At 34.8% G+C, this 144179-nt stretch overlaps 4 protein-coding genes across 6 annotated transcripts; all 4 read left to right on the top strand.

The window, feature by feature from the left end:
* The first annotated feature begins 16047 nt into the window (after positions 1–16047).
* Positions 16048–18901, top strand: LOC115714890 (actin-7). Its single transcript, XM_030643649.2, has 5 exons — positions 16048–16408; positions 17082–17154; positions 17290–17683; positions 17769–18382; positions 18522–18901. Exons 2-5 carry the CDS (start codon positions 17095–17097, stop codon positions 18585–18587), a joined length of 1134 nt encoding a protein of 377 aa, XP_030499509.1. The 5' UTR covers positions 16048–16408; positions 17082–17094; the 3' UTR covers positions 18588–18901.
* A 4464-nt stretch (positions 18902–23365) lies between these two features.
* LOC115713537 (uncharacterized) lies at positions 23366–23902 on the top strand. Its single transcript, XM_030642018.2, has one exon. The coding sequence runs from the start codon at positions 23366–23368 to the stop codon at positions 23900–23902; it is 537 nt and encodes a 178-aa protein (XP_030497878.2).
* A 28475-nt stretch (positions 23903–52377) lies between these two features.
* On the top strand, positions 52378–55301 carry LOC115714889 (actin-7). Its single transcript, XM_030643648.2, has 5 exons — positions 52378–52588; positions 53291–53363; positions 53499–53892; positions 53977–54590; positions 54736–55301. The coding sequence occupies exons 2-5, from the start codon at positions 53304–53306 to the stop codon at positions 54799–54801; spliced, it is 1134 nt and encodes a 377-aa protein (XP_030499508.1). The 5' UTR covers positions 52378–52588; positions 53291–53303; the 3' UTR covers positions 54802–55301.
* LOC133037232 (actin-7) lies at positions 52492–127295 on the top strand. 3 transcript variants are annotated; one of them, XM_061114139.1, is made up of 5 exons: positions 52492–52588; positions 125330–125402; positions 125538–125931; positions 126017–126630; positions 126772–127295. In XM_061114139.1, exons 2-5 carry the CDS (start codon positions 125343–125345, stop codon positions 126835–126837), a joined length of 1134 nt encoding a protein of 377 aa, XP_060970122.1. In that variant the 5' UTR covers positions 52492–52588; positions 125330–125342; the 3' UTR covers positions 126838–127295. The 3 variants fall into 3 exon arrangements, with proteins under 3 accessions (XP_060970122.1, XP_060970120.1, XP_060970121.1); XM_061114137.1 differs by lacking the exon at positions 52492–52588 and adding an exon at positions 124309–124607; XM_061114138.1 differs by lacking the exon at positions 52492–52588 and adding an exon at positions 124467–124688.
* The last annotated feature ends 16884 nt before the right edge of the window (positions 127296–144179 follow it).

Raw genomic sequence — 144179 nt, 5'->3', positions numbered from 1 at the left:
TACTGTAATGACTACATGATTAGAATATGGATTAGTAGAGCAATTAGCATTAATTATCTGTATTTTATGATTTCGTATGAATATATATGTTATGGGCCCTATTTTTAGAAAAATGGGCATTAGAGTTATAATTTTTTAATTCTAAAAATTTTATTAAACTCTAAGTGTATATTTGTGCTATATGTGAAGTTTGTAATTTTGTTGATTTTTGCTTGGTAACAATAAAAAATACGGTAAATGGCCATTAGAGTCACATGGGTGAGTTAGAAACATTTTTCTTTGTGGGACAAATATAAGTGAAATTTGGAATATTGTATTTAGGCAAGGTTATGGTTTTAGACCATTTTACCCCTAAACCTATAGACTACTTAAATTAGAAGTAAAGGGGCAGTTATGGAATTTTGCCCTTGATTATAGATTTTCTTTTATTGGTTATTATTAGACTTATTATTATTATTAAGATAAGATTAAGTTTTAATAATTAAGTCATTGGAAGAAAAGAGTTAAGCAAATAAATACTATATTTTCTCTCTCTCTTTTCAAACTAAAAGGAATAAGGAAGAACAAGACAGAAAACCTAGAGCTTAAGCCAGATTTGTCATATGAGGAGCAACCAGTACAGATCCTTGATAGAAAAGATAAAGTCCTTCACAACAAGACCACAGCTTTGGTCAAGGTACTGTAGAGAAATAGTAGGGTGGAGGAAGCCACCTGGGAATCAGAGTCTGGTATAAGAGCTCAATATTTAGAGTTGTTCAGGTTAGATTTCAAGGACTAAATCCTTTTAACGATGGGATAATTGTAATGACCGCTTAGCTTTACTTTAAGAATTAATAGATAATTAAGGTTTAATTCAAAATTAGACTTTTAATTATTATTTGCGTAATTATAGAGATATATTAGAATTCTAGGCCTGTTAATTATGTTCTATGTGAAATTTCATAATTTTTATATTTTATGCCTGGTAACAGTGGAATGCAACGTATGGCCTACAGAGTCACTTTATTATGGTTTAGTACTTTAGAAATAGCGAGGCATTATAGATAGACATATGGTATGTCAGAATTGTTCATGATTATTAGATTTGACCAAAATATCCCTAAATGGCAAAGTTACTTCAAGGTGAAGAAAGAGGGTAAATTGGTAATTTACCCTTGTTTTGTCTCTAGTAAGACTTTTGATTAGTAATAATCCTTAGTTTTTATTTTATTTAAGCTGATTAAAAATAAATTATTTCCATTATTTTATTAGGAAGGAAATTAGAAAAAAATTAGAATTTTAAACTTTTTTTCTCTCTCTCTCTTGGGTTGGCCACACCTAGAATCATAGAAGCTTGAGTTTTTCATACAATTCCTTAGCAATTGAGAGGGTTTTTTGCTGGAACTCATAAGGATTGAAGGCAACAACTCTTGGTAAGCTAGTTTTCCTTCTTTTTCTTTGAATTTTCTAGTTTTTGAGGTTAGAATTTCATGCAATTTCTGACTTAGGTAACTGTAGGAATTATTTGAGTTTAGTTATGTTTTCTGAGGTTGGTTTGGAGTTGTTTGAGCTGGTTTAAGCATGTGTAAAGACCGCTTAGCTTTAATTTTGAAATCAGTAGATAATTAGGGTTTAATTATGAAACTTATTTATTGGTCTTTAATTATTTAATTATGATGATTTATTTGAATTCAAAATGTATTTTATATGTCATTTACGTAGTTTCATAATTTTGCATGTTTTATGTCCGACAACATTGGAACGCGGTGTTTGGTTATTAGAATCACATCCTAGTACTCTTAGTATAGTGGGGCAGTATAGTTAGACATTGGAAATGTCGAGAATAGTCGAGAATTTAGAGTTGACAAAAATACCCTTAAGTGACATTTTATGACTTAGAGTGGGAGGGGCAAAATGGTCTTTTAGCCAATTTATGTTTTGTCCTTTAGTGGACTTTGTATCGGGTTAATAGTCAGATTTTTAAGTGATTTTTCAGCTGATAATAATAAATAAAACAAACCTTTTATTCATTTTTTTTACAAAATTAGAAAAAATATGAAAAAAAGACACTCTCTTTCCACTCTCTCTCGAAATCCCTAAAACCTGCTAGGGTTTGGTGTGATTTTCTGCATTTAAAGCAAGTTACAGCAAGGATTAAGTGGTCTGAAGCTCTAGGTAAGCTTTTGGTAACCTCCTTTTTAGTTTCTTGAATTGTAAGAAAATGGATTTTGCATGAATTTGAGTAGTTGAGTTCTGTAGCTGCTGTTAGTGTTTGATTTTGTTTTTAGAGGTTAAATTATGTTTAGATATGTTGAATTAAGCATGTTTTAGTGGCAATTAGTAGGTTCAACCAAGTTTTGAGTTTTAGAACTCAAACTTGTAGGTTTAATGGTGATTCTGAGCTTCGGTAATTGTTTTATTGCTTGGAATATGTTTGTTTGGGTATAACATGCAGGTCTGGAAGGTTTGGTAAGGTTTGGAATCGATTTGGTTAGGCTTTGAATTTTTTTGGGTTTTATGGGCGTCAGGTTATAACCCGGGATATTAGTATGTTTTATGTTATGCTTTTCTTACTGAGTCTGTCAACTCACAATGCTATTTTCATGTGTAGGGAAGGGCAAGGCTAAAGCTGAGGAGCCGTGAGAACGAGCAGGTGAAAATTGAATATGTCAAGGCAGTTAGACCTGGAGCGTACGATCTTTGGGACATCAAGGCTTTTGTTGAGTAGTCGTTAGGCGACAAAACTTTTGTATATGAATAATAAACTTTTGTAATTGTATTTTGTAATGGGATCCCAGGATTTTATAAATGTATTATTTTATGTTTTTAATTAATCACATTTTCATTAATCTTCTTGATTAGCAACGAGCTGCATAGTACGTTCAAAATCACGCTAACATGCCTAAGTTAGTTAGAGTGTTACAATTTGGTATCAGAGCTCCTAGGTTGTCTTCAGAAGATCGTCATGACATGTACAGTCATCATCAGCAGTCAGCTCGTTTCACGGTTCAATAAGCTTTTATTGCTTTAGTAGTTTATCTTAATAGTATTATTTAAGAAAAGCCTGTTAGGAGGCATGTTAGTAACCTAATAGTAGAATAGGCGCGTGTTTTTTTTAATTTCCAAATAAGCGGCATTAGTAAGTTTTTTTCCTTGATCACAATCTGACCAGACTAGCTCTTTGTTACGCAGGCTGTTCTAATTAGTATGGACGCCAGGCGAAACACCAAGTACTAGGGCAATCTAGTTGGATCTAGTGGTGGTCAGGGAGCTCAGATTCCCCTAAATATTCGCGGTCGTGGTAGAGGTCCTAGAGGCAGGGCACGTGGCCAGGGTGATACTAACCCGCCACTGGCTACCCATGATTGGGAAAACCAGATTGCAGAAATACAAGCCAGAATTAATGAACAAGATGAAGAGATTCGGCGATTGAGACAGCAGGGTGCTCCTCCAATCCCTACTCCAGAAATACCATTAGCTCCTGCCCCTCCTGTGCAGATCGAACCTGTAGTTGCAATGAACCAGATGGAACCTTGTATGGAAGGTTCCGTAAGCAGGCACCTCCAATTTTCAAGGGAGGTCCCAATGTCATGAAAGTCGAGCAATGGCTAACAGTGATTACTAGAATCTTGAATTTTATGGGCGTCACTGGTAATGATAGGGTGGCTTGTTCCACTTTCCAATTTCAAGAAGACGCTCTGGTTTGGTGGGACATGGTGTCCATAATTCACGATGTTACGACAATGACCTGGGAAAAGTTCCAAGAACTGTTCAACGCCAAATATTACAACGAGGCAGTCAGAAGTGCTAAAAGAAAAGAATTCACCCAGTTGACTCAGAAGGAGAACATGAGTGTTACTAAATACACGACTTAGTTTGATCGTTTGGCAAGGTTGGCCTCGAGAATCGTGCCAACCGATTTTAGTAAGAAAGAGAAATACCTAGATGGGTTGAATGCAAAGATTGGACACGACTTAATGATTACTACTGATGACACAACCACCTATAATGATATGGTGGATAGGCACTAGGAGCTGAGGGTGTAGTGGAGTGCACCCTAGAATCTCGAGGGACTATGATTATTGGCGGGGCTCCTACTCCTCCTACTGCATCTAGCGGCTCAAGTCAGAACAAGAGGTTCCGAGGGAACCAGGGTCGAGGCAATCATCAGGGTAGCTCTGAAACCCGATACACTTACCCAGAGTGCCCCATCTGTAAAAAGCACCATCTTAGGGAATGTAAAGGGCAGTGGTGCTTTCAGTGCGGTATGCCAGGGAATTACAAAAGGGATTGTCCCCAACTCAAGACTGAAGCACCGAGGACTACAGTGAAACCCACTCCATCAAGGGTGTTCGCCATAACTCAGGTTGATGCAGAAGCCAGCCCTTCAGTGGTAACAGGTCAGCTCTCAGTCAACAACTCTTATTTCTCTGTGTTGTTCGACTCTGGGGCCACTCATTCCTATATGGCAGCAAGAATTTTTAGTAAATTGGATAGACCGCATGATAGTTATGAAACAGGGTTTAGAACCATACTGCCTCCCGGAGAGTTAGTCATCTCCAAAAGGTGGATTAGGTCTATGTCGATCAGAATTGAGGATAGGGAGTTGAGTGTTGATTTAATAGAAATGAATTTAGCGGATTCTGATATTATAATGGGGATGGATTTCTTATCCAAGTATTTATCCAGTATTGATTGTAAGAGGAAGATGGTGATCTTCCAACCAGAAGGCGAACCGTTTGTTTTTTTCGAATCAGTTCGGGGATCTCGGATCCCGGTAATTTTAGTACTAACAGCCAGGGCATTGTTACGAGAGGGATGTCTAGGATTTTTAGCCGTGGTATTGGATACCACTCGGCCTGACTCTGTTCGACCAGAAGACATTAAGGTGGTTCGGGATTTTCTAGATGTTTTTCCTGATGAACTTCTGGGTTTGCCACCTTAGCGGGAAATTGATTTCATTATTGACTTGGCATCTGGAGCATAACCGGTTTCTAAGGCCCCTTACAGAATGGCTCCAACAAAACTTAAAGAATTGAAAAATCAACTCCAGGGGTTGCTTGACATAGGATTTTCGTGGCCTAGTGTGTCATCCTGGGGAGCTCTGGTATTATTTATTAAGAAGAAAGATGGGTCTTTACGTATGTCCATTGACTATCGGGAATTGAATAAACAAACAATCAAGAATAAATATCCTTTACCTAGGATTGATGATCTTTTTGATCAACTTCAGGGGAAGACGGTCTTTTCAAAGATTGATCTCCGACCGGGCTATCATCAGTTGAGAATTCGAGAGGAGGACATTCCAAAGACAGCTTTCTGCACTAGGTATGGACATTATGAATTTCTGGTTATGTCTTTTGGACTAACCAATGCTCTCGCAGCTTTCATGGATCTGATGATTAGGGTATTCAAGGAATTTCTCAATATTTGTGTTATTGTATTTATTGACGACATCCTTGTGTACTCTCAATCAAAAGAGGAGCATGAGCAACATCTCCAGATGGTTCTGCAACGACTTCGAGAACATAAGTTATATGCCGAATTCAAGAAGTGCGAATTTCGGCTATCTCAGGTGTCTTTCCTTGGGCACATTGTTAGCAAAGACGAGATCAAGGTGGATCCAAGAAAGATAGAATCCGTTAGGGATTGGCCGAGACCGAAAATAGTGACAGAAAATAGAAGCTTCTTGGGTCTGGCTGGTTATTATCATCGGTTCGTAGAAGCGTTTTCTAAAATTTCTACACCTTTAACCGAGCTTACCAAAAAGAATCAACATTTTGTATGGATGGATAAGTGTGAAGTAAGTTTTCAAGAGCTGAAACAAAGGTTAATCACATCTCCAATGTTAACCCTACCTTCTGATAAGGAGAAGTTCGTGGTGTATTGTGATGCATCCAAACAAGGTCTGGGTGTGTACTCATGCAGGCCGATCAGGTTATTGTCTATGCCTCCCGTTAGTTGAAAGATTATGAACAGCGGTACCCAACTCATGACCTAGAACTTGCCGCAGTAGTGTTTACTTTGAAGATATGGCGACATTATCTCTACGGAGAGAGATATGAAATTTATACTGACCATAAAAGTCTCAAATATTTCTTTACTCAAAAAGATTTGAATATGAGACAGAGGCGTTGGTTAGAGTTGGTTAAGGATTATGATTTTGAGATCCTTTACCATCCTGGGAAAGCCAATGTAGTAGTTGATGCCCAGAGCAGGAAGGGTCCCGAGCAAGTAACTAATATGGTTCAGATTTCACCTCAATTAGCAGAGGACAAGGTCAGATCCAGCATCGAGTTTGTTGTAGGAAAACTTCATAACTTGACGCTGCAATCTGATCTGTTAGAACGAATTAAAGCTGCTCAGCTAACTGATCCAGAGTTAGTAAAGATCAGAGAAGAGGTTACAACTGGTCAAGCCAGAGATTTTACACTGTCGGATAGTGGGATGCTGTTATTCAAGACCAGGGTTTGTGTTCCAAGTAGTACGGAACTTAAAAATGAAATTCTTGAAGAGGCTCATACCACTCCATATTTCCTGCATCCCAGCACCACCAAGATGTATCAAGATCTTAAACCCTACTTCTGGTGGAATGGAATGAAGAAGAATGTGGTGGAATTTGTATCGCAATGCCTAACCTACCAACAGATTAAGGCTGAACATCAGAGACTGGCAGGGTTGTTGCAGCCTTTAACACTACCTGAGTGGAAGTGGGAAGATATCACGATGGACTTTGTGGTTGGATTACCTAGAACCACGGGTTTGTTTGATTCTATTTGGGTGGTAGTAGACTGTTTCACGAAGTCTGCACATTTTCTACCTGTTAAAACAACATTTTTAGTGGATCAGTATGCGGACTTGTATGTTAAAGAGATAGTAAGATTGCATGGTGTACCAAAGTTCATAGTCTCGGATAGAGATCCGAAGTTTACCTCTAAATTCTGGCAAAGTTTGCAACGGGCTATGGGTACCAAACTAAAATTCAGTACAACTTTCCATCCTCAGACTGATGGACAGTCCGAAGGACAATACAGATACTAAAAGATATATTACGAGCCTGTGTTATGGATTTCGAGGGCTCCTGGAGTAGGTACCTACCATTGATAGATTTCTCGTAGAATAACAGTTATCAAAGTACAATAGGGATGGCTCCCTATGAACTGTTATATGGCAGAAAGTGTAGATTTCCCATTCATTGGGATGAAACTGGGGAGAAGAAATACTTAGGTCCGGAATCAGTGCAACGGACTAATGAAGCAATTGAGAAGATTAAAGCCAGAATGCTTGCCTCTCAGAGTAGGAAAAAGAGTTATGCAGATCTGAAATGCAGAAATGTATAGTTTCAAGTAGGGGATCATGTGTTCTTACGAGTGTCTCCAATGAAAGGGATCAAGCGTTTCAGGAAAAGAGGCAAGTTATGCTTTACAGGACCTTTCGAGATTCTCGAAAAGGTTGGACAAGTGGCATATCAATTAGCTTTGCCTCCAACTCTTTCAGTAGTTCACAATGTATTCCATGTCTCTATGCTAAGGAAGTACGTTTCAGACCCTGCTCATGTACTTAGTTATGAAAATCTTGAGCTGCAACCGGATATGACATATGAGGAACAACCAATTCAGATCCTTGACAGAAAGGATAAGGTCCTTCGGAACAAGACCATAGTTTTGTTCAAAGTACTCTGGAGAAACAGCAAGGTGGAGGAAGCCACCTGGGAGTTAGAATCTTACATGAGAGCTCATTATCCAGAGTTGTTCAAGTTAGATTTAAAGGACGAAATCCTTTTAAGGAGGGATAATTGTAAAGACCGCTTAGCTCTAATTTGGAAATTAGTTGATAATTAGGGTTTAATTATGAAAATTTTTTATTGGTCTTGAATTATTTAATTATGATAATTTATTTGAATTTAGAATGTATTTTATATGTCATTCACGGAGTTTCATAATTTTGCATGTTTTGTGCCCGACAAAATTGGAACGCGGTGTTTGGCTATTAGAATCACATCCTAGTATTCTTAGTATAGTGGGGCAGTATAGTTAGACATTGGAAATGTCGGGAATAGTCAAGAATTTAGAGTTGACAAAAATACCCCTAAGTGACCTTTTATGACTTTTAGAGTGGAGGGGCAAAATGGTCTTTTAGCCCATTTGTATTTTGTCCTTAAGTGGACTTTGTTTTGGGTTAATAATCAGATTTTTAAATGATTTTTCAGCTGATAATAATAAATAAAACAAACCTTTTATTCATTTTTTTTTTGCAAAAATAGAAAAATATGAAAAAAGACTCTCTTTTTCCACTCTCTCTATTTCTCTCTCTCGAAATCCCTAGAACCAGCTAGGGTTTGGTGTGATTTTTTGCATTTCAAGCAAGGTACAACAAGGATTAAGTGGTCTTAGTCTCTAGGTAAGCTTTTGGTAACCTCCTCTTTAGTTTCTTGAAATGTAAGAAAATAGATTTTGCATGAATTTGAGTAGTTGAGTTCTGTAGCTGCTGTTAGTGTTTGATTTTGTTTTCAGAGGTTAAATTATGTTTAGATATGTTGAATTAAGCATGTTTTAGGGGTTGTTAGTAGGTTTAACCAAGTTTTGAGTTTTAGAACTCAAACTTGGAGCTTTAATGGTGAAATTTGATTCTGAGCTTGGATAATTGTTTTATTGCTTGGAATATGTTTGTTGGGGTATAATATGCAGGTCTGGAAGGTTTGGTAAGGTTTGGAATCGAATTGGTTAGGCTTTGAATTTTTTTGTATAACTGGTTTTTGCAGCTGGGATTCCCGAAAAAATTCAGGTTGTCGATTCGTGTTAGTTTCAGGTTTCTGGTTTGTTAATTCCCTGCTAGTTTAGGGTATTTCCATATTAAGTTGCTGTAGATAGGGTTTTGGTTTAAAACCTAAGTCCCGGTTATGATTTAGTGTGTCACTTATCCATGTTGTTATCGATGTGATTTAGGAGCATGTAATTCGCCGAGCCGTTGTTCCACTCAGGTTGGCCGGCACACTTGAATTCAGAATTGAGGTAAGATTAGAATAATGTCATGCATATGTTATTACATGTTTAGCATACATTTTTTTTTATGCCTGTTAGATTACACTGATAGCAGTAATAGTATACTTAGAGTTGTACTGATTACTGATAAATGTATGTTGGCTGAATACTAATCGATGTTGTCACATCAATATGGCTAGAGTATGACTAGCATATTGAGTATAGGCTGACATTATGGTCGATAGTTTTGTCGTATGAATTTTCTAGACTCAGTACCGTGTGGGACACGGGGATAGGGTTATGATCGGGTGTATGGGCGCCAGGTTATAACCCGGAGTATTAGTATGTTTTATGTTATGCTTTTCTTACTGAGTCTATCGACTCACAATGCTATTTTCATGTGTAGTAAGGGCAAGGCTAGAGTTGAGGAGCCATGAGAACGAGCAGGTGAAGATTGTACATGTCAAGGCAGTTAGACCTGGAGCGTACGATCTTTAGGACATCAAGGCTTTTGCTGAGTAGTCGTTAGGTGACAAAACTTTTGTATATGAATAGTAAAATTTTGTAAATGTATTTTGTAATGGGATTTCGAGATTTTATAAATATATTATTTTATGTTTTTAATTAAATAAGTAAATTTTAATTAATCACATTTTCATTAATCTCGTTGATTAGTAATGAGCTGCACAGTACGTTTAAAATCACGCTAACATGCATAAGTTAGTTAGGGTGATACAGTATGTGTTTGTTGTTTGTGATTGAGTTAGAGCTCAAACTTTTCTCTTCAATGGTGAATTATGTTTTAGAGGTTATTATCTATTTCTATTGCTTGAATTATGTTCGTTGTGACTTGTTTAGGTGGTTTGGAGAGTTTAGTTTGATTTGGGGAAAATTTAATTTTGTAGTGAAGTTTTTTAGGGTTTTTGCAGGAACTGGTTAATTGGTTCAAGCAAGCCTTGTAGAACCAGTTAACTGTTTCCCGAGGCAGAACCCTGACAATCAGTTTTCCATTTTAGAAATCTAGTTTAGCGGTTCTGGTAGTTCTAGAACCCTAGTTTTTCATGTTTTAGCAATACTTAAGGTAATGCCATGCTATCCATCGATAGGGAAACTTTTAGTTTTGATTTTAAGTCCCCAAAAAGTGATTTAGCATGTCACTTATCAGCTTTATGAATGTTGTGACTTAGGGGCCTGTATATCATCGAGGAGCAGTTCCACTCAGGTTCACCGACACACCTAAATTTGGGATCGAGGTAAGATTAGTATAATGATATGCATATGTCATTACATATTAGCGTGCAAGTTTATGAATGCCTGTTAGATAACATATTGAAATAGTAGTGTCAGTATACATAGATTTATATTGGATACCGATGAATGTATGTTTCGCGTAAGTACTGATTGACACTATCACATCGATTTGACTAAAATACCGAGTATAAGCTAATATTATGGTCAATAGTACTGTCGTATGAACGTTCTAGACTCAGTACACGTGGGACACGGGATAGGATTAGGATTGGGTGTATGAGCGCCTAGTCATAATCCGATTTAAGTTTATGATATGATTATGCTTTTCTTACTGAGTTTGTCGACTCGCAGTTATTGTTTACATGTGTAGGTAAGGGTAAAGCTAAGGCTGCATAGCAGTGAGTGCGAGTAGATGAAGATTGTACATATCAGGGCGGTTAGACCTAGAGTGTTCAATCTTCGGGACAGTAGGCTGTATTTTTATTAGTCGCTAGGCGACAACTTTTGTAACTAATATTTTGTAATATAATTGTAACATTTTTTAAATACAGGATCACAGTTTATGTAAAGTATATTTATTTTAACTAAAGGTTATTTAAGTAAATTTTTAATTAAACACGTTTTTCAACAAACTTGTTGATTAGCAACGAATGACATAGTTAGCTTTAAATCACAATAACACGCCTAAACTGGTAGGGTGTTACAGTTTTGTTCTCAAAGAAATTCGAATTCAGAAGATTGAAAATTTAAAATTGGGGAAAAGTGGTAAATGGTGTTTCTTGAGGGTATTTATACCTAAGGTGGCTATCCACGAGGAAAAGAATGAAAAATCCTAGATCGTATCTCCAAAAGTACAAGCACATCCAACGGCTCAAAAGTCCAGACATCAAGCGTGTCAAGCACTTAATGCACTCTGGAATCGAGGCACAAATTAAAGATGAAAATGCTTTTCTTAATTTCCGTGCCAATAACAAACACCCGCCAAAATAAAAGCTTTCTTAGAAAGTAACTCCTCAATAAACGTTCTCATCCACCAACAGATGATTCCACGTCTATTTTCCAATTCTGAAGACGGAAGTTCATCTTCCATGATCAGTTAGCACCTGTAAAGAAATAAAAAAATATTACTTTCAAACCTCCACATGTCCACTCATATGGATTGGGGCAAGCTTCCACAATACACAACATTCTGAAAGTTTGAGGGATAAATGTTATCCGTGTTTTTGGCAAGGGACACATGGACTCCACGTCAGCATCAAAAGCCCACAAGTGGGCCCAAAGAAGATAATTTGGGTCAAGCCTGAGTTAAACAGGTGCTTTTAGGAGGTACCTTAGCTCCATAATCAGATGAGCTTCCGCCAAGGACAGTCTGCATCCAGAAGTAGTTCTAGTACCGTGATCCCGGAGGGCTAAACAGCGTGTTCCTATAAGACTAGACTGGTTTCCCTTTTTATTCAAGCGCACCCTATAAGGAATTAACTCACCTCAAATCTCGTATAAAAATAAGACTAAAAAGAGAAACTACCTAAAATGGAGGTCAAACAATTAATGTCCACAATTAAAGGACACGATAATGACAGCTTAATTGTATCCTATCTGCCTAGTCAATAGATCAATCTATTCATGGGCTTCCTTACGAGAACAAACTAACTTTGTGTATTTTCATGTAAACTCCCCATTAGAGGGAAAATAGAAACTAATTATAATTCCTATAAATATTATAAAAACCCAACAATTCATTCAGATGAAAGGTTGAATTCTCTGACAACACTTGCTCAGGAAAAAATAAAGAACTTATATTCATTGTATTCTCAAAGACTTTTATAGCAAAAAATATATAATAATATTGACTCGTGGACTAAGGCTCGTTAACGTCCCAATCACATAAAAATCCAGCTTCTATATTATATTTCTTTCATTGAATTGTTTATTTTTTCAATTCTAATTGCTTATAATTTGTTTTCCAAAAATCTCAGTAAACAACAATAAAGTACCTAATATGGCTAAGAGGTAAAAAAATGAAGAAAAATATTCTTCCATCAAATGACCTATGGGTGCTAATTATAACCTCTTAGTCAACCTTCGTACCCAAATCACATGCTATAATATTTTTTTCATATCGATATTTGTTAGTTACAATATCATCTCTGTAAATTTTTGAATAGTTTACAATACCGAAAATAGAGTTCCTCATATTCTAGTTTAGGGTCGGCCCTGAAAATATATGGGCCCAAGACAAATTAAATTTTGGAGCCCTCAAAAATATATAAAAAAAAATATAAAAGAAGAGTGTTATGGGATTTGAATCCATGACCCTGGACATTATGCCATCCACATAAACCAACTAAACTATAAATATTTGTTGCTTATAATACACTTAAATTTTGCTTAATAAAAGCCTAATAATTTTTTTTTTATTATGGGCCCCCGGAAAGTGTGGGCCCTAGGCACGGGCCTAGCCCGCCTATGCCTAGGGCCGACCCTGAGTTTACCACATGTGTTCAAAAGATTTCAAAACTATTTTTGATATTATAAACTATTTGAATTTTTTCAAAAATTAACAGGCATAATGTTCTAAATATAACGAACACCGACATGAATTTTTTTTTTTTGAAAAATAATATTACAACTTGTGTTTTTAGGTACGAAGGTTAACTAAAATATTGTAATAGAAGGTCAACAGTAGCATTCCTCTATATCTAAAAGATTTAACTCATAAATAGTACTTAGCTAGATACACTTAGAGAAATACTATTTGAATTATAAATATTATATATATTTTTTATTTGTTTAATATATGTGTGATATTAGTATTATTATTTTTATTAAATTTTAAAATAAATAAATTATATCTTAATAAATTATTACATGAAAAATACAAATTGATACTTTATTTACAAAAATACATCTATAAGGTGTGGACAATATTTATACCTTTTGATGTACTTTTAATTACCAAAGTACCTCTTACACTATCACTTACACAATCAGACGGTGGTTGATAGGTGGTTGGCCGAAGGTTTCAATCAGATAAAGATTGTTGGGTTGTTGGCCGAAGGTTGCATCTGTTGGGCTTTGTGCCCTAAATAAAACTCTATTTCAATGTAATCTCTATTGTTTAATTATCAATAAAGAGACAGAAGTATTTTCATCACTTATTTTAATGTGTCATTTGGTTCATGTTGTCATTTATATGTTTATTTGATTTATAAATTTATCCAAACCCTTATCACATTAATATTCTTGTTTATTGTGTCGTTAGCACAGTGGAAAGTAATCAAGATTATGTGATTAAATATATATTCCTAGATTTATCAGTACACAAGGTTTTAACTGATATGATAATCTGCAACATAGTTTACTTACACCTTGGATAAGTGCTATGTCCTTTCCAGGGAATTGGTTAAAGTAAAGCTTGGGTTGGATGCATGGAGTATGCATTGGAAGGGACTGATATTGAACTTGGATCAGATATGATAAATTTACCGTAATATCTATTCAATTCAATATCACCTAGTTGATCCTAGATCAAATGATCTTAATCCTGATATGGTTAGGTTCGATCTCAAGAGTATTATACATGTTCTTTGATTTGTTAGTTAAGCCTACTTTTTGGTCAGGGTGATACGTACATTTTGGGAACATGGTAGTGCATTTGAGTGGGAGCGCTAATCATAGATATGGAATCTGTAATTTCTATCTGGATATAGAAGTGAAATGATGATTTCCTTCGAGCTAGGCTAAATAGAGATAAATGGTTGAGTACTCATTTCAGTGATTATGTTAGTTCACTAAAATATCATTTACAGGAGGCTAAGTGTTTTAAGGATAAAATACGTTGAAGGGTGTAATGGTAAAGTAATCCCTATACAATGTAAATCATCTATAGAGGATCATTGATTATTGGGATTATAACAATGGATAATTAATAGCGTATCTATATCGTGGAACATATAGAGCGTTCTATATAACTGAGATTGCAATTCCAAGTTCTATGGTGGATGCATAAGGAATTAATAAGTTAGTGAATTTACTTGGTAAATTCTAGATCTGCTTATTGGAAGCTAAGATATATAGGCCCATGGTCCCCATACTAGTTGAGATAATACTACTTGTAAACTCAGTTAATTGATTTTAATTAATCAATTATAATTCTAAAATTAGACTATGTCTAGTTTATGAATTTTCACTAAGCTAGGGCTTAATTGTGAAGAAAAGAGATTCTAGGGTTTATTTGTTAATTAAGAGACTTTGTTAAGTCTAATTAATAAATATATTAAATGATAATATTATTTAATAATTAATTTTTAGTTATTAAATAATTAGAATTGACATTCAAGTGGTTAAATTGAAAAAATGGTATTTTTGAGAAAATAAGATGAAAATTGAGAAAAATGGCAAAATTACAAAATGGGGCCCACAATCCTTGGTCGGCCACTTGGGAAGGGTTTTGCCACTTTATTTTTCCATTATTTTAATGCTAATTAAATTTAACCTAACCCTAAGTGGTTTCCTATAAATAGGTAGTGATGGATAAAGGGAAAAGATGATGCATCTCATTCCTTCAGTAAAAATGTGAGCCTGTTCTCCTATTCCGAAACCGAAACCCTATCTCTCTCTTCCTCTCTTCAAAACCAAAGCCACATAGTGAAAAGAGTGAGTGCCCACACACATCAAGTGGTACTCAATCATAGTGTGTAAGGCTGTGAAGAATCCAGTTTCAAGAGAAGGAGATTCGGACTCAGATCTTGGTGATACCCTGCTACAGAAAGGATACAAGGGTTAGAGATCTGAGTGGAAGGAGACATTATATTCTGCTGCAACCACTGTAAGGTTCCTGATACTTTATATGTGTTTATTTCATATCGTTTTAGAAGTTCATGTTTAGGATGTTAATAACATACTTGTTAGTAAATCTAGATCCTGGTAAAATAATTCCAACAGCATCAGACGAAGGTTTCAATCAGACGAAGGTTGTTGGGTGGTTGGTCGAAGGTTGCATAAGACGAATGTTTCAATCAGATGAAGGTTGTTAGGTGATTGGCCGAAAGTTGCATCAGACGAAGGTTTCAATCAGACGAAATAACTGTTAGTAAAATGTTTATACAAATATAATGTAACTATTATGAAACATTAAATGTCTCTTCATGATTTAATATGAACAAATTCAGCATTAGAAATTCGAAAAACAACGAAAATACACCAGGATAAATATTTTACTATAGTATTGATGTAATTTTTTTTGGATTGTACTTGAGTTGGATTGTTCGGGAACTTCAGTTCAACTTTTTGATGGATCTAAAAATTGAAGTCAGGACATTAGTTTTATGCAAATTATACTGGATTTCTAGTTAAATTTTAGTTTCGTAGTAATTTTTCTATATTTTTTTTTTCATGAATTCAAAACAGCTCATGTTTTGATTGATTCTGGTTGTCTTCTCAAGTGAAATCCCTAGAATTAATGGTGGTTCTCTCTCTGGTTGAAATTTTGTTTCGGTTGCGTTGTGTTACTGCGTGGTTTGGATCCTAAGTAGAAGGAGTATGTAAGTAGTATTTGTGTAATTTTTTTATTTGAACTGTATATTTATTTATTTGGTAAGTTAAAAATATTTTTTTTGTAATATTGTTATTTTTTTTTAATTAAAACTGAAAAAAATCCTAAGTAATTTATTTGAGCGAGGCTATTCTTTTCAAAAAAAAAAAAAAAAAAAAAAAAAAAAAAAAAACCAACTAAAGAGTTAACACCTGAAAAAAAAGAAAATGTAAGAAGCTCAGTGAATAAACGGTAACGATAAAATGAAAATGAAAAGGTCTAACTCACGACAAGAACATGGGTTGGGTTGAGTTGGAGGAAGAGAGAGAAGGGGCTGTCAGCCAACCAGGTCACCCTATCTTTACTCGTGGTGGAAATGATCCTCCTTTACTAATTCCTCTTCCTAATTCTTAAAATAAAATAATAATTTTATTATTTTCTATTTTCTTTTTAATTTAAATATTAATATAAATTTGGTGTAAATTTCATTTCATGTGCATTTCAATACCCAGCTATATAAAGAGCCAAATCTCTAACTCCTGCTCCTCCTTATTGTCGTCCATTTTCATCTCTGCCGACCGAGACTACCAGACCCGACCTCATCGCATTCTCTACAGCTGGTTCGCTTTCTCTTCGATTGTCTTTGCCATTCTCTTTTTCAAAGGTATCAAATAATCTAATTCCATCTTTTTCTTTTCATTTTTTTTTTCTTTTATTTTTGCTTTGAATTGTTTCGAATTCGATTTGTTCGATAGGTGAGTTCAATAGTTCGCTTAGTGTTCATTTCTGTGCTGATCTGTGTTTTGCACGATCAGTTTTTGAGCTAATTTCAATATGAAACCATGATCTGTGGCGTCTTTCAATGATGGATTTGTTGATTTTTGTTTTAGTTTATTTTGATAAATTTAGATCGGAGTCGTTTAGCTTGCTGATATGGCTCTCAATTTTCTGGATCTGCTGTATTTTTCACATTCTGCTTGTCTAAATCGATGCGATTTAAAGTTCGTGAGTTTTTTTGTTCTAGATCTAACTTTGGATTACAAGTAAACTGGGATTTCATTCGAATTTTCCCCCCTTTTTTTCTAGTTTTGGATTACAGAAGCTACGCAGTTTAATATGCACGGACATTACTATAATTAATCATAAGATAGTGACTGGAGTTGAGACTCTTTGGAATAGAAGTAAAAACATGGATCTTTATTATAAATTTATCGTTCTTTTCTTGTCTGTTGATGAGTTAGAGAATCACTTTTTTGCTGCACAACTCTAGGAAAGACTCAGATGAGTTGGACTGCTGCTGTTTTACAACAGTTTAACTGATAATATTTTTTATTTAGATTTATATAAAATATGGCCGACGCAGAGGACATTCAGCCCCTCGTTTGTGACAATGGTACTGGAATGGTGAAGGTTAGTATCTATTTCCCCTGCTTCTGCGAAATTAAACCACAAATGTTTGTTTTATTAATTTATATATTTGTTTTTCTGTTTATCAAATATTTTGCTTGGAAACATTGTTCTGATGTGTTATCTATAAATTTGCAGGCTGGGTTTGCTGGCGATGATGCGCCCAGGGCAGTCTTTCCTAGTATTGTTGGTCGTCCTAGACACACTGGTGTTATGGTTGGAATGGGACAGAAGGACGCATATGTAGGTGATGAAGCCCAGTCTAAAAGAGGTATCCTTACTTTGAAATATCCCATCGAGCATGGTATTGTTAGCAACTGGGATGATATGGAGAAAATTTGGCATCATACTTTCTACAATGAACTTCGTGTTGCCCCAGAAGAGCACCCAGTGCTTCTCACTGAGGCTCCTTTGAATCCTAAGGCTAACAGAGAAAAGATGACCCAGATCATGTTTGAGACATTCAACGTTCCAGCTATGTATGTGGCCATCCAGGCAGTTTTGTCCCTTTACGCTAGTGGACGTACAACTGGTTCGTATTTTATTCAATTACAGTAAGATTTGAAATTTCATTTAGTAATTGTATTAGAATAAACTGAGTTGGCTTTCTTTATCAGGTATCGTTCTGGATTCTGGTGATGGTGTGAGTCACACTGTGCCAATCTACGAAGGTTATGCCCTTCCCCATGCCATCCTTCGTCTTGACCTTGCTGGGCGTGATCTCACTGATTCTTTGATGAAGATTCTCACTGAGAGAGGATACATGTTCACCACCACTGCCGAACGGGAAATTGTCCGTGACATGAAGGAGAAGCTTGCTTATGTTGCCTTGGACTATGAGCAGGAACTCGAGACTGCCAAGAGCAGCTCCTCAGTTGAGAAGAACTACGAGTTGCCCGATGGCCAGATTATCACCATTGGAGCTGAGAGATTCCGATGCCCAGAAGTCCTCTTCCAACCATCCCTCATTGGAATGGAAGCTGCAGGAATTCACGAGACCACCTACAATTCCATCATGAAGTGTGATGTGGATATCAGAAAGGATCTCTACGGTAACATTGTTCTCAGTGGTGGTTCTACTATGTTCCCTGGTATTGCAGACAGGATGAGCAAGGAGATCACAGCTCTTGCACCAAGCAGCATGAAGATTAAGGTTGTGGCTCCACCGGAGAGAAAATACAGTGTCTGGATCGGAGGGTCCATTCTTGCATCCCTCAGCACCTTCCAGCAGGTGAGAACACATTGCATCGCATATTTATTTTTCTTCAACTAACTAACCGTCCTGTTTCTCAATTTTGTTTTCCAAATGTGCTATTGCACTGAGGTTTTGGGACTAAATATTGGGTTGTTTGGTTGTGATTATTATTCAGATGTGGATTTCCAAGGGAGAATACGATGAGTCAGGTCCATCCATTGTCCACAGGAAGTGCTTCTAAGTTGTAAGGGAAGTGCTTTGTTGGTGAGTTATTTTTACATTTAGTTGGCTTTTCGTGTCATGCGTCATGTGAACTCAGTTTGGTTGAAGTGGAGAAGTATTGAGGAATGGGGTCAATATTGAATTTACGCATATTGTATCTGCTGCTTTTGAGAGAGAAAGAGAGGCTTTTACATGGAATGGCCCTATGTGTATGTGGACTAGGCAGAGAGGAAAATTGGTTCAAATTTCTTCCTGGTCGCGCATCATCTATGGTTCAACCGTCTCTTTCAGTAGGATGTTGTAGTTGGGGAGTGATTGTGTTTTTTTTCCTCTTTTCTTTTCTTTTTTTTCTTTTCTACTTTAACGTTTTTTTTCCAAGGGAACATAAATGTTTTTTTCTGAACAATGAAAGCGAACACAATTGTTTTTTTTTTTTTTTTGAAAGCAATGAAATAAATTCATTGAAAAAATAATGTCACACAGGCTATAAAGGCTACAAGGACTAATCATCTCAAAGGAAATAAGGAGAATCTCTATCCAAACAAGTTAATCATTGGTCGACATGAATTAGGGATGCTTTTTGAAATTTTAAAAACAAACCTGCTAAATCTTTGAATAATAATCCTAGATCATTAAAATAAGTATTCTTTTTTGGAAAATTATTTACAATTTTATATATTTTTAAAGAAAAATCTTCATTAAAGTAAAATTGTACCAGAATGGGTAAGCTTTGCTGCAAGAGCTAGGAGATTCCCATTCCAAGGTACTAACTCCACAATTAAGTGTACTTGGCCAGGCTACAAAATTAAGTGTACTTGGCCAGGCTACAAGCAAGGGGATTATAGAGCCGCCTCTCTCCAAGTAAAGACAACACCTGAACACCCAAGTATAGGAGTCAAATTTTTGATACTCCAAATTATCCACTCCAGCTATCCAAGGGTTAAAAATCTCTGCAAAAGCATGCATCCTACAAATAGAAAGAAACAATCAAACAAACTGACCAAAAACACTAAAAAAAAATAAAATTGAAAACGAATTAAGTGCAACAAAACATGAAAAATGGTAATTACTCTAGCAAGGAGGGGACTGGGAGGTACCTAAGAGTGGTTTCCTTCGGTAACAAATAGTAAATAAATTCAAGACGAAGACACATGAAATAATTTCCAGTTCTAATGCCCAATATTCTTATTTCATCAAAACCTCCCTTAGCAATGCCGAATTAGTAGCAACAAAGTGAGTATTTTCCATATGAGAATGTATTAAGTTGGGTTCAAATTAAAGCATCTACATCTATATTATGAAAATACCAACACCAAGATAGTACAAAATGCATAAGTGTTCTTGATAGAATAATAAACGAAACTAACCCCTTTCCAGTATGTTCACCAGAACAAAACTGGAGAAACGGAAATAAAGTTCATTAGGAAAAATTAGTCCTATTCCTCATCATTTTGTCAATAGAGCATACCTATTGTAAATGTTAAACACTTGTGTATGAATCTCCTTTTTATAATAAATGAAAGCATATTTTAATTTTAAAATCTATAGATCAAGCATAATCCCATATAGAAAAGGAGTTTTTACACTACACTGAATTTTTTTACTTTCTTTTTTCTTTTTTATTTTTATACTGTACTGTCTAAATTTTCACTGTTATTCCAACAGTTATTTTTTAGTTGTTCCACTGTTATTTTTAATTGTTTAGTTTTATTGTTTTACGGCGGTTTTATAAAAAGATAGTGTTTTTGTAAAAAAATTCGTGTGATTGTAAAATTGTAAACTTTTACTTAAAATATAGTATTTTTGTAAAAACCCCAATAGAAAATAACTTATAGCATTTTTTTAGAGTGCTATAAATATGGTGTATATGTACTTTTTAGTCCATGTTCATAAAATTAAACTCCAATGGTGGTGGTGTATAATGTTGTCTAAATTTGATATTGACTTAGAAAGATATAACGGTAAGTTTATGATATCTTGTCTAAGATCAATATCGGTCCCTTCCAATGTATACTCCATATATCTAATACTGATAAACTTTGCCAATGCTCTGGAAAGGACATAACACTTATCCAATGTGTAAGTATACCTTATAATCATATGATTATATTCCACTGTGCTGACGACACTATAATCATGAACAAATATATATATTTCTATACATATGTTTTGGACTTAATAGAATTTATACATTAAACATAATCATGAAATAAATTATGTGAACCATGCAACATAAAATGCAATTTCTGATCTTTATTAATTAGTAAATATGATTATATTAAAATAGATTTTATTTAGGGCACAAAACCCAATATTTAAACCCTGTCCTATAGTATTATAGGCGACGGTTTTAAGATGTGACCTATAGTATAATAACTCATATTTTTGTATTATTTTAAATTTTAATAATCTTAAATTTTTATTAATTTTTTGTTAATTTTAATTTTTTCGTCACACAATTAATATCGTATCATAATTGTTATAATCGTGAAACAACTTGAGCATGCATAAAAATTTGTTAATAACATAAATATAATTACAATATATATCGTACTAGTTTAAGCTTACACAATTTTATACTCAATTCCCAATTCTATCATCATCAACTATAAAACACAAAAGTGTTAACAAAATAAAATATACTGTTTAAATTCTAAGATCTCAACTTCAAATATCATCTAGTATTGCTCTAAAGAAAGACTTAACAATATACCTGCACATTCTAGATAAATTATTAATAAATAAGTATGTAAGTCTTGTAAGGAGTAACCTACCATATTGCAAACCCATGAACACAAAAAATTCAAAAAATTTTAATTATTTCAATATCAAATAAACTTTGTAAAAATAAAATTTAAAATTAAACATTACCTAAACTATACTAAAATTACAATAAACTATATTAAACTTTTTTTCCTAAACTATTAAACTTACACTAAAAATTTTCTTTACCTAAGCTAGTAAATTACACATTACATATATTTTTCCTAGTAACAAATTAAATATTAACATTGTTATCCTAATTTTTACACTCTAACGTGGCATCACACGATAGTGACACGTGGAATCAACTTTATATACCTGCTCGCAAGAGATATGCCGAACAAAGCACCATATATATTCACTCGGACGAAGCCTTCTTAACCGGGCAGTGAGCAATTCGAACAGCACGCCAACACTTAGCAGTTTCAGCTTTCGCATCGTGAGTCACAGAAGAAATCCCTATAATTTTGGGATCAGATCATAGAGATATGGCAGGCTGTCTGAATCCCTTGATTAGTATATTCTGTATTTAATATGCAATCTTTCCAATTATATCAATTGTAATCAGAAGGGAAACTCTTCCCTCAAAGCTTATAGCCCTATAAATAGTGATTCATTCTCATTGGGCAAAGGGTCGAAAAAACTTATCTAAGAATTCATATACAGAGATATTGTTGTAAGAGCTTTAAGGAAAGGGATCATTATATTTCTTGTTCTTAAGTCAATACAAACCAAGAGGATTAGGCTATTACCGAACTGCTCGTGGCTGAACCTCTATAAAATTCTTGTGTCCTTATTTACTTTATTATATTACATATACCTTATACTACTTGTCGCTTACAATCAAGACTCACTATCGTAGGCCAAAAGCGAGGTCAATATTTTGGTGCTTTCATTGAGAGCAGAATCAAAGGATCGCTCTTTATTTCAAATCTAATCATAAGTACAATGGTGGTACAGACTCGTAGAGGCATGGTTGATCCGGCAAATCCACAGGTGGTGGATCCTACACTGCGGAATCCAAAGAACGCAAGGGTTCCACCAACCACGAATCTTGAACAACCATCAACTGTAGGTCACAGTGTGATGACTCCTGTAACTGGAATCGTGCCTGGTGTGCAAGAGATTGGAAATACCAGTTCAGCAGCCAATCAGGGCATTCCTAACATTGTCGTTCCGCCCGTAACAAATGTTTGAACAACCATTGGAGATGACACAGAGATCTAGAACCTCTGTGATGCTCTGGGAATCATGCTGGGTCATACCAACACCTTACATCATGATTAGGAAGAACTCCGTGCTGCAGTGAATCTCGCATTTGAAGAGCAAAGGCGCACGTTCGCTGAATGGAGAGATAAAGAGATGGAAATGTTAAGGGCTCAACAAGCAGCCATTGACGACCGAAGCAGACAGGCCACCGTGTTAATACAAAAAGCCTATCAGGCAACCAATCAACAACCTGCAACCGTCATTCCTCTGGGTGAGACAGACGAAGATCCTGTTGTGAACACCTCTCAAACTCTAAATGGTCAGCCGTCCAATCCCTGGTCATAGGTTCCACCTGTGGGCCAAGCGGTAGGCGGGCAGACTCTATCTAAAAATTGATCAGGAGAAGTCACACCTAATAACTCTGCACAAGTAAATGGTTCCGACCAGTTGATTGGCCAAACCAACTAATCACAGAGACACCCGGGTGTTTCTATATTTAATCGATTGGGAATGGTTCATGATCTCAGAGATGATCTGAACAGAAGGAGAGGGTTAGACGAGCAACATGACGCGCCAGTCGTTCAGCTCGGGGCTTGTGCTCAAAATCTCGCTCAATGAGATGTTGACGTAACTCTAGTCGGCCAAGAGGCTGAACATGTTAATCCAGCCGTGCAGGCACAGTTAGATGAGCTAAAAAGTATGTTCCACGACCTGGCCGGTCAGAAAAAAAATGACCTTGAGTTGGACCGAGCACGTGGATCCCCCTTCTCCCTAGAGATTAATGTCTTATAATTGCCTCACAAGTTCAAGATGCCAACCTGGAAGATGTATACTAGGAAGGAAGATACCTTATCCCATCTCAAGTATTTTGAAATGCAAATGGACCTGCAAGGAGCACGAGGAGATGTATGTTGCAGAGTTTTTCCTTCCACTCTCTCAGAAGCCGCCCAACAATGGTATTTCAAGTTGGCGCCCGGAAGGTTCAACTCATGGAAGGCTTTCTCATCAGAATTCCATGCACAATTATCCTCTTCTCGCCAACTTCCACTGCACTTAGAAGACCTGATCGAAGTGAAGCAAAGACCAGGAGAACCTCTCCGAGCCTACATCAGCAGATTCATGACGGAAGCAACTAAGGTTGCACGGGCGATCGAAGACAGAAAATTGTCCGCGATACTGGGGGGAATTGAAGTTCTTGGAGAACTTTGGAAGGACATCAGGAAGAATGGGCTAATAGATTCTATGAGTGACTTCCTTGATCGTGCGGATGGTTTTATTAAGCTTGAAGAAGCCATTCAGCGAGCAGAGGTTGAGCAAAAACCTAGCCAGCCAAAAGTTCCCTCTGTTGGAACATCTGTCTAGCTCCCCCAGTACCCTAACAGTTTAAGCTCGGGTGGTAAACGGTTAAATAACAACAATAGGAAAGGAAATGGGAAAAATAGAAAGTTTAATGGCAAAACCGAACAGACTTCCAAGGAGAATCCTACCAAGTTTACTGCTTTTTCTGTCCTGACAGAAGATATAGAAACTATTTACACGGCTACTCAATCATTAGCTTCGTACAAGAAGCCCACACCCATGAAAAAAGATGTGAGCAAGAGATACATGACCAAGTTTTGCCGTTTTCATGGAGATTATGGCCATGACACCAACGAATGCAATAACTTGAAGCGGGAAATTGAATTTCTGATAAAAAGAAAATAATCCGTATGTGCAAAAATATGTCAAGGTCGATCAAAATCAAAGGGGCAATAACAACCAAGATTTACTACCACCACCAGTAAATGGACACCTGCAAGTCATTATTGGAGGTTCGCACATAGCTGGAGATTCAGGCAAAGCCTGGGAAAGGTATGCCCGAATAGTACAGCATGAGCAAGAAGAAGTAGTTCTGGCCGTCGAAGAAAGGAAACTGAAAATACCACGGGCAAAGGAGCCTTCCATAACATTTAGTGATGAAGATGCTATCAAGATTAGTTTCCTGCACAACGACCCGTTGGTCGTGGAAGTCCAGATAGCCAACAAGATGGTGGCCCGAACCATGATAGATAATGGAGCCTCTACGAACATCTTATTCAAAACACCGTATGAAAAGATAGGGCTCTAACTCAAAGACTTAACCCCTATCTCCAGCCCGTGTATGGTTTCTCCGGCCAAAGTATTGCACCTCTAGGGAAAATTTGCCTACCCCTCAGTGTTGGGCAAGCTTCGAGGAGCATAACTATAATGGCACAATTTTTAGTGTTCGACGTTCCATCAGCATTTAATGTCATGTTAGGCCGACCATCTTTATATGACTTAAAGGCTGTTACGTCGATATTCCATTCGTGCCTTAAGTTTCCAACAAAGAATGGGGTGGGGTGCCTGAGAGGAAATCAACAAGCTGCTTGGGAATGTTACAACCTTGCCCTAACCAAGGCTAAAAAGGAAGTATCCTCTAGCCAGAGTTCGGACAAGGGGAAAAATATTTCCAAATAGGGAACCGCCCAAAGCGGGGATGAAGATGTGGATCCTCTACTTGGGGATCCAAACAATAACGTTGGACCAGTGGAAGAACTAGAAGATAGTGAAATCGACCCAAATATTCTGACCAGAAAGCTTACGATTGGAAAAGGTTTGTTGCTCGAAGTAAAATCAGCATTGATAAAATTTCTAAGAGCAAACCTAGACATTTTTGCCTGGTCGCATGAGGATATGGTCAGAATCGATCCTTCTATAATTTCACATGTCCTAAATATTGATCCAAATTTCTGGCCTATTCAACAAAAACGAAGACCGTTGGACAAGGAGCGAGCCCTAGCTCTGAAAGAAGAGGTAGAGAAGCTACGTAACAACAATTTCATAATTGAAGCTTTCTACCCGGCTTGGGTTGCTAATCCCGTATTAGTACCAAAGCCGAACAAGAAATGGCAAGTTTGTATTGATTTTACCGATCTCAACAAGGTGTGCCCTAAAGACTGTTTTTCACTTCCAAGAATAGATCGGCTTGTAGATGCAACAGTAGGGCACGAAATATTAAGCTTCATGGACGCCTATTCGGGGTACAATCAAATCAAAATGCATCCACTAGACCAAGAACATACAAGTTTCTGAACAGATATGGGTCTGTATTGCTATAAGGTCATGCCATTTGGTCTTAAAAATGCTGGAGCTACATACCAAAGATTGGTAAACAAGATGTTTAAAGACCAGATCGGTCGAAACATGGAAGTGTACGTGGATGACATGCTCGTCAAATCCAGGAATGCTAGGGGCCATATAGATGATCTGGACGAATGCTTCAAAGTCCTCAGGAAGTACAACATGAAACTCAATCCCCTAAAGTGCTCCTTTGGAGTTAGCTCAGGTAAATTTCTAGGCTTCATCGTCAACGCCTGAGGAATTGAAGCCAATCTAAAGAAGATTCAAGCCCTCCTGGATATGAAATCGCCAACAAGAACCAAGGAAGTTCAAAGTTTGACTGGTCGGATTGCTGCACTCAGCAGATTTGTTTCAAAATCAACAGACAATTGTGTTATGTTCTTCAACATCATGCGAGGAAATAAACAATTTGAGTGGATGGAGGAATGTGAAAAAGCTTTTCAAGAGCTAAAAATGCAACTCGCAAAACCTCTTGTACTCTCCAAACCTCTGGACGGAGAAGAACTTGGGATATACCTGGCTGTCACGGAGAATGTTGTAAGTGTCGTACTGATTAGAGAGGAAAACAACATCCAACACCCGGTCTATTACATCAGTAAAAGACTCATTGAGGCTGAAGGCCGATATCCGCTGATAGAAAAGCTCACTTACTGCCTGATTCTAGCAACAAGAAAGTTAAGGCCCTATTTTCAAGCTCATCCTGTTCGGGTATACACTAACCAACCACTGCGCCAGATATTGCAAAAACTGGACTCCTCTAGACGGTTACTCAAGTGGGCGGTAGAGTTGGGTCAGTATGAGATTATCTTTCAACCCCAAATAGCAATTAAAGGTCAGGCTTTAGCGGATTTTGTAGTTGAATGTACAGGTAAAGAAGAGAGCGTTCCAGAAAACTATCCCGAGCCAGAACAAATACCCCAACCAAGTAACAATTAAGACAAGCCGACTTGGAAACTACATGTGGACAGGTCGGCTACAGATCAACTATCCGGTGCAGGAATCGCACTTGTAACACCTGGGGGCAACACCTGCCCCTGTAGTCAAATTTGGATTTAAGGCATCCAATAAAAAGGCCGAATATGAAGCTCTAATCGCCGGTCTAAAACTAGCCCGGGAAATGAAGGCCGAGCACATTGAGATCTACAGTGATTCACAGCTGGTGATAAATCATGTATCCGGAGAATACTAAGCTCGAGGGGAGAAGATGATAGCGTATTTGAGCAAAATACACGATCTACTCGCACAGTTCAAAAGCTATGCTCTCAGACAAATTCCAAGGGAAGAAAACACGACCGCTAATGCATTAGCTCGACTTACGAGCATCAATGTAAATAATAGAGCTAATCTAATTCATATTCAATTTCTTGAAGAACCTAGCATCACTGGCATGGAGGAGATTGAAATGATTGATACATCCCCAAACTGGATGACGCCAATAGCCACCTACCTCAACATTGGGGAACTCCCAGATAATAGAAATGAAGCTCAAAAAATGAGAAGGAAGGTTGCACGGTACATCATAGTAGAGGGAGTTATGTATAAACGAGGATTCTCCATGCCATTGCTTAGGTGTGTCACACAAGAAGAAGCTGCACGACTTTTATCTAAAGTGCACGATGGATTTTGTGGTAACCATGCTCCCGGGCAGAGTTTATCTAAGAAAATTCTAAGGCAAGGTTATTTCTGACCAACGATGATTGAAGATTCCAAGGCCTATGTTAAAAAATGTGATAAATGCTAGAGATTTTTGAAGATACCTCGAGCACCGCCCAACGAGTTAACTCAGATGCAAAGTCCTTGGCCTTTCGCCATTTGGGGAATCGACCTGATCGGACAATTACCCAAGGGCAAAGGTGGCGTGCAGTATGCAATGGTCGCGGTTGATTACTTCACTAAGTGGACAGAAGCCGAGCCATTAGCAACCATCACGTCCAAAAAAGTGAAGACTTCATTGTGAAGAACATAATTTGTTGGATCGGATTGCCATACAAAATAGTCTTGGACAACGGTAAACAGTTTGACAACCAGTCCTTTACTGATTTTTGTACAAACCATGATATCATCCAAAGTTACTCAGCAGTGGCACATCCCCAAGCAAATGGTCAAGTTGAAGCAGTCAACAAGCCATTGAAGGATACCTTAAAGAAGAGACTTGAGGATGCAAAAGGAAACTGGCCGGAGGAACTTCTTGAAGTTCTATGGTCGTAACGAACAACTAAGAAAATGGCAACCGGACAGACTCCATTTGCCATGGCATATGGAACCACCATCCCACAAAAGATTAAAATATAGCCAAGAGGCCAATCATGTACTCCTTGCAGAATCACTTGATAAAATTGAAGAGAAGTGAACCACAACAAACTTAAAACTGATAGCCCATCAGCAGAAAGTAGCTCGGTATTTCAACAAATAAGTGAAAGCTTGGAAATTTTTTGTGGGAGATATGGTCCTAAGAAGAGTATTTTTAAACATTAAAGACAGTACGTCAGGTGTGCTTGGACCTAATTGGGAAGGACCATATCAGGTGGTCAAAGTTATAGAGTCAGGAGCGTACAAGTTGGGCAAGTATGATAAAAAAATGCAACTCGTTCTGGTACCAAGGTACTGGAATGGGGAACATTTAAGAAAATACTACCAATATAATTACCAGGTTAGATGACCATATCAAGTATGAAATAAAAGAACATTTGCTTTTAAGAAAATGGCCTTCTGGGCGGACCACGACCAAAGGTTTGAATAAAATCTTCAAGTACTCAGGTCGGATGACCACCATTGAAAGTACAATTTTTAAATTTCTGCAATTTATTTTATTTCATGATTAAGCTAAAGATCATATCAAATCAGCATAATAGCTTTGTTGTAAGTTACTATGGTAACAGACATATTTTCGATCAATAAATGAATAAAGATGTTGATTTTAAAATTCAAATTGAGTTGAATCCATTAGCATGAAATTAATTTACCATCCAGTGCATACAAAAGGTTTGGTCGAACCCAAAACCCTGAACAGACAAGAAAGTACACTTGTAAAAATAAATAAAAAGTGACCAAGAGTTATAAGTCTGCTCGGTCACTTGTGGGGCACCTATACCTATACAAAGCATTTAGTAAAAAAATAAAACAAACACAATTGCACGATGATTATAAACAGATAATGAAATTCATTAAGGATAATAAAAGCACGCAAACCCGGGATTAAAGGCTGCCCAATCAGCTAGTGGTCCGAAAAATGAAAAATATATTCCAAGTTTAAAGACCGCTTATTCGGTCACTTTGTCTTAAAAAAGGCCTTATGGCCGAACAAATAAAAAAAAAGGATAGAAAAAGGAAGCATTCAAATAGCTGGAGTCCCAGGCTCTTTGTACGGGTCAACTAGGTCAGTTGGAGCTAGAGGATCATTTTTCTGAGCAGGAGGCACTTCAACACTTTGATCAGTGGGAGAGGTGGAAGTGGTCGCCTCGGATTCCCCGTAGGCCGCCTGAGCAGCGCAGTAGTCGAGAAACATGTCTTTGGAATTACTCAAGTAATCAAAATTTTCCTTGGGATTGGCCTTCCAGAAGTCATAAAAAATCTCAAGACCAGCTGTCTCTAAGGCATTCACTTTCCCTCCGAGCCTCTCCACTTTGGATTTCTCCTTCCCAGCCTCTGACTTATACTTCTCAACCTCGGCTCTAAGCTCCTCCTCCTTGGCTTTCTTCTTTCTTTCAACTTGCGGAAAAGAGTTCGGAGAACCTCTCTTTCTTCTTGAAGGCTGGTCACTTCCTTGGATAAATAAGCAATATCAGCTTCAAGTTGTTCGGTGGATGGCATGGCTTGTAGATCCTTGGTCAGTTCGGCCACCTTGTTCTTAGCAGCAAGAAGTTTCATATTGACTTCTCCCAGCTATCCGGACAGCCCCAAGTTGAATCATGGCCTCCTCGGCGTCCTTCTTGGCCAAGTCCACTTCCGTCCGCATTGTGTTGGAAATGGCAACGTTCTTAGCAGCAGCCGACTTAGCTCGGGAATAAGCATAAGCCATCTTCAAACCGGTCTGTACAGGGAAAAACATTAAAATCTAAACTAATTGAAGAAGGACAAAAAAAGAAACTGTCAGAAAAGACTTACCCTCAAAAGCTTTTTCAGGACTCCTCCCACCACCAGCTCCAGAGAAAGGTCGTTGCCCCCCTAGCCAGCTGCTTGTTCACCTCAGGGACCGACCGAGTCACATAGTGAGTGAGCATTTCTTTGCCTCTTTTGGTCACTGGGTGCAATATTGGAGGTGGAGCAGGGGCCTTAATCTGTTAAGACCCGCTTTTGGCCAGCTCTGATCTGCCTTTCACCTGCTCTGGTCTGTCCGAGCTACCTCCTCGAGAATCCTTAGACTTAGTCATTTTTGAGATGGGAGGGTCTACAACAATTTGTTCCTCGAAAAGATCAATGACCATCTCGGCTGGTGTCTTCTCTCTGGACGGGGTCGTCTCACCACCCTTGGACTTCTTGGTCGGGGGAGATAAGCCCGAGCTTCCTCCCACTCTCTTCTTCAGGGCCTCGAGCATTTTTTGAGACATTTCTACACGGAAAAAAAGTCACATAGTCAGAAAAAAGCATAAGAAGTATGAAGACATGATAATTAAGAAGGTTAAAAACAAGATGGAGTACCCTACACTTTGGCAAGGGCATTTGCCCGAACAAGTACTGAAGGGGCATCGTCATTCGACGAGTGTTCTTGCTCCTCCAAGACGTCTTTCCCCTTTCCTTCTACAAGGGTGGATGGTCGAGAAGGAAGGATGGGCTCCCTGATCTGGATTGCAAGTTTGATGGGACTGTGCCCGGTCGGAAGAGTCTTCTTCCTTTTAAGCGACCTTTCCTTCTCTTCCTCAGCCTCATCTTTTTGCTCAGAATATTCTTAAGCATGTTGTTTAGCTCAGGTTCCTCCCTTCAACTTAGCCTCGCGCTTAAGTTGAATGAGCTCCTTCTCTTGCTCAGAATACTCCTGAGCATGCTGCTTGGCCCCTGCACCTCCCTTCAACTTAGCCTCACGCTTAAGTTGAATGAGCTCCTTCTCCTGCTCAACTCCCTCAGCCCGGCCAGCACTGGACTTCTTCTTCCTCCCCTTCACAGGCTGAGGTATAAAGTCTGCTGGATAAAGCCTGTATTCCACAAAGTTGGCCTCCAAGGTCAAGAAGGTGATATTCCGAGCAACAGCCGACAGCTGAGAAATCCTCTGAGCTCTGTCCCTAAGAGCCAGTGTAAGGGGTGGACGGTAATATATTAGGATCTACTGAAACTGAGTATAAGTGGTGTTTATGCCTTCAACAAAGTAATAATCGCCAACAAAACTCCTGATCTATCTCACGATCTTGTCCACAGTGCCTGTCGGCCACTTGAAAATCTGGCTGAGAGAAGTAGAAGTACCCCGACATGCTTTGTTTGGGGGTAGACTTCAGGTTAAAAACCAACTGACCTCGTGCGGAGAAGGCACACCCCACTTCTGGATGGCATAAAGGATGAACAGGGCCGACAGATACTTAATGCCTTAGGAGTGAACTGGGTCGGACAAAGGCAAAAGTAGTCTGCCACCTTCCTGAAGTATGGGTGTAAAGGCAGCATTGCCCCTTGTATTGTGTGGGCACCCAACCAGGCACACATCCCCTTCCGCGGGTTTGTATCTCAGTGATTTGAAGCAGGGACGTAACATTCAAGTCCACCCAGATAGCCAGACTGGTCCAAGTCCTACATGCGTGCCTTAGTGATCTTGGACGAAGGACTCACCCATCTGGCACCTAAGGCACTTTGCCTCCTGTGAGGAACTGCTTCAGTAAGCTCCTCGGTGACGTAGTCTACTCCCTTGACTAAGACTTCACCCTCTGCAAACACCGGCTCCCCAACCTCATTATATCCTCCAAAGTTTGGAGGTTCAGCCTCCTCTTCCTCCTCGGCCTCGGAAGGGCTGCCAGGACGGACGTCATCCTGTTCCTCAATCTCTTGGACCTCGATGTCCCCGTTGTTATCTCCCTCCTCCTGGACGAGAAGATCCTATTCGGTGCTCCAAAAGTGTGGCGAGTTGGGCCACATGAGGATCAGATGCGTTGACCTTCCGCATCGTTTGTTTTGTTCGAGCCATCATTCTACTATTAGATGGATACTGGTGTGAATGCCCGGCAACCGAGACAGCAAGAAAAGTAATTGGAATGCCAAAGTTCCCCGAACTAGGATGGCCAATAGGTAGAGTGTCAGCAACACCTGGCCGGACAATGTATGTCCATTTGGATGGCAGATAACGCTTCCAACCTTTCTTCAATTCCCAAATGAAGCAGTCGTACCCCTCTCCAGCGATCTGCTCGGAGTAATAGTGGTGTTGCACTTCAGGTTCTAGAGTAGAAGAGCGTTCACTACTCACTTCCCAATCTTCAAAGCTCGAATCGGAAAGTCCGTCACTTGAGAGGACGGACTAGCACGGAGATGAGGGTGATCCTCGTACAGAATTTGAAGCAGGTGCTGGTCAATTCGCTGTTCGCTTCCCAAAACTCACTAGGGTTCACCTACAAAAGACAACACACGAGATGAGTTTTTGGCCAGGATATCGAACAATAAATGGGTAAATATGCCGACCAGGAGTACTCAACAGATTAAAAGAATGAAAACATTCAAAAATAAGTCAAAACCTAGAAGTTTGAAATTTTTAGGTTTAGGGCTAAATTTCACGAAGCTTTGAATAACCAAGGTGAAAGACAGACAATGTGCAATCAAAGGCCAACGTCATGAACCGTGAAGTTTTACAGATTATTACAAAGAAAATCGCGAAGTTTTAAACTTAGATTTTCTATCTATCTTCTACAGAAAAGTTAAGAACACATGTATGAAACCCAGAAATTAAACATGCAAAGTAAAATGAGAAAGAAATCGAAAACTTACTCACTGTTCGACGTCTGAGTTCAGTCCAAATGAAGCTGCTCGGATGCTTTTGGTAAAGATCTCACGACAGACTTGAAGTAAAAACCTTTTTTTCTCTGAGTTTGTTTAATGGAGAAATTGGTAAAAGTCAATTTGTGAATGATGTTTAGCCCTATTTATAGGTGGAAAGATGAAAAAAGACAATCATTTCAAATGCCTTACACGCATCGATTCCCTCAAAAAGCAAATATTGGGAAATCAAATATAATCATGTGTAACTGTCAAACGTGGTGAGAGAAAACTGGGTTTCAAGGCATTAATTGAGTCAGAACATTAATTAGCCGAAAACTAAAGAGACGCCTGATCAGTCACACATTGAATCGCGAACAGACGCGCCTTACACGTGTCACCCATTCAAATGCAAGGGCAACTTGGATGAAGTCTACACCAACTTCGGAAGTCCCGTACAGGCTTGGGGGGCAAATGTTATCCCAATTTTTGCACTCTGAGGTGGCATCACATGATGGTGACACGTGGAATCAACTTTATATACCTGCTCGCAAGAGATATGCCGAACAGAGCACCACATATATTCGCTCAGATAAAGCCTTCTTAACCGGCCAGTGAGCAATCTGAACAGCACGCCAACACTTAGCAGTTTCAACTTTCACATCATAAGTCATAGAAGAAATCCCTATAATTTTGGGATCAGATCACAGAGATATGGCAAGCTTTCCAATTATATCAATTGTAATCAGGAGGGAAACTATTCCCTCAAAGCTTATAGCCCTATAAATAGTGATTCATTCTCACTGGGCAAAGGGTCGAAAAAACTTATCTAAGAATTCATATTCAGAGTTATCGTTGTAAGATCTCTAAGGAAAGGGATCATTATATTCCTCGTTCTTAAGTCAATACAAACCAAGAGAATTAGGCTATTATCGAACTGCTTGGGGCTGAACCTCTATAAAATTCTTGTGTCCTTATTTACTTTATTATATTACATATACCTTATACTACTTGTTGCTTACAATCAAGACTCATTGTCGTTGGCCAAAAGCGAGGTCAACAAACATTAAAATTAAAAAACTATAAAAATATTTATGAATATTTTTTAATTAAAATTTTAATTCAAAATGTAATAAGGATATTTTATAATACTTTTTAGCTATACACACTACAATATCATTAAAAATAAATTAAATTTTGCAAAAAAAAAAATATATAAGATATACTTAGCTTATATTTTCAAAAACTTAAATAATACCTAATTTTATCAAAATAAAATTCTATTACTTAGCATATTCAATTAAACTAACAAATATAACTCTATTCAAATAAAATTTTAATATTTACAACTATTATCAACTTATATATATATATAAATACGTACAAACTAAAAATACACATATATATATATACTAGGTGATTGTTACGTGCCAAGCCACGTAGTGTTAGTTTTATTTAATATTTTAGTTTTTTATTTTAATTAATAATTAAAATAGTATAATTATTTGAACGATTTGTTTTATAAAAATAAAATATGTATCAGTATATTTAGTAAGTAAAACATAGTTATGTTATAATAATGTATGTTATTAATAGTAAAATGTACATTAATCTTCTAATTGAAAAAAGTTCTATTATCTCATTTCATATTTAATAATAGCTACACAACTATATATTTATAGACTTTCACATTCTTTGCAAATTACTAATAAGCACCAATAATATTTTCATATTCTAATATTTTTCAACCTTCTCCTCTTGGTGGTAAAATTAAAAATAAAACTAAAAATAAGCACAAACATATAAGGTAAATACTAATTACAGCCCATTTCATCTTTTTTTTATTATTATTTTTTTAAGCCCAAGCCCAAAAATCTCTAAGCCAACACAATCAATCTCTAAGCCCAAAAAAATTATTAATATTCTCCCAAGATAGGTTTGTTAGAGAGATATGTGGCTAAGATGATTTTTTTAATTTAAAAAGAGATTATTAATATTTAAAAGATTATTTATTTAAAAGATTATTTAATTTTTTGGGTTTAATTATTGGGTTTATTTTTTAACGGGAGATCAAACCTAATCGTTAAATTTAACAGAATATTCTTTTATTTTTAAGTATATTCTGTTAAACCAAGAATGTTAAACCAAGAAATGCCGTTAGATAGGCACTTTTAATATATAAAGATATATATCACGGAGAATACATAAACTTGACTAAGTATATTAACAACATAATTTTAGTAACTTTTTTACATATAAAATTAATACATCAACTAAAACTAAATCACATAATATAATTTTACATAAACTAAATTAAAAATAACTAATTCATTTTTATAATAACAAATTCAATAAATAATATTTTTACCTAAACCTAAGAAAATAAACATAAAAATCTAATTATAAAATACATATAAATATATAAATTAAGAATTGAAATTAAAATTTACTTAGATCAACATTTAAAGAAACTTAAACATAGATATCACATAAACATTACCTAAATTATACTAAGCTTATAATAAACTATACTAAACTTTTTTTCTTTCTAAACTACTAAACTTATACATTACTATTTTGTCCTAAACTACTAACTACATGTTGACCTCGCTTTTGGCCAACGACAGTGAGTCTTGTAAAATTCAATTGATTGAAACTTTTTTACGTGACGGTCAATTACCATGGTCTCGTAACGTTTGTATTTGGATCCTGAAATGTCAGAGGGCGCGGTCGACAGCTTTGTCGTTGATCCTCCGATGCTTATGTCAGTAAGGTGAAAGAATATGATAGAAATTAAAACTTAAATTGAAAATAAATTCGAAAGTTTAGAAATGATACTGTCTTAGGTGAACAACGTTCCAACTGTTGCTTATATCACGTCCATCTGATGCTTGGAGTTTGTAGGCTATTTGTCCGACCATCCTAAAGATCTTGTAAGGTCCCTCCCATGTCGGACCTAATTTTCCAGCTCCTACTTCTCTCATATTTAGGAAAACTTTCCTTAGAACCCAATCTCCAATGTTGTACTAACGAACTCTGATGTTCTTGTAAAAATGTTGCGCTACTTTATGTTGATACGCTGCGACCCTTATCAATGCTTGTTCTCTTTTTTCATCTAATGTATTGAGCATGTGAGCCATATTCTGCCACTTTTCAACATCTTTTGTGTGTTCAAATCTTGTGGTTGGGAGCCCTGCCTTCGCGGGAATGACTGCTTCTATTCCATAGGTTAAGGAGAAAGGTGTTTCCCTGGTGGAAGTCTTTGTCGTCGTCCTGTATGCCCATAACACCCCTGGGAGTTCGTCTGCCCATCTTCCTTTGGCCTTGTCTAGTCTTTTCTTTAAAGATGCCACCACTGTCTTGTTTGTTGATTCTGCTTGTCCATTCAATTGAGGATATCTTGGTGTTGAGAATGGGAGCTGTATTCCCCATTTAATACAAAAGTTTTGAAAGTCTAGGCTTATGAATTGTGAGCCGCTGTCAATCACTATTTCTTTTGGCATATCAAATCTGCATATGACATTCTTCCAAATAAAGCTTTTGACTTATCGATCCCTGACTTGTGCGTAGGCTTCTGCTTCTACCTATTTGGTGAAGTAGTCAGTTACCACCAACATGAAAACTCTTTGTCCCGAGCTGTAGGCATCTTCCCGACGATGTCCATTCCCCATTTCATGAAAGGCCAAGGAGTTAATGTTGAATGGAGCTTTTCAGGTGGCATGTGTGATACTTAAGCGAACCTCTGGCATTTGTCGCATCTTTTGACGAAATCATACGAATCTGTCCTCATTGTCGGTCAGTAGTATTCGATTGTAAGATCCTTGTTGCATAGGCTTCTTGGTCCCGAGTGATTTCCACATTCACCTTCGTGTAGTCTTGTCAGTATGTACTTCATTTCGGATGGACTTAGACATCTAAGGAGGGGCCCCGAGAATGATCTCTTGTATAATCGATCATTGTACAAGGTGAACCTGGAGGCTTTAGTCCTCAACTTCCTTGATTCATACTTGTTGGTAGGTAAGGTGTCATGGAGCAGGTATTCTTCGATTGGTGTCATCCAAGACTGATTTTCGACCACGTTCAATTATTGTTCTGGTTGCTTCCATACGGCTGGCCATTGCATATATACTACATGGATTGTTACCCCATTCTTGGTCTGAATTGTCGAGCCCAAGTTTGTGAGTGCATCTACATGGTTATTTTCTAATCTAGGAACTTGGATAATTGAAAATTTGGTAAAGCATTTTACCTTTTCTTTGAGTATCTCTAAGTACGCCATCATCTTAGAATCTTTTGCTTGGTATGATCCATTGAACTTGTTGACTACCAGTGTGGAGTCTGAGTTGACTTCAATATTCTTTATGTTGAGCTCCTTGGCTAGGTCCAGTCCGGCTATCAAAGCCTCGTACTCTGCTTCGTTATTTTTAGCTTTGAAGTCACATTTGATGGATCGTTGAAGAATGTCTCTAGTTGGGGTTGTGAGTACTATTTTGAGTCCACATCCTTTGCTATTACTCGATCTTTCAACTAACAACTTCCATTTTGAATTCGGTTGTTATTCTAGACAAAGCAATTCCTTCTATGCTTGTACCTGTATATCACTAGAGAAGTCTGCAATAAAGTTAGCCAATGCCTGTTATTTTGATTGGGGTCCTTGGTTGGAATGTGATGTCGTATTCACTGAGTTCTACAGCCCACTTCGTTAATCTTTCGGACAACTTCGGCTTATGTAGTATGGAGCGGAGTAGATACTGGGTGAGTACCACCATAGGGTGGCATTGGAAGTACGATTTGAGCTTTCTTCCTGTTGTAACAAGTGCCAAGGCAAGCTTGTCTAGTTTGCTGTACCTAGTTTCTGCATCCAAAAGAGTTTTAGACACATAATAGACTAGTTGTTGGTTACCATTTTTTTCTCTTATGAAAACAGCACTAACGGTTGCAGCTGATACTACGAGGTAGATGTAAAGCGTCTCTCCATCTTTAGGCTTTGCCATTAACGGTGGGGATGAAAGATACGCCTTGAGCTCATCGAGTGCTTTCTGACATTCCTCGCTCCATAAGAAGTCCTTCGACTTCCTGAGTTTTGAAAAGAAGATACTACAACGTTCTGATGACTTTGATATGAACCGGCTTAGTGTTGCTATCCTTCCATTTAGGCATTGTATGTCTTTGATGTTCTTCGGTGGTTGAATATTTTGAATCGATCTTATTTGTTTAGGATTTGCTTCTATTCCATCCTTAGTTACCATGTAGCCTAAGAATTTTCCTAAAGATACAACAAATGAACATTTTGCAGGATTTAATTTCATATTATATTTTTCAAGTACCTCAAAAGCTTGCTGCAAATGATCAATATGGTCTTGGGCAACCAAGGATTGACTAGCATATCATCTATGTAGACCTCCATTGTATTACCCAACATATCTCCGAACATCTGGTTGACTAGCCTTTGGTACATTGCTCCTGCATTCTTTAGCCCAAAGGGCATGACTTTGTAGCTGAAGGTTCCTCATTCGGTGATGAATGCTGTCTTCTCTTGGTCATCTGGGTGAATGAGTATCTGGTTGTATCCTGAGAAGGCGTTTATGAAACTAAGTAACTCGTGTCCAGCTGTTTCATCCACCATCATGTTTATGTGTGGTAATGGGAATGAATCCTTCAGGCAAGCCTTGTTTAGATCAGTGAAGTTGATACAGAGACGCCACTTACCATTTTTCTTTTTCACCACAACAACGTTGGCCAACCAGTCGGGGTAATCTACTTCTCTCACAAATCCTATGTCTATCAACTTTTGGATCTCTTCGTTAATTACTCGGTTGCGTTCTGGAGCAAACTTTCTCCTTTTTTGTTTGAACGAAGGATGGTTAGGGTATACCTGTAACTTATGAACAATAATGTTAGGATCAATACCCATCATGTCCTCATGAGACCACGTAAAGATGTGATGGTACTTCTTTAGGAACTCGATGAGCCGAACACAGAACTCAGGTGTTAGCTTTGATCTTATCTAGATGTTTCGAAAAGTCTTTGCTGATACACACATCATCGAGATCTTCCATTTTAGGCTCTGTAGGTGCCCTTGACGATGTGGGGTGCTGTAGTTGCTATGCTGAGGCTTGTTTATCTTTCAATGTTGTTTGATAACAATCTCGCGCCATCTTTGGGGCTCCTTAGATCTCTTTTACTCCCTACTTAGTTGGAAAACGAATAACCCGAGGGTATGTTGATGGCACAGCTTTCATAGCATGGATCCAAGGATGGCCTAGGATGGCGTTGTAGGCTGAGGGTGAGTCGATTACCAAGAATCTGGTCTGGAGGTTGACTCCTTCTGCATATACGTGCAATGTGACCTCACCAATAGAATGCTTCTGTTCACAACTGAACCCCACAATACAGTTGACTTACGGATGATGGTGGATTTATCAATCCCCATTCCCCTGAGAGCATGAAAAAACAATATGTTAGCAGACCTTCCATTGTCTATCAATATACATTTAGTTAAACAATTTGAAATAAGCAAAGAAATGACTAAAGCATCATGATGGGGATTGAGCAAATCTGAGGCTTCATCGTCTACGAAACTTATGGTTTGTCCGGTGTAACTCATTGCTGGCCTCCGTTGCCTTCCGTCCATTCCTACGACTTCTCTTGCATGCCTCTTAGCTACTGAATATGTCACCCTGCTAACTTCGGACCCTCCAGATATTACACTACAAGTTCTAGTCTGTTGTGAAGGTTCTGGTGGTGTAACGGGCTTGGTATTCCTTCCAGCTATGATACTCTTCCCCATGTTAGATAAGAACCCTTTAAGATGTCCCTGTCGAAAGAGCCCAGCAACTTCAAAATCCAGAGCTATGCATTCTGCCGTTGTGTGACCATGATCGTCGTGGAATTCACACCATTTGGTTTTATCTCTCTGATCCGCTGGCTTCTTGGTCTTTTCGGGCCACTTGACCTTGTTCCCCATTCCTTTCATGATAGCCACGATCTTTTCTGGTTCTACATTTAGGTTATATTCTGGGATGGGTGCCTTCTCTTGTTCTCTTGGTCTTGGTGAAGGAAACCTACGCATGGGCCTCTTTCCTTGCCTATTGTTCCTAGAAGTTGGGTATGGCTCATGATGCGTATTGTACTTGCGTTCTACTCTCCTTATGCTCCTCTTTTCTCTTGAGTATGGGTATGATGTAGGAGTATGCATGTTGGACTTGTCTTCCTCCCATTTGATTTGGGCCCAAGCTTTGGCTAGTACGTCTTCCATAGTCCTGCAAGGATATTTTGTTAATTCCTTATAAAGGTCAAAATGTACCATTAGGCCTTTTTGGAAGGCCGCGATCGCTGTGTCCACGTTGCATGAGGTTATGGATACTTTCTCTGTGTTGAACCTAGCAACATAATCTCGCAACGATTCACCCATCCTTTTGTTTGATCCTGTAAAGATCGTCAGATAATTTATCCAATTTCCTACTACTAGCAAATTGCTCCACAAATATGTCAGTTAATTGAGCAAATGAAGAAATAGAATTATTGGGTAGATTTGTGTACCACTGGAGGGCTGGCCCTACCAGACTTGTAACGTCCTCACTTCAAGCCTCCATTAGGCCCTTACACCCACGGAATTATGGCTCTTATACACGAGTTCGTCACTTTGGTTGCTTCATGGACTGACAACTGGCCCTACAGACCAACACGAGTGTTTCCAGCATGCTTTGTCCTCACTCGCACGCTTCTTAGGAAAACTTCCCAGGAGGTCACCCATCCTGAAATTGCCCCAGGTCAAACACGCTTAACTGTGGAGTTCTTTCGAGATGGGCTACCGAAAAACAAGATGCACCTTGTTGATATAGGTAGTACCAATCAATCCATTTAAGCTCTCTTCAACTGTGTAGTCCCATACCTACACAGTCTCAGAACCATCCCACTTGACCTTCCCCAGGCGATGTGGGATTGTACAGCTTACCTAGTATTTCTCCTTACGGATCACAGGGCTACTGACTGTCACAATCACCCCCCTTATGGGGTCCGACGTCCTCGTCAACCACACTTCTGGCTAGGTCAAGGCTCTAATACCATTTGTAACGTCCCCAGTTCAAGCCTCCATTAGACCCTTCACCCACGGAATTATGGCTCTTATACACGACTTCGTCACTCTGGCTGCTTTATGGACTGACGACTGGCCCTACAGACCAACATGAGTGTTTCCAGCATGCTTTGTCCTCACTCGCATGCTTCATGGGAAAAATTCCCAGGAGGTCACCCATCCTGAAATTGCCTCAGGTCAAGCACGCTTAATTGTGGAGTTCTTTCGAGATGGGCTACCGGAAAACAAGATGCACTTTGTTGATATAGGTAGTACCAATCAATCCATTTTAGCTCTCTTCAACTGTGTAGTCCCATACCTACACAGTCTCAGAATCGTCCCACTTGACCTTCCCCAAGCGATGTGGGATGGTACAGCTTACCCGGTATTTCTCCTTACGGATCACAGGACTACTGACTGTCACAAGACTAGAACCAAACCCCTTACACATACAAGCCTCTCGCAATTTACGAGGGATGGCGACTGTGAATATTCTTTGCTTGTAACTCGCTATGTGATCATTAGGGTCCGTTGTTCCGTCGTACATCTTCATTGATGGGAAGACAAACTTTTTTGGCATCTCCACGAGAGCTATAGCATCCACGAATGGGGAGTCTATGAAGCTACTTGGTAAGCTCTTTTTGATAGGTGCAGGGACTCTTGGGATTTTGTGAATCATAGCCTCCATGCCTTCAAGCTTCCTTGCTACCATTTGTTCGATCATCTTCTTAGGTGTCATTGCGACGGCTTGACCTGCAAATGAAACAACATGAACATTAGATATCAAAATACTTGGAGTGATTGGGTCAGAGGTCTTGAGTTGTCCTTCTTGAGTAGTTGGTGCGGGAACGCTTCTGTCTGGAACTGATGTGACCTGCTCGTCGGTCATAGTCTCGTCACCTACCAAAGAGGGTCCATGTGTTAGAGTAGATCTCTTGGTACCGATCCATCTGCTCCAATAATCGTTGTGGTTGAATGTTGGTGTGTTGTTTGGTTTTGTGGTGTTCCTATGACCGTTGGACATTGGCCTACGTTTGTAGTCGGAGTGGAATCAAGGGATTGCATGGATGGAATTGGAACGTGAAACCTCCTTGACTGAGACTCCATCCTACTACGTTGAACGGCCTCTAGTATCTCCACCTTTGATTTCAGCAGAGCATTCTCTTATCAGAATACTTTATTCTCTTCTTGTACCGCTCTGAGGCTTTCATTGGTTTCCCTCATCTTAGATACAAGAGTAGCTATCTAGGCTTGGACGTCGATCTCTCCTTCTTCCAAATTGGCCATGGTATTGGATACGTGTCCCTTACTCGTCAGGGCCCCACGGTGGGCGCAAAATTGTAGAGGGCCAAATCTACAATGATCGGAATGGAAGGATCGCGGACACTGGCAACCTGTAGAACAAAAGAGAAAGGGGATCATTGAGACCTTGGGACACCGGGATGGTGCCAGCTGAGGGGACTCTGACGATCAAGTCAATAAATAATTTGAATAAAGAATAATAAAATATAAATAAAGATATTTCCACCGTAAACTGATGGGGAAGGACTGGTAATAATAATAGTAATGTATTGCGTGAGTACTTGAGTGAGTGTTCAATGAGTGTTGAATTTCCCTATTCTGAAGAACGAACGTGGGAAGTGGTCTTCCCCTTTTCCAGGAGGAAGGATCGATTCTTATGCTTCAGTTTAGACTCGTTCCTATCCTTTGTATTAGATTGGTCTTGTAGCTGCTGGGCTCGTTTGGGCCTTGTATTTTAGCCAAAGCCCAATGTATTTGGTATGAGTAGATTATATTTCTTGACTTAGTTTTGAAGGATTGTAATTCTGATTTGGGTCGTAAGAGGCATTTGGGCCTGGTGTAATTTTGGCCACTACACTCCTCATCAAAGCATTGATGCCTACAATGCTTGCGATGCCCACAATGACTCTACTGGCATAAAGGAAGTGATTATAGAAGTTGTTTCAGATGAGGTAAAAATACCATAAAAAGGATAAGCACTAGTTGGACGAATGGGCTTGGTTACATTCGAAGCCAATGAATGAAGAAAAAGAGCTTGAAGTCCATTTCAATGCAGTCATTCCAGACAGAGGCACTTTAGGTCCTTGCACCTGCAGAAGAGGTAATTCTCACTTCTGTTTATTCTGCACTCCAGTCTGGAATAATTACATCACATTGATTAGGGAGGATATGATCCCTTTTTCTTGGAACTAAACCATCTTAGATCCTTATGATTCATTATTATGATAAGATAGACAAAATAGTAAGAAGTCTAAACCATTTTCTTTCACCTTCCCAATGCATTAGAGTAGACCCTTTTGTCTTGATGAAGAATTTGAGTTTCTTCCAATATTATAGCTTCTTAGGCTAGGAAGATATTGCATTTTTTGCTCAAGAAGATCTAAAATAAAATAATGTTAATGGTTGTATTCGAATCAGTCTTGTTTTTTTTTTTTTTTTGTTGTTGAAACTAAGTTTTATGTATTTACTACTTCTTTCATGTGTCTGACTTTTATGTTTTTCATGTAGAGAATCCCTAGACTATGCAAATGGGAATACTGAATGACTTCATGAGCGATATTGAGGGCTACATTGAAGAGGTCGGGAAAACAGCAAAGCCAACTAGTGGGAAAGGCAAATCTAGATCATCTTCCCATCCATAAAATAAGGAATTAGCACCCTTGCCAAGGTGCTATAGGCTGTTCCAGAGGTTTGTGTCCAGGGGATTTTCTCATCTCTTGCCCTTAAGATGGAGCCATTGCAGCAGGTTCCTTATAATATCCTGATAAGCCTAATGGTAAATAATTCGAGTTTTTATATATATATATATATATATATATTATGGGCTAATTAGGTAATAAGTTGGATTATGATCCTACTATTCTATTTCAACATAAATTTTAATTTTGTTATAAGTGGATAAATAAGCGTAATTTATTAATTACAGAGATTTATATAGCATGAGTGAACATAATATGAGTTATCTGTGGAATAAAAATATTTTCAAATTTGGTTGAGTACTTGCTATTCTAAGTGAGTGTTTGCATATCTGCAATTAAATGTTCTAGTTTCCTTTGAATACTCGTGTAAATTTAGTATTGTCTAAATCTTCTAACAACAGTCGCTGACTGAGAGAAAGAAACGAGGGATAGAGGGAGCTTATTAGAGATGACATGGAAAGAGAAGGATCACGGGGAAGGAAGAGTTAAAGGATTGGTGAGTTAGGGGTCGTCCTTTATTTTGGTCACCAGCACTGTGATGAGAGAGAGAGAGAGAGAGAGAGAGAGAGAGAGAGAGAGAGAGAGAGAGAGAGAGAGAGAGAGAGAGAGAGTTAAAACGATTAGGGTTTTTTTTTCCTATTTAATTTATTTGTGTATTTTAAAATAAAATTCTCATAAGAAGTTTGATTTTTTTAATAAAAAAATAAGAAATCTGATAAGAAAAAAAGTTTTTATATTTATTTTTTATTAATTTTAAATGAGTTTACTTAAAAAAATTTAGATGATTTTTATAATATATAAATAATTAAATTTGGTTAGACCAATAAAAATATGCCAGTGTAGTTAAGTGTACACAAAAAATTCTATTTGACTTTTAATATTTAAATTTAACGGATGATCTATACTTGCAAACAACACTAAATATAAGGGAGTATTGCGACGAAGAAAAATATACGAGAGTTATGTGTATACAAATTAAAACATATGGAGATTTTACTGCCAATTAACTTTTAAATATTTAGATAATTACATAAAATATTGTTTTCATAAAAAACTAACATTTTTACGTTGAAATATTTTTTCTTTATATTTTTACAGTATTCTATAAAAACAATACAAAATAACAAGAAAATTATGTAAAAGTAACAGAAAAATAACATTCAAATAATAGCAAAAAATAACATACAAATAATTAAAAAATAACAACAAATTAATAAGAGTATAACATAAAAATACATAAAAAAAATCGTATTTTCTTTAAATAAAATTATAAAAATCGTAAAAAATATTTAAAATTTCGTATAATTGTATTTTTGTAATTTTTTTGTTGTTTTGTATCATTTTTAAAATTACCCCTTAAATATTTTATAGAGATGCAATTTATTTTAATGTTTGTGCTATAAATAATATTACAGTCTAAATTGAGAATGAAAGAAGAGAAATTATAGTAAATGGCCCAAAATTATAGGATTATGTTAGTAAATGTCATCATTTCAAAATTTATAGAGAAATGACTTTTGTGTTTTGTCACATAAGAAAAAATTTATAATTTTTTTTTTCATATTTTTTCAGAATTAAAAGCAAATTACTTAAAGATTATGATTATTTATATTAGTTTTGTTAAAAAAAAACTATTTGAAAGCTATATCGATTTATTTAATTTTTTATGAGGGGTTATTGGTATATAAGTTTTTGTTGTACAATATATTTTTATTTTGTTGTATGATATATTATTATACTTAAATGATATTTATTTTTATTTTGCTATGTATAATAATAGTATAGAATTTAATTAGCATAATATAAATATTTTAACGTATGTATATAATTTTAGGAAAAAGAACAGGAAAATTCCAAAAAGGAAAAAAAATTACAAAATTACTATGGGCCGGCCCATTCAACATTTATACTGCCCAGAATGAAAAAATTACAAAAATACCACCTGGTCTATACCTTAAGCCGCACGGAATGAACGGAGAAGATGAACATACCTCCATCGATCAAATCTGCAACACAACCAGAATGAAACCAAAACGAGAGTAATACAACCATAAATTCCGGTGAAAATTGATTGGAAAAGAAGAACTGCAATGATCTTAATAGAAAATTACGAAAAAAAAACCAAAAAAACTGGGAAGAAACTAAAATTAAACATTTGATTTCGGTTTTAATCGTTCAAAATAACTCACTCCAGAATCGAAAATCTAGATTCAAGCAATGTAAATCTGTATTAAACAGATCTGGAGATCCCCCTCGAATCCAAAACAAGGTATGATATAATTTTTTTCAATAATAAATCTACGTGATATACAGTTGCATCCTGGTTGATTTCTAGTTTAGAATATGCAATTCAGATTTTTAAAACACAATAACAAGATCTGATTCTAATTAAGGAACGACTTGTTATGTATAAGCCTATTTTTATTTTTTTGGCGTTGTATTATCGTTTTAAAATAGTTTACAAATTATGGAGGAATTTCAGTTGACGGGTACCAACAAATAGCAGATATACAAGGTACGATTTATGTAAATAGTTGCAAATTAGTTTTATAATAGTTAGAAATTGATCTGATTCAAATAAAACTCATGAAAAAGCACAAGGACTACAACTATGTTAATTTGAGTTAAGTGTCATGGTTTTTCAAGTTGATTTACAGTTGCATCATCATTTCATAATAGTTTAATTCAATTTTTTGCAGGAATTTATTTTGGACATAGGAAAAAGAGAAAACACTTGGAGAAATGGTTAGTTTCTGAAATAAATTTAAACGTTTCTTAATAGTTTCATTTTAGTTTTATTATAGTTTAATAACAGCAATAAAATAAAAAAAATGACAAAAGAAGGGTTCAGAACAGGAAATACAAGACTTGAACAAAGGAAAGAAAATAGAAGTAAGTTTCTATTCTATTTCATAACAGAATCAAAACAGTTTCAATATCGTTGCCTTGCACTAATAACAAATTCAAAATCACAGGAAAAAAAAGACATTCCATTCCTAGTCTTATGCAATGGACAATTTGATGATCGAATGATTTATGAAAATTATGAATCTTGTGTTACTAACTCATCAGATGATTTTCCTTGATTCATACAACAGAAATGTAACTTAAATAAAACAGGAAAAAAACTAAAAACAAAGCATGTAAAAACAGAAACAGTAAAGTATAATTAAATACCTCATCAGAAGGACGACGATGAATGACATTAACTTTTTGTTGAATATCCTTAATTACAGTCATTTACAGACTTGAAATTAAGATCAGCAAAACACCTCAAGGAAATGAAGTCTTCGGCCAAGGATTCTTGATTCGAAATGACCAACTCCAACTTAGATTTCATCAAATCAATGTCCTTTGAATCAGATTTCTTAGAAGATGAACCACTCTCAAATGTTTGCTTAGATATACCGCGGTCATCAATAGATTCATCAAGAAATAAACCTTCCAGTTGAAGCTTCTGCCTCTCCTCATCAGTAGGACAAATGTTTTTAATCTTTAACTGAACATCATAATCAAAACAATCAAAAAATGAAACAAAAACAATTAAATAACCAAATATTAATAAAAAAGCACAAAACAGTAAAGAAACTGAAAATTACCTTGTTCAACGACAAATAAAAAATCTTGCCCTTCAAGTCTCTAAAAGTTGGATTTTTGGTCACAATGGTATTGCTCCAATTCAGAATTCTTGGAATCTAGATGAAACTCTTTTGCAGAAAGTGTTTACCATGGCAGGACAACATTCATAAAACTATACAGTAAACACCCACGAATATCCCAACGCCCTATACCAACCATCATACTGACCTCCCTTCTCTGCTTTCTTACTTTTCATTATAATCCCATGCTGTATTCTACCTTTGAATGAATCAATAGTCAATTCAAAGGATTCCTTACCCCAACAATACTCATCCCAACGACCGCTATCAACAACATCTAGATCAAACCTAGATACTTCTTTATGAGGAGTATTGTTAAGAAGAAAACATTAGATTACATACAACACAGACAGTTTCAAACCAAGAGACTCGTCCAAACCCCACCTACTGCCCAAAAAAGCATCATCAATAGCTTTATGATCAATGATTTTTACACCACGGGAACAAATCTCAACCAACTGGTTTGATTCCTGGGAAAACAACAACTTGTTGCAATCACCAAAACAATCAATGCCAGTGATCAAATAAAACTCCTCGGCACTAAACCGTATACAATGGCCAGCAACCTTAGCCCAAAATTCTTTAGGATTGGGCTAGTACACTTCCCTCAACAGTAGGCTATGTACAACTTGGGGGTGGAAAATAAAATCAGGTTTATCAAGAAAATGACCAAACTGGGTGTCACGGAACATAGACAGTAAATTCACAGATAAAGTATTCTTTATATTATCAATAACAAAAAAAATTGCTAGTACAAACACATTTGGATCTATAATAATCAGAGGGACTAAATTTGTAATCCCAGACTTGCAAGTTAACAAACATGACAAAAATAAATATAAATTGCAAATAAACAAGTATACAAACTATAAAAAAACTAAAAACACACTGACAAACAAAAACAACTCTACGAATATAAACTACAAACATCTAAAATCGAATTGTTACCTAAAAATGAACAGCAAATAACTATACCTAATAATATTCCCAAAACACATCATACATAAACGGATTAAACTATTAAAAAACTAGGAAAAAACTAAAACCCACTGAGAAGAGACACTAAAACGAACCTGAAGTTTCAAAATATCTAAAAAACTGGAAAACACAAACAGAATAAAAAACACAACAAAATGAAACGAAAGTAAGAAGAAACAAACTAAAATACCAAACCCACAAAAGAACAAATAAAATTGATGAAGAAAAATTAAAGCTCTAAAAATCCAAAGAAAACCAAACGAAATTTTAAAATGAAAAACCTAAAATATCACAAACCAGAAAAAACCAAATCGATAAAATGAAAATATAAGAATATGTTCAAAAAAGGGGGAAACAAAAAAGAAACCGAAAACAAACCTCGGTTCGAATAGCAGCACCAACATTATCGTTTTTCCCAAAAATATCTTCAGCCATTTTTTCTTGCACACCGACCTTTGTTTTCTTCTTAGGAGGAGCTCTCCCACGCTTCGTTAATGGAGGAGTAAAATCAGAGTTTTCCTCCTCAATAATAGGACGTTTTCCCTTAGCTTTATTAGCTAGTGATTTCAAACCCATTTTGGATTTTTTTTTTTTGAACAGGGGAAGGAGATGAAGAAGAACGGGTCATAGCCATTTTATATAAGGATTGGGAAACAAAAAGAAAGAGGGAAAACGGTTATGGGATTGGGTTAGTGGGAGTTGAAAAAATTTTGAAGAAGAAAAATGAGAGGGAAAATGGATGAGGGATCGTGGGGAGTTGAGGTTCAGCAATGGAGGTTACTAGTTATTTTAAAAAAAAAACTGAAAAGAAATGAAAAATCAAAGGAAAAAAAAAAGAAAAAAAGAGAGGGAAGTGATTGAGGGTTGATTGTGTTGGGTTTGATGCCCTAAATAAAACTCTATTTCAATGTAATCCAGATTATTCAATATCAATAAAGTAACAGAAGTATTTTTTATTCATTTGTGTATGTTTTGGTTCACTTTATCAATTGTTTGTCTATTTGATTTATATATTCATCCAAACCCCTTTCACATACTTGATCATGTTTATTGTGTTGTCAACACAGTGGAAAGTAAACATGACTATGTGAATAAAGGATTCCTAGATTTATCAGAACACTGGGTTTTACTGATATGACAATCTACAACAGAGTTTACTTGCATTTGGAGAAATGCTATGTTCTTTCCAGAACATTGGTTAAAGTAAAGCTCAGGTTGGATGCATAGAGTATGCATTGGAATGGACCGATATTGAACTTTGAAATAGATTTATAAAACTTACTGTAATATTTATTCAATTCAATATCACTAAGTTGATCCTAGATCAAATGATCTAAATCCTGATATGGTTAGGCTCAATCTCAAGAGTGTTATTCGTGTTCTTTGATTTGTTAGTTAAGCCTACTTTTGGGTCAGGGTGATACGTACATTTTGGGAACACGGTAGTGCAATTGAGTGGGAGCGCTAACATAAATATGGAATCTATAGCTTCTATCTAGCGAATAGTAAGCAAAGGATGATTTCCTTCGAGCTTAACCAAACGAGATAAATGGTGGAGTACTCATTTCACTTAGCTGAAATATCATTTATACAGGGTTAAGTGTTTTAAGGATAAAATACATTGTAGGGTGTTACGGTAATTAAGTCCCTTTACAATGTAAATCATCCATATAGAGGATCATTGATCACATTAGGATTATAACAATGGATAACTAATGATGTGTCTATATGGTGGAACATATAGAGCATTCTATATACTGAGAGTGCAATTCTAAGTTCTATGCGTGGCTTCAACGAAGAATTAATAAGTCAGTGAATTTAAGTAGTAAATTCTTGATCTGCTTATTGGAAGCTCGGATATATAGACCCATGACCCCCCCACTAGTTGAGACAATATTACTTGTAAGACTCATTTAATTGATTTTAATTAATCAATTATAATTCTCAAGTTAGACTGTGTCTATTTGAGAATTTATCACTTATTAAGGGCAAAACAGTAAATAGAGATTTTGAAGGGCATATTTATTAATTAGGAAACTTTAATTAGTTTTATTATTAATAAATAAATGACAATATATTATTTGATAATTAATTTTAATTATTAAATAATTAGATTTGACATTTATGTGGTTGAACAAAGGAATTAACAGTTTTTGACAAAACAGGAAACTAGCAATGTAGGAAAAGGAATTTTGGAAAAGTGGCAAGCCTTGTTTCCACAATGCCTAGGCCGGTCACCTTACTTACCTTTTCACATTGATTTTTAAATTTTTAAATGCCAATTAATTCAACCATAGCCCTAGGTAGTCTTCTATAAATAGAAGGTAAAGGCTTCAGTTTTTGTACAACACTTTGACATAATTTTCTCTCACACAAAAACTCTCTCCAAGTCGCCACCCTCTCTCTCTCTCTACCTTCTCTGTTTCGAAATCTATGAGTGATAGAGTAGTGCCCACACACATCAAGTAATACCTCAATCATAGTGAGGAAGGCTGTGTAGAATTCAAATTCAACAAAGAAGGACATTCGGGCTCAGATCTTGATTATACTCTGCGACAGAAAGGAATCAAGGGTTAGAGATCTCAGTGGGAGGAGACATATATTCCGCTGCACCCAATGTAAGATTTCTCTTACTTTTATGTGTTTAATTTTCCATCGTTTTAGAAGTTCATATTCAGGTTGTTAAATCAACATACTTGTGAGTAGATCTAAGATCCTGGTAAAATAATTCCAACAGATTGATGATTGATAGGGGAGTTGCTCGTGTCTGATGCATGGAGGTAATGTGCATGTGGTATATGTGTAATAAATTAAAGAGAAAATGTAAAAAAGTTGAATTAACCGTGTTGTAGTAAATATGTAATAAAGTTGCCATTTTGTATTTTTGGTGTAAAAATTTCATAATTTTATTGGCATGTTGTATATATTTAATTATTTATTTTATATATTTTAATTGTGGTATATAATTTAGTTAATATAACATACATATATATTAGTGGTATATATTTTTAGGGACACAATTTTGTCCCGTGATGTACTTTTACGAAATGTATTCCGTGATGTACGACAACCGTTAGATAAGGGAGTTATTTGATCTGAGGGCTGGGGTTGATCTAGGAGTAATTAGGGTTAAAAAATAGTAACGTACCCTGAGACCCATCTAATGTAGCCTGAGACTCATCCAGGGGCGGAGCCAAGATGAAATTATTTGGGGGGGGGGGGGCAATATCAGCAAGTGTATACAAAAAGTATAAATTTCAATTAAGAAAAATATTACAGTGTTTTATTATATAAATATTTTACACAATATTTTAAATTATAAATCAAGTAATTAAAACTCAAAATAAAATATGAGTTTTAGGGTACGTAAAGAAAATCAAGAAAAAATTAAAATTGGTAATTGAAGATAATTATAAAATTTTGTGTGTTTGTCTAACCACACAATTATATTATAATTGTGTAATGGAAGGGTAATAGAGAATTTTCCATTACACTATCTAATTCTCATACTTCTATAAAAAATTGAGTGTAATTATACGTACAGTGTAATTTCTAAAACTTTTTATTTTAAATATTAAGTACTAAAAATTATTATTTTTTCAGTAATTACTAGTTATTTTACTAAAAAAGATATTATAAATTTATAAATAATTATTATCTTATATCTAGACACATCTTGTAAATTGTAATGTATTTTAGAAACTTAATTTATGCTCATAATTTTTTTTTTTTTTTAAGAAAAGTCATTAAAAGAATAGTGTAATATTTTAATTTCACTAATATTAATTAAAGAATTTATTAATATAAATAAATATAGTAAGTTTACATACAATTATAATATCATTATTTTATTATAATTGAATAAATTATATTTAATATATAGTAAAATGATATATGATATTATATATAAGAACTTTACAATAAATTTTCAAAATTGTAAGGGGCCACAGCCCCTATTGGAGTGCATGTAGCTCTGCCTCTAGATCCATTTAATGTGTTACAGAATACATTTCGTAAGAGTACATCATAAGACAAAAACGTGTCCCTGTATTTTTATTATAATTATTGTTAGTATACATGATGAATGATATATGTATATTTTTGTTATACCCTATATTTTTTTTTTTTTTTACATAAGCGAACCGAAGTTGAATAACAATGAACAACGAGAGTTAGTGAGGAAACGGTAGACGATAAAATGAAAATGAAAAAGTCTAACTCACGAGAAGAACATTGGTTGGGTTGAGTTGGAGGAAGAGAGAGAAGGCGCTGTCAGCCAACCAGGTCACCCTATCTTTACTCGTGGTGGAAATGATCCTCCTTTACTAATTCCTCTTCCTAATTCTTAAAATAAAATAATAATTTATTATTTTCTATTTTATTTTTAATTTAAATATTAATATAAATTTGGTGTAAATTTTCATGTGCATTACAATACCCAGCTATTTAAAGACCCAAAGCTCTAGTTCTTGCTTCTCCTTATTGTCGTCCAGTTTCATCTTCGTCGACCCGACCCGACCGTCGACCCTATCGCATCTCTAGATCTCGTTGGCTTTCTCTTCGATTGTCTTTGGCATTCTATTTTCCAAGGGTATCAAATAATCTAACTCGATCTATTTCTTTTATATTTGCTTTGAATTTTTTCGATTTGTTCGATAGGTGAGTTCAATAGTTCGCTTCGTGCTCATTTCTGTGCTGATCTGTGTTTTGCACGAAAGTTTTTGATCTACTTCTAATATGAACACCGTGATCTGTGACGTTTTTCAATGATGGATTTGTTGATTTTTGTTTTAGTTTATTTTGATAAACATAATCGGGTCGTTTAGCTTGCTGATATTGCTCTCAATTTTCTGGATCTGTTGTGTTTTTCTCATTCTGCTTGTCTTTATCGATGCGATTCTAAGTTCGAGAGGTTTCTTTGCTCTAGATCTAACTTTGTTAGATACCTGTATATATCAATTCCAGCCAGAGCATGTCGTTTCATTATTTTCACAAGTGAACTGGGATTTCATTCGAATTCTTTCCCCTATTTTTCTATCAAGTTTTGGATTACAGAAGCTAGGCAGTTTAAAATGCTCGGACGTTACTATAATTAATCATAAGATAGTGGCTGGAGTTGAGACTCTTTGGAACAGAAGTAAAAACATGGATCTTTATTATAAAATTATCGTTCTGTTGCTGTAGGTTGATGAGTTAGATAATCACTTTTTTGCTGCACAACTCTAGGAAAGACTCAGATGAGTTGGATTGCCGTTGTTTTACAACATTTTAACTGGTAATATTTTTTATGCAGATTTATATAAAATATGGCCGACGCAGAGGACATTCAGCCCCTCGTTTGTGACAATGGTACTGGAATGGTGAAGGTTAGTATCTATTTCCCCTGCTTCTGCGAAATTAAACCACAAATGTTTGTTTTATTAATTTATATATTTGTTTTTCTGTTTATCAAATATTTTGCTTGGAAACATTGTTCTGATGTGTTATCGATAAATATGCAGGCTGGGTTTGCTGGCGATGATGCGCCCAGGGCAGTCTTCCCCAGTATTGTTGGTCGTCCTAGACACACTGGTGTTATGGTTGGAATGGGACAGAAGGACGCATACGTAGGTGATGAAGCCCAGTCTAAAAGAGGTATCCTTACTTTGAAATATCCCATCGAGCATGGTATTGTTAGCAACTGGGATGATATGGAGAAAATTTGGCATCATACTTTCTACAATGAACTTCGTGTTGCCCCAGAAGAGCACCCAGTGCTTCTCACTGAGGCTCCTTTGAATCCTAAGGCTAACAGAGAAAAGATGACCCAGATCATGTTTGAGACATTCAACGTTCCAGCTATGTATGTGGCCATCCAGGCAGTTTTGTCCCTTTACGCTAGTGGACGTACAACTGGTTCGTATTCGATTCAATTACAGTAAGATTTAAAATTTCATTTAGTAATTGTATTAGAATAAACTGAGTGGCTTTCTTTATCAGGTATCGTTCTGGATTCTGGTGATGGTGTGAGTCACACTGTGCCAATCTACGAAGGTTATGCCCTTCCCCATGCCATCCTTCGTCTTGACCTTGCTGGGCGTGATCTCACTGATTCTTTGATGAAGATTCTCACTGAGAGAGGCTACATGTTCACCACCACTGCCGAACGGGAAATTGTCCGTGACATGAAGGAGAAGCTTGCTTATGTTGCCTTGGACTATGAGCAGGAACTCGAGACTGCCAAGAGCAGCTCCTCAGTTGAGAAGAACTACGAGTTGCCCGATGGTCAGATTATCACCATTGGAGCTGAGAGATTCCGATGCCCAGAAGTCCTCTTCCAACCATCCCTCATTGGAATGGAAGCTGCAGGAATTCACGAGACCACCTACAATTCCATCATGAAGTGTGATGTGGATATCAGAAAGGATCTGTACGGTAACATTGTTCTCAGTGGTGGTTCTACTATGTTCCCTGGTATTGCAGACAGGATGAGCAAGGAGATCACAGCTCTTGCACCAAGCAGCATGAAGATTAAGGTTGTGGCTCCACCGGAGAGAAAATACAGTGTCTGGATCGGAGGGTCCATTCTTGCGTCCCTCAGCACCTTCCAGCAGGTGAGAACACATTGCATCGCATCTTTAATTTTCTTCAACTAACTAACTAACCACCCTTTTTCTCAATTTTGTTTTCAAAATGTGCTATTACACGCTCAGGTTTTGGGACTAAATATTTGGTTGTTTGGTTGTGATTATTCTTCAGATGTGGATTTCCAAGGGCGAATACGATGAGTCAGGTCCATCCATTGTCCACAGGAAGTGCTTCTAAGTTGTAACGGAAGTGCTTTGTTGGTGAGTTATTTTTCTTTTAGTTGGCTTTTCGTGTCATGCGTCATGTGAACTCAGTTTGGTTGAGAAGTTTTGAGGAATGGGATCAATATGAATTCACGCTTATCGTATCTGCTGTTTTTGAGAGAGAGAAAGAGAGGCTTTTACATGGAATGACCTTGTATGTGGACTGGGCACAGAAAGAAATAGGTTGAAAGTTCCTTCCTGACCGTGCATCATCTATGGTTCAACCGTCTCTTTCAGTAGGATGCTGTGTAGTTGGAGAGTGATTGTTTTTTTTTCTTTTCCAAGCGAACATAAGTGTTTTTTTTTAATTATTATTATTATTATATTATTTTCCTTTAACAATGAAGGCGAACATAAAATAGTTATTGTATCTGAAATTTTCAGTTAGTGTCAGTTTGCGGTCATAAACTATCTATGAAATTATATTAAAAATACTAGCTTGAAAGATTGAGAGAAGTATTTTTTAATCTTTTATTTTTTTCTCTTGGATTTTACGCTATTTTTTCTTAATGTTATTAACCCGAAGTATTACATTATTGGATATTTTTATGTTGGTTTTGTGTTTGAATTTTCAAAAATTAAGGTTACTCTCAATTATCATAGTTGGTTCTTTGAGCAATTAAATGACCTGTGACGCCTAATGATTTGGTATTCGCTGTCTAGTGAACCTTGAATAAATCCAAGTTTTATTGTACACTCTAATCTAGTATTAGAAGTAATTCTATCATATTGCAACTTCTTCTTCTTTTTTTTTTTTTGCTAAAACATTGTAAATTATTTGTAGGACAGATATTCTTCAAACATAGTCCTACCTTACCGGTTTGCAAAATATGCAAGTTAAGTGACTAAAACATAGTTCTTCTAAGTTTGCAAAATATACAAGTTAAGCGACCTGTAATACAAACATAATATTTTGTCGATAAGATTCTTGGTAATTATCCCCCCTCCCAAAAAGAAAAGAAAGAGCTTATGTTTAGCACGATTAATTTTGGAGTGAGTTATAAATTTTGGGTGCAAATATTACATTTAACAGCTAGTCTCCAATAAAAAAAATTGAATCAGCTACTAACTTGAAATACATTTGTGTCAGCTAGACTATCTTTTTCTATACAGGGTGATTGTGTTTCTAGCGACATACTTGGATAGATTGGCAGATTTGCATATTTTCTTCTATGTAAGAATGTAAGACATTTTTAAATTCCAATATAAGCTTTAAAAGAAAGGGGTGTAGTGAGAAAAGACAAGAAATGGGTTAATAATTTGGATAATTACATAAGACATTATTTTTTATAAAAAAAAAAAATTACATTTTCACGTTTAAAGGTTTTTTTTTTTTTTGGGTATATATTTTTACGATTTTTCATAAAAACAACACGAAAACAACAAGAAAACTACATTAAAATAACATGAAAATAACATCAAAACAACAACAAAAAATAACATACAAATAACAAAAAGATCAGCAACAACTTAACAAGAGTACAACATAAAAGATCGTATTTTCTGTAAATAAAATAAATAAAAAATCGTAAAATGTTTAAAATTCCGTGAAATCGTATTTTTGTAACTTTTTTGTTGTTTTTGTGTATCGGTGAAGTAATCCCTTAATAATTAGCTAAACTCAGCAACACTGGAAGAATTAAAGGGCTCGTTTAGTAAATCATATTATATAGTATTGTATTGGACTATATTGTATTATTTAATATAATATTATATTTGGTGTTGACTTTATTAAAAGATTGTGTAAAATATAATATCTTTACCATAAACTCGACCTCAACCTCGACCTTGGGGCCGAGTCCGTGGTCGGGGTTTGTAGGGGGAGGGGGTTCCAGGGTCCAGCGTCAGGAGGTGGGGTCTGGGTTTCGAGACTGGGTCCGTGGTTGGGGTTCGGGGTTATGTTTTGGGCCGGGTCCAGGGCTAGGGTACGAGGCTAGGTCCGGGGTTTGGGACCAGGTTTGTAACACCCCTGCTTCAAGCCTCCATTAGGCCTTCCTCCACGGATGTATGGTTCTTATACATGGGTACGTAACTTTTTGGTTGCTTCCTGGTGTGACGATTAACCCTACAAACTAACATGAGTATTTTCAGCATACTTTGTCCTCACTTGCTCGTTTCCTAGTTCCCAAGAAAAATCATGCTAGATGTTTTGATGATTTTTGGCATATAATAAGTCTTTGTAATGTGAGTTATAAGATTGTGTCTAAGATTTTAGCTAATCATATTCGTAAAATGGCGCCTAAGATTATATCTCTTTTTCAATTGACCTTTTTTCAAGGGTGGTGGATCATTGAAAACTCTATTATTGTCTAGGAAATTATCTTTGATATGGGTCGAAGGCAAGGCAAGGATGCTTTTCTTAGGATTAAATGTGATATATCCAAGGTTTACAATTTCCTAGAGTGGAGTTTCCTTAATCAGGTTTTGTTGGCTTTTGGATTTGATAATTGAATTCATGAGCTAATTGCTAACTGTATTTCTACAGTAAGGTTTCAAGTTTTGTTGAATAGGGGTCTCACGAAATCTTTTGCTCCCCATAGGGGGTTCAGGCAAGGTGACCCCTTTTCCACCTACTTATTTATCTTATGTTTCGAGGTGCTATCTCGATTGATCATGGAGAAGAAAAGGTAGAATTTGATTCAAGGGTATAGACTCTCTTGTGCTAGCCTTTCGGTGTACCATTTGATGTACGCAAATGGCATTATGTTTTTTGTGAGAGATGATTTTATGAATGTTGAAAACTTGGAGGCTCTTGCAAGGTATTATTTTTGGTATGGCCAAGAAATTAATCAAAGAAAATTGAAGATTATGATTTCTTAAAATTATGATGTTTATCTGGGCCTTGCTCTTTCCGAGTCTCTTAATTTTGAAGTGATGAATGGTGAGAAAATCTTTTTAGAAAGCCCGATGTTTCTTAGGGGAAATCAGGCAAAAGACTTTTAGTTTATCATTGAAAAAGTCTAAAGTAGAATGGAGGGTTGGATGGCTCGTCTCTTATCCCAAGCAACTAATATTTTTGGTGGATTGGGAAGACTAATGGTGATGATTACCTCTCTCTTTTGAGTTGGGATGCAGTGTGTAAACATTAGGGTATTCCAATCATGATTCTCTCTGTGTTAGAATTGATGTTGGGTAAATATTTTCTTAACACAAGTTTCTGGGATAAGTCTATCTCGAGACAAGCTTTTACGGTGGCAAAGGGCATTCAGAGTACTAGAGATTTTATCAGAAACAATATTGTGTGGATTATTGGAAAACACTCTAAGATTGATTTTTGGAATTTCTCCTGATCTTGTGTTGATTCTATCTCTTTTGTTAATGCTAGTATTAACTTGAGAGTCAAGGAACTATTAGTTGTGGGGTCTTGATGGCTGAAGATGGTTTGGATAGGGACCTTTCGGTGGTTGATGATCTCTTTAGACCTGAGACTTCTAGTTTAGTCTCATCTTGTTCTATTCCTATGCTCCTTGAGGAAGATTTATTGATGTTGAATTCTTCACCTAATTCTCTCTCAAGACATTAAATTGGGATCTTAACAAATGCAGGTTTGATAAAAATGATGAGATTTTGTAACACCCCGATTTCCCGAGATGTCACATAGGATAGTCCGTATAAAACAATTTAATAAGATAAAGACAATCAAATACTGCTTTATTGAAAAATATCCAAGCATGAGATCTCATTGTTTAAAACAAAATACTTTTAGTACTGTAAACTTAAATAAGAACTAGTTAAGTCAAAATAATAGTTCCAAAATGTTTATCAGTTAAAAACATTAAAAAGCAAAATACTGTGCCAGCCCCCTAACATGCGGTCCACGCCTCGAGCTCTTCATTCTCACTGCTTAGCCTTACCCTTACCTGCACACAGAGTACCCGTGAGCTAACGCCCAGTAAGAAGAGCTATGTAGGACATAACCCTCCTAACTAGTTACTTGACATAATTTGCTCTTTTATATTAATCAACAGTAATTCACATTCCATAAATATATCCACAACGCATGTTGTTCTCACATGCACACATCAAGTCTCATACCGCACATTATACTCACATACGATAATCAACTATTCTCTCATGTTGATCAGACATGAGGTAACCTACCCTGCCTTGTGTTATTCTCACACTTGGCATCCAACAGGGCAATTAATTACCATAAGTTGTACTCACCCATGATAATGTTATAACCTGCAAGTGTTATGCTCACACAAGCAGCAAGACCCTAATATTATTCTCATGCTAACGATGCTCACAAAATATAAGGAAATCATAACACAATCAAATTAAATAGCAAACCAACCCAAGTTGTATGCATAACATACACCCTGTGCACAGATGTCCACTCTTCTTACCTCAGTTGCTAAGACCACACTTGCTACCTCGAGCACCTCAACGAATTTCCTTGTTGAGAACAAGATCCTAGACATTCATTAACACAAAAATACACTCAAAATACATTCAAGTATGAATCTCTAAACTCATACAGAAACTTACGTAAAAATACGTAACACATAGGTCCATTTCGCTTGCATGACACACCATACATAAGCATTTATTATTTAGATTCACACAAACATATTGCATGGACTCAAACAAACATTCTTAACGTAAAACATGAATTCATACAACACATTTTTACGTAAAATTTACTAAAATACTATTTATTCTTATTAAAGTCCAAATAAATAGTTAATTAATCACCAATAATTATAATAAATACCTACAGCAACCAATAAATAATAAAACCTATTCCATTTGATATCATAGGAAGTAAATGGTATCACAAAAATACATTTTACTATTTTAACAACACTTATCTATTTTTCATAATTAACTTAAACATTAATTAAGTAAATTCATGAAAAATACCAAAATTAATTAAAAACCGAATCTAACTCTTCTAATACACTTTACAATCTGTAATAAGTCATAATTAATTTTCTTTGAATTTTCTAAGCAACCTAGGTATTTTTCATAATTAAAATAAGAAATAACATCAATAATTCATGAAAAATACATAATCGCCTGAAAATTCAATCTATCAATTTTATAACCGTTTATATATCATAGTCCATCATATAAAATAAATCTAGATTTTTCTGAGCACCCTAAGTATTTTTCATAATTAATTTAATAAATAACACAAATAATTCATGAAAAATACAAAATTAACCGAAATTCGGATCTACCAATTTTGCAATAGTTTATATCTCATAACTAATCATATAAAATATATTTAGATTTTTCTGAGTAATCTAAGTATTTTTCATAATTAATTCAACAAATAAACCAAATAATTCATAATAAATCAAATAATTGCAAGAAAATTATCAAACTTCATAGTAGGCCTAAGAACACCTAGCACAAGTCAAGAACTGAAAGAAAATCGAAAAATAACCTCCAGAAATCCCTGAACGGAGTGTCGCCGGAGTTCTCGTCGGTTTCGTCGCCGGTAAAGTGTAACTTTGTCTCCGATGGCTCTTGAAGCGTCCTTTCGATTGGGGAAGCTCTCCACAATGCTCAGGACCTCAAAACGATCAAGAAAAGTGGTCCGAGAAGGCAGATCGGGGTTGTCTTCTTCGTTGGCGGTGTACCGTCTTTAATGGAGTCCAAAATTTTGGATTTTCGTTTTGGACGTTAAAGCTTCGTTTTCTTACGTCAAAAACAATCCTTAGGGTCCCATGCACTCAAATATAACCTCCCTTGACCCAAGAACAAGCTTAAACACGTTCGAATTCGAGTCCGTAACTAAGCCGCACCTTTGAAGCTTCAAAAATGGCGAATCTCAAAACGACGACTTCCGCCCCTTATACCACGTTAAAAAGCTTCCTTAGGTCGTATATAAGTGATCCCAAACCCCCACGTTCACCCAGGTTTCACTCCGCTTGAAGAAACGAAAGTTTTCGGTACCGTATACGCCGTATACGTGCTCTCTCTCTCTCTCTCGTTGGTTCTCTGTTTTGGGTGAACGAAAATAGAGTTTAAAACCTAATTTCTATCGTGTTTAAACCCAAGCAAAATATCGCATTGAACCGAAGTGGAGCGATTCCCATTCCACCAAAATAGGAGTTCGGTTCCGATTTATTCGTATACGTATAGCATATATATATATAACTGTTAATAATATTAATAATAATAATAATAATAATAATAATAATGATAATAATAATAATAATGATAATAATAATAATAATAATAATAATAATAATAATAATAATAATGATAATAATAATAATAATAATAATAATAATAATAATAATAATAATAATAATAATAATAATAATAATAATAATAATAATAATATACCCATATAACAATATCCACACATATGTATCTATTAGGCATTATGCACATGCCAATAAAATCAAATATTATATTACCATAAAAATAATCTCATACATATTTAAATCCATAAATATGTAAAATATATAAAAAAAAAAAATACTCTCAACTAAATAAAATTACAAAAATACCCTTTCGGAGTTAGCGGATATTACAATTATCCCCCTCTAAAAGAAAATTTCGTCCCGAAATTTTACTCAAATAATTCTGGATATTGTTCTCGCATATCAGATTCAAGCTCCCAAGTAGCTTCCTCAACCACACTGTTTCTCCATAGGACTTTCACCAGGGTAATTGTCTTATTTCTCAAAATCCTATCCTTTTGATCAAGAATCTTCACCGGACGTTCATTGTAGGACAAATCTTCCTGCAAACCCAGTGTTTCATAGCTCAAAACATGCGATGGGTCTGACACATATTTCCGGAGTTGAGATACATGAAATACATTATGCACCCCAGATAATGATGGCGGTAAAGCTATTCTATAAGCTACACTGCCCACTCTATCCAATATCTGAAATGGACCAACATATCTAGGACTTAGTTTCCCTCTCTTGCCAAATCTCTTCACCGAGAGTCCTTTTCGTGGTGTCACTCGAAGAAACACATGATCACCCACTTCGAACTCAATGTCTCTCCGCTTCAGGTCTGCATAAGATTTCTGTCTGCTCTGAGCTGTGATCATTCTAGCCCTGATCTTCTGAATAGCTTCGTTGGTGTGCTGAACTGCATCTGGCCCTAGGAGTTTGTTCTCTCCCAACTCATCCCAATGCAGTGGAGACCTGCATTTTCTCCCATACAACATCTCATAGGGTGCTACCCCGATAGTAGACTGATAGCTGTTGTTGTAAGAAAATTCAATCAAAGGCAGGTATTTGCTCCATGATCCTTGGAAATCTATCACACATGCCCTCAACATATCTTCCAAGATCTGATTTGTTCTCTCAGTCTGACCATCTGTCTCTGGATGATATGCAGTGCTGAACTTCAATCGAGTTCCCATTGCTCTCTGTAAGCTTTCCCAAAAAGACGAAGTGAACCGAGCATCTCGATCACAAACAATAGAATACGGTGCCCCATGTAATCTCACAATCTCATTCACATAAAGTTCAGCAAAATGGTCCATGGAGTAAGTCATGCGTACTGGTAGAAAATGGGCAGATTTTGTATACCTATCGACGACTACCCAAATGGCGTCATGTTGCTTTGTAGTCTTAGGTAATCCAGTCACAAAATCCATGGAAATCTCTTCCCACTTCCATTCAGGGAGCTTCAGTGGTTGTAACAATCCCGCTGGTCTTTGATGCTCTGCTTTAACTTGTTGACATGTTAAGCATTTGGCCACAAATTCAACTACATCCTTTTTCATACCAGGCCACCAATACAATGCTTTTAGGTCATGGTACATTTTAGTGGTCCCGGGATGAACTGAATAAGGTGTAGTATGAGCTTCTACCAATATCCCCTTCTTGAGCTCATCATTATCGGGCACATAAATTCGTCCCTTGAACCGAATTAATCCCGTGTCTGATATTTCATAATCTTTGGCGTTACTATTCAAAATTTCTTGCTTTAGTTCACTGAGCTTTTGATCTGTCGTCTGCCCCTCCTTAATTCTTTCTAACAAAGTGGATTGAAGTGTGACCTTTGCAAGTTGTCCTGTAATAAACTCTATACCAGCTCGTTCCATGTCTTCCACTAATTCCCTTGATACTCCTTGTAAAGTGGAAACTAGTCCGGGACCTCTACGGCTGAGTGCATCCGCTACCACATTGGCTTTACCGGGATGGTACATTATCTCGCAGTCGTAGTCTTTGACTAGCTCCAACCATCTCCTCTGCCTCATGTTTAACTCCCTCTGGGTGAAAAAGTACTTTAAACTCTTATGATCGGTGTAGATTTCACATTTCACTCCATAGAGATAATGACGCCAGATTTTTAGTGCAAAAACCACTGCGGCTAACTCTAGGTCATGTGTCGGGTATCTCTGTTCGTATTCTTTTAATTGCCTTGAAGCGTAAGCAATTACCTTCCCTTCTTGCATTAGAACACAACCCAACCCTTGTTTAGATGCATCACAATATACCGCAAATTGTCCCTCTTCTGTTGGTAAACTGAGGATTGGTGCTGAGATAAGTCTATTCTTCAACTCTTGGAAGCTTTGCTCACACTTGTCTGACCACTGTGAAAATTTTAGATTCTTCCTAGTTAATTCTGTTAAGGGTGTGGCTATCTTTGAGAACCCCTCAACAAACCTTCTATAATAGCCTGCTAAACCCAAAAAGCTTCGAACCTCTGAGGCGGTCTTTGGTCTAGGCCATTCTTTCACTGCAGCAACCTTAGCAGGATCTACTTTTATTCCCCCGTTAGTGACAATGTGGCCCAAAAATGCAACCTCGGACAACCAGAACTCACATTTTTTGTACTTGGCATACAATTGATGTTCTCTCAGTCGCTGTAAGGTCAAGCGTAAGTGCTCCTCATGTTCCTCCTCTGTCTTAGAATAAATCAGAATATCATCTATGAATACAATGACAAACTGATCCAGATATTCCTTGAAGACTCGGTTCATGAGGTCCATAAAAGCTGCTGGGGCATTTGTAAGTCCAAATGACATCACCATGAACTCGTAATGTCCGTATCTCGTTCTGAAGGCTGTCTTCGGTATGTCTTCATTTTTGATTCTTAGCTGATGGTACCCTGAACGAAGATCAATCTTAGAAAACACCTTTTTCCCTTGAAGCTGGTCAAACAAGTCGTCAATCCTCGGCAGTGGGTACCGATTCTTTATAGTCACCTTGTTCAATTCTCGGTAATCTATGCACATTCTCATAGTACCGTCTTTCTTTTTAACAAATAGAACTGGTGCGCCCCACGGAGAGTAGCTAGGTCTGATAAACCCTAACTTAAGCAATTCTTCCAACTGTATTTTGAGTTCTTTCAATTCCGATGGTGCCATCCTATATGGTGCGCGGGAAACTGGTGCTGTTCCGGGCACTAATTCTATCACAAATTCGATTTCTCTGTGTGGTGGTAACCCGGGTAACTCCTCTGGAAATACATCAAGAAACTCAGCAACTACCCGTGTTTCCTCCGGCTTTCTTTCAATTTTCTTGGTGTCATCAACCACATTAACTAGATACCCTAAGCACCCACGCTGCAATAGTTGCCCAGCCTTCATTGCCGAAATAATAGGGGTGCGAGGTTTCTTTCCTACCCCTCTGAACTCGAAAGTCTCTCCATCTTCTGGTGTGAAAACAACTTTCTTTTGCTTGCAGTCAATTGATGCTCCATATTTGGTAAGAAAATCCATGCCCAAGATTACATCAAAATCAAATAAATCTAATACAATCAGGTCTACAAATAATTCTCTACCATCTATCCTGACAGGTATACCCCTAAGCCAACTTCTAGAGATTACAACCTCCCCAGATGGTAACATGGTCCCAAACCCCACAGTAAATAATTCACTCGGTGCATTTATATGATTTACAATTGTGCTAGCAATAAAGGAATGAGTTGCACCAGAATCAAACAAAACTTTACAAGTGGTGTTGGCCATAGGAATCTGACCTGATACAACCGAAGGACTGGCCTCAGCTTCTGCTTGAGTGATGGCAAAAACTCTGGCTGGAACATACTTGTCATCTTTCTTGGGTTCTGCTCTGTTCCCAGTCTGTCCCCACAGTGGGCAATTGCGTTTGATGTGTCCTTCTTTTCCACATTTGTAGCATGCTTTTGCGCGACACTCACCGAGATTACGTTTGGTACATTGAGGGCATTCTGGAATGTTTCGCCCACTGCTGCCATTAAATCGTTGGTCGTTATCACTTTTGTACCTCTTGTCTTGACTTGGCTGCCCGGACTGGTCCTGTCCTCGTTTCTTGTGGTCATTAGAATTGGCTCCACCTTTCTTCGATTCTCTCCTGGCAGCATTTTCCTTCCAAATTTTGTTTTCACTCCGCTCAGCCGTAAGAGCCATTTCGACAACTTGAGCATAGCTGAATTGACCCCTTGACACAATTTCCACATCTCGAGCAACCATTGGTTTCAGGCCTTCCACAAATCGATGTGCTCGCACTCTATCAGTAGGTACCAGATCTGGAGCAAATTTTGCCAATCTATCAAATTTTTGTGCATACTCAGTCACAGTAAGACTCCCTTGGACTAACCCAGTAAATTCATCGACCTTTGCTGCTAGAACTGCTGAGTTATAATACTTCTCATTAAAGACCCTTTTGAAATCGTTCCAGTTCATGGTATCTACATCCTTTGTTTGTTCCACCACCTCCCACCAGATACGAGCATCTTTCCTCAGCATGTAAGATGCACACTTCACTCGGTCATTCCCATCCACCCTTAGCATCTGCAAAATGCTTTCTATGCGACTTATCCACTCCTCAGCCACTACCGGGTCTATGCCTCCCTCAAACTCAGGTGGGTGTTGTTTTCGAAATCTCTCTGCTAACAACTCATGTCTAGCCTCTGTAGCAGGATATACCACTGCAGCTGGTGGGTCTCTATTTTCTGCATCTTGCCTGATTTGGACTGGCGGCTCCGGTTGACGTCTCAGCTGACGAAGTTCTTCGTCCTGCCTATGAATGATTCCTTCCAGTGCGGCAATGCGCTCTTCCCATCCCTGTGGTGCTTGAGGTGGTTCATTGATCCCTCCATCATCTCGGCCTTGGCCTTGGCCTCGACCTCGACCTCGACCTCGACCCACTCTAACTGACCTTCTAGGAGGCATTTCTAAACTCCTGAACCACACAAACCAATACACATCAAGATCATTTTGATCATCAATTTTACATGAAAATAATGTTACCCTCTCGCATGCAGAAATTTAAGGCAACTTAATTATAAGTAATAACCACTTACAGTACAGTGAGTCGAGCTCGTCTCATGGCGGTGAACTTTACATGTTAGGGCTAACCACATTCTTTAGGACCGTATTGCTCTGGTACCATAATGTAACACCCCGATTTCCCGAGATGTCACACAGGATAGTCCGTATAAAACAATTTAATAAGATAAAGACAATCAAATACTGCTTTATTGAAAAATATCCAAGCATGAGATCTCATTGTTTAAAACAAAATACTTTTAGTACTGTAAACTTAAATAAGAACTAGTTAAGTCAAAATAATAGTTCCAAAATGTTTATCAGTTAAAAACATTAAAAAGCAAAATACTGTGCCAGCCCCCTAACATGCGGTCCACGCCTCGAGCTCTTCATTCTCACTGCTTAGCCTTACCCTTACCTGCACACAGAGTACCCGTGAGCTAACGCCCAGTAAGAAGAGCTATGTAGGACATAACCCTCCTAACTAGTTACTTGACATAATTTGCTCTTTTATATTAATCAACAGTAATTCACATTCCATAAATATATCCACAACGCATGTTGTTCTCACATGCACACATCAAGTCTCATACCGCACATTATACTCACATACGATAATCAACTATTCTCTCATGTTGATCAGACATGAGGTAACCTACCCTGCCTTGTGTTATTCTCACACTTGGCATCCAACAGGGCAATTAATTACCATAAGTTGTACTCACCCATGATAATGTTATAACCTGCAAGTGTTATGCTCACACAAGCAGCAAGACCCTAATATTATTCTCATGCTAACGATGCTCACAAAATATAAGGAAATCATAACACAATCAAATTAAATAGCAAACCAACCCAAGTTGTATGCATAACATACACCACCGTGCACGAATGTCCACTCTTCTTACCTCGATTCTTAAGACCACACTTGCTACCTCGAGCACCTCAACGAATTTCCTTGTTGAGAACAAGATCCTAGACATTCATTAACACAAAAATACACTCAAAATACATTCAAGTATGAATCTCTAAACTCATACAGAAACTTACGTAAAAATACGTAACACATAGGTCCATTTCGCTTGCATGACACACCATACATAAGCATTTATTATTTAGATTCACACAAACATATTGCATGGACTCAAACAAACATTCTTAACGTAAAACATGAATTCATACAACACATTTTTACGTAAAATTTACTAAAATACTATTTATTCTTATTAAAGTCCAAATAAATAGTTAATTAATCACCAATAATTATAATAAATACCTACAGCAACCAATAAATAATAAAACCTATTCCATTTGATATCATAGGAAGTAAATGGTATCACAAAAATACATTTTACTATTTTAACAACACTTATCTATTTTTCATAATTAACTTAAGCATTAATTAAGTAAATTCATGAAAAATACCAAAATTAATTAAAAACCGAATCTAACTCTTCTAATACACTTTACAATCTGTAATAAGTCATAATTAATTTTCTTTGAATTTTCTAAGCAACCTAGGTATTTTTCATAATTAAAATAAGAAATAACATCAATAATTCATGAAAAATACATAATCGCCTGAAAATTCAATCTACCAATTTTATAACCGTTTATATATCATAGTCCATCATATAAAATAAATCTAGATTTTTCTGAGCACCCTAAGTATTTTTCATAATTAATTTAATAAATAACACAAATAATTCATGAAAAATACAAAATTAACCGAAATTCGGATCTACCAATTTTGCAATAGTTTATATCTCATAACTAATCATATAAAATATATTTAGATTTTTCTGAGTAATCTAAGTATTTTTCATAATTAATTTAACAAATAAACCAAATAATTCATAATAAATCAAATAATTGCAAGAAAATTATCAAACTTCATAGTAGGCCTAAGAACACCTAGCACAAGTCAAGAACTGAAAGAAAATCGAAAAATAACCTCCAGAAATCCCTGAACGGAGTGTCGCCGGAGTTCTCGTCGGTTTCGTCGCCGGTAAAGTGTAACTTTGTCTCCGATGGCTCTTGAAGCGTCCTTTCGATTGGGGAAGCTCTCCACAATGCTCAGGACCTCAAAACGATCAAGAAAAGTGGTCCGAGAAGGCAGATCGGGGTTGTCTTCTTCGTTGGCGGTGTACCGTCTTTAATGGAGTCCAAAATTTTGGATTTTCGTTTTGGACGTTAAAGCTTCGTTTTCTTACGTCAAAAACAATCCTTAGGGTCCCATGCACTCAAATATAACCTCCCTTGACCCAAGAACAAGCTTAAACACGTTCGAATTCGAGTCCGTAACTAAGCCGCACCTTTGAAGCTTCAAAAATGGCGAATCTCAAAACGACGACTTCCGCCCCTTATACCACGTTAAAAAGCTTCCTTAGGTCGTATATAAGTGATCCCAAACCCCCACGTTCACCCAGGTTTCACTCCGCTTGAAGAAACGAAAGTTTTCGGTACCGTATACGCCGTATACGTGCTCTCTCTCTCTCTCGTTGGTTCTCTGTTTTGGGTGAACGAAAATAGAGTTTAAAACCTAATTTCTATCGTGTTTAAACCCAAGCAAAATATCGCATTGAACCGAAGTGGAGCGATTCCCATTCCACCAAAATAGGAGTTCGGTTCCGATTTATTCGTATACGTATAGCATATATATATATAACTGTTAATAATAATAATAATAATGATAATAATAATAATAATGATAATAATAATAATAATGATAATAATAATAATAATAATAATAATAATAATAATAATAATAATAATAATAATAATACGTATAATAATAATAATAATAATAATAATAATAATAATAATAATAATAATATACCCATATAACAATATCCACACATATGTATCTATTAGGCATTATGCACATGCCAATAAAATCAAATATTATATTATCATAAAAATAATCTCATACATATTTAAATCCATAAATATGTAAAATAAAAAAAAAAAAAATACTCTCAACTAAATAAAATTACAAAAATACCCTTTCGGAGTTAGCGGATATTACAGATTTTCTCTAAACTCTTGTCTTTTCGAATTCATGATCATTTAGAACTGTTTCTATGGAAGATATGCAAAGAATGCCTCCCTTTTGGCTCTTGTTTGTCTGGTGTTATCTGATTTTTTACACATTGACGTGGTGAGGGGACCGAGCGACACGTGTCCTATATTTCTAGTACTTGGGCGAAGGCAAATGTCCCTAGCAGATTGCATATAATTCGTTAGCATCTATTATTGTTAATTACCAGAGTAGAGCGGTGGATAAAATATCTGACCAGGTAGAAGTCCATTATGTCGAGCTACTTACAAGAGATAATTACTTCAAAATGATCTTGTTATGTCCAGACACGAAGACGATCCCTATAATTATGGGATTGAGTCAGAGAAATATGACAACTTGCTTTAGTTTCCTATTTCATATATCGTAATTATTTAATAATTGTAATTTCTTATTTTATGCATTGTAAGCAAAAGGGAAACCATCTCTCATGCATTAAGCCGCTATAAATAGTTGCCTAGCCTCACTATGAAGGGGATCGAAAGAATTGCTTCAGATAGAAATTTTATAGAGAAAATAGCGATCTAAGAGAGTTACTCAGAGATCGCATGTAAGAGCTTTCAAAGGGGAAGAACACTTTGTTCCTTCACTTAAGTTAATATAATACAAGGGGAGTAGGCTATTACCACACTCACGGGGCTGAACCTCTTTAAAATCTGGTGTTGATTTTACTTTATTGTTTTTTGTTCTCATTTAATTATATTATTCAATCGCTTATTATTTGACTCACTGTCTTTGGCTAAATGTGAGGTCAATATTTTGGTGCTTTCATTGAGAGCAAAACACAAGTTTTTTGTCTTAAGTCTTGACAGGCAAACAAGATGGTTGTACAAACTCGTAGAGGCCTTGCTGATCAGGGTGACCAGATGGTGACAGATCCCAACGTGCAAACTCATGGAAACATGAGAGGACCACCAGGGACAAACCCCAAGTAAGTCAATACACAACCACCTACTGTGGGCCATGGAGTGACTTCCCCTCTGGCTGGGATCACACTAGGCGTGCAAAAGACTGGGAACACCAGTTCAACAGCCGATTAATCCACTCCCAACACTGAGGTCCCATCTACCACTAATGTTTAGAGGCAAGTTGAAGATGATACAAAGACCTAGCACTTTTTTAGACACTAGACATACCTGAAATATATGACATTCTTGATCCTTCCTTTTACGAGTCTTCTCGGCTGGAATCATAAATGCTCTGATGATCTTTTCTATAGGTAGAACTACTGTGAGCGGTTTAAACTTCAACCTGGTCGGGGGAATTAGAAGCTATAGGAGCGACACCTTTTTTGGCACTTAGCATGGTACCGCTCAGACTCTTCATCGGTCTCCTGCTGAACCTCTGAGTAGCCCTTGGGCTCATCCAAAGTCATAATAATGCTCTGCACCATGACCAAGAGGATCTCTATGCAGCTATAAACCTTGCATTTAACGAGCAAAGACGTGAATCTTTATAATGGAGGGACAAGGAGATGGAAACTCTGAGGGGTGAATAGTGCGCAATGGACTTTGGTAAATAACTGAGCAACAACAAGGCTTGATCTTTATCTTTAATGGTGACACCAATGTTTTCAAGATTGAGAATCAACTCGTTAAACTCATCAATTTGTTGTCCAACATTTTTATCTTCCATCATCTTGAATGAATACAAGGCCTGTTTTAGATATAATTTATTCACCAATGATTTAGTCATATATAGACTTTCAAAGTTTCAACCACACACCTGCGGTTGTATCTTCTTTTACAACCTTTCTCAGAACTTTATCTCCAAGATTCAAAATGATAGCACTATGAGCCTTTGCAAGAGTCTCTTTCTTATCTTTTTCAGACATCGAATCAGGAAGAGACTTTTCTCCTAGAAGAGCCTCATACAACCCTTGATGAACCAACGACGCCTTCATCTTCATTCTCCATAATCCAAAGGCATTCGTACCAGTAAACTTTTCGACATTGTATTTCGCGACAACCATGATTACAAACCAAGCTCTGATACCAGTTTGTTGTGCAAAATGGAACAATCAATGACTTACGATACAGTTTACAGTACCAACAAACACGCAACACGATCAAGTTACTAAATGTCAAGAGATCTCAAGAATTTAAGATAATGAATTAAGTAGTAAAACAAAAAATAACAACACCAGGTTTAACGAGTTTGAGCCATGTGCAATGCTCTACATCTTGGTTGGAACAGCAGCAACCATATCTTTATTGATATTAATGTTTACAAGGTTACAAGAATCTTTACAAACTTCTTAGAGATTATGAGAAGAGGTTTCTCTCTCTAGTTTAAACTCTACCTTACACTATCACAATTTTCACTGAAGAAAAAACTCTTTTCTGATTCTCACCCAGGTTACAAAGATTTATAGCTATATATATAGATTTGTATTGTTGCAAAAATATATCTCCTAAATCATCATGGCACATTTACACTGCCATAAATGATCCAGCTCATCACCAGCAACAATAATCCACATCATCTTGAAACATGTGCTTTCAGTACGGACAATCTGGAAGCTATGTAAAACATAAGCCTTCTAAATACGTACATGACTTCATTCCTAGATTAACCTTCAAGATTGACAGAGCTGTCTGGGAGTATACCTCTAGATTAGTGACAAGCCATCCAGGAGAGACATTTCATACACGGTACAAGATTATCTGGAAGTACCTTCTGAATTCAACTAGACCTTCTACGCAAAGCTTTCCAGATCCACACTAAGCTTCCGGTATCTACTCTCTGGGTTCACAACTTTTACTCTTGGATGATGAAACTTGTAACCACAATCAATAGTACCTATTCTTGCTCAATCAATAAAGAAGAATTACGGTGATGTTCTAGAACTGGAGTAGAGCCATAGATCACATCGATCTATCGGACTTGAACCAATATATATCTTGGTGTTGATTTCTTTATTTTCTGCATTTAGTGTTTTTTGGTTTTTAACACTCTGTTTACCCCTGTTTTATTTCTAATTATTGTTCTCGTTGTTAATCTTGTCATTGCTAATTGTATTGATTGTTTAAAATTTTATTGATTTGATTCTGCACTATTAGTCTTAATTTTCTCACACAAGCTTTTGGTCAGTTTGTTTTTGTGTTAGATTTAGAAAGATGATGGCATCAGGAACTGAATATTTTGTACATATCTCATCGTAAACATCTTTGTATTTGGACATGAAATCTAGGTTAGTCAAAGGATAAACCTTCTAGAAGCCATTGTTGTAGGTCGAGTCGGTGGGATGAAGGAAGTAAAAACAAACAACAAGGAAAGACGTCAAAAAAGAAGAAGGAAAATCAAAGATAATCAGGGAAGTTCCTAAATTCGATACAATCTTTTAATTAAATACAACTAGTTTAATTTGAAATTAGGAAATTAAGGTAAACTGAAAAGGTGGGGACAATTTCCTAAGATTTGAAATGATTGTTTTATTAAATAAATACGACTTAGAAAGGTAGGTGGTAGATAATTTTGGGTACTGGTTCCACAACATTTGAGCTCAAACTTAACAGCTAAAAGCTCAAAAATTGTAGAACTAATGGATAATTGTAAAAAATAAAAATAATCTGGGAGTATAAGAGTAAATTTACCATAATAATAAAATGAAAATTAATAAAGCAAAATGGTAAGAAAGGCAAAAATGCATTGTATCATTTAAAGGAGAAGGGGAAAGAAGAAGAGCATAGCTAGGTTCAGGATAGCTTGGAGAACGCAACTCGATAAGTAGAGCATGAGAGAAGACGAGTGAGGAAATAGGTGTTATATTATTTTATAATATAATAATAAAGTAGATTAAAATGTGATAAATATATGTGAATAATATATACTAAGTGTATGGTAAATAAATGTGTAACCTATGATTTTATAACCTACACTTTTGTAACCTACATGTTGTAACTTGGAGAGGAGTTACAATTTGTTGTCACTTGTAACTCATGTGTTGATCACACATTATTAGTGTAATAAAAGGGTTGTTACACAATTTGATGATAGGATTCAAATGGTATGAAATATAGTTGTTACAAACTATATTAATACTCATTTATATGAGAGAAATGAGTGTTGTGTATTTTGAATTCTAAGTGATCACCTATACATTATAAAAGGAGGTCTTTGGTGCTCATTTGTAAGAGAGGTCAAGTTTTCTATCAAGAAAGCACTTTGCTAGAAAACCCTAAGGCTTGATAATTCCCAAAGCTATTTCCTAGAGAGTTCCCTTAGTGCTTAGAGATAAGGGGAAATAAGCTTTTGGACAAAGGTGTAATACCTTGTTCAAGTCATGGTGATCCCCACTAATCTACACTCAAGGTTGTGAGTGAGTATTTATATATATATATATACATATATTATTCTCTTGTTATATATATATATATTATATTACATGTGTTGTAATCTTCTCTTTTACCTTTCATATATATATGTGATATATATAGTGTATATATATGTATTGTAACATATATTTAATCAATCTCTTATTTTAGTCCTTGTATTATTTTACAATAGAGTTGTAATAAATTTTGATTTTCTTCCATTGTTATAAAATCTCTAACAATCAAAAGCTTACCCCTTTTCAATGGAAGAGGAGATAAATCAAGATTGTGAGAATACAATAAGAGATTTTATGTGAAAGCCATTCATGGTTGAGCATGGTGGTATATAATGTGATTTACTATTTTATATGATAGTAATATATATGATATATATATAAGTTATATATATGTGACATATATGTGATTATGGGTTTGTATCATATTAATATATATATAATATGATATTTGAATTTTATATCATGTTATTATATGTGAGATATATAATATATAACATGTATATATGAGTAATATATATTATATATATGTAGAGCATGTGATATAATATATATTAATGAGATTAAATATGTAGAAATAATTATTTCTATGTATTTATATGAGACATGCATATATAATATATATTATGAGTATATAATATATATCATGCATGTATATTAAAGTGTATATATGTTATCTATGTGTATATAATATATATCATGTATATTAATGTGTATATATATGTTATATATATGTGTGAGATATGTAACATATATAGTTGTGTAATTAATATATATTATGTGTATATGATATATATGTATATTATAGTATATATGTTATGTATATATGAGATATGCAACATATGTATTTGTAAATTTAATATTGATATTATGTGTATGTTACATATGAGATATTGATTAGTAATATACATATTATATTAATATATGAGTTACATAGCATGATAATAATGTTGGTAGTAATAAAATAGTGTTTATTATTATTGTGAGAATTATTATTATTTATTTTGAGAATAAAGAATATTTTAAATTCTTTTTCAATTTGGTGGTGAGCATCTCACTTTATGAGATAATAAAATATGGCTTTTGAGAAGTTACATCTTTTATTGGATTATAAGAGATAATCATCTCATATTATGAGATAAGAAAAGTGAACTATACACTTATGAGAATTGTCTTGTCATAGCAAGAACAAATGGATTAAAAGTGGATCCAAACTTGTGAAATGAGCTATAAATTGGAAGAGCAATTTTGGACTCAAAAGTAAATGAATCAATGTGGATTCAAAAAATAGTGAAGCAATTTTGAATCTTAAATAATCAAAGTTGTGAACAAAATTGATGAGAATTTTGTTAGCTTTGGTATAATTTTGGGCTAATCTCAATGAGGAGATAACCTTAAAATTATGAGTAAAAATAATCTCATTATTTTATGAGTAGTAATTTGAGTTTGATATTTTAGTTTTGTTGAGAAAACTAAAAATGTCAAATGGTATTTTTAAAGTGGCCTTAAAGAGTCATTTGAAGAGGAAAATACACAAAAGTGATATTTTATATACACTTTATGGTAAAAATGTGGGGGTGAGCCACAAATTTAATCAAAATGTGTTGAGGCATTATTGATTAATTTATTTGATTTTGAATTCAAATTCTAAATCAAGTTAGCTATGTGCATAAGTGAAAATATTGGCATATTTGGTGTCAAATTTTTGGTAAAAATAATTTCAAGAAGGAAATTAAAGTTAAGAAAAATTATAGAGACAAAGTGGTCTTCTATATTTTAAAATCAAGATATTGTCTTGATAATGAAATGTGAAAGTGTGACTCCAATATGAGAAAGTTTAGACATACTTGGTGTCTAAAAATAAAATATGAGAATTTAGACATGTTTGGTGTCTAAATTGGTGTATTTTTGATATGTTTGGTATCAAAATTATTGAGAATTTGAGTTGTGTGAAAATTAATCTTTTATGATTGAATTTTCAAAGCTTAAGTACTTAAGGAGAAAAGTGGTCACAAAGTGAACACTATATTTTTTGGCATGCATGATTCACATGGAATCAATAGTGAGAGGTTATAACAAATCGCTTAATCTCCGTACAAGATTAAAGCATGAATTTTCGAGGGATGGGACCTAAACTCCCTTAGCGTTTTGCTCATTGATGGTAACCTATCTTAACACTAGTAAAAATCTAGTCTTAAGTTCAATAGGTAATAACAAGTCAATAGAGTGAATGTGGTACTCAATTGTCCCATCTATGGATGAGTACATGTTGTAAAATTGAGGGTTAAAACCAAAAGGTTTTTTAATGGAGCTTAAGCTTAAGAAAACTCACTTAAGCTTAAGAAGTGTCTAACGAGTGGTGAGACACTAAAACTCCACCTATATGGACTAGAGGTGGTGCCGCCTCTTATGAGAATTTGGAGTATTCTCTAGAGAGTCCATGAATTGGAATTTTGCACATGGCCATTAACGGTGCAAGAGCGAGACATGCGGTCTCAAGTGAGCATTAGCGAGGGTGTGTGTGTTATCACCGGTTTGTATTAAAGGGATAGTGGTTCAATGCTACGGCAACCAAAATTTCATCAAACTTTGTGGTAACTACACTAAGGTAAAATTCAAGTCGAAAGACATTTTACCTAATGCACCTAAGCAAGACTTCTTTAAAAGTGTATATTTATTCAATCAAAGTGGGGGAATGTTATATTTTGATATAATCTTTTGATTGATTAAATAAATGTTACAAGTGTGTTACAAGTGTGTCACACATTTTAATCTAGTGGGGGATTGTTATATTATTTTATAATATAATAATAAAGTAGATTAAAATGTGATAAATATATGTGAATAATATATATTAAGTGTATGGTAAATAAATGTGTAACCTATGATTTTATAACCTACACTTTTGTAACCTACATGTTGTAACTTGGAGAGGAGTTACAATTTGTTGTCACTTGTAACTCATGTGTTGATCACACATTATTAGTGTAATAAAAGGGTTGTTACACAATTTGATGATAGGATTCAAATGGTATGAAATATAGTTGTTACAAACTATATTAATACTCATTTATATGAGAGAAATGAGTGTTGTGTATTTTGAATTCTAAGTGATCACCTATACATTATAAAAGGAGGTCTTTGGTGCTCATTTGTAAGAGAGGTCAAGTTTTCTATCAAGAAAGCACTTTGCTAGAAAACCCTAAGGCTTGATAATTCCCAAAGCTATTTCCTAGAGAGTTCCCTTAGTGCTTAGAGATAAGGGGAAATAAGCTTTTGGACAAAGGTGTAATACCTTGTTCATGTCATGGTGATCCCCACTAATCTACACTCAAGGTTGTGAGTGAGTATTTATATATATACATATATTATTCTCTTGTTATATATATATATATATATTATATTACATGTGTTGTAATCTTCTCTTTTACCTTTCATATATATATGTGATATATATAGTGTATATATATGTATTGTAACATATATTTAATCAATCTCTTATTTTAGTCCTTGTATTATTTTACAATAAAGTTGTAATAAATCTTGATTTTCTTTCATTGTTATAAAATCTCTAACAATAGGAACACGGAGCCACGTGGGCCAATCCAATAAGAGAAAGAAGATTGTGCAACACTGATTCTCGCCTATAAATAGAAGACCCCAACATTCCAAAAGGCACGAATTCTTGACTACACTAGTTTGGTCGAAACTTTGTTGAATTATATTTCCAAAACACACTTATAGCTCAAAGATCCCTAATCGGGGAGAGAGAGGAAGAGAAAACTATTGTTGATCTTAGAAGAATAATGTAATAAGTAAAGTTGTTCATTTCGATTGGGATAATCTTAGTGTAAAGAATTCATGCCAACCAAGCCTAATTGTTTTCAAGAAAATAATTTTTTATTTTAAAAAATAAAAAATAATTTTTTTGTTATGATGCCAAATATGCACTAAATTTTTGTAAATATACAAGTTTAGGAGAAAATATTGGTAAGTCATATTTTAATGAATGTGATCTTATAGTATTATAAGTTCAGAAAACAAAAATACGAGAAAAAAAAATATAACTTAACTTTATTTCTTCTTTGTAAGGAAGTATACAACTTAATTAGTTCTAAAAATGTAACACCCTAACTACCATAGGCGTATTACGTGCTTTTTAAACCTACTGTGCAGCTCGTTGCTAATCAACGAGGTTTATAGAAAAACGTGATTAATTAAAATTTTGCTTTTTAATTAAACTTATAAAATAATATTACAAAAGACTCGGGATCCCGATTATAAAATTATTTACAAAAAGTTTTAACTGTTTAACTGTTACATAAAATAAAGGTCGTCTAACGACCAGTTACAAAAATCAGCCTTGTTTGTCCCAGAGAGATCGTACGCTCCAGGCCTAACCGCCCCGACATGTACAATCTTCACAAGCTCGCTCACGGCCCATCAGCTTTAGCCTTGCCTTTACCTACACATAAACGTAAACTGTGAGTCGACAGACTCAGTAAGAAAAGCATAATAATACTCATACATAATTCTAACTGCCGTGTCCAACACGATGCGAGTCCCGCTACGCCATGTCCAACATGGTGCGAGCCACTACCGCCATGTCCAACATGGTGCGAGTTTTGAACGTTCACGGGGACGGTACTATTGACAAGTATCCTCCGATCGGTCGAACCGGTCATACTCCGGCTGCTGGTCATACTCCAGCCTGTACCGACGGGATAGGTCAATAGCACAGAACCACCAACCAAATGTCGGCTGATCGGTCGAGCCGGTCATACTCGGCTTCAGCCGTCATACTCCAGCCTGTACCGACGTGACAGGGTTGGATGGTTCGAAGCCTATATACATAACTAATGTAATCTAACAAGCTTCCTACATGCACGCTAAACATGTAATCTACATATGCATACTGTTATACTAATCTTACCTCGGATTCGAATTCGGGTGTGCCGTCAACTCGTAGGAACTGAAGCTGAGCGGCGGATTACTGTCTCCTAAACCATAAAAATCACAACGCTATAAGTGACACGCTAAATCACTTCCCGGGGACTTAAACTAGGAACTAAAAGTATCCCTATCGATAAAAAGCATGGCAATACCCCTTAAAACATAAAAACGAGGAAAAACACGGGTTCGAAAATTCCCCAACCGGCAGGCCAGGTTGCCCAACCGGAATTCCGGTTCTGGGACAGTCAGGACCCTCATCCGGAATTCCGGATGCACAACCGAATTCCGGTTCCTCGCAGGCAGCAACATTCAAATTTTCATAACTCAACCAATTCAACCCCAAATTGATTCAAACTTTCCGGACTGCATCTATACCTTCCCTAGAACATTTCTAAGGCCTCAAAACAACCCAGAATACACAGAAACAAAAATCACCATTGGAGCTCAAGCTTTGAGTTTTAAACTCAAACTTGAGAAAATCCACCTAACAAGCAATCAAACCAACTTAATTCTACATAATCAAGCTTAAAATAACCTCTGGAAACTCAAGCAAACTTCCACAACCTCACAGCAACAAAACATAACCTTTTCTCTCAAAAATCACATATTTTGCATAGAAAACTCAAAGCTTTACACAACCTAACTAACATGCTTCAACACAGCTCATTTTAACTTCAATTAACATGCTTTAAACCACATAAATTAACACAAAATCACAGCAGCAACAGCAACTAAAAATCATGTAAGAATCATCATATTTTCATCAAAATTTCAACAAATTTCAAGAGAAAACAAAAGAAGCTAACCTAGCTTGAAGAATGCTTAGCTTTGGATGAGAATCCACTAGAAAATCAGAGCAAAAATCCACCCCTTTGCACCCACATGCACAGCCGAGAGAGAGAGAGAGGAAAAGAGAGAGAGAGTTTGAAAGTTTGTAATTTTTTCTAAGTGTAATGTTTTGTAAAAATAAATTAATGAATAAAGCCACTTAACATATACTCATTTCAGCCAACAAATAATCAAATAAACACTTATTTTCCATTTCATAAAATCACAAAAGACAAAATACTAATGGGGCAAAAAGACCATTTTGCCCCTCCACCTTAAAACCACATAAATCATACTAAAGGGGTATTTTTGGGAAATTCTAAATTCCCGGCCATTCCCGACATTCCCAATGTCTAAAACCCGTCCCAAACTAATAACATGCTAAGTTGTGATTTCTACTGAGCCAAACGCCGAGTTCCAAAATACGAGACACTTAGGAAATGCAAAATATGAAAACTACTGAATAACATAACCATGCATTTCTGAATTCCATAAATAACAGTATAATAAATTATTTAAATAGCTATAAATAATTTCATAATTAATCACAATTAACTGATAATTTCCAAATTAACTAAGCGGGCTTTACAAAAAAATTATCAACTAATAAATAATAAAAGAATAACTTCCAAAAATAAATGTTTAAGGCAAGCTTTAAAGAGTCCTAACTATTCGGGAAGACAAATGATGAGAGAAATATTATAAGGCACTTACTGCATCTAGTATTTTTTAGATGATACTGCTAGTTTCTTTTTTAATTTTTCTGAGACATTCTTAGTTTATGTTTGTCTGCTCATAAATTAGTTATACATACACTTAGGGTTATGATGAATTAGTTTGGATTGAGAATTATTTATTTATTTTTATTGATGTATATTAAACTCTAATTTGTTAATAAAAGTTTAATTTTTTAAAAAAAATATTAGATCCTAAAAAAATACTAACTATTTATAGGACATTATCATTGTTGAGTATTCTCAATTATGTGGTAATAGCAATGCTCTAAACGAAGTTGATCATTAAATACCAAACTTCAATTTCAGCCATCACACTTCATTATTGTTTTTCAATATTGTACACGCATTACTATATATCATAATTGACCCATCAGTCTCTTATTAAACTTCAATATTGGTCTTTCTACAAAACCGCCCACAACCACCAAATGTTTAAACCGAAAGATGATTTATAGTATTGAATTCAATCCCTCCATAACGAAAGTATTATAAAAGGGAGAATCTTGTTTTATTTTTATTTTTTAAGTGGTGACTTTTTTATTAGGTACTCCAAAAAGTACCACTTGGACGGCCAGGTCGGCATGTGACATGTCATGTAAGAAGAAGAATCCAACCATATTTATTTATTTATTTATTTGTTTTTGGTTAATATATTACTTTACTTTAGTGTAAGAAATTTGAATACTAAGTTTGATATATGATTAGACTAAAAATATATACTAAAAAATTTTAAGAAACCTCAAGTGACACCTTGGATTTTCAAAATTGGCTGGTACAGACTCATTCCTGCTCATTTATAATAGGGCCATGCTTAATGCATAATGGTTGTTAAATGAATTGATGAAAACCCTCTTTAGTTATGACCTACCTTCCTTGTTTCCCTTTCCAACCTTTTATTTTGTTGTATTAAATTATTAATTAAGATTTTATTTCATTTTCATTCCAATTCAGACCAACATAGACGCTAGCAACTACTTTGGCTTATAATCTCACAACTATAATATTATATTTGATTTTTTTTCCTTTTTCTGCAAAACACAAGAAACTTCAGTTAACTAAAGATTTTGATGAGCCAATAGGGACTCACTTCCAAAAAAATTGAGTAGACCATTATAAGAGTTTAGTCAAAGTGTGAGCCAAATCATTAAGAGCATGTTTTATATTTTTTTAATTTTTTAGAGAAATGTTAGTAAATAATTCTATTTCTAACTTTAGTGATAGTTAATGTCCTTTTTTTTTTTTAAATAATTAAACAAATATCCTTTTTAACTTTTTAATACCTAAAATATCCTTCATTATATAAAAGGTATTATAAAAATACGTTAAAGTAATATGAATATTTTTTTTTTAAAAATAAGCGTGTTCATATCATTAAAAACAAACTAGACCTCTCGGTCATTACATAACAGGTCCACCGGAACCGATTCAATCGGAATAGAACCGTACAACTTGTGAATAAAAGCCTAGTTAGCCACATTATGGGCACTAAAATTACAAGTTCTACTAGCATACACATAATTACAACAAATAAAAGAGGGAGAGGATATAGAACAAAAGGAGACATAGTTCTCAATCGCCCAATGAGACTCCGTCCCATTGAGAGCATTAATAACTATTCTGGAGTCACTCTCCACCAAAACATACTTGAAACCTAGCTCAAGAGCTAGAGAGACAGCTGAACAACAAGCCGCTGCTTCTCCACATAAAGCGTCCACAAAGTCTAACTGAGCCGTGTGAATCCGAACCACAGAACCATGATGGTTTCTAGCTACCACCGCAATGCACATACTATCCAAGCCTACCCTGACATCACAATTTAATTTTATCCAATCCTGAGGAGGAGGCTTCCAGATTCCCTCCAAAGAAGGGGTTGGAGAAGGCAAGAAAACATCATGAAGTTCTGCATAAGAAGTACAAATCGAATCAATACATTTCAAGACATCCAGACGAGAGTTGTTATGAATAATATCATTACGTAGTCGCCAAATAGTGTCAACAACAATCGAAGCATACAAGAAAACCTCATCCACTCGAATCCCCCTAGTATTAAGATTCTAAATGAATTTGACCCAGTCCCAAACTCGAATCCCCGCATTGCATATAGGGTATATGTCCCATGGTGAAGAACGCCATAAATGCATTGCCACATCACACGACAGGAAAAGATGTTCCATTGATTCCTCCCCTAATCCGCACAAAGGACAGTTGGCATCCTGAATGTGGAATCTTCTTCCAATCACAGATCTAATAGGAAGCACATTAGAGAGAATGCACCACCAAAGGATCTTATGCCTCTCCAAGATTTTGCTATTCCACAACTTGTTCCAAAGTGCCGGAGCAACCGCACATTGCTGAGCTTTGTCCAAGGCTTGAGACAGATACGCCGATTTGTAAGTAAATTGTCCTTTTTTCTCTAAAGTCCAAACCCATCTATCATTCCCTATACCCGAAGGTTTCCCGCCTTTGACGATTGCAGATACCGTTTCCTTATCAAAAAGGCCATTTAGCTTTCGGATGTCCCAATCTCCATTAGCAAGCAAAAGGTCAGCCACACAGTTCTCATTGCTTAAGATCCCATTCCTTGGTTTTGGGATAAAACCTTTCAGATGAGGTATCCAAGGATCCCTCCAGATATTAGTCGTCCTTCCATTCGTCACTGCTTTACAAGCCCCTTTCTTTAGGATAGATTTGGTTTTCACAACATTTTTCCAGAACCAAGAATCCGAGTCCTTGTAGCTACAGCTGAGAAATTCCTTCCCCTTAAGGTACTTGGCTTCCAAAATTTTACAACATAAGGATTGAGAACTATTTAACAAATTCCAACCCCACTTAGCAAGGAAAGCCAGATTCATTTCCTTTGTTTTTCGAAAACCTAATCCACCCAAAGACTTAGGAAGGCACAGCTTATCCCAAGCCTTTAAATGAAGACCATGATTTCCTTTTTCAAAGCCCCACCAGAAATCTCGGACTAAACCATCAACCCTCGAGACCATACGACTAGATAGTTTTGTGGTTTGCATGGCATATATAGGCATCGACAGGCCCACCGACTTAATAAGAGTAGCACGGTCGGCCTTTGACAAAGTCTTAGCCTTCCATCCCTGCAATTTAGAAGTGAGATTGTCTAGAATAAAGTTAAAATCAGCATCCTTCTGATGAGATCTGAAAAGAGGCAACCCCAAGTAATTTATAGCACCTTCCGGTGAATTAATGCCCAATGCTTCCTTGATCCCTCTCCTCATTCCATCAGGAGTGTTGTTACTAAAGAATATTGACGTTTTGAGTTTATTCACTTTCTGGCCAGACCAAGAGCAAAACCTCTCCAAACAATTCCAAATACTCTTAGCTTCATTTATATTAGCCCTGCCCACCAGGATAAGGTCATCTGCAAAAAACAGGTGGGTAATAATTGGACCTCCCCTACTTAGCTTAATCCCATGAATGTTACCCTGCCCCAGATCCTCTTCCAAGAGTCTCAAAAAAATCTCTGCAGCACATATGAACAGGTAAGGGGAGAGGGGGTCTCCCTGCCGGATGCCGCACGATGGCAAAATCTGACCAACTTGGCCCCCATTCAAGCATATATTAAGAGAGGTGGTGGAGATACACTGAGAGATCCAAAGGCGCAGCTTCAGAGGGAAGCCAATACAGTCCAGAGCATGGTCAATGAACCTCCAACTCAGTCTGTCATAAGCTTTAACCAGATCAATTTTAATTGCAAAATATCCCTCTCTCCCTTTCTTCCGTTTGTAGGAATGGATGATCTCCTGGACAATTATATTATTATCTTGGATATTCCTACCTGGAACAAACGCCGCTTGAGTAGGGCAGATTATAGAAGGCAGAATATGTTTTATTCTATTCGCAACTATTTTGGATATGACCTTATAGATAACATTGCAAAGAGAAATTGGACGAAATTGACTAGGTCTCTTCGGGTTCGGTACCTTAGGAATTAAAACTACATTTGTAGAATTTATTCCTTTGTGCATATGGCCATTGCTGAAGAAATCCGAATCTGCTTCACAGAAATCATCAACCACAGACTCCCAATAGTGTTTGAAGAAGAGAACTGACATTCCATCCGGCCCCGGAGCCTTATGACTATTCATGGTAAACAAGGTATTCTTGATTTCATCCCGCGAAGGACACTAAAGGGTCCCCTCTTGGTCCTCTATGGACAGCCTCTCATTGAACAACTGCCTGCAATCCATACTCTGGTCAAGATCTGATCCTTCAAATATACTTTTGAAGAAGTCGGTAAATTCGCGACCAATAGAGTCTCCATCAGTGAGCCAGACATTATCCTTGCTCAAAATACTCTCAATGGCGTTTCTCCTTCCTCTAATCGCTGCCGAAAGGAAAAAGAATTTTGAGCATTTATCTCCTTCCTTGAGCCAAGAGATTTTGGCTCGTTGTTTCCAATAGAGGGCTTTTCTAGTTAACATTTCGTTCAGCGATCTGCGGATTTCACACTCCTGGTTCCACTCCTGAGCACCCACGGGGAGCCTCTGGAGGTTATCCAGTTTCTGTTCCAGGTCTTTAATAACCCGATCAATCCTACCATACTGCGTTCTATTCCATTGCAAAAGAGCAATCCTAGTAGCACCCAGCTTTTTAAAAATCCGGGCAGGAGCCCAAGAGTGAATCACCGAATCCCATGCATTGGCCACTACCAATTTACTTCTATCATCCCTCGTCCAGCCCTCTTCAAACTTGAAAAATCTTTTAAAATTAGGGGGATTACCACTAGTGTTCAGAAAAAAGGGGTGATGATCCGAATTACAAGTATGGGAAGAGCATATAATAGCTTTAGGGAACAGATGGAGCCACGCGTCATTCACAATCCCTTTATCGAGAGCCGACTTCACATGGCGACTCCCAGACCTATGGTTGTCCCATGTCATCTTATCACCTTGGATGTTCAGGTTGATCAACCCTCTCGAATCTACTAGGTTAGAAATCAAAGGGATAAAAGGGTCCCTTCCAGTGGAACCTTTTCTTTCAGAGTTGCTAAAAACAAAATTGGCGTCCCCTAGAATCAACCATGGACCTCCAAATCTGTCTCCAAGGGTCATGACATCCGACCAAAACTTTTTCTTCGCATGAAGGTAGGGGGGCCATACACACACGAGAGAAGCCACGGATTGGAAGGGGGATCCGAGTACACAATTCCAGATATATGATTTGGAGAACAAGAAATACATTCAAAACTAAACCCAACTTTCCAAGCCAAAATAATACCTCCCGCAATTCCAATAGATGGCACACAGATATTAAAATAAAAGTGGAGGGATCTAAGTATATGTACTAGAGGAGTCGCATCCACTTTTAGCTTAGACAGAAAAACAAAATCAGGAGAGCGAGTTCGGATCAGGGACTTCAGTTCCCGAACTGTAAAGGTCGGCCCTAACCCCCTACAGTTCCACGCAATCCCTCTCATGGCTCCTGTGGAGGAGATATGACATTCTCCTCCACAGGGTTTTGCGAGTACACAGACACGCTCGACTCCGAATCATCAATGACAAAAGATCCAATCAGCGGGTTCTTCATGATACCTTCATTGCAGCTCGGGGAATCGAAAGATTCCTGAGATGGATCATCATAAATCACCTTAGATTCCCGATCCTTCTCTTTAGTATCCCATGGAAAATCTCGAACCACATCCGGGTGGGTTCTAATAATCTTGTGAGGTCTGGTACATAGAGAAGCAGAGCCTTCAAATTTTTTTTTCTTGAAAGGAGTAGTTCTTTCATTTGTATCCGAGGCGGTCGGCACACCAATGTCACCTCCAATCTTTTTAATCTCATACAAATCAAGCTTGCCAAAATGTTTCAAGTTATGAAGCAACTCCTCTTGAGCACTGAAAAATTGAGACAAAGCATTTTCTTCATCAAAAGATGGCACAACCAACCTCCCCTCACCCGAACCTTGTTGATTACCTTCCTTGGGCAAACCGTTTTCATTCCCATTGTAAGAGTGAATCACTCCACGGTCAACAACTTCTAATGGGTTGGATCCGGAGTGCAAGGATCCCATATTCTCATCAATATTCTCCTTAAAAGTGATGGGCCATTTCTCCATCTCCCCAGGCCTCTTTTCTTTTAGTTTAGATTTTATTATAATGGACCCATCAATTGGAAAATCCTTTGGCCCCTCAAAACTGGCAATCAACTCCAATGGACGCTCACGGCCCAAGCCCATGGCCCACATGAATTTCCCACGTGACCATTATTTAAAACAGAACTACCACCATTCGACCCAGACGGCCCATCAACATTTTCAAAGGGCAAAGTGTCCGTTACACTTAAACCCTTCTCAATACCCAAAGGTTTTTCCACAGCTGTCACATTATTTAAAACCAAAGGACAATCTCCCTTTCCTCCCACAGTCAACGCCTTCGAAATAGGTAAGTGCACAGGAGGCTTTTCTCCAACATTCAAAATTTCTATGGACATATTTCCATTTCCAGCATTATCTCGAATCACTCCATCAGCCATCTTCTTGGGAACCCATTGAATCTGAGCTTTCTGTCCATTCCCAGAAAAGGATCGATCCATCAACATCTTACCCTGTCTCGGTCCGCGATCCACATTGATCTTACCCATCGGCCTGGCACCGGCTATCCTCGGCACTGACGACGAACCTGGTCGACGGTAACCCCCAGCAAGTGAAGCAGACTCCGCACCAGACGCCGTCGGGATCTTCAACGACGCACCACCAGAAAAAACATCAAGGTATTTAGAGGCTATAGACATCCACGGTCCATACATCGGGGACGGAACTCCATCAGTATTAGCCACCGTGATCGGAGAAGACAAGGTGCAGCCTCTTCTTTGATGACCCAAACGGCCACAGAAATAACAAAAAATCCCAATCTTTTCATATTTAAACTGAAGCCAACGCTTGACTCCTGAATCTAAATCAAAGAAACAGCCCGAGACAAGAGGTTTCATAAGGTTAACCTCAATAAGAACTCTGAGGAAAATGTTCCAAGAACTCAGATTGTCCTCCTCTAATTCCACTTTATTCACCTTCCCAACTAGTCCACCTAGGCGATTACCATTCTCCACTGAAAAAAACTCATGAGGCAGATTATGAATCTGCACCCACAAGCAGAAGCTATCCGTTGGAGTAGAACCTTCAACACTCGGCAGCCAAGCACGGAGGGCAAAGGTATAGCCTCGAAAAGACCAAGGGCCATTCTCCAAAACCCATTGCCTATCCTCTTCACATTCAAATCCCAGTTTGAAGCTGTTGAGACTAGACGAACCATCAGATAGTTCAAAAACAACCACTTTCTTATTCCAAATCTTAGAAGCAAAAGCCAAAATGTCATTCGCAGCAACAGACATTCGAGCCACTACCATGCCATACAAACACAGGGAAGAGAGTGTCTTACTGGAAGTAGCACTCGGGGAGAGAGAAATATGAATATAACATACAAATACTATACCTTAGAGTAATATGAGTTATCATGTCTTTTTTTTTTATATTTTTTACTGATATGTATTCTTTTAATTTTATTTTTATTTCTTTCCTTTATGATTATAATATAACATATAAATATTATACCTTAGAGTAATATGAATATACCACAACAATTCTATAGTCAAATAAATATATAAAAAAAACTTAAATAAACTTCCACAAGTTTTTTTTTGCTCTTTCTTTCATGATATACCATAGCAAATACAAATAATATACCACGCTACTTATTTATTAATATATCATAACACATAATAAAGATATACCGTACAAAATAAAAATAATACTAAAAACTTAAATTATTTAATAGTTTTTTTTTTCTTTCTATCCTTCACGATATACCATATCACATACAAACGATATACTTTAGACCAATATGAATATACCATAAACTTAAACTAATATACTATTAAATGATTTTTTTTCTAGGATATACAATAGCATATAAAAACTATATTCTGCAATCATAAGCATAAATACTATATTAAAAAATTAATATACCAGTATAGTGGAAAAAATATATACATACCAAAAATTTAATTTAATATTCCACATGTTTTTTTTTCTTTCCTTCATGATATACTAATGAACATAAAGACAATATTTCCTAGTGAAATATAACTATACCTCAAACTTATATTAATATTCCACATTTTTAAATTTCCGTCTTTCGTTCATTATATACCATAGCACATTCAAATAATATACTACAATCTTAAACTAATATACTACCTTTTAGTTTTTTTTAATATACAATTGCACATAAAAACGATATACTATTGTGCACAATAACTATACCAAACACTTAATTATTCAATGTTATAATTGTAATTTCATCGTCAAACTTTTAACAGAATGGACATTTTGTTAATTTTTTATAAAAATTGACATTTATTAACTTAATTGTTAGATTTAGGGCCATTTTTCATCTTGGCCCTATTTTTTATTTTCAAAAAGTATTTTTAGAAATGAGAACAAAAAATAATTTTTAAAGTTTTCAAAACACAAATTGCGTTTTGATAGTGTTTTCTAAAAATAATATTAACCAAAAATGAATTATTTTTTAAAACAGAAAATAACATTTTGTTGTTTTTAAAATTCTTGTTTTTTGTAACTTTATTTTCTGAAAACTGTTTTAAAAAAACAAAGCCAAACAAGCCTAATTATTTTCAAAAAATAATTTTCTGTTTTTAAAAACAAAGAACAATTTTTTAGTTATAATGTCAAACATGCACTAAAGTTCCTTGGAAGTCAAACAACATTACAAGGAAGAAACCACATCTAATAACTTTTTTTATAAAAAAAAATAAAAAGTTAGCCAAGTTCCAATGAAGAGACACATTGACCACGATAACTTTCGCAAAGCCGTTGATAGTCAATTGAAAGATCAACATCACCAAGGTTTAGTCTAAGGAAGGACCCCAAGCCATGAAGTATAGCCACCAATTAACCCCGAATCGTTGAAATAATATTGACCTTCGAAGCACTCAAAGCTAAGACCTCCCCATTCTAGTCCCGCACCACAGTACCAGCGGCCCCAACTCCAACCTTATTTGCAAAGTCAACTCGAATCTTTCCTGGCCTCGGAAGACCCCAGTGAACATCTTGGATTCTAAAGGCCACACCCCTATTATTTTTCCCAGTTGATAGAAGCTTCTTTTGATTAAGAAAAGCTACGTTAATCTTAGCCTTGATCTGACCAAATAGGCCACCTATCTCCATTATGGTAGTTCTCGCTCCTAAAAAACTAGAGTTGGTAATAAAGGATAGCAACAAAATAACAAATTCTTCCCTGTTACACTGAATATCAGAAGAGCAAACAATATTGGATTGAAAATCCAATTAACCACCTCTCCACCTACATGAAAAGGGATATCCTCAATGCGAATATTCCGCTGCCTAGAGAATCGAACACATTTAGTGATAGGAAAAGTTTATAAAAATTCTCAGTATTATCCTTACAATCCTCACCACCAAGAGAGTAAGAGCTCATTGGATCACCAAATATACCAGATGTTGATCTCGCTTTTAGCCAACGACAGTGAGTCAAATAATAAGTAATTGAATAATATAATTAAATGAGAACAAAAAACAATAAAGTAAAATCAACATCAGATTTTAAAGAGGTTCGGCCCCGTGAGTGTGGTAATAGCCTACTCCCCTTGCATTGTATTAACTTAAGTGAATGAACAAAGTATTCTTTCCCTTTGAAGCTCTTACATGCAATCTCTGAGTAACTCTCTTAGATCACTATTTTCTCTCTAGAATCTCTCTCTGAAACAATTCTTTTGATCCCCTTCATAGTGAGGCTAAGTCACTATTTATAGGGGCTTAATGCATGAGGCATGGTTTCCCTTTTGCTTACAATGCATAAAATAAGAAATTACAAATATTATATAATTACGATATATGAAATAGGAAACTAAAGCAGGTTGCCATATTTCTCTAACTCAATCCCACAATTGTAGGGATTATCTTCGTGTCTAGACATAACAAGATCATTTTGAAGTAATAATCTCTTGTAAGTAGCGTGGCATAACAGACTTCTACTGGTCGGATATTTTATCTACCACTCTACTCGAGTAATTAACAATAATAGATGTTGATGAGTTATATGCAAGCTATTAGGGACATTTACCTCCACCTAGGTATTAGAAATATAGGACATGTGTTGCTCGACCCCCTCATCACATCAATGTGCAAAAAATTAGATAACATTTTAGGCGTCAGATGACAAACCGACATGACCCTGACCAATGGTCTCTTCAGTTTTGGCTCATTAATGCTGATCGACAGTTTTGCTTCGAATCGCGACTTGATATCCGCTCGTGAAGACGGTTACTCTACCAAAAATGAGTACACAACGTATACTTTTGGGGGGAATTTGAGACATCTAAAATTTGAAATGATTGCTTCTTCCTTTCGGACTACCTGTAAATAGGATTGAAAACCCCAATTAATCATTTTAGTCATTTTTATTCTTGTAAAACTAGAGCAAAGAAATGTTTCTCTCTTAAATTCTTTGAAGAATTTCTAGGAACCTCTTGCCAGCACCATCTGAGCAGATCAAAAGCTTCAAGTAAGTGAGTAAGTTCTTCATATCTTTCTTTTATACATTTGAATGCTTAGTTTTCTGGGTTTCTGTCTACAAATCTTGCTTGTTCTTGAACTTGTTCTAGGATAACCATAGAAATTCTAGGTTTAAGATTTAGAAATCTCGATTACGCTTAACCACGATGTGTGATTCTAACTGGACTTTGATTTTATCCCCACGATACTCATTTTCACTTATCCATTAGAGGTTTAGTGAGGATCAAATTCCAATTCAAAGTTTCAAAATTATGGCTGGAAAATTCTGTTTCTGAGTGAAATTTCTATTTTGGATCCCTTAACTGGACCTGGTCGATATATTCAACCTATTTTTTATTTGTTTCCCCTACCAATTCTCATCTTCTTGTCTCCTACTTTTTGTGGATGAATCTTGGTGAGTTTTGGGGAGGCAAACACCATATCGACCAGGATCTGCTTCAACTATTACTCTAGGATCATCCTTGTCTCTGTGCCAGTGTGTCTTCGTCCAATGATAACCTCTCTAACTCTAGCTTCGAAGACTGTGAAATAAGTAGTGAACACACACCTTCCCCAGAACTCGAGGTGCAAGACCATTTTTATCCTAGCCATATCCAAGATCAAGGGTACGGTCGCTTCATTTGGGAACTCAAGAAAGGGTGGAGAAGCTATCTTCCGTCTGACTGGACATACATAGTCCGTCCAGACATCATTGAAACTTTGCCTGAAGGCCATCCAAACCCTATCGCTGCAGGTAAACCTATTGCCTCTTTTGTTGTGACTATCGCCAGGCACACAAACAAAATTCTGTATAGGCGCATAATAATGGTGCAAACCAAGAAAACTGCATGGAAATCTTCATTGTCCAACCCACACATCACCCGTCTTGCCACCCTACCTAGGAAAAAATAGGCCCGACCTGCTACCGAAGAGGAGGACACAGCTAGTGACGCTGAAGTCCAATAGATGGAGCATCAAGGTGAAGTCCTTCATGCTACTCCTCCTGAGGCTGAAGGAGATGAGGAAGATGGAGTAGCTCAGGTGTTTCCATTTGGTGGCTTCAACGAAGAAGGAAAACTTGTATTTGAGGTCGGCTATGTTCTGGAGGCCGGTGAAGACTACGTTATTGATGAATACACTGAGGCTATACCCCTAAGGAGGCAAGGTGCACTAGGAGATCGATGGGTCTCTCCACCATTTGTGGTGACCATGGCCAAAATATAAAATCAGCTCAATCGTGGTTACCTAGGGAGTGTCAAATGCTTCCTTCCCTCCCTCGATCAGTTGATGACTAGCCTAGGGGAAGGTTACTGTGCCTTGCTCCCATACTTCAAGATGATCACAGACTATTACCATATAAGTCTGACCCAATTCACCCCCAAAGGTATCAAGTATTTGTCCGCCCTGATCGTCCTCTATGCCACACAAGGATGGGATGAGCCATCCCCACATGACACCAACAGGCTCTTTGATCTGAAGTCAAGTACCAAGCAGAACAGGTTGGGATACTTCTATTTTTCTCAAATCGAGAAGAAGTGGTTGACGGGTACCACGACCACTGAGGTGACTAATATAGGGGGCTTTATGGATGAATACTACTTCATCAAAGGAATGGGCACCGTCCAGACCAGCTTCCAGTAGGTGCCTTCCTACTACCGCCCTCCGTTCACACTAAAGCTCAAGAAAAGGGCACAAAAATTCTCCAACTACCTTCTACTGCCCGTAATATCTCCCTCTTGACTATCGAGGCCAATTTTGTCAAGTACAAACTTTTTCCACCTGATTTCGTACCAAAGGCTATGAAGAAAGCGAAAGAGGCTGTGCCCGTACAAGAAACTGTGCCCAAATAGGAAACTCTGAGTAAAAGTGGGAAGAAGGCTTCTCCAAGCAGCCAAGTACCTGTTGAGTGGTCTATCCAGATCAGGGAGGAACTTGAGAGAGTTACTTGGCAAACCGCCCCAGTGGCAGGAAAAGTAAAAGTCATCCTAATAAAGCAGGAGCAAAAAGACTCCTTAGATGATGAGCCTCCATCTCTACTTGTTCGGGAGAATGCTCCTGCCTACGTGCAAGGCATTTTAACTCATATTTAATTTTCATCTGTATTGGCTTACATTGTACTTATCTTTAACCTTCTTATGTTGTTCATGTGTAGTTATGTCTCAGAAGGTGTTCCACGCCCTGAAAAAGAGGTCGAGTGACAATGCTGGCCAGACCCTTCTGCCCAAACAATCAAAAGGTAATGACATAGCTGCTGGAAATTATTTTACCAGGATCTTAGATCTACTCACAAGTATGTTGATTAACACCCTAAATATGAACTTCTAAAACGATTATGAAATAAACACATATAAAGTATGAGAAACCTTACATTGGGTGCAGCGGAATATTATGTCTCCTTCCGTTCAGATCTCTAACCCTTGTATCCTTTCTGTCACAGAGTATTATCAAGATCTGAACCTAGATCTCTTTCTCTCCTTCTTTAGTGCTGAAACTCCTTCTTGTTGAATGTCTTTCTTCACGATCTTCCTCATTATGATTGAGGTATCACTTGCTGTGTGTGGGCACTACTCTAACACTAAGTGGTTCGAAATATTCAACTAGGGTTAGGTTTGAATTATTTGGCATTAAAATAATAAAAATATCAGATGAAAAAACCTATAAAAGTGGCCGGCCTAGGCAATGTGGATTTGGGCCTCACTTTTTGCAATTTTGCAGTTTTATCATTTCTGCATCTCATTTTCTCAAAAACGCCAATTTTCAAATTCAACCATTTAAATGCCAATTCTAACTATTTAATAACTATAAATAATTATTAAATAATATTGTCATTTATCATATTTATTAATTGAACCATACAAAGTATCATAATTAACAAATATGCCCTAAAAACTCTTTCTTTACAATTTCGCCCTTACTTAGTGAAAAATTCACAAATAGACGTAGTCTAATTTGAGAATTATAATTGATTAATCAAAACGAATTAAATGAGTCTTACAAGCAATATTATCTCAACTAGTGGGGGGACCATGGGTCTATATAACCGAGCTTCCAATAAGCAGATCAAGAATTTATAACCTAAATTCACTGACTTATTAATTCTTCGTTGAATCCACGCATAGAACTTAGAATTGCACTCTCAGTATATAGAATGCTCTATATGTTCCACCATATAGACACATCATTACTTTCCAATGTGTTGACGACACAATAAACAGGATCAAGTATGTGAAAAGGGTTTCAGATGAATTTATAAATCAAATAGACAAGCAATTGTTAAGATGAACCAAAACATACACAAGTGAATGAAAAATACTTCTGTTTCTTTATTGACGTTGAATAAAATGGATTACATTGAAATAGAGTTTTATTTAGGGCATAAAACCCAATAAACTCCCACTTGCACTAATATAAAACTAATCAGTACATATCAATTAATCTTAAATTCTGACGGTGCTTTTCAAATGCAGTCACGGCCAAGACTTTGGTGAATGGATCAGCTAAGTTGTCATCTGTGTCCACTTTCTCAACTAGTACATCCCCTCTTGCCACATATTCTCTGATGATGTGATACTTTCTTTCTATGTGTTTGCTTCTCTTGTGGCTTCGAGGTTCCTTACTATTGGCTATTGCTCCATTATTATCACAAAGTAGGACCAGAGGCTTTTCCATTCCAGGCACGACACCGATACTGGTGAAGAACTTTCTTAGCCAGACAAGCTCTTTAGCAGCTTCTTCTGCAGCTATGTATTCTGCTTCCATCGTCGAGTCCGATATCGCGGTTTGTTTTGCACTTCTCCAAACCACTACTCCACCCCCAAGAGTAAACACCATCCCAGATGTAGATTTCCTGTCTTCAGGACATGCCTAAAAATCTGAATCAGTATAGCCTATGGGATTTAAAGCACCACCCTTGTAGACTAATACTAGATTTCTTGTACTCTTTAAGTATTTTAGAATATACTTAACTGCATTCCAATGTTCATGTCTTGGATTAGACTGATACCTGCTCACGATTCCAACTGCATAGCAGATGTCAGGTCTAGTGCATAACATTGCATACATTAGACTTCCAACTGCAGAAGCATAAGGAATTTTCTCCATGTCCTCTATCTCTTGAGGATCAGTAGGAGACTGTTCCTTAGATAGACGGATACCATATCTAGAAGGCATGTTTGCCCCATTGGTGTTGTTCATGGAGAATCTCTCTAAAACTTTGTCAATATAGGTTGTTTGAGAGAGAGCAAGAGATCTGTTCTTCCAGTTTCTGATAATCTGAATACCAAGAACATAGGCTGCTTCACCCAAATCTTTCATATCGAATTGAGTGTTAAGTCATTCCTTGATGTGAGTCATTTTCTTGATATTGTTTCCAATAATCAAAATGTCGTCAACATAAAGGACCAAGAATACTACTACTTGGTCTTCCTTGAGTTGGTAAACACAAGGTTCATCTTCATTCTGAAGAAAGCCGTAGGTCTTGATGATTTCATCAAACCTTTTATTCCATGAGGGAGAAGCTTGCTTAAGTCCATAGATAGACCTATTTAATTTGCAAACTTTCTTTTCCTGCCCTGGAAGAACATAGCCTTCTGGTTGCTCCATATAGATGGTTTCTTCAAGTACCCCATTAAGGAAGGCAGTCTTGACATCCATTAGCCAGATTTCATAATCGAAAGCAACAGCAATGGAGAGAAGAATTCGAATGGATTTGAGCATGGCAACAGGACTAAAAGTTTCCTCATAGTCCACGCCTTCTCTTTGGGTATAACCCTTGGCTACAAGTCTAGCTTTAAAAGTTTCGACTTCGCCTCCAGCGCCTCTTTTCTTCTTGTAAACCCACTTACATCCGATTGGACGATAGTCATCGGGTGCGTCTACATATTCCCAGACTTTATTCTTTTTCATGGAATCCGTTTCTGAATCCATGCCGGCTGACCATTGTTTTCGTTGCGGACTAGCCATTGCCTGTTTATAGGTTAATGGGTCGTCTTCAATACCGTCACCAACGACCATATTGATTTCACCATCTAAGCCATAACGAGCTGGTTTTGTTCAAACCCTCCCACTACGACGAGGAGTGGTGATCTTCTGAACAGGAACTTTGGTAGTTGTTTTCTCAGTAGGTTCTACTTGAGTGGAAGAGGACAAAACATTGGAAGGAGTTATATCTGAAAGCATTTCCTCTAAAACAATTTTACTTTTCGGTTTGTTGTCTTTAATATAGTTTTCTTCAAGAAAAGTAGCATTTGTAGAAACAAACACTTTGTTATCCTTGTGTCTATAAAATAGTCCACCCCTAGTCTCTTTAGAATTTCCGACAAACATGCACACTTCAGTTCGTGATTCAAGTTTGCCTTCTTTCTTTCTCAAGACATGAGCAGGGCACCCCCAAATTCTGTAGTGGCGTAAACTAGGTGTATGACCATTCCAAAGTTTGACGGGTGTCTTAGGGACTACTTTAGATGGAACAACATTTAAAATTTCATTAGCCATCTGTATAGCATATCCCCAGAAGGACGTAGACAGAGTTGAAGAACTCAGCATAGACCTAACCATTTCCAAAAGAGTGCGATTTCTTCTTTCTGCAACTCCATTTTGTTGTGGAGTGCATGGGGCAGTGTATTGGGATTCAATTCCAAGTTCAATTAAATGATCTTTGAAATGCATATCCATATATTCTCCACCCGTATCAGTTCGCAAGATCTTTAATGTTTTACCTAATTGTTTTGAGCCAAAGCATGAAATTCTTGAAACTTTTCAAACGTTTCAGATTTCTTTTGCATTAGGTAAAGAAAACTATATCTAGAGTAATCGTCAATGAAAGTGACAAAATACTCATAACCACCTCGGGCTTTTACATTCAAAGGTCCACAGACATCGGAATGCACTAACCCTAGGGGTTGTTTGGCACGCTCTCCCTTTGCAGAGAAAGAACGTTTAGTCATTTTTCCTTCCAGGCAGGACTCGTATACTGGCAATTCACCTAAGACGGCATTTTTCAATGGACCGTCTTTGGTTAGCCTATTAAGTCTATCAAAGCCTATATGACCTAAACGTAAATGCCATAGATAAGTTTGATCATCATTATTAATCTCTTTTCTTTTGAGGTTTCTAGGTTTAGCTACATTGAAAAGTTCACTATTTAGTGAGATTTGTGTATTTGGTCTTAAAACATAAAGCCCTTGTTCCATGGAAGGAACGCATATTTGAAATCCATTACGAGAAATTGAACAATAAGAACTCGAAAAATTCAATATATAAGATTGTGTTTGCAAACATGAGACACTAATCAAATTTCTACTAAAGTTTGGAATAAATAAAATATTTTCTAAAATTAAAAATCTTTGTTGAAACTTGATGCGGGCTTTTCCTCTAGCTTTGACCGACACTAACTCGCCATTACCAACTTTAAGCTTTAACTCTTAAGACGATTTTCCCAAGTTTCAAGCAGCTGCAGTGAAGAACATACATGGTTAATAGACCCAGAATCAACAATCCAAGCGGATTTGTCGTTCTCTAAAACACATGATTCAAAGACAAAAGCATTACCTTCGTTTGAATTGTTTAGAAGCCGGGGACATCGTTCTTCTTGATGTCCCTTTTCATTTCAATTCGAACATAGAATATTATGTCTGATAATTGTACTTGAAGAAGCAGCTTTGCTAGAGCCTTCATGCTTAATCCTTTTCCTCTGATTAAGATTTGCAAACCCAGGTGGTCCCATTGCAATCAGATTCTGTTCAGGGGCTCGTAATTCTGCTTCGAGCTTGTCCATGTCGGAGGAGTTGAAATTGTTGATCATGTAAGAAACAACAAATTCATTATACTCCGGAGGAAGACTATTAAGAATGAATTGGACCCATTGTTCTCTTGATAAATCAATTCTTAATAGATTTGCCTTTTGGAACTTCAGATTCATCATCAACAGGTGCGAGTTTATGCAACTACCAGGATGCATTTTCACACTATAGAGTTCTTTTGCTAAGATATTAACTAGGAGAGGATCGGGGTGAGGGTTATTCATATTGGCACTACAACACATCAATAAAACAGAAGTAAGGTTTTGGTTCATAAATTCATACACATGTTCAGAAAATAACAAATAATCACATATGTTATAAAAATACTAAATCTGACATAGTTTATTTTCCAAGGTTTTCAACAAGGCGATACGGTGATTCCGTTTAGGCGAGAGTCAAAGCATCATCCATTGAATAGAGTTGTCAATTCATCTAAAATGATAATCATTCTAGCAACCTTTTATTCGATCAAGATTGGAATTCAGCGTTGTCCCGTTTAGGCGAGAGTCAAGGCAATTCTATCTTATGAGCTTCCACCATTGTTTCATATTTTGTAAGTCAAATACAGTCGCCACCATTAGGGTGATCCATACCATATAAAACACTTACAAAGCTACTTATCTTTCGAGATTAAACGGTGTGAACTTGCTAATGAACGTTCCTCCATTAGGGAGGATTACTCACTAAAACAAACGCTATGTAAAAGCAACAATGGAGATCGAATGTCTCTTGATTAAAGCTCATTATTTTAAAATATATATTTTATTTAATCATTTATTCAGTATTATAATAATGAAAAATTACAAATTAAAGTTTGTTTTAAAAAAAAATACCCAACTTTAATTAAATTTCAATTATTATTTAAATTCGAAAAAAAAATTCGAAATAGAATAAATTTGAAAAAATATCTTGTTTAAGTTGTTTAGGAGAATCTAAAAGAATCAACTTAAATATCTTTCAAATTTTAATTAAATATAAAATTAAGTTGTAACCACTTAATTTGAAAATATTCCATTTTAAGTTAATATTTGAAAAATATCAACTTAAAAAATATCTAAAGAATCTTAATAACCAATTCCTAAAATTCCTCAACTTAATTTTGAAATTTGAAATTCAAAAGATATTCAGATTTAAGTTAATTAGTTAGAGATAACTAATTTTCAACTTAAATAGGAATATTTAATGAAAAATTTAAATTAAGCTTCAAGAATCTAGTTGGTTATAATACTATATTTAATTAAATACAAGAAAATACATATAGTTTAGCTAAGAATATAATTCTTTAAACTATGTTTTTCTTAAATTAATTTCAAAATAAATGAAATTAATTATGTTGTTAATCAATATTATTAGGTTAAATTAATTTAATTAACCTAGTACAGTTATCCAAATAAGGCAAATGGGCCTTCACAATTGGGGTAGTTCATGTGAGGGGGTGCTGGGTTCAGTATGTCGTACCCACTTCTATGGCTCCCAACTCTCACACAAGGCCCAAAAGAGAGGAATTTAACCTTAAAATGAACAACTGTTATCAATTGAATAGGCCCAAAAACTAAATGGGCCTAAATAAAATCTATCAAAAACTATGATATTTTATTTAGCAACATCAACCTATATGCATCTATAACAAAAATTAAACATATAGGCTCACACAGGCACACATTTGGATGGATCCTATCATGTTGCTAGGTCATACACAGATGAAAGAAGATTGTAAAATTTACCTATTACAAATTATTTACTTGACCAATTGAACCATGGGTTAAAATCAAATCATTGGATCTGTCAACAAGTTAACCATGGCTATTTGCAATCAAGCAATAATAGGTTTTATAAAACATACATACAAGCTAAAACACATACTCCTGCAACAAGATAAATTGGATAGTTGGATGTAGGAATTATTTAATTTTATAATCAAAATCAATTAACTGAGTCTTACAAGCAGTATGGTCTCAACTAGTATGGGGACCATGGGTCTATATATCCGAGCTTCCAATAAGCAGATCAAGAATTTATATCTTAAATTCACTGACTTATTAATTCTTCGTTAAATCCACGCATAGAACTTAGAATTGCACTCTCAGTATATAGAACGCTCTATATGTTCCACCATATAGACACGTCATTAGTTATCCATTGTTATAATCCTAATTTGATCAATGATCCTCTATATAGATGATCTACACTGTAAAGGGATTAGATTACCGAAACACCCTGCAATGTATTTTATCCTTAAAACACTTAACCCCGTTTAAATGATATTTCAGCTAAGTGAAATGAGTACTTCATCATTTATTTTCGTTTGGTCAAGCTCAAAGGAAATCATCCTTTACTTTCTATTTGTCAGATAGAAGCTATAGATTCCATATTTATGTTAGCGCTCCCACTCAATTGCACTATCATGTTCCCAAAATGTACGTATCACCCTGACCCAAAAGTAGGCTTAACTAACAAATCAAAGAACATGTATAATACTCTTGAGATCGAACCTAAACATATCAGGATCAAGATCATTTGATCTAGGATCAACGGGTGATATTGAATTGAATAGATATTACGGTAAATTTTAATATATCTAATCAAAGTTCAATATCGGTCCCTTCCGATGTATACTCCATACATCCGATACTGGTAAACTTTGCCAATGCCCTGGAAAGGACATAACACTTATCCAAGGTGTAAGAATACCTATCGCTTATTATCAGGTCAGTCTAAATCCAGTAAACTAACAAATCAGGGAATAAACTTTCGAACATATAATTAAGATTATATTTCACTGTGTTGACAACACTATAATCATTAACAAATTCATATGTTCTGGACTTAAATAGAATTCATACATTATAAATATATAATAATGAAATAAATCATGTGAACCATGCGACATTAAATGTTATTTCTGATCTTTATTAATAAGTAAATCTGATTATATTGAAATGAGTTTTATTTAGGGCATAAAACCCAACAAACTCCCACTTGCACTAATATAAAACAAAATGTGCATTTCAAATAATCTCAACACCTTGATATACAAATCAAGTGTAGTAGTAGTAAACTCCTCGTAATAGGATCTGACAGGTTGAATTAAACACAACCTTCTCTCCACCATTACTCTTCCTTAATCACAAAATCATTGATAATGTGAAATTCCTCTCTATATGTCTACTCTCTTGGGATATTGGATTCTATACTTTTGGCAACTACTTTTTGGTTATCAGGAAATAACACTAGTAGTTAAGACAAGTTGGAACGGTGCCACAAATGTATAGAACTTTCCGTAGACTGAATAAGTACCTTTCCTGCAACTTTAACATTCAATCTCTCTCTGGTAGACCAAGAGACTTCAGATAGGTTTTTATTTCTCCAAAATCACTAATCCACCCCCAAAGTAATCACCATCTGATCAGCAGACTTTCTAGCACAAAGGCAAGTCTCGAAATCTGATGTGGTGTAGTCTAAGAGTTTTAAACACACCCTTATAGACTAACATATAGTTCCTCTTCTTAATCTTAAGATTTACTTGATTGTCTTCCAATGTTCTTCTCCTGGATTAATCTGATACCTACTCATTACTCCCACTCAACAGCAGGTGTCTGGTCTAAGGCATACTAAAGCATATCTGAGACCTCTCACTGTTGATTTAAGGAATTCTTTCATGGCTTTATCTTTTCTAGAATAGTTGAGACTTTTCCTTAGATAAATAAAATCTATGCCTAGAAGTCGAGAAGCTTCTATAGATTTCCATTAGAAAGAAAATGCTTCAGCATCTTACTAAAGTAAGTTGCTTGCATTAGAGTAAGTAATTACCAGGTATACCAATAGCCATAGGTTTAGATAAACTCAAACCTATAATACTAGGAACAGGAAGTTTTGTTAAGTCCATTGAATAGACTTATTAACGAAAATTTCCTTTTATGTCCTTGTAATAGAAAACTTTAGGTTATTCCATGTGAATGGATCAAACCATAGTTCTATTGGCTTTTCTTCTTAGTTTCTTATCTTGACAACCCATTACTTATTTAAACTCACAATGGATTTTAATCACTAGTGTCTTCCAAGTCATAAGAAGGTGAGTTCCTAGAAACTTTCCCACTACGACAAGGTACCGTGAATTATGTCTAAGAAAACTCAATGGTATTGACCTCTTCGGTTGTGTCAAAACAACAGAGACAGTGGGATCATCATATGGAATAAGATGATAGAACACTTTTGGAATCAAGAAAAAATATCTCCTTTATTTGCTACTTTTCAGACTTAGTCATTTTCTTAGAAAAATGGTATTTGTTTAAACAAACACTTTCTTATCTAATGACTATGGGATGGTCCACCCCTAATCACTTAGAATAGCTAACAAACCATGGTTAACAGTTCTAGCTTTTCTTAAGATTTTGATTAGATCATCCATGAATCTAGTAATGATTTACACTAAGTACCCAACCATTGCATCATTCTGAAATAGTATTACCATAGAAGGATTTAGGCAACGACTAGTAACTAATCATCAATATGCAAATCAAAATTTCTGGGGAGGTAAGTTTGGATATAATTCAAAAATCAATTTAATGATCTTTGAACTGCATATCTACTAACTATTTCTCCACACCTATCAGTTGGTAAGATCTTTAACCACTTACCGTAATGGTTTTCACCATTGCTAGAAATTTTTGAAAATTTTCAAACATTTTAAATTTCTTGCATAAGGTATAATCTAGAGTGATCGTTTTAAGAATACAACGAAAAACTCATATCCACCCCTGAATGCACATCCATCTGCGAATGAGATGAACTTACTTTCAGTGGATATAGGCATCTTAACTCTTTGCAGAGAATGATCTTGTCAAAACCACTATGAACAAGATACATATGCCATAGATTAAAAAAAATTGTGGTTGTGTCTTTTTGATGACTTAGGTTTAGTTACTTCAAAGAGTTCTTAGAATAGTTCAAGTGGATCCTGGTCGCAGAATACTAAACTCATATTCCATACAGTTTGAATTCATTGATAGAAAATGGTTATGAAACACTTGTGAAAGTGAAACTGTATTGTATTAAAAATTATTTGGAATCCAAAATTTAAAGTAAAAGATTTAAATTTATACCAAATATATATGAGTAATTCTTTCTTGGACCACCACTACTAATTTAACTCTAAGTCTTATTTGCCCATACAAGTAGGAGATTTCTAAGATTGAGGATTTATATCATTTTGGGATATAATTTCGGGAATATAATCATATGCGTCATTAAATTTCTTAAGAGAAAATAGAATGACATGAAATGATTTATAGACCATTCATCCAATGATATGTTATTGAGCTAATTTGAAATGAATAAGCTAAGAGGAATTAGGATAATTTTGTTTTTAAATAAGAATCCAACGATGCTCCGATTAGCGAGAGTCAAATTAATCTTATTTATACAATCTTCTTGTTTCATATTGTAAAATACTAGTCTAAGGTGTCATCAATTGATGAACAGCTAGATTTTGCATATACAATATTTATCTTTCGAGATCTAACACTATTATGATTGTCTAATGGTGAAAATCCATTAAGGATTTATCTCATTAGAAAAATAAACCAAGTTAGACCAACAATGAAGATTCGAAATTAAACTACAATTTAATAATAGAAAATAACATGGTTCAATATAAATTCAGACACAATTCAGAAATTATTAAACATATAGCAAGTAGGAATGACAAGTGAAAATACTAAAATATACAATCCTAAATAATTTCTAAGGTCTTCAACAAACTGATATCAGTGTCCCGTTTAGGCGAGAGTCAAAGCTACCATCCATTGAATAGAGTTGTCAGCTCATCTAAAATGATAAACATTCTAGCAACCTTTTATTCGATCAAGATTGGAACCCAGCGTTGTCCCGTTTAGGCGAGAGTCAAGGCTATTCCATCTTATGAGCTTCCACCATAGTTTCATATTTTGTAAGTCAAATACAGTCGCCACCATTAGGGTGATCAATACCATATAAAACAGTTACAAATATACTTATCTTTCGAGATTAAACGGTGCTAACTTGCTAATGAACGTTCCTCCATTAGGGAGGATTACTCACTGAAACAAAAGCTATGTAAAACCAACAATGGAGATCGAATGTCCTAATAATAAAGCTCATTATTTAAAGAGTATTTTCTTCTAATATTTATTTTAATCAATTTATTTTAAATATATATTTATTTAATTAAAATTTCCAATTTAGAATGAAAAATTCTAAATATAAATTTTAATTTAATATTTATAAATTTTACTTAGATGGATATGAAAATAACATGAATTATTTCCATCTTAGTAATAATTTCCAATAAATATTTAGAAAAATATTCAATTTAAGTTGTTTCAAAATTAATTTAAATTAATTTACAACTCAAATTTAATTTTCTATGAATATATATTGCATTTCGAAAAATTGAAGTATTTAAGAATACAATTTTCGAAATTGCTTGTTAAAATAAAATAAAAATAAATCCTGGAAAAAATTATTCTAATTTAATGTTGGCCCAAAATTAATTAATAAAATTAATTTACAACAAAAAATATAATTTTCCTATTTAATTAAATATTAAAGAAAAATTTCAAATATTTAAGTATCATGATGAAAATCAACTTAAATATTAATTTTTTATTTAATTAAATACACTAGAAAAATACTTCAAGCAAAACAGTTAATATCTATCTAGACTTTCATTGACTAATTAATTCATTTTCTAATTAAATATATTTTAGTTCATTTATTTTAATTAATCATTAAATGAAAAAAAATCATTGATTTAAGTTGGTTCAAAAAATAAATAATTTTAAACTTTAATCTATTTTTCAAATAAAATTCGAAATTTCTGCATTTAAAAAATGCAATTTCGAAATTGTGGGAAAAAGATTAATAAAATAAAATAAAATATATTTTGAAAATTATTCAAATTTAAGTTATTATGAAATAAGATTTCAAACTTAAAATAATTTTCAATTTTAATTAAATAACATGAAAATAATAGTATTTAAGTATCATGATGAAAATCAACTTAAATATTTAAATTTTTTATTTAATTAAATGTATTAAATTCAAGAAATAAATAATTAAGTATAGAGAAGACTTAATTATTAATTCTAATTTAATACTAGGAAAAATATACTTAACTGTTGTCCTCAAAAGTGAGTGTTTTAATATTTATACTCGCAAGTGCACGAATCGTTTCGGAATATAGTGTTCATGTAAGTGCAAGGTCGAACCCATGGGAGTTGACTAACATCAAAAGAAACTATTTCAAACAAAATAAGAATATTCTAACCTAGCTCCAAATATTTGATGGGATTTTAGTTTTGCAAAATAAAATAAAAGACAAGTAACTAAAATACTTAAGATTAAAGATGAGTGAGTATGAAAATGATTTTCAAATAAGATGTGTAAAATAAGATTATTAAGATATTAGAATCCACAAAATGCAAGTTCAATAATATTTGTAAGTATATTGATTCCCAAGTTTTAGATATAGTTGAAATAAATCTCACCATATTTTCCAAAATATATTTTTTATTTAAGTACAAGTTATTTTCAAAAAGGTAGGATTTTTCTTCACTTATAAAATGTATAATTTCTAAGCATTAAATGTGTTACAATTTAATGAAACTACACAAAATCAAAGAAACTATGTTTAGGAAAAATATAACACTTATATTCTAAGAATTAGATGTAAACAATTTAATGAAAGACATTTAATCAAAGAGTATTATATTTTTGCATAATGAAGAACTAAGTAGAAATATGCTTTAACAATCAAAAATACATGATATTGAAGATGAAAAAGATATATTTTTGATAGAAAAATCCATGAACTTTATAGCACAAATGGGAAATCAACATACAAACATAAACACTATCTAGTTACATTTTGCTTCATCATCATCTTAATAATCTTGAAAAAAGATTAGAAGCTCATAACTAGATAAAAATTACAAAAGATAAACATACTTGACATGCTCTTCAAAGTGTAAAAATGGTAGAAAGAAAATGGTAAAAATGAAGAGTGTGGAATGGAAAAGTGTTTTGGGTTGAAGAGGTGTTTTGGGGGTGAAAAGATGTGTTTTGAAATGGTCTTCCAACACCATATTTATAGGCAAAATTAGAGAATTAAATTAATCAAAATAAAATAAATAAAATGATTAATTTAATTAGTGTTGGGAAGAGAATGGATAACTAGAGTATGTGTAAGAGTATTGGAAAAAATAAATATTTGCTTGGATGGAAAAATAGTGAAAAGATAGGGTAAAAATAAATTAGGAATGTTTATTTAGGTGAAATAAATTGGAAAGATAAAATGGATATTTAGGTGTAAAGTATTTGAGAAAAATAAGGATTTTGGCCTTTTGTTGGTGTGATTTTCGGATGTGCACAATACAATTAACAGTCAATTTTTTTCTTCTTTTTCTTCTGCAGGTGGCAGCTGGCGAGCTGGGATTGGAGGAGGAGGCTGACGGGGCTCGCGTGGCTCAATCTGGTTGGCTAGGAAAGCTGACGAGGAGGACCAGCTGGGAAGGGAGACTACTGGCGGGCCCCACGCGTGCAGACTGTATAGAAGAGGAAAAAGGAGCCCACGCTCCTGCTGTCGGGGTGAGGTACAGTCGCCCATCTGGCCCTCTGAACATCAAACGGACGGCTCAGATTGGGTCAACTCTCTGACTGGGCTGATTTGATTTTGCTTTTAAAATTGCATTTTGACCCCAATTTCTTCACATCTTCTTCAAATTAATCCATACTTTATCCACCAAATACACCTAAAGATTCATAAAATTAATTAGAAAACTAAAATAAAATTAAAATTAAATACCACATAACATATTATAATAAAATAATTATAAAAACACACAAAAATATGTAAAATTACAATTAAACTAATAATATCAAAAATAATTAAAAACTTAGTAAAATAATTAAAAACTTAAGAACTAAGCCAATTTTAGTTAAAAAAAATGTGAAAAATAACTCTAATTTCTAGAGTTATCATTAATTTAGATTGTACCAAAATTAATTATTAAACAATTAATTTCACAATCTATGATATTTTCCTAATTAAATATTAAAAAAATAACTAGTTCTAGAAATAACTATCTAGAATATATTTCATTTACTAAGTGTTTTTCTAAAATTAACTTTAAAATATTAAATGAAAAAATAAATTTCATATATTTTAAAAGTTAATTATGTTGCTAATTCAATTTTAATTAGGTTAGACTAATATAATTAACCTAATACAATTATTTAAATAAGGCAAATGGGTCTTCACAATTGGGGTAGTTCATGTGAGGGGGAGCTGGGTTCAGTATGTCGTACCCACTTCTATTGGCCCCCAACTCTCACACAAGGTCCAAAAGAGAGGAATTTAACATTTAAATAAACAATTGTTATTCATTGAATAAGCCCAAATCTAATTGGGCCTAAATAAATTTACTTATGTCAAAATTTATTTTAGCAACCTAGTCCATTTACTTAGTAAAAACTTAAATGGGCTTCCTATATGCATCTAAGCCCAATAGCAAACATATAGGCTCACACAGGTCAAATGATTTGGATGGGCCCTATCATGTTACTAGGTTTACACAGATGAAAGAAATAGCAAAAATTACCTGTTACAAATTATTTATAAGATCTATTGACAATTGGACTATGATTAAAATCAGATCATTGGATCTGTCAACAAGTTAATCATAGCAATTTAGATCAAATAAATAATAGGTTTGTAAAAAAAAATTTCTATATCAATATATAAACAAACAATACAAACAAATAACTGATCTAGAATATCTGGAAAGTAAGCTAAAATATCTCAATTTTAAAATTTAAAAATTAAATTTTAAAATAAATATCTTAACTAGAATTCAAATTTAGGTTGTTAGAGAATATTTGAAAAAATTCAAAATTCAACAAACTCCTAAATTTCTTAAATTCTAACAAAAAATCAAAAATATCTAACCAATTTTTTAAATATCAAGTTTATTCAAAATTTAAATTTATTTAAAATTTCTAATAAGATAATATAATAAAATATCTTGAATTTTGAATTTAGATATTTCATTATTATATTCTAAGTCTTATAATTTAATAAATTTAAATATTACATAAATAAACTAATTGAAAAATAAGATATTTTATATGGTTAGAATTTTTTTAAAAAAAAAATAAGTTTGAAAAAATTATGGTTTGAAACCCTAAAATATCTATTCAAACTAAACTAACCAATTTTTCAAATTTCATGTTATTTTTTGCCAAAATATAATTTTAATAAAAAAATGTCTAATAAGATAAAATGTTAAACCTAACATATTCCTAATCTTATAATTTTAGTTAATTGAAAATAACAAATTTGAAAAAGATATGATATGGTTAGCAAATTTTGAAATTAGTACAAGATTATTTTTAAAAGATAATATTTTAATATCAAAGTAAGATCATTTAAAATTTAATAAAAAAAAATAATATCTAATCTTATAATTAAAATAAAATAATCTAAAATTTCAAAATTAACCATAAGGCTCCTTTGTGAGAAATTAAATTTTCAAAATTCAAAGTCTACTAATATCATAAACTAATTTTAATTCAAAGTCTACACAAAATTCTACCAAAAATTGGCTTTTGTTTCAATGAAAAATGATTTTTAAATCAAAAGTTATGACGAAAACAAGTTTGAGGCACAGGGGTATGCATTGCATACCCCTGCGCGCGCGGAATGGAGGTTTTGGCCGAGGACAGAGGCTGCAAGCAGCCTCATTTGACCGACAGACACAGGTGCGAGCTGCCCTTCAGACAGGGGCCGTGTCCGAGTAAACTCGGTCAGGGCCTTGTCTAAATGGGTGCTGTCCTAGCGTCACGCGCGCGCGTATGTGTTTCAAATCCTGATATTTTCGTTCAACTTCAAAAAATCATAACTAATTCATAAAAAATCTAAATTAGGTTCTGTAAAAGCCTAAATTTATTAATCTTTCCTCTACTTTCCAGAAAAAATAATTCCAGATCGAAATAAAAAATATTCAGTAACATATATTGCGATTTCTAAACTATCATCAAATAAGCACATAAACCACATGAAACCATCCAAATCAATGCAAAACATCGTTTTGAATTCATATTTCATGAAAGTAAATCATTACCATGGCTCTGAGGCCAGTTGTTAAATATATTTTACCAGGATCTAGATTTACTAACAAGTATGTTTCATTAACATCCTAATATGAATTCTAAAACAATAAAATAAACACATAAGAGTTTAAGAAAACCTTACATTGGGTGCAGCGGAATATAATGAGTCCTTTCGTTCAGATCTCTAGCCCTTGATTCCTTTCTGTAGCAGAGCATCACCAAGATCTGAACCTGGATCTCTTTCTCTCCTTCCTTTGATACTGATTCTCCTTCTTGTTGTTTGGAATCTCCTACAGTCTTACACACTATGATTGAGATACCACTTGATGTGTGTGGGCACTCACTCATTCACTCAAGGTTCGAAAAATTGAAGAGAAAAGAGAAGAAGAAGTGGTGGCTAAGGTAAATAGAAAGAGGCTCAGTTTTCATCTGACAAAGTTAACAAAAGTTAAGTGTGAATGAGAGCCATCACTATCTATTTATAGGTAACTACCTAGGTTTAGGTTAGAATTATTTGGCAATAAAATAATGAAAAAATAAATGGTAAAATACACTAAGTGTGGCCGGCCATGGATTGTGGATTGGGTCCACTTTGCAATTTTGCCATTTTGTCATTTTTCTATCCCATATTCTCAAAAATGCCAATTTTCCAATTTAACCATTTAAATGCCAATTCTAATTATTTAATAACTAAAAATTAATTATTAAATAATATTTTCATTTAATATATTTATTAATTAGACACATAAAGTCTCTTAATTAATAAATAAACCTAGAATTCTCTTTGCTTTACAATTTCGCCATTGCTTAGTGAAAATTCATAAACTAGACATAGTCTAACTTTAGAATTATAATTGATTAATCAAAATCAATTAACTGAGTCTTACAAGTAGTATGGTCTCAACTAGTATGGGGACCATGGGTCTATATATCCGAGCTTCCAATAAGCAGATCAAGAATTTATATCTTAAATTCACTGACTTATTAATTCTTCGTTGAATCCACGCATAGAACTTAGAATTGCACTCTCAGTCTATAGAACGCTCTATATGTTCCACCATATAGACACGTCATTAGTTATCCATTGTTATAATCCTAATTTGATCAATGATCCTCTATATAGATGATCTACACTGTAAAGGAATTAGATTACTGAAACACCCTACAATGTATTTTATCCTTAAAACACTTACCCCGTATAAATGATATTTCAGCTAAGTGAAATGAGTACTTCATCATTTATTTTCGTTTGGTCAAGCTCGAAGGAAATCATCCTTTACTTTCTATTTGTCAGATAGAAGTTATAGATTCCATATTTATGTTAGCGCTCCCACTCAATTGCACTATCATGTTCCCAAAATGTACATATCACCCTGACCCAAAAGTAGGCTTAACTAACAAATCAAAGAACATGTATAATACTCTTGAGATCGAACCTAAACATATCAGGATCAAGATCATTTGATCTAGGATCAACGGGTGATATTGAATTGAATAGATATTACGGTAAATTTTAATATATCTAATCAAAGTTCAATATCGGTCCCTTCCGATGTATACTCTATACATCCGATACTGGTAAACTTTGCCAATGCCCTGGAAAGGACATAACACTTATCCAAGGTGTAAGAATACCTATCACTGATTATCATGTCAGTCTAAATCCAGTGAACTGACAAATCAGGGAATAAACTTTCGAACATATAATTAAGATTATATTCCACTATGTTGACAACACTATAATCATTAACAAATTCATATGTTCTGGACTTAAATAGAATTCATACATTATAAATATATAATCATGAAATAAATCATGTGAACCATGCAACATTAAATGTTATTTCTGATCTTTATTAATAAGTAAATCTGATTATATTGAAATGAGTTTTATTTAAGGCATAAAACCCAACATCTTCCTCTTGCCAAGTACACTTCTTCTTTCTTGGATTCTTTTTCCAACTGTAAATCAAAATCTTTCGATTTAAGTGCGGTAAGAACATCCTCCAATGCAATCACATCTATACCATACATGATAGCTGCATTGACTTCTTTATATGCAATTGAAAGTGATCTCAACAAAATAATGGCCTGGCTTTCTTTATCAACCTTGTGGTTTATATTAGCCAATCCTATAATAATCTTATTAAATCTATCAATATTATCATCTAAAGAAATGGAAGAAATCATTTCTAAAATCCTATCACCTTTCTAGAAAATTAATCTTGCTAGCAATTGATGGCTTTAAGTATAATTCTTCCAACTTATTCCAAACTCCTTCCATCGTCTTCTCTACGATGATTTTCCTTCGAACACTATTTGACAGATACATGATGATTGTGTAGTATGCCATTTACTCCAATTCTGCTTTTTCCTCTAGTTTCTTTTCTGCCAATATCTTCTCATCTCCAAGAACCTTTGTAAGTTTCTGGTGCACTAGGATTCCTTTCAGACTTTCTCTCCATAGTGTAAAGTCCCAGTTCTATTAAACTTCTCCAATTCAAATCTCGCCATTGATGACATTCAAAGTTTCTTCAAGAATTGCAGTGGAATGAATCTTGATTTTGTGATCTTGATTGATAACCAAGCTCTGATTTATGGGAAAATTACGACTAACATTGTAGAATCAAATCAATGAAACTTTAACATTCAAACAATTAGTAATGACAAGATTAACAAATCAAGAACAACAAGCGGATGAAAGCAAGAACAAACAGAGTATATAAATAAAAAACAATAAATGCAAAAGATTAAGAAATCAACACCAAGATATATACTGGTTCAAGTCCGATAGATCGATTTGATCTATGGCTCTACTCCAGTTCTGGAACACCACCGAAATCGTTATTTATTGATTGAGCAAGAATATGTACAATAAAGTCGAGATGAGATTCTCTGAAGAGTTCTTACAAAGTTTTTCAACTCTCACATTTACACCCAAGAATCTTCTTCATCTATAGAAGATTTTTCTTAAAAAACCAAACCAAATCTCTCTCTTTTCACTGCACCTCTCTCTCTACCTTTCAATCTTTTCTCTCTCAAACGCTCAATATCATCTGAACTTAGTTCTTAATCTTATGTCTCGAAATAACAAATCAATGTGGTATTTATAGGCTTAGGATTAAGATCTTAAAGTCAGTGGCTGCAAGAAACGAGGTTATTAAGTTAGTTGAAAATAACTAACTTAACCAACTCCTCTTTGAGCGAAGCCTCCATGTCAGCTTAAGTATTAGAGCTTCTGAGAACATATATGAGCTTCTGGAATCACGGACCAAGGACACTCGCTGATGGCGCTTCCGAACAGGATTGAGTCTACTGGAGTTGATTATCTGGAACTACCATTCCAGGAGGGACAACTACCTAGCAAGAACTCTATCCCAGAGTCAGTCTAGCTATCTTGAAGACTGGGCCCTGAGTGGACATGATAGTTGTTGCGATATTTAGCACACGCAAGTGTACGTATCGTTTCAAGTAGTAGACTCACTAGGAGTGAGGTCGATCCCACAGGGAGTGTAGTTAAGTACGTTAAAATTAAATTTTTACTTCTATATGATTAAATAAAAGATAGGAAAAAAAACAATGAAGTATAAGAAAAATAGTTGGATGCAACGATTCGAGAAAATTGATAGTTAATAAACTAGGGTGTCGATTTCAATTGTTTTTATTGAATATGGCCTAATATGATTATTTTTCTAATATTAATTCCTATGCAATAGCAGGTTTACTAAGGTAATTTATAGTTTTCTCAGATATATAAACCTCAATTACATGTAAACTTTCTACTCTCGTGATAAATTTAACATGCAACATGCATTAAACACAGAAACCCTATAAGCTATCTAAACCATATAGGTACTCTCGTCCTATATCGAAATTCAGTTCTATTCTACTATAGCATATTTGACACTCACTTCTCAGATCTCGCATCAAAATCATAAACAGTTAATTTCATGCAATTAAAAGTAATTAAGCACAAATAAAATATAATACATAGAAATTAGGGGGAAAATAAATCATATTAAAACCATAAACAATGTCAAACAATATCCATCTAACCCTAATAAAGTGTTTAGTTACTCATGTTCATTGAAGCACAAATACACATATTAACTGATAGAAAAGAGATGAAAAATAGAGAAGAGAAGAAAAGAAGAATGCTGAAAACCCTGAGTAGTATGTCTCCAGTATTGCAGTTGATCTCTCTACTCTGTATCTGAACTCTCACTTTTTTTCTCTCTGAAATTGCTTGCTGCAATCAACTCCCTTCTTCCCTTTGTATAGGCATTGAAGGCCTAAAAAGATGGAAAAAACGAACATGTTTAAATTCCAATTCGAATTTAAATTTTTGGGAAACCTCAAACGAGATATTTTTCCTGCTGCGTCGACTGATAGTATTTTGGCCATAACTCTCTCGATATTGCTTGGAATTGGACGATTCAAGATATTCCGGAAAGATAAAAGAGAGATCTAGAACTTTTATGTTTTGACGTTTTCCAAAATCTAATCAGAAGATAGTATAATTCAGGCTTGAATTTCAGCTTTATTTCCTTGCACAATTTCCTCTATTTTAAATATCATGATATTTTTATCTTTTTTTTTCCATCTTTTTCTCTGATATTTTTCTAATCTTCTTCTATTTTAAATCTGCACAAATAAAAGATAACAAGCGTGAAAATGCTCTAAACACGATTAAAACGAAATTAAAAATATACTAAACTTAATCTAAAATTAATACTAAAAATAACCTAACAAATTCCCCCAAACTAAGCTTTTACTCGTCCTCGAGTAAAACACTAAATAAACATTAAACAAGTCAATCTCCAAAACATGAGTAATTTTCAAGTAGCTTCAATAATATGATTATGAAAAAATTCACTTATGCATATAATCTAGAATTTTAGTTCAATTACACCCTTGACAGATTTCAATTTATTTTCATTTAGCTCATGAAACCATAGAATGCAATTAACTAACAATTAAACGACTTTATGCATGCCAATTAAAATCATCAATCCACTAACCCAAAATTCCATATCCTTGCAATACTTACTATTCTCCACTAATATAGATTAATGCACAACCAAAAATCAGAAGGTCTTTCTAGGCTTGTATTGTTAGGCTTTGGTAAGGGTAGATGAGATGGTCATTTACGCTTGTCTATACCATAAGCTTCTCCAATCATGTCACCCACAATACCCCTTTTTCTAATTACATGAGAGATATATTTTTCAACAAGGTTGCAACAACTTTATATTTATCTTTTTTTTTATTTGGCATTGGTTGTCAGATTTTTATTTCTTTTTTTTTTTTCAAGTTGTTGCCAATCAATTTTTTTTTATATATTCTCTCAATTTTCATACTTTTTTCCACACACACAACAAACTTCCCATCCAAATTCCCCCAAACTAAAGATCTACTTATGGTATAATTAGGATTAAATATCTTAGATATTTATGGGTTTATCTTTTTTAGGCTCAATATGTGTAGAACAAAGAATAGGTTAAGGCTAAAAAAAGGGTAACTAGGATAAAAATTAGAAGGATGGCTTGAAAGGCACAATCGATCCAAAAAAATGCCTAAATCACTTTCCTAGTCATGCATAATTTATTATTTCGCCTCAAATAGCAAGCAAGCAAGTTCTAGAATTTTCCAAGCAACTTTCCACATGTCAAATTTAGCATACATAAATCAATTCAATTACTAGAAAATTAGCTAATATGATTCTATGTTCTTTCAAGTATAAAATTGAAATTAGTCAAGAATGTAATATCACCAAGCACACGGATTTTTCGAAAAAATAAATAAACTTTTCAAATCATGCTATCTACCTACTTTCAAATTGACTCACATTAAGAAAATTGACTCACAACAAAAAAAAAAAACTAAAAATTAAAAATTAAAAGACATAAAACTTAAAAAAACTCAAAATAAAAATTAAGTCACTCCTCCTCCAAACTAAAGTGACACATTGTCCCCAATGTGACATTAAAAAAAGGAAAGGAAACTTACCTGAGCGCAACATCAACAAGCGGTTGATTCCCGTAATAAGCGTCATGCAAGACAACTTGAAAATTGTTGTTGTATTTGCCTTCAAGCTTGGCAAGCGATGAGTTTGAATCAAAGTCAGTACCAACAACATAAGACTTTGGATGATGAGCTTGGGGAGAACCCTTTTGTAGCTCGCAGAGGATGTAATATGGTGTTGATGAAATATATGAATTCATTGGTGATTTATTAGTCAATATCATTGATGAAGTCGAATCAATTATGCCATGTGCTTCCTCATCCTCCAATGTCACAATATCTACTCTTTCATCTAACAAACCTTCTTCTTGTTGCTCACTCTCCACATGGCTATTCATACCCTCACTTGTGATTTCATATTCAATGAGTTCCTCTTCACAAGGATCTTGATCTTCAATTGTAGGCTTATTATCTTCCTTGTATTCAACTAATGACCCTTCTTCATTGTAGCAATAACTCTCATAACTTTCATCATTGGAATTATTACATTCTGAATCATAAGCCATTGAATTATCACATAAGGATCTCACCATGTCAGTTAAGCGATTAATCTCTCCTGGAAGTGATTGCATAAGTGCTAGTAGTTGTTCCTCTTTTTTAGATTGTTGAGATGAATTTGGGCAACAAGGTGGGTATTGGTGACTCCAACCCTGAAGTGATGGATCCCAATGCCAGTCGTAATCAAAATCTGCCATATTATTCAATAGATTTATTACATCATAGCCTCTCATTAATAGAGGTGCTCCAGTTGTCTCTGCTCCATAATCAACCCAGCTTCTTGTTTCATCATTAAGTCCGTTATAAAAGAGCCACGTAAAACATTCACTTGAGAAAGTGGGATAACATCTCTCTCCATACTCTTTAAATCTCCTCCAAGCAGAATAGAATGGTTCATTGTGTCGTTGGGCAAAATCCTCAAGATATAGCATCTGGATTTGTCTTGCAGGTCAAACTCATATGTAAAACATTAGTAAAATTAAAAAAAAATAAAACTAAATTAGTACTAAAAAGATTAAAAAAATTTGAAACAACAAAATTAATACTAAAACTAAAAAGAAAAACCGAATTAGAACAAAATTTAATTTTTAATAATATTAACTATCACTCCCCGGCAACGGCGCCAAAAACTTGTTGCGATATTTAGCACACGCAAGTGTACGTATCGTTTCAAGTAGTAGACTCACTAGGAGTGAGGTCGATCCCACAGGGAGTGTAGTTAAGTACGTTAAAATTAAATTTTTACTTCTATTTGATTAAATAAAAGATAGGAAAAAAAAACAATGAAGTATAAGAAAAATAGTTGGATGCAACGATTCGAGAAAATTGATAGTTAATAAACTAGGGTGTCGATTTCAATTGTTTTTATTGAATATGGCCTAATATGATTATTTTCCTAATATTAATTCCTATGCAATAGCAGGTTTACTAAGGTAATTTATAGTCTTCTCAGATATATAAACCTCAATTACATGTAAACTTTCTACTCTCGTGATAAATTTAACATGCAACATGCATTAAACACAGAAACCCTATAAGCTATCTAAACCATATAGGTACTCTCGTCCTATATCGAAATTCAGTTCTATTCTACTATAGCATATTTGACACTCACTTCTCAGATCTCGCATCAAAATCATAAACAGTTAATTGGTGATCAGGCAATTAAAAGTAATTAAGCACAAATAAAATAGAATACATAGAAATTAGGGGGAAAATAAATCATATTAAAACCATAAACAATGTCAAACAATATCCATCTAACCCTAATAAAGTGTTTAGTTACTCATGTTCATTGAAGCACAAATACACATATTAACTGATAGAAAAGAGATGAAAAATAGAGAAGAGAAGAAAAGAAGAATGCTGAAAAACCCTGAGTAGTATGTCTCCAGTATTGCAGTTGATCTCTCTACTCTGTATTTCAACTCTCACTTTTTTTCTCTCTGAAATTGCTTGCTGAAATCAACTCCCTTCTTCCCTTTGTATAGGCATTGAAGGCCTAAAAAGATGGAAAAAAACGCACATGTTTAAATTCCAATTCGAATTTAAATTTTTGGGAAACCTCAAACGAGATATTTTTCCTGCTGCGTCGACTGATAGTATTTTGGCCATAACTCTCTCGATATTGCTTGGAATTGGACGATTCAAGATATTCCGGAAAGATAAAAGAGAGATCTAGAACTTTTATGTTTTGACTTTTTCCAAAATCTAATCAGAAGATAGTCGAATTCAGGCTTGAAGTTTCGGCTTTATTTCCTTCCACAATTTCCTCTATTTTAAATATCATGATATTTTTATCTTTTTTTTCCATCTTTTTCTTTGATATTTTTCTAATCTTCTTCTATTTTAAATCTGCACAAATAAAAGATAACAAGCGTGAAAATGCTTTAAACACGATTAAAACTAAATTAAAAATATATTAAACTTAATCTAAAATTAATACTAAAAATAACCTAACAATAGTCATTTTAAAACTCCCTTCCAGACTCAACTATAATTCCACACGACTCCTGCTGGGATGGACAAGTTAGCTGTCCGAGAACAACATTTGAGAGACACCTAACTTTCCAGAAATAACTTTCTAGGAATGATATTGGAGACCTTTTTATTTGGATGAACTATACCACAATGGTGTTGTTTTTTTTTTTTTTCATTTCAAAAAATATTTTTGTTGTGGTTTTAAGTTGTTGTTAATTTTATTTTTTTATTTTAAATTATATATGCTACTGGTTTTTATTTTAGTTAAATTTTTTGGTGTAGATTTTTATTTATTTAGATAATTGAAAGATATTAATATAAATATAAATCTAAAATTAAAATTTAAGTAGAATTATAGTTATAAAAATAATAAATAACATATAATAATATATTATTGGATGATATATGTGTAGTTGAATAAAAAGATAAGTGTAGTGTTTGCTTCAATAATGAAGGAGCATAGTGAACTATATGAGTATTTACTTTAAGGTGTTTATTTTATTTGGCATGTTTATGTAATACACTTTTAAGTATTTATATTTTGAACTTATTATGTTTTTTTTTGTTAATGAAGTAATGGACATTTGTCATCCTATACACGATTCTACAAATAATGGTGATGATATGTGTTTGGTGGATAGTACAACCACTCATACAATACTTAGAAGTGATAAATATTTTTCAAATTTATCAAGAATGAATACAAATGTTAATACAATATCAGGCACTGCAAATTTAATTGAAGGCTCCGGAAGAGCCATTATATTGATGCCTAGAGGAACAAAAATTATTATAGATGATGCCTTATTATCCACCAAATTAAAAAAGAATCTGTTGAGTTTCAAAGATATATATCATAATGGATATCATATTGAGACAATAGATGAAAATAATTTTGAGTATATTTGCATTACGTCTATTATTTCAAGAAAAAAGTGCATATTTGAAAAATTACCTGGTTTGTCTTCAGGTTTGTACATTACATAAGTACAATAGAAACTCATGTTATTGTGAACGAGAAGTTCACACACCAGAAAAATTTATTTATTATTTGGCATGACCGGTTAGGCCATCCCGGTTCAATTATGATGCGTAGAATAATAGAGAACTCACATAGTCATCCATTGAGGAACCAGAAGATTCTTTTATCCAGTGAGTTCTCATGTGCTGCTTGTTCTCAAGGAAAGTTAATCATTAAGCCCTCACCGGTAAATGTTGGAATTGAATCCCCTGGATTTCTTGAACGAATTCAGGGCGACATATGTGGGCCTATTTGCCCACCATGTGGACCATTCAAATATTTTATGGTATTGATAGATGCATCAACTAGATGGTCACATGTTTTCTTATTATCTACTCGTAATGTAGCATTTGCAAGATTGCTTGCTCAAATAATTCGTTTACGAGCACAATTCCCAGACCATGCAATCAAGACAATCCGCCTTGATAATGCTGGTGAATTTACATCACAGGCTTTTAATGATTATTGTATGTCAAAATAGATAAATGTAGAACTTCCTGTTGCTCATGTACATACACAAAATGGTCTAGCGGAATCATTTATTAAGCGCCTCCAATTAATCGCAAGACCATTACTTATGAGAACAAAACTCCCAATTATAGCTTGGGGACATGCTATTATACATGTTGCGGCACTTGTACGCATTAGGCCAACATCACATCAATTCTCCCCATTACAATTGGCTTTTGGTCAGGAGCCAAATATTTCCCATCTAAGAATCTTTGGTTGTACATTATATGTTCCGATTGCTCCACCACAACGAACAAAGATGGGTCCTCAAAGGAGGCTGGGAATATATGTTGGGTATGAATCTCCATCTATCATTAAATATCTCGAACCCACAACTGGAGATATATTTACAGCACGTTTTGTTGATTGTCATTTTGATGAGACAAGTTTCCCAGCTTTAGGGGGAGGGGAAAAGAAACAGCTGGAAAAAGAAATTATATGGAATGCACAATCATTATCTCAATTTGATCCTCGTACAAATCAATGTGAACTTGAAGTTCAAAGAATAATTCATTTGCAAAAAATTGCAAATCAATTACCAGATGCATTCACTGACCCAAAGAAAATTACAAAATCACATATTCCAGCTGAAAATGCTCCAATTCGAATTGAAATCCCAGAAGGACAATTAACTAATGATTCTAAAGCACGTTTGAAACGTGGTAGACCAGTCGGTTCCAAAGATAACAATTCTCGAAAAAGAAAGAGAGCAGATAATCAAGATGGCCCTAATAAAGAGGCTGAAAATTTTGAGGAAGATGTTGACATAAGCAAATCTCTTGAAGAGATTCAGGTACCTGAAAATATTAGAAATAATGAGATCTCAATAAATTATGTCAATACAGGAAAAGAATGGAACCGACTTGAAGTAATTGTCGACAATATTTTTGCTTATAATGTAGCGCTAGAAATTGTAAATGAAAACAAGGATCTTGAACCTAAATCTATCAAAGAATGTCAAAATATAAAAGATTGGCCAAAATGGAAAGAAGCAATTCAAGCAGAATTGAATTCACTTGCTAAACGCAAAGTATTTGGACCTATAGTCCAAACACCTGAAGGTGTGAAACCCGTTGGATACAAATGGGTATGTTTACGTAAAAGAAATAAGAAAAATGAAGTTGTGAGATACAAAGCAAGACTTGTAGCTCAAGGTTTCTCTCAAAGGCCAGGTATTGATTATGAGGAGACATATTCTCCTGTGGTGGATGGAATAACATTAAGATATTTGGTTAGCCTGGTTGTGAGTGAAAAACTCGATATGCGATTAATGGATGTAGTCACAGCTTATTTATATGGATCACTAGATAGTGATATTTACATGAAGATCCCTGAAGGATTTAAGATGCCTGATGCATATAATTCAAGCAATCGAGAAATGTGCTCAATTAAATTACAAAGATCATTGTATGGATTAACGCATGTGGTACAATCGACTTAGTGAATATTTATTAAAAGAATGATATAAAAATGATCCTATTTGCCCATGTGTTTTTATAAAAGTTCAAGTCATGAGTTTGTTATCATTGTTGTTTATGTTGATGATTTGAATACTATTGGAACTCCTAAAAAACTTTCAGAAGCCGTGGAATATCTAAAGAAAGAGTTCGAAATGAAAGATTTAGGAAAAATAAAATTTTGTCTTGGTCTACAAATTGAGCATTTAAAATGTGGAATTTTCATTCATCAGTCAACTTATACTGAAAAGATTTTGAGACGGTTTTATATGGATAAATCACACCCATTGAGTAGCCCAATGGTAGTTAGATCACTTGATGTAGAAAAATATCCTTTTCGACCTAGAGAAGAACATGAAGAGCTCCTTGGTCCAGAAGTACCATATCTTAGTGCAATAGGAGCATTGATGTATCTTGCTAATTGTACAAGACCTGATATAGCTTTCTCTGTTAATTTGTTAGCAAGATTTAGTTCTGCTCCAACATATAGACATTGGAAAGGGATTAAGCACATACTCTGCTATCTCCAGGGTACTATTGATAAAGGATTGTTCTATTCTAATAATTGTGGGTCACAACTTATTGGCTACACAGATGCAGGATATTTATCTGATCCACATAAAGCAAGATCTCAAACTGGCTATTTGTTCACTTGCAGTGACACTGCTATATCCTGGCGGTCAACAAAGCAAACTCTGGTAGCTACTTCCTCAAATCATGCTAAGATACTTGCAATTCACGAGGCAAGTCGAGAATGTGTTTGGTTAAGATCAATGACACAACATATTCGAGGAACATGTGGATTAACATCTAATAAAGAAGTACCAACAATTCTCTATGAAGATAATGCTGCTTGCATCACTCAAATTAAAGATGGGTACATTAAAGGAGACAGAACTAAACATATTTCACCAAAATTCTTCTTTACACACAATCTTCAAGAAACATGGTGATATCGTTGTTCAACAAATTCGATCAAGTGATAATCTTGCAGACTTATTCACGAAGTCATTACCAACATCAACTTTTGGGAAGATGGTTCACAAGATTGGAATGCGTCGATTAAAGGATCTCCATGAATGCCAAAATGAGGGGGAGTTATTTCATACTGCACTCTTTTTTCCTTGACTGAGTTTTGTCCTACTGGGTTTTCTCGGCGAGGTTTTTAATGAGACAATTATTATGGACATCCAAGGGGGAGTGTTATAAATATTATTATTTTGTGGATGTCCAAATCTTTTATTTATTACCATTAATGTAATCAACATTCCCTTTTTTTAGTTTCTCTTTTTCTTAGTTTCTTAATATTTGACTCTTGTATGTGTATAAATAGGAGATCACCTATTCGAATAAAACACTAAGAAAATTCTCATCTCTTCTCTATTTTCTTTCTCTAAATTATAATATTACATAATACTAATATTTCATAATATAAATCCTTCAAAAAAAAAATATTTCATAATATAAACTTAATTTTTTAAATATTGAAGTATACTTATTATTTGTTGGGTTTTATGCCCTAAATAAAACTCATTTCAATATAATCAGATTTACTTATTAATATAGATCAGAAATAACATTTAATGTTGCATGGTTCACATGATTTATTTCATGATTATATGTACATAATGTATAAATTCATCTATAACCCTTTTCACATACTTGATCCTGTTTATTGTGCCGTCAACACATTGGAAAGTAAACATGACTATGTGAATAAAGTTTCCTAGATTTATCAGACACAGGGTTTTACTATATGATAATCTACAACAGAGTTTACTTGCATTTGGAGAAATGCTATGTTCTTTCCAGAGCATTGGTTAAAGTAAAGCTCAGGTTGGATGCATGGAGTATGCATCGGAAGGGACTGATATTGAACTTTGACTTAGATTTATTAAACTTACCGTAATATCTATTCAAGTCAATATCGCCTAGTTGATCCTAGATCAAGTGATCTTAATCCTGTTATGATTTGGCTCAATCTCGAGAGGCTATTCGTGTTCTTTGATTTGTTAGTTAAGCCTACTTTTGGGTCAGGGTGATACGTACATTTTGGGAACACGGTAGTGCAATTGAGTGAGAGGGCTAACATAAACATGGAATCTATAGCTTCTATCTGGCGAATAGTAAGTAAAGGATGATCTCCTTCGAGCTTGACCAAACAAAAATAAATGGTGGAGATCTCATTTCACATAAGCTGAAATATCATTTATACGGGGTTAAGTGTTTTAAGGATTAAATACATTGTAGGGTGTAACGGTAATCTAATCCCTTTATAGTGTAGATCATTCATATAGAGGATCATTGATCAAATTAGGATTATAACAATGGATAACTAATGATGTGTCTATATGGTGGAACATATAGAGCATTCTATATACTGAGAGTTCAATTCTAAGTTCTATGCGTGGATTGAACGAAGAATTAATAAGTTAGTGAATTTTAGTAATAAATTCTTGATCTACTTATTGGAAGCTTGGTTATATATAGACCCATGGTCCCCGCACTAGTTGAGATAATATTGCTTGTAAGACTCATATAATTGGTTTTGATTAATCAATTATAATTCTCAAATTAGACTATGTCTATTTGTGAAATTTTCACTAAGTAAGGGCGAAATTGTAAAGAAAGAGTTTATAGGGGCATATTTGTTAATTATGATACTTTGTATGGTTCAATTAATAAATATGATAAATGACAATATTATTTAATAATTATTTATAGTTATTAAATAGTTAGAATTGGCATTTAAATGGTTGAATTAGAAAATTGGAGTTTTTGAGAAAATCAGATGCAGAAAAGATAAAACTGCAAAATTGCAAAAAGTGAGGCCCAAATCCACAAGTATAGGGCCGCCCACTTTTGTAGGGAATTTAAACTGATATTTTCATTATTTTAATGCCAAATAATTTAAACCTAACCCTAGTGGAATGCTATAAATAGATAGTGAAGGCTTCAAGAAATTTACACTTAAATTTTCTACTTTTTCATTCAGAAAAAAACTGAGCCTCTCTCTCTCTCCCTATCTTTGGTCGACCCCACTCTCTTTCTCTTCTTCCTTGAATTTCGAAATCCTTAGTGTTAGAGTAGTGCCCACACACAGCAAGTGATACCTCAATCATAGTGAGGAAGATCGTGAAGAAAGACTTTCAGCAAGAAGGAGTTTCAGCACCAAAGAATCAGAGAAAGAGATCCAGGTTCAGATATTGATAATGCTCTGCTACAGCAAGGAATCAAGGGCTAGATATCTGAACGGAAGGAGTCATTATATTCCGCTGCACCCAATGTAAGGTTTCCTAAACTTTATATGTATTTATTTCATCGTTTTAGAAAGTTCATATTTAGGGTGTCAATCAACATACTTGTGAGTAGATCTAAGATCCTGGTAAAATAATTTCCAACATTATTTTGTGAGGTGGAAATATAAATCCCCTTCTTTTATTATGAAATTTGAAATTTAAAGGCTAATTAGGATTTTTGCCCCCTGAACTTTGACATGTACCAAATCATGCCCCCCGAGCTTTTAAGGTCGTTAAAAATACCCCCTGAACTATTGAGATTGTTGGATTTAAAGACTTTTTTTTTTTATCTAATTTCATTCAATTTTACTATTTCAGTGATTCTTTATGTCATAAACCATGCTCCTCGAACTTTGATATCTACCAAATCATGCCTCCTGAACTTTTAAGGTCGTTAAAAATACCCCGTGAACTATTGAGATTGTTGGATTTAAGGACTTTTTATCTAATTTCATTCAATTTTACTTTTTCAGTGATTCTTTATGTCCTAAACCATGCTTCCCGAACTTTGATATTTAACAAATTATGCTCCTCGAACTTTGACATGTACTAAATCATGCCCCCTGAACTTTCATCCATATTAGACTTTTTTACTAAAATTGGAAAAAAGTCCTATAATCCAACAATCTCAATAGTTCAGGGAGCATTTTTAATGACTTTTAAAGTTCAGAAAACATGATTTGGTACATGTCAAAGTTTAGGGAGCAAAAATCCTTATTAGCCAAATTTAAAATACATTAAGATAAAATATTTATTATATTTATAAATTTTAAGTTTTATACATACTTACTCTATTTGTTTTGAAATTTGAAAGAGTTTTTGTGCGAAAGTAGCTTAGCTTTGTATTAGCCGAGCCGAGCCGAACAATTAGCAGAAGAAGAGAAGAGCATCCCGTGACTGACTGCTGCAGAGTACAGAGCGAGACCCCAAGTTGAATAACAACAAATAGTAAGCCACTCGGCTTCAGTGAATTACTGTCTCCGATTTTTACAGTAGTTTGATCCTACGGTCGGGATTCAATCAGGAAAGACAAGCGAAACGATAAAATGAAACGATTTAATCTAATCTAACTCAGGAGAAGAACTTAAAGGAAAAAAGGCTGTCAGCCAGCCAGGTCATCATCCCATCTTTAGTCGTGGTGGAAATGATTCCATTTCCTCTTCTTCCAAATTCTTAAAATAAAATAATAATAATTATTATTATTCAATTCTTAATCTTTTAATTTTATTTATTTATTTTGATATATAAATTTGGTGTAAATTTTCGTCCATTTCCATTTCCGCCGAACGAGACTGCGAGACCCGACCCGACCCCATCGCGTTCTCTCGAGCTCGTTGGCTTTGTCTTCGGTCGTCTTTCGCATTCTCTTTTCTAAAGGTTTCAAATATCTAACTCGATCTTCCTCTTTTCAATTTTTCCTTTTATTTTTGGTTTGAATTGTTTCGATTTGTTCGATAGGTGAGTTCAGTAGTTCGCATCGTGTTCATTTCTGTGCTCTGATCTGTGTTTTGTATGAAATTTTTTGAGCTAATTCTCACATGAACATCATGATCTGTGGCGTCTTTCAGTGATGGATTTGTTGATTTTTGTTTTAGTTTATTATGTTAAACTTAGATCGGGTCGTTTAGCTTTCTGATATGGCCCTCATTTTTCTGGATCTGTTGTGTTTTTCATATTCCGATTGTCCAAATCGATGCGATTTAGAGTTCGAGAGTTTTCTTGTTCTAGATCTAACTTTATTAGATACCTGTAAATCTTAATTCCAGCGAAAGAATGCCGTTTCATTGTTTTCATAATTTAACTGGGATTTCATTGGAATTTTTTTCCCTATTTTTCTATGAAGTTTTGGATACAGAAGTTTAGTGAATTTAATATGCACGGACATTCCTATATTTTAATCATAAGATAGTGACTGGAGTTGAGACTCTCTGGAACAGAAGTAAAAACATGTATCTTTATTATATGATTATCGTTCTTTTGTTGTCTGTTGATGAGTTAGATAATCACTTTTTTTTTGCTACACAACTCTAGGAAAGACTCAGATGAGTTGGATTGCCGTTGTTTTACAACAGTTTAACTGGTAGTATTTTTTTATGCAGATTTATATAAAATATGGCCGACGCAGAGGACATTCAGCCCCTCGTTTGTGACAATGGTACTGGAATGGTGAAGGTTAGTATCTATCTCCCCTGCTTCTGCGAAAATAAACCACAAATGTTCGTTTTATTAATTTATATATTTGTTTTTCTGTTTATCAAATATTTTGCTTGGAAACATTGTTCTGATGTGTTATCTATAAATTTGCAGGCTGGGTTTGCTGGCGATGATGCGCCCAGGGCAGTCTTTCCCAGTATTGTTGGTCGTCCTAGACACACTGGTGTTATGGTTGGAATGGGACAGAAGGACGCATACGTAGGTGATGAAGCCCAGTCTAAAAGAGGTATCCTTACTTTGAAATATCCCATCGAGCATGGTATTGTCAGCAACTGGGATGATATGGAGAAAATTTGGCATCATACTTTCTACAATGAACTTCGTGTTGCCCCAGAAGAGCACCCAGTGCTTCTCACTGAGGCTCCTTTGAATCCTAAGGCTAACAGAGAAAAGATGACCCAGATCATGTTTGAGACATTCAACGTTCCAGCTATGTATGTGGCCATCCAGGCAGTTTTGTCCCTTTACGCTAGTGGACGTACAACTGGTTCGTATTCGATTCAATTACAGTAAGATTTAAAATTTCATTTAGTAATTGTACTAGAATAAACTGAGTTGGCTGTCTTTACCAGGTATCGTTCTGGATTCTGGTGATGGTGTGAGTCACACTGTGCCAATCTACGAAGGTTATGCCCTTCCCCATGCCATTCTTCGTCTTGACCTTGCTGGGCGTGATCTCACTGATTCTTTGATGAAGATTCTCACTGAGAGAGGCTACATGTTCACCACCACTGCCGAGCGGGAAATTGTCCGTGACATGAAGGAGAAGCTTGCTTATGTTGCCTTGGACTATGAGCAGGAACTCGAGACTGCCAAGAGTAGCTCCTCAGTTGAGAAGAACTACGAGTTGCCCGATGGCCAGATTATCACCATTGGAGCTGAGAGATTCCGATGCCCAGAAGTCCTCTTCCAACCATCTCTCATTGGAATGGAAGCTGCAGGAATTCACGAGACCACCTACAATTCCATCATGAAGTGTGATGTGGATATCAGAAAGGATCTCTACGGTAACATTGTTCTCAGTGGTGGTTCTACTATGTTCCCTGGTATTGCAGACAGGATGAGCAAGGAGATCACAGCTCTTGCACCAAGCAGCATGAAGATTAAGGTTGTGGCTCCACCAGAGAGAAAATACAGTGTCTGGATCGGAGGGTCCATTCTTGCATCCCTCAGCACCTTCCAGCAGGTGAGAACACATTGCATCGCATCTTTAATTTTCTTCAACTAACTAACCACCCTGTTTCTCAATTTTGTTTTCAAAATGTGCTATTACACATTGAGGTTTTGGGACTAAATATTTGGTTGTTTGGTTGTGATTATTATTCAGATGTGGATTTCCAAGGGCGAATATGATGAATCAGGTCCATCCATTGTCCACAGGAAGTGCTTCTAAGTTGTAACGGAAGTGCTTTGATGGTGAGTTATTTTTACATTTAGTTGGTTTTTCGTGTCATGTGTCATGTGAACTCAGTTTGGTTGAAGTGGAGAAGTATTGAGGAATTGGGTCAATACTGAATTCACGCTTATGGTATCTGCTGCTTTTGAGAGAGGCATTTACATGGAATGGCCTTGTGTATTTGGACTGGGCAAAGTGGAAAATTGGTTCAAAGTTCTTCCTGGCTGTCTCTTTCAGTAGGATGTTGTAGTTGGAGAGTGATTGTGTGTTTTTTTCTCTTTTTGTTTTCTCTTCTATTTACTTTTCTTTTTTCTTGTCTAATCGAACATAAATGTTAATAGTTATTGTATGTGAAATTTTCAGTTAGTGTCTGTTTGCGGTCATAAACTTTCTATTTTATATTCAAAATACTGGCTTGAAAGCTTGAGAGAATTATTTATTATCTTCTTTTATTATTTTTTCTATGGGATTTTTACGCTATTGTTGTTAATGATTGATTCTTCGATAACAGCCAGCAGTTATTTTGGTTGTTATGTTTAGTGTGATTAAATTTATCAAGAATAAAAAAAATTAAAATAAAAGAATAATTAGTAAATTAAGTTAGTATTTTTTAAAGGTGTTTTTTTTTTTGAGAATAAATGCTATTATATTAAAACTAGAGTCAAAATACAATAGCCATCAGGGGAGGAAGCATTTCCTCCAATCAAGAGCAAATAGAGTTCACCGAAAGAGCATATTTTGCTTAAACATGAACAGTAGTATTTGTAGATCTATTAACATGAGAGATTTGCACTCCAAGGAAATTAGACGCCAAGTGAGAAATATTTCAACCCTTTTACCACTAGTAGAGAAATGATTTCAATATAATGTACTTGTACGTGATGATCTTTAAGCCATTGTAGACCATATATTAAAGCCAAAGTTTCTATAACTTCCGGTTTAAAACAGCCAGGTAGAGGCCTGGATATTGTAGCAACAACGTCACCATTGTTATCATGTAGTATCGCACCAAAGCAGAAAGTTTGATTTAGTTTGTTAACAACTGCATTTGTGTTTAATTTCATTCTGCCCGATGAATGATTCAGCCATGGTTGATTTTTTGGGGTAGTAGCTGAGCGTTGGATAGCTGTTGCAACAGACGGTTTAGCAACAGCCTGTGCCAAGTGATATTCCTCCAAGTAATTCAAAGCAAAATAGAGTAAAACCTGATATGGCTTTGGTTTTGTGCCATGAATTTCTTTGTTTCTCTCATTCCAAACACACCAAAGAGTTGTAATGAATTGCTCCAATTGTAAATCATTCCACATATTAGAAACATTGAGCAATAATTCTTTTAAGCTCTTTTGGCTTGAAAATAAATTATTAAGAGAGAAAGGTGAATGTTTCCAAACTTTTCTGGGTCGTTGGCAAAAAAATAGTGCATGGTTGGTTGTTTCTTTATCATAGCGACACAAAGAACAGTTGGGAGAATTAGCAATATGTCTTTTATGGAGAATTGCAACTACTAGGAAGCAATCATGAATTGCCTCCATATAAAAATTCGCACCTTTGATGGGATAGAAAGGACCAGAATTTTTTCTAGAATTTTGAAGTTTGAGAACCACTAACCGTAGGGTTTTGATCTTCCAAGTGAGAAGCTAGAAAGTATCCCGATTTGACCGTGTATATTGTTGGGTTTTATGCCCTAAATAAAACTCTTTACAATCTGATTAGTTATCAATATAAGAAATTTGAAGTGATTGATGTTTGCATGAATTCTACATGCTAATGGTTTAATATGTTAAATATGTTTATTACATTTACACACAGAATCAGTTAAATCCAGATCATATGTTTATTCACAATTACAGTATCGTCAACATAGTGGAATGTGATTGTGATCATATGAATCAAAAGACTTGGTCCCTGTTTCATTAGTGTTATTGGATTTACACTAATATGATAATCAGCGATGATGTGTACTTACACTTGGAGTAAGTGTTATGTTCTTTCCAGGACATTAGTAAAGTATACTAGTTTCGAATGTATGGAGTATACATTGGACTGGACCGATATTACAACTAAGTTAAGATATTACAAACTTACCGTTATACATATCTTTCCAAGTCAATATCAATAGTTGTTCTTAAGATTAAAAGAATCTAAATCCTGATATGCTTAGGCTCAACTCAGGAGTGCTATTCATGTTCCTTGATTTATTAGTTAAGCCTACTTTTGGGTCAGGGTGATACGTATATTTTGGAAACATGATAGTATGATTGAGTGGGAGTGCTGAACATAAATATGGAATCTATAGCTTCTACTGGTGTATAGAAGTCAAGTGATGATTCCCTTCGAGCTTAGCAAATAGAAGTAAATGGATGAGCTCTTGTTTAACTGACTAATTATTAGATCACTAAACACCATTTACAGGTAGCTAAGTGTTTTAAGGGACAAAATACATTGAGGGGTGAGAACGGTAAAGAAATCCCATCTCGATGTAGATCATCTATATAGAGGATCTTTAAATCACAATAAGATTATAACAATGGTTAAATGAGATAGCATATTGATATCGTGGAACATACAATATGCTCTATATAAGTCTGAGAGTGCAATTCTAAGTTCTAAGAGTGGATTCAACGAAGAATTAATAAGTAGGAATTTACTTGGTAAATTTGGTTCACTTATTGGAAGCTCAGCATATAGATCCATGGTCCCCATTCTAGTTGAGAATATTCTGCTTGTAAGACTCATTAATTGATTCGTGATTGATCAATTATAATTCTAAAGTTAGACTATGTCTAATTTTATGAATTTTCACTAAGCATGGGTGAAATTGTAAAGAAAAGAGTTTCTAGGTTTATTTATTTATTAATGGACTTTATATGTCTAATTAATAATTAAATTAAATGACAATATTATTTAATAATCTATTTTAGTTATTAAATAATTAGTTTTGGCATTTAAAAGGTTAGAATTGGAAAATTGGCGTTTTTGAGAAAATAGAGATAAAATTTGATAAAACTGCAAAATCAAGTGAGGCCCATTACTACACCTTGGCCGGCCACTTAATGAGGTTTTTCAAATTAATATTTTCATTATTTTAATGTCAAATAATTCTTAACCTAAACCTAGTAGTCGCCTATAAATAGAAAGTGATGGCTCAGTCACAACATATGCTTTCATAAGTTTTCAAATCATCTTTCTGACAGAAATTTCTCTCTTCAGAAAAACTGAGCCTTCCCCACTTTCTATACTTGGCCGAAATCCCTCTTCTCTTTTCTTCTTCATAAATTTCGAACCCTAGTGAAAGAGTAAGTGCCCACACACAGCAAGCAGTAACTCAATCATAGATTGGAAGACTGTGAATGATCAAACTTGAAGAAGAAGGACATTCGGGCTCAGATCTTGATTATACTCTGCTACAGAAAGGATACAAGGGTTAGAGATCTGAGTGGAATGAGACATTAATTCCGCTGTATCAATGTAAGGTTTTCTTAACTTTATATGTGTTTAATTTATCGTTTTAGAAAGTTCATATTTAGGGTGTTTAAACAACATACTTGTGAGTAGATCTAAGATCCTGGTAAAATAAATATCCAACAACTGGCATCAGAGCCATGGTAATTGATTTACTTGCAAGAAATTTGGACTTTAAAACGATTGTTTGTTTTGTTTTTTGGATGGTATCATGTTGTATTGAGTGTTATTTGATGATTGATTGATGTTTGTGAATTTTCGTGAAAAATAATTGCGATTCAGTTTCTGGAATTATTTTTATTGGATAGTATGGAAAAAATTAAGCAAGTAACTTTTTTACAGAACTCAATTTCGATTTAATTTGAATTAGTTATGATTTTTTGAAGATTCGAAAAAATCGGAGTTGTGCTGAAATTTTCCTGCGATCGCGAAAACTGTCCGTACAGCTCACAATTTTTCGTTTTTCTTCGTTTTTTCATGCTTTTTCATGGAATTAACTTCCGATTTTTTGTGTAGTTTTGTATTAATAGATTTACTATTCCTAATTCAATTCTAATTATCATTATGAATTAATTTAATATTTTTTAAATTTAATTCAAGATATTAGTGTAATTTGAATTTTAAAATAGTAAATATCTATCTTATTGCTTAATTATCTATCTTATTTTTAAATTTGATTATATCTTATCTTAATTTTAAATTTAAGGTCAGATTTTATATATATTTTTTTTAAATTAAATCTTTTTAAAATATTTTGACCTTATTTAAATTTAAAATAAGATAATTATAATCATGTAATTTTAAATAGATGTAAGATATTTTGCTAACTTTTAAATTTTGTTATTTTATTTATTTAAATTAAATTTAAAATCTGAAAAGATATTTCATTTATCTTTTTTAGATTTTATTTAATTTTTATTTATAAAATAACATTTAATTTTAAAAGTAGTTAGCAAATTTTGAAATGATATTTAGGTTGGTTGAAACCTAATTTTTTAAAATTGTAGGTTTAATTTTAAATATTTTTTTTTTAAAAAAAAATAATTTCGAAATTTAAATTAATAATGTTTTTTTTTTTTAATTTCGAAAATAAATATTTATTTTATTTTTTTTATTTTATTTTCGAAAATTAAATTATTTTTTTTAATTAAATATTTTTTTTATTTAATTATTAATTTCGAAATTTATTTATTTAAAATTGAATAAATCCTACTTCCAACTATCCAGCTAACCTTGTTGCAGGAGTATGTGGTTTTAGCTTGTGTGTAAGTTTTCAAAACCTATTATTACTTGATTGCAAATAGCCATGGTTACTTTTGGCCAGATCTAATGATCTGATGGCTCCCTTGGTCAAGTTAATAATTTGTAACAGGTAAATTTTACAATCTTCTTTCATCTGTGTATGACCTAGCAACATGATAGGATCCATCCAAAGTGTGCCTGTGTGAGCCTATATGTTTATTTTGTTTTAATATAGATGCATATAGGTTGTTGCTAAATAAAATGTCACACCATGATAGATTTTATTTAGGTCCATTTAGTTATTGGACCTATTCAATTAATAACAGTTATTCATTTTAAGGTTAAATTCCTCTCTTTTGGGCCTTGTGTGAGAGTTGGGAGCCTTAGAAGTGGGTACGACATACTGAACTCAGTACCCCCTCACATGAACTACCCCAATTGTGAAGACCCATTTGCCTGATTTGAATAACTGTACTAGGTTAATTATATTAGTTTGACCTAATAAAATTGAATTAGCAACATAATTAACTTTTAAAATATATGAAATTTATTTTCATTTTAATATTTTAAAGTTAATTTTAAGAAAAACACTTTTAGTTTAGATATTATTTCTAGACAAACTATTTGTATTTTTCTTGTATTTAATTAAATATAGAATTTTAACTAACTAGATTCTTTCTGAAGCTTATTTAATTAAATATTCCTATTTAAGTTATAAATTAGTTGTAACAACTTATTTTTCTTATCTAACTTAAATTTGAATATTTGATTTAAATTTTAAATCAAGTTGAGGAATCCTAGGCATTAGTTATTAAAGATTCTTAAGATATTTTTTAAGTTAATATCTTTTCGAATATTACTTAAAATGGAATATTTTAGATATTTTTTAGGTTAATATCTTTTCGAATATTAACTTAAAAAGATATCTTCAAATTAAGTGGTTATAACTTAATTTTTGATATTTAATTAAATCTAAATTTGAAATTATTTAAGTTTAAGATTTTTTCTATATAACTTAAATTAGATATTTTTCAATTTTTTTTTTTGAAAAGATACTTAGTCAAATAAGATATTTTCTAGATAGTAATTTCTAGACTACTTATTATTTCTAATATTTAAATAGGAAAATATTATACTTTGTGAAATTAATTATTTAAATAATTAATTTTGGTACAATTTTATTAAGTATATTTTTCCTAGTATTAAACTAGAAATAAATAATTAAGCTTTCTCTACACTTAATTATTATTTCTTGAATTTGATACATTTAATTAACTTGAAAAATCTAAATATCTAAGTTGATTTTCATCATGATACTTAAATATTTATTGATTTTTTCATGACACTTAATTAAATAGAAAATTATTTTTTAGGTTGAAATTTAATTTTTCAACTTAAACTTAAATAATTTTCAATATATATTTTTTTCTTTATTTTCTTAATCAATTTCGAAAATTGCATTTTATTTATGCAATATTTTTCGAATTTTTTATTTTTGAAAAATAGATTGAGTTGTAAATTAATTATTTATTTTAATTAATTCTTGGACCAACTACAATCAATGATTTTTTCATTTAATTGTTTAATTTAAAATAAATAAATTTAAAATATATATATAATATTAGAAATTGAATTAATTAGTCAAAAGAAAATCTAGATAGGTGATATTTTTGCTTGAAGTATTTCTTTTCTATTTTTTATTATTTTCGAAAATTGTATTTTTTTTTATATACTTTAAATTTTCGAACTCAATAAATATATTCTCAAAGGAAATTTTTAAGTTGCTAATTATTTAATTTAATTCAACTTAAATTAATTTCCTTAATATTTATATTTAAAATTATTACTAAGATGGAAATAATTAATTTTATTTCAATCACCATCTAAGTATAATTTTATAAATATTATATTAAATTCTTATTTTTGAATCTTAATTCTAAATTTCGAATTTAATGAGAATTTATTTATTAGAATAATAAAGAAAATACATTTTCTTAAAAAAATGACCTTTATTATTATTAAGATATTCGATCTCCATTGTGGGTTTTACATCGCGTTTGTTTTAGTGAGTAATCCTCCCTAATGGAGGAACGTTCATTAGCAATTTCGCACCGTTTAATCTCGCATGATAAGTGGTTTGTAAGTATTTTATATGGTATAGATCACCCTAATGGTGGCGACCATATTTGACTTGCAAATTGCGAAACAATGGTAGAAGCTCATGAGATAGAATAGCCTTGACTCTCGCCTAAACGGGACAACGCTGGATTCCAATCTTGATCGAATAAAAGGTTGCTAGAATGTTTAACATTTTAGATGAGCTGACAACTCTATTCAATGGATGGTAGCTTTGACTCTCGCCTAAACGGGACACTGATATCAGTTTGTTGAAAAACCTTGGAAATTATTTAGGATTGAATTTTTTAAGTATTTTCTCATATCATTCCTACTTGCTATGTGCTTATAATTTCTGAATTGATTTTGTGTTAAACCATTATTAATTTCTATTTGTTGATTTCAGTTATTTTGTAGTATCCTGTATTATCAAAATGAATCCCATGTTATCACTGTTGACTGAAAACAAGCTGAATGGATCTAACTTTAATAAGTGGAATGAGAACATTAATATTGCTCTCATAGGAGAAAGTGCCTTGTTTGTTTTAACTGAGCCGTCACTGAAGTGCACAGGGACAATGCTTCCAAAGCCGTGAAAGAAAAGTATGAGCGTTGGCGAAAGCAAATGACAAAGCTCTATACTTTATGCTTTCTAGCATGGTTGACACCCTCGAAACTCGGTTTTCTAAAGCAAGAAAATTTCTTGAAGTTATGACGAAGTTAAATGAGCTATTCGGTAAGGCATCACTTCAGTCACGCTTTGACGCGACTAAGAAGTACATTAATGCACGGATGGAACCTCATCAAAACGTGCGTGACCATGTTCTCCTAATGTCAAGTTATTTCCAAGAAGCATTTCAGGATCATGGTGCTGAAATGGATAGTGCTACTCAAGTAAGTCTTATCTTGAATAGCCTAACTCCAACATTTCTATTATACACATCAAATAATGTCATGAATAAGAAGGAAATTGACTTTCATGAATTAGTCAATGACCTTTAAACTTATGAAAATTTGATTGGAGGACCCAAGAAGAAAGGGAGTAAACCTCACAATCCTGGGAATGGTAATGGGACGATGAAACCTAAAGCAAATGTTGCCTCTGCTTCAAAGCCCAAATCGAAGAAGAAGTGGAAGAACACCAAGAAGCGAACAAAAGCCATGAAAAATAAAAAGGCTGTTCCTTCTGGTGACGCTACACTTAAAGGAAAGTGTTTCTACTGCAATGAGAAAGGTCATTGGAAACCCCAGTGTCCTAAACTTCTTGCAAAGAAACAAGGTATTTCCATTTATAAACTTTAAGAGTTTTAGTGAATTATTATCCAATTGGCTTTATGATTCTGGACTAACTTTGTTTATTTGTTTTCTTCTTCTGATAGGCCAAGCTACTTGAACTCAGATGAGTTGGATCAGAAAGCTGAACCAAGGGTAAAATCGTCCAGATGAAGATGAAGCTCTTCAATTTATTTTTGAATTAATTGTTTTAGTTTAAAGACAATTTGGATTTCAAATTTTAGTTAGGGATATTTATCCCTGTTTTTCTCATATTGTTGCAATACATTATTTTTTTATTATTAATAAAGTATTCTTTTATTTTCGAAATCAATATTGCAAATTATGAGATTGAGCTTCATTCATTTTATCTTCATCAATTATTACCACATTATATTTGTATGTTTGTATGTGTAAGTGTTTTTATTATTGATGCAAATTCTATAATATTTACAACTCTTCATAGAGTTATATTAAATAAACACTAGAAATTATTTCTATGTTTATTAATAATTGTTCATTCTAATAAAACTATTAAGAATTTGTTTAATAAAAGGATCTTTTGATCTGATAGGGGTGGAGAAAAGTTAAGAAAACTATGCAGTTCAACGTTCTTTTATATCTAATGAACTCTGGATAGTATTCAACTCCACATAAACTCTATCACACTAAGAGAATAATGATCTTTACAACCTTTAGGGGTGGATCATAATCTCTATATACTTAGGGATGGAGGTTATCCATAGTAGTATATTCTTAGAGGTGGAGTCTATTCCACAATTCCCTATGTAACACATATCTTATTTAAACATGGAAGTAATATGATGAGTTAGCTGTTGTCAATATAAATTCTTGATCTTGATTGTATGTTCAATTTCGATTTTACTGTTGTAAGTAAAAGTTTGATACCTATAAAAGTTCTTTGTTAAAGTTTCACACTACCTTAATTGAGTGGGACAATTTTAAAGTTCTACACCCATCTTCATCAGGTTGATACTTGTGATAGGTACTTAAGAACACTACTGAAAAGCAAATCTAACCATTCACATGGATAGGAATAGCTTATCAGAATTATGAGAATAAGATAAAGAACTATAGTTCAGTCCATTCGAATGACTTGAACTTAGAATTCTTAATCCTCATAGGTATCTTAATTTTTGATTACTTTATCTCTGGCATGTATTTTTCACTTCAAATACTAGTCTGCTATGTTGATGACTTAGTCTTAACTTAAATTTTTAGACTAATACAAAAGTCACAACTAGGTAGCTCTCTAAACAATCAGAGGTTAAAAGTATTATCTAACCAGACATCTGCTATTGAGTGGGATCTATATGTTAGATATTAAGGAACTGTGTATCAGTTGTCCTTGTATCTCACCATCTAATTTCGAAATTTCTTTGAGATGGTGCTTACTTTGGGGGTGGAGGAATTATTGAATAATAATTCAAGCTCTACCAGAGAAGAATTGTAACTTGGTCTATTCGAAAATACCAGAAAGTTATATCACTGAAGAAAAGTCTACACTGTATTATCTCAATTACATATTTTAAAATATGAGAGATATGTCTTCTGTTTATCCAGATGTACTTTTAAAACAGTAAAGATTTCAGTATCCCTTGATGAGTAAAGCATATAGTAAAGGATGTTTCATAAGAGTATTTATGAACTAGTTCCAGAAGTTTGGGTGGATTCAAATATACTACACTTGATCTGAAGATCAAGATATCAGATTGACCTATTTGCATAGTTTGTTTTATATTAGTGCAAGTGGGAGTTTGTTGGGTTTTATGTCCTAAATAAAACTCTTTACAATGTGATTAGTTATCAATATAAGAAATTTGAAGTGATTGATGTTTGCATGAATTCTACATGCTAATGGTTTAATATGTTAAATATGTTTATTACATTTACACACAGAATCAGTTAAATCCAGATCATATGTTTATTCACAATTACAGTATCGTCAACACAGTGGAATGTGATTGTGATCATATGAATCAAAAGACTTGGTCCCTGTTTCATTAGTGTTATTGGATTTACACTAATGTGATAATCAACGGTGATGTGTACTTACACTTGGAGTAAGTGTTATGTTCTTTCCAGGACATTAGTAAAGTATACTAGTTTCGAATGTATGGAGTATACATTGGACTGGACCGATATTGCAACTAAGTTAAGATATTACAAACTTACCGTTATACATATCTTTCCAAGTCAATATCAGTAGTTGTTCTTAAGATTAAAAGAATCTAAATCCTGATATGCTTAGGCTCAACTCAGGAGTGCTATTCATGTTCCTTGATTTATTAGTTAAGCCTACTTTTGGGTCAGGGTGATACGTATATTTGGGAAACATGATAGTATGATTGAGTGGGAGTGCTGAACATAAATATGGAATCTATAGCTTCTACTGGTGTATAGAAGTCAAGTGATGATTCCCTTCGAGCTTAGCAAATAGAAGTAAATGGATGAGCTCTTGTTTAACTGACTAATTATTAGATCACTAAACACCATTTACAGGTAGCTAAGTGTTTTAAGGGGCAAAATACATTGAGGGGTGAGAACGGTAAAGAAATCCCATCTCGATGTAGATCATCTATATAGAGGATCTTTAAATCACAATAATATTATAACAATGGTTAAATGAGATAGCATATTGATATCGTGGAACATACAATATGCTCTATATAAGTCTGAGAGTGCAATTCTAAGTTCTAAGAGTGGATTCAACGAAGAATTAATAAGTAGGAATTTACTTGGTAAATTTGGTTCACTTATTGGAAGCTCAGCATATAGATCCATGGTCCTCATTCTAGTTGAGAATATTCTGCTTGTAAGACTCATTAATTGATTCGTGATTGATCAATTATAATTCTAAAGTTAGACTATGTCTAATTTTATGAATTTTCACTAAGCAGGGGTGAAATTGTAAAGAAAAGAGTTTTTAGGTTTATTTATTTATTAATGGACTTTAAATGTCTAATTAATAATTAAATTAAATGACAATATTATTTAATAATCTATTTTAGTTATTAATAATTAGTTTTGGCATTTAAAAGGTTAGAATTGGAAAATTGGCATTTTTGAGAAAATAGAGATAAAATTTGATAAAACTGCAAAATCAAGTGAGGCCCATTACTACACCTTGGCCGGCCACTTAATGAGGTTTTTCAAATTAATATTTTCATTATTTTAATGCCAAATAATTCTTAACCTAAACCTAGTAGTTGCCTATAAATAGAAAGTGATGGCTCAGTCACAACATATGCTTTCATAAGTTTTCAGATCATCTTTCTGACAGAAATTTCTCTCTTCAGAAAAACTGAGCCTTCCCCACTTTCTATACCTGGCCGAAATCCCTCTTCTCTTTTCTTCTTCATAAATTTCGAACCCTAGTGAAAGAGTAAATGCCCACACACAGCAAGCAGTAACTCAATCATAGATTGGAAGACTGTGAAGGATCAAACTTGAAGAAGAAGGACATTCGGGCTCAGATCTTGATTATACTCTGCTACAGAAAGGATACAAGGGTTAGAGATCTGAGTGGAAGGAGACATTAATTCTGCTGTATCAATGTAAGGTTTTCTTAACTTTATATGTGTTTAATTTATCGTTTTAGAAAGTTCATATTTAGGGTGTTTAAACAACATACTTGTGAGTAGATCTAAGATCTTGGTAAAATAAATATCCAACATATATACCATTTGATTCATGGTTCCAAATTTGATGATCTGGGTGAGAGTACAAGGTCAAGGGGATACTTTGTATTTTTTCTACATCAGACTCAATGAATAGTCTTTGACAAAGGAGTCTTTAAGCTTCTGTCAATGCCATTAAAGATTAATGGCTTGAAATTAGAAATACTTGGTAGCCATGAATCATTTGCACAAAGTATATTTTGTCCATCACCAACTTTCCATCTTAAGTCTTTGGATAAAAGTTCTTTACCCCAAATGATCCCTTGCCATGTGAGTGAAGGGTAAGAACCATGACCAACATCCAAAAAAGAAGAATTCTTGAAATATCTAGCCTTAAGAATTCGGGTCAGTAGTGATCCTGGGTTGGAAAAAATCCTCCAAGCCTGGTTATAGTGAATAAAACTTTTAAATCCCATACCACCTTCAACCTTGGATTGGCATAGGGCCTTCCATGTCTTCCAATTTATACCCGTGCCTAAAGAATTTGAACCCCACCAAATTTTATTCATCATAACTTCAATTTGGTTAATTATAGATTTAGAGAGGCAAAAACAGTTCATAGCATAGGTCGGCATCGATTGAGCCACATCTTTCAGAAGAATCTCTTTGTCACCAATGGAAAGTAACTGTTCTTGCCAGGCCAAAAGTAACTTCCAAAGTTTGTCTTTAATCTCACCGATGAGAACTTTTTTATCTTTTCCCGAATAAGATGGAAGACCCAAGTAACGCTCATGGCAAGGTTGAATTGGCATAAGTAAAAGTTGTTGAAGATTTGCTTGGATCGAAGGCAAAGTGTTTGGTGAGAATGACAAAACACACTTTTCTAAGTTTAGTTTCCGACCTGAGGGACGACAATAGTAATCAAGAGACTGTTTAACCGCATTGGCAGATCTTGGATTGGCACGACAGAGGACTAAGCTATCATCTACAAAGAAGAGGTGAGAGACAGTTAGAGCACCACGAGCAACTTTTAAGCCTTGTAAATGACCACAAAGTTCTTCATGTTGGAATAATCTAGGAAGGCCTTCTGCACAGATAATGAAAAAGTATGGGGAAAGAAGATCCATTCGTCAAATCCCACGACTTGGATAAATATGTCCTTGAACAGAGCCATTGATTAAAAAAGAATAAGAAACACTCTGAATGTAGCGTAATATGAGTGACACCACAACTATATGAAAACCCATAGCACACATAACTCGCACAAGAAAATTCCATTCGACTCTATCGAAAGCTTTACTCATGTCAAGCTTCATGGCAGCATAACCTTCTTTGCCTCTCTTTAAATGCTTGAGAGAGTGCAACAACTCAAAAGCAACCAAAACATTATCAGTGATGAGACGGGATTGAATGAAAGCACTCGAGGAACTTGATATGACATGAGATAGGTGTGGTTTGAGTCGGAGTACAATCGTCTTTGACACTAGCTTATATAGAACATTACATAGACTTATTGGCCTCAATTGAGTCACAGTTGTTGGTTTTTTAACCTTAGGAATCAAGGTTATTAATGTTTGGTTAAAACAAGATGGATCACCCCCTTCATTCAGAATATGCAGGACAGATTTAGTCAAAAGATCACTAACAATATGCCAATAGTTGGTATAAAACATCACCGACATTCCATCTAGTCCTGGGCTGCCATCCGACTTCATTGAAGAGAGAGCATCAAAGACTTCAATGGCTGTGTAAGGTCGAGTAAGGGCTTCATTTGCTGCTGCAGAAATTGTACAAGGAATAACTGAGGTGACATGCTGAAGTGCTTCAGAATCTATTCCATCAGTAGAATAAATTTGCTGAAAATACTTTTGGATGATGTTACTTATGCCTGGCAGATATGAGTGCTCAATTCCATGATCATCAACAAGTTTATTAATGACATTATTCTTCTGTCTACTGGTAGCCTTTTGGTGAAAATATCGAGTATTAGAGTCTCCCGATTTAAGCTAAGAAATGCGAGAACGTTGGTGCCAGTAATCTTCTTCTTGGACAAGTAAATCATCAATGATATTTTCACTCAATTTTAACTCTTCCTAGTGTGCTGAATTGGTGTCATTTGATTTATTCAAAGCGGCCACCTTCTCTTGTGATAGTTTGATTCTTTTTGGAAGATCACCAAATTTGCCACGGTGCCAACTTCGAAGCCTATTTGCACAGGTAGAGAGATTTTGGATTAGTTGGGAACCTAGATTAGTGGTGGAATTTTTCCAATTGCAGTTGATGATGTCGAGACATTCTTCCTCCTGCAGCCAGAGCTTTTCAAATCTAAATCGAAATTTGAATTTAGGAGGATGGCAGGTTGAGTCATCAGCCATCACAACAACTTTTAAAGCTCGATGATTAGATTGAAAGAAATCAAGGTGTAACAGTCGGGGTGCTGAAACTGCTTGTCCATGAGGCATTTACAAATATGCAGTCTAACCGTTCTTTAATATTGATGCCATTAATACTATTATTGTGCCAAGTAAATCGTTCTCCTTCAAAGCTTAAATTTTGCAAGCCACAAAAGTCAACAGCATCTCTAAAAGCATCAAGTTGAGACTCATGAGATAAAGGCCCACCAAGTTTGTCATTGTGTGAAAGGATTTCATTAAAATCACCCATAACCAGCCATGAGAGTAAATGAGCAATATCCTTAAGTTTTTTCAAGAGTCACCAAGTAACATGTCTTTAAGAAGTAGTGGGAGCTCCATAGGAACCAGAATAGTGAAAAGAAGGACCATCAACAAACGCCACATAGCAGTCAACAAAATTAGTATCACAATTAAGGATAGTTACATTTACATTAGCTTTCCAAAGAAAAAGAAGACCCCACTAAGACCTACTCTAAGACTTTCAATACCATTAGGATATTTTAAAATATTGTGAAATTTATTAATAGACCCAACACTAAGTTTAGACTCCATAATAAAAATTACATTAGGATTACATTAAGAAATGAGCAAACAAAGTTGTCTGAATGCTCTCGGGTTGCTCAAGCCCAGAACATTCCAAGCAATGATATTCATCACGATTGGCGATGCTAAATTTTAGCCTGTGCCAAGAAAGCATCACTTCCATCTGCCAACAGTGAAAGATTAGACATTTCAGAAGAGGGATTAGGTTGTTGATGCATAAGGTTGTTTGTAGAATCTGAGAGAGGAGATAATCTTGTGCGACATCATTTCAGGACAGAGTGAACACTTCCTCCTGTTGTAACAAGTTTCCTTTTAGAAAACACAGATGACAGTCTATTTTCATTCATCATTATGGAACCAGATGGGTGATTAATTAGTTGAGTTGTAGCAGATGAGGCTTCTGGTTCAAGGTTGATTGTTGGAGGCATGACTGAGACTGTCGTGGATTGATCCAATACAGATGTAATAGAGTGAAGATGAGCCATATGAGTGTAAGCAGGGGGTAGGCATGATTGGAGTCACGGGAATACTTGTAACAGGTCGATTAAATGAAGAGTCCATGTTATGTGGATTGATTGTATTCATAAGCCTTGATTCACCATTATCTTTAATTGTTTTACCATGGTCTTTATATATTTTAGTGTATGATGATGAAAGAAGAGTCGGGCCTAGAGTAACATGCTTATCAATGCCTTTACTAGAAGCAGGGGAGGCTAGATCAGTGGTGTTATTCTCTTGAATAGAGACATTAGGGAATAGTTGATGATGGGGTAGTGAAATGTTGTAAAGAATTGGCAAAACTTCAGATGTAGCAACAAGTTTTTATCCTTTTTCCTAAGTAGTTATTTTCTCAGGAAGTACAGGGAAATGGTTGGTATGAGGAATGATATGTGAGATGGTATTTCTGGCAAGGCGGGTGATAAAAGGCCATGGACCAACCTTAGAAAAATCTTGCTATACCTGTCATGGACAGAGTTTGGAAGAGCAGAGCCCTCCATCCACGGACCATAGGGAAGAGATGGTTACAAGCCTTCATCAACTTTTTCCAAGAATATAGGGCATTTATCAAACACATGCCCTATAATTCCATACTCATAACAGAAGTCCGACAACCTTTCATAGCAATAATCAAGCCACATTTCATCTTCCATCCATGGGAAGGAGACCTTTGACCTCTAAGCAATGGTTTTGAGACATCAATTCCAACCCAGATTCTAAGGAAGGGACCCCACCCTTCATTGAGAGAATCTTCATGAACATCTAAGTAGGTACCAATCAAATTGCCAAGAATTCGAGCAAGAGATTCGAATTTACTTAGGAAGGATAAATGAAAAACTTGTATCCAAAAGGGAGTAGAAGTGTAAGAAGTCAGAGGAGCATTTTGTAGAGCACTTGGAGAGCACAAAATCATGTGTTGATTATGGAAGTGCCATGGTTCTTTAGAAAGAACCCTTTTAAATCTCCTTCATAGCCAAAGGAGACCATATAAGAATTGGATTTAGTGTCATAGTCTGAGATAGTCATAGCGAAATGGCCAATCCAATGGTTGAGAATAAATTTTTGAGTTGTTTAAGATTATGTCCTCTATAAAGGAGTCAATAAGTAACATGGCGTGGAGGAGGAGTGGCAATATCATTGATAGTGACGACTTCACGTTTTCTAGTAGAGAGAGCATTTGAAATGTCTAGGTGAAAGTTATCCATGGAGAATCGGAGGCAAAATCTAGTGATAAAGTAATGCTGAAGAATGACAAGGAAAAGAGGAACACGACGGTAGATGGTTACAGGGAGGCGGGAGCGGTTGAGAAGGAGGTTAATGGAGAAAATAGTGGGCGAATGGATTGAAGACAGTTAAAAAGAAAAAAACAGAATACAACTGCCACAGATCAAATATTAAGGGCAGGCAAAGCTCATTATTTGTTTACCTTTAATTTCTTATTTTACTTTAAAAAGCATTTAACATCAATATTATGTAGTGGCATCAACATAATTTTTTATGATACATATTTAACTCCAATGGTATAAGTTTTTGTGTTTTGCTAAATAAACAATTTACATAAGTAAGTATTCTCCAAAATTTAACCATTAGAGATGCTCTAAGAAATTCCTAAATCTTTACATTTATAGAAATTTTGTACTTCTTTGCTTGTAAATCATATTCCCTCAAAATAAAAATGAGAAAAATTTAATATTTTTGTAATAAATTTTTTAAAAAATTAATTTAGATCTTATAAAATATCATTTTAAATGATTAAGAAAATTAAAAAAGAAGTGGTCATAGGCATTGCTTAGTGGTTCCACAATTCTCTTTTCAAAGAAGAGGTTCTAACTTTCAATTCTCTCTCCTCCAATATAAAAAAATAAAATTGAAAACTAATTAAGAGATTTAAAAAATTAATAATTTTTTTTATTAAAAAATCTATTTAAATATAAAAAATATATATTAAAAATTTAATTTTTGTAAAAACTAAATTTTAAGGGAACAAGTTTGAGTCTATTTTTTTTTTCTCTAAAAATCTAAATTTGTTTAAGTGAACATAATATTTTTAAGTTTAATTTCTTACGTTATTTCAAAATAATTTTATATTTTTTATTGAATTCTTAAGTATTTTTTCTTTATTTTTGAGATATGGGTTTATAAATATAATTAA

The sequence above is a fragment of the Cannabis sativa genome, chromosome 4 (genome assembly GCF_029168945.1).
Source record: "Cannabis sativa cultivar Pink pepper isolate KNU-18-1 chromosome 4, ASM2916894v1, whole genome shotgun sequence".
Classification (NCBI taxonomy): domain Eukaryota; kingdom Viridiplantae; phylum Streptophyta; class Magnoliopsida; order Rosales; family Cannabaceae; genus Cannabis; species Cannabis sativa.
The sequence above is the reverse complement of the archived record's forward strand: the minus strand, read 5'-3'. Positions and strand labels throughout refer to the sequence as shown.

What these genes read in the sequence shown, in the direction of transcription:
- LOC115714890 (XM_030643649.2), top strand. Translation starts at nt 17,095, where the DNA reads ATGGCCGACGCAGAGGACATTCAGCCCCTCGTTTGTGACAATGGTACT. An exon ending in ATGGTACTGGAATGGTGAAG is followed by an intron (nt 17,155 to 17,289) that starts GTTAGTATCTAT and finishes ATAAATTTGCAG; the next exon opens with GCTGGGTTTGCTGGCGATGA. An exon ending in CGCTAGTGGACGTACAACTG is followed by an intron (nt 17,684 to 17,768) that starts GTTCGTATTTTA and finishes TTTCTTTATCAG; the next exon opens with GTATCGTTCTGGATTCTGGT.
- LOC115713537 (XM_030642018.2), top strand. Translation starts at nt 23,366, where the DNA reads ATGTATACTAGGAAGGAAGATACCTTATCCCATCTCAAGTATTTTGAA.
- LOC115714889 (XM_030643648.2), top strand. Translation starts at nt 53,304, where the DNA reads ATGGCCGACGCAGAGGACATTCAGCCCCTCGTTTGTGACAATGGTACT. An exon ending in CGCTAGTGGACGTACAACTG is followed by an intron (nt 53,893 to 53,976) that starts GTTCGTATTCGA and finishes TTTCTTTATCAG; the next exon opens with GTATCGTTCTGGATTCTGGT. An exon ending in CCCTCAGCACCTTCCAGCAG is followed by an intron (nt 54,591 to 54,735) that starts GTGAGAACACAT and finishes ATTATTCTTCAG; the next exon opens with ATGTGGATTTCCAAGGGCGA.
- LOC133037232 (XM_061114139.1), top strand. Translation starts at nt 125,343, where the DNA reads ATGGCCGACGCAGAGGACATTCAGCCCCTCGTTTGTGACAATGGTACT. An exon ending in ATGGTACTGGAATGGTGAAG is followed by an intron (nt 125,403 to 125,537) that starts GTTAGTATCTAT and finishes ATAAATTTGCAG; the next exon opens with GCTGGGTTTGCTGGCGATGA. An exon ending in CGCTAGTGGACGTACAACTG is followed by an intron (nt 125,932 to 126,016) that starts GTTCGTATTCGA and finishes TGTCTTTACCAG; the next exon opens with GTATCGTTCTGGATTCTGGT.